Genomic DNA, 130,311 nt, shown 5'->3' with positions numbered 1-130,311 from the left:
TGAGGAGGAGGATAAGGACAAGGAGGACAAGGAGGAGGAAGAGGAGGAGGATGATGAGGAGGAGGATAAGGACAAGGAGGACACGGAGGAGGACAAGGAGGAGAAGGACGACGAGGAGGTCGAGGAGGATGATGAAGAGGAGGAGGAGGAGTAGTAGGAGTGGGACGAGGATGAGGATGTGGACGAGGATGAGGAGGATTAGGACAAGCAGGATGAGGACGAGGACGAAGAGGAGGAGGTGGACGAGGAAGATTAGGAGCAGGAGGAGGAGGAGGAGGAGGAGAACGAGGACGAAAATGAGGAGGACGAGGACGATGAGGCCGAGTAGGAAGAGGACGAGGATAATGAGGAGAACGATGAGGACGAGAAGGAGAGGGAGGCGGAGGAGGACAAGGAGGACAAAAAGGAGGAGGACGAGGAGGACAAGGCGGAGGACAAGGAGGAGGACACGGTGGATGAGCAAGACGAGGAGGTGGAGGATAAGGATGAGGAGGAGGACGTGGAGGAGGGCAAGGATAAGGAGGAGGAAAAGGAGGAGGACGAGGCCGAGGAGGACAAGGAGGAAGAGGACAAGGAGGAGGACAAGGAGGAGTAGGAGGAGGACGAGGAGGAGGAGGAGGACGTGGAGGACGAGGACATGGAGGACGAGTAGAAGGACGAGGACGAGGACGTGGAGGACAAGGAGGACGAGGAGGAGGAGGATGAGGAGGAGGAGGAGGAGGAGGAGGAGGAGGAGGAGGAGGAGGAGGAGGAGGAGGAGGAGGAGGAGGAGTGGGACGAGGATGAGGATGTGGACGAGGACGAGGAGGATGAGGTGGAGGACGAAGAGGAGGAGGCGGACGAGGAAGATTAGGAGCAGGAGGAGGAGGAGGTGGAGGAGGAGGACAACGAGTACGAAAATGAGGAGGACAAGGACGATGAGGCCGAGTAGGAAGAGGACGAGGATAATGAGGAGAACGATGAGGACGAGAAGGAGAAGGAGGAGGAGGAGGACAAGGAGGACGAAAAGGAGGAGGATGAGGACGAAGAGGACAAGGCGGAGGACAAAGAGGAGGACGCAGAGGACGAGGAGGACATGGAGAATGAGGAGGACGAGGAAGAGGAAGAGGTGAACGAGGAGGACGAGGAGGAGGATAAGGATGAGGAGTAGGAAAAGGAGGACAAGGAGAAGGAGGAGGAGAAGGAGGACAAAGAGGAGGTGGACATGGAAAAGGAGGAAGAGAAAAAGGTGGATGAAATAGTTGGAGGAGCACCAGGCTGAGGAGAAGGAGAACGAGGACGAGGAGGATGGGGACGAGGACGAAGAGGAGGAGGAGGACAAAGGTGACGAGGAGGACGAGGACGAGGAGGATGAGGAGCAGGAGGAGGAGGAGGAGATGGAGGAGGAGGAGGAGGAGGTGGAGGAGGAGGAGGAGGAGGAGGGGGAGGAGGAGGAGGAGGACGAGGACGAGGAGGACGAGGAGGTGGAGGATAAGGATGAGGAGGAGGAGGAGGACGTGGAGGAGGAGGGCAACGACAAGGAGGAGGAAAAGGAGGAGGACGAGGCCGAGGAGGACAAAGAGGAAGAGGACAAGGAGGAGGACAAGGAGGAGGAGGAGGAGGACGAGGAGGAGGAGGACGAGGACGTGGAGGACGAGGAGGACGAGGAGGATGAGGAGGACAAGGAGGAGGAGGAGGAGGAGGAGGAGTAAGAGGAGGACGCGGAAGATGATGAGAAGCAGGAGGAGGAAGAGGAGAACAAGGAGGACTAGAAGGAGGAGGACGAGTAGGACAAGGAGGAGGACCAGCTGGTGGACAAGTAGGTGGACGAGGCGGAGGAGGAGGACATCGAGGAGGACGAGGAGGACGAGGATGAGGAGAAGGATGAGGAGGAGGATGATGAGGAGGAGGATAAGGACAAGGAGGACAAGGAGGAGGAAGAGGAGGAGGATGATGAGGAGGAGGATAAGGACAAGGAGGACACGGAGGAGGACAAAGAGGATGAGGACGAGGAGGAGGAGAAGGAAGAGGAGGAGGAGGACGAGGAGGAGGAGGAGGAGGATGACGTGGAGGACGAGGACATGGAGGATGAGTAGAAGGACGAGGACGAGGACATGGAGGACAAGGAGGACGAGGAGGAGGAGGAGGAGGGGGAGGACACGGAAGATGATGAGAAGCAGGAGGACGAAGAGGAGAACAAGGAGGACGAGAAGGAGGAGGACGAGTAGGACAAGGAGGACAAGGAGGAGGACAAGCTGGTGGACAAGTAGGTGGACGAGGCAGAGGAGGAGGACATCGAGGAGGACGAGGAGGACGAGGATGAGGAGAATGAGGAGGAGGACGAGGAGGAGGAAGAGGAGGAGGATGATGAGGAGGAGGATAAGGACAAGGAGGACGTGGAGGAGGACAAGGAGGAGAAGGACGACGAGGAGGTCTAGGAGGATGATGAAGAGGAGGAGGAGGAGTAGTAGGAGTGGGACGAGGATGAGGATGAGGACGAGGAGGATGAGGACGAGGAGGATGAGGACGAGGACGAAGAGGAGGAGGCGGACGAGGAAGATTAGGAGCAGGAGGAGGAGGAGGAGGAGGAGGAGGAGGAGGAGGACAACGAGGACGAAAATGAGGAGGACAAGGACGATGAGGCCGAGTAGGAAGAGGACGAGGATAATGAGGAGAACGATGAGGACGAGAAGGAGAAGGAAGAGGAGGAGGACAAGGAGGATGAAAAGGAGGAGGACGAGGACGAGGTGGACAAGGCGGAGGACAAGGAGGGGGACGCGGAGGACGAGGAGGACATGGAGGATGAGGAGGACGAGGAAGAGGAAGAGTTGAACGAGGAGGACGAGGAGGAGGATTAGGAGGAGGAGTAGGAAAAGGAGGACAAGGAGACGGAGGAGGAGGAGGAGGACAAAGAGGAGGTGGACATGGAAAAGGAGGAGGAGAAAAAGGTGGATGAAATAGTTGGAGGAGGACCAGGCTGAGGAGAAGGAGGACGAGGACGAGGAGGATGAGGATGAAGATGAGGAGGCGGACAAAGAGGAAGAGATGGACGAGGACAAGGAGGATGAGGAGCAGGAGGAGGAGGAGGAGATGGAGGAGGAGGAGGAGGAGTTGGAGGAGGAGGAGGAGGAGGAGGAGGACGACGACGGGTATGAGGAGGATGAGGAGGTGGAGGATAAGGATGAGGATGAGGAGGAGGACGTGGACGTGGAGGACGAGGACATGGAGGACGAGGAGAAGGACGAGGACGAGGACGTGGAGGACGAGGAGGACGAGGAGGAGGAGGACAAGGAGGATGAGGAGGAGAAGGAGGAGGAGGAGGAGGAGCAGGAGGAGGGCGCGGAAGATGATGAGAAGCAGGAGGAGGAAGAGAGGAACAAGGAGGACGAGAAGGAGGAGGATGATTAGGACAAGGAGGACAAGGAGGAGGACAAGCTGGTGGACAAGTAGGTGGACGAGGCGGAGGAGGAGGATATCGAGGAGGACGAGGAGGACGAGGATGAGGAAGAGGAGGAGGATGATGAGGAGGAGGATAAGGACAAGGAGGACGCGGAGGAGAACAAGGAGGAGGAGGACGACGAGGAGATCGAGGAGGATGATGAAGAGGAGGAGGAGGAGTAGTAGGAGTGGGACGAGGATGAGGATGTGGACGAGGACGAGGAGGATGAGGACGAGGAGGATGAGGACGAGGACGAGGAGGATGGGGACGAGGACGAAGAGGAGGAGGAGGACGAAGGTGACGAGGAGGACGAGGTGGATGAGGAGCAGAAGGAGGAGGAGGAGGAGGAGGAGGAGGAGGAGGAGGAGGAGGAGGAGGAGGAGGAGGAGGAGGAGGAGGAGGAGGAGGAGGAGGAGGAGGACGAGGACGATGAGGACGACGAGGACGACGAGGACGAGGAGCAGGAGGAGAAGGAGGTGGAGGAGGAGGACGTGGAGGAGGAGGACAAGGACAAATAGGAGGAAAAGGAGGAGGACGAGGATGAGGAAGACAAGGGGAAGAGGATGAGGAGGAGGAGGAGGAGGAGGAGGAGGAGGAGGAGGAGGAGGAGGAGGAGGAGGAGGAGGAGGAGGAGGAGGAGGATGAGGAGGAGGAGGAGGAGGAGGACGAGGAGGAGGAGGAGGAAGAGGGAAGAGGAGGAGGAGAAGGAAGAGGAGGAGGAGGAGGAGGAGGAGGAGGAGGAGGAGGAGGAGGAGGAGGAGGAGGAGGAGGAGGAGGAGGAGGAGGACGAGGACGATGAGGACGACGAGGACGACGAGGACGAGGAGCAGGAGGAGAAGGAGGTGGAGGAGGAGGACGTGGAGGAGGAGGACAAGGACAAATAGGAGGAAAAGGAGGAGGACGAGGATGAGGAAGACAAGGGGAAGAGGATGAGGAGGAGGAGGAGGAGGAGGAGGAGGAGGAGGAGGAGGAGGAGGAGGAGGAGGAGGAGGAGGAGGAGGAGGATGAGGAGGAGGAGGAGGAGGAGGACGAGGAGGAGGAGGAGGAAGAGGGAAGAGGAGGAGGAGAAGGAAGAGGAGGAGGAGGACGAGGAGGAGGAGGAGGAGGATGACGTGGAGGACGAGGACATGGAGGACGAGTAGAAGGACGAGGACGAGGACATGGAGGACAAGGAGGACGAGGAGGAGGAGGAGGAGGGGGCTGACACGGAAGATGATGAGAAGCAGGAGGACGAAGAGGAGAACAAGGAGGACGAGAAGGAGGAGGACGAGTAGGACAAGGAGGACAAGGAGGAGGACAAGCTGGTGGACAAGTAGGTGGACGAGGCAGAGGAGGAGGACATCGAGGAGGACGAGGAGGACGAGGATGAGGAGAATGAGGAGGAGGACGAGGAGGAGGAAGAGGAGGAGGATGATGAGGAGGAGGATAAGTACAAGGAAGACGTGGAGGAGGACAAGGAGGAGAAGGACGACGAGGAGGTCTAGGAGGATGATGAAGAGGAGGAGGAGGAGTAGTAGGAGTGGGACGAGGATGAGGATGTGGACGAGGAGGATGAGGACGAGGAGGATGAGGACGAGGACGAAGAGGAGGAGGCGGACGAGGAAGATTAGGAGCAGGAGGAGGAGGAGGAGGAGGAGGAGGAGGAGGAGGAGGAGGACAACGAGGACGAAAATGAGGAGGACAAGGACGATGAGGCCGAGTAGGAAGAGGACGAGGATAATGAGGAGAACGATGAGGACGAGAAGGAGAAGGAAGAGGAGGAGGACAAGGAGGATGAAAAGGAGGAGGACGAGGACGAGGTGGACAAGGCGGAGGACAAGGAGGGGGACGCGGAGGACGAGGAGGACATGCAGGATGAGGAGGACGAGGAAGAGGAAGAGTTGAACGAGGAGGACGAGGAGGAGGATTAGGAGGAGGAGTAGGAAAAGGAGGACAAGGAGAAGGAGGAGGAGGAGGAGGACAAAGAGGAGGTGGACATGGAAAAGGAGGAGGAGAAAAAGGTGGATGAAATAGTTGGAGGAGGACCAGGCTGAGGAGAAGGAGGACAAGGACGAGGAGGATGAGGATGAAGATGAGGAGGCGGACAAAGAGGAAGAGAAGGACGAGGACAAGGAGGATGAGGAGCAGGAGGAGGAGGAGGAGATGGAGGAGGAGGAGGAGGAGTTGGAGGAGGAGGAGGAGGAGGAGGATGACGGGGATGAGGAGGATGAGGAGGTGGAGGATAAGGATGAGGATGAGGAGGAGGACGTGGACGTGGAGGACGAGGACATGGAGGACGAGGAGAAGGACGAGGACGAGGACGTGGAGGACGAGGAGGACGAGGAGGAGGAGGACAAGGAGGATGAGGAGGAGAAGGAGGAGGAGGAGGAGGAGCAGGAGGAGGGCGCGGAAGATGATGAGAAGCAGGAGGAGGAAGAGGGGAACAAGGAGGACGAGAAGGAGGAGGATGATTAGGACAAGGAGGACAAGGAGGAGGACAAGCTGGTGGACAAGTAGGTGGACGAGGCAGAGGAGGAGGACATCGAGGAGGACGAGGAGGACGAGGATGAGGAAGAGGAGGAGGATGATGAGGAGGAGGATAAGGACAAGGAGGACGCGGAGGAGAACAAGGAGGAGGAGGACGACGAGGAGATCGAGGAGGATGATGAAGAGGAGGAGGAGGAGTAGTAGGAGTGGGACGAGGATGAGGATGTGGACGAGGACGAGGAGGATGAGGACGAGGAGGATGAGGACGAGGACGAGGAGGATGGGGACGAGGACGAAGAGGAGGAGGAGGACGAAGGTGACGAGGAGGACGAGGTGGATGAGGAGCAGAAGGAGGAGGAGGAGGAGGAGGAGGAGGAGGAGGAGGAGGAGGAGGAGGAGGAGGAGGAGGAGGAGGAGGATGAGGACGATGAGGACGACGAGGACGACGAGGACGAGGAGCAGGAGGAGAAGGAGGTGGAGGAGGAGGACGTGGAGGAGGAGGACAAGGACAAATAGGAGGAAAAGGAGGAGGACGAGGATGAGGAAGACAAGGGGAAGAGGATGAGGAGGAGGAGGAGGAGGAGGAGGAGGAGGAGGATGAGGAGGAGGAGGAGGAGGAGGACGAGGAGGAGGAGGAGGAAGAGGGAAGAGGAGGCGGAGGAGGAGGAGGAGGAGGAGGAGGAGGAGGAGGAGGAGGAGGAGGAGGACGAGGAGGAGGAGGAGGAGGAGGAGGAGGAGGAGGAGGAGGAAGAGGGTGACGAGAAGTACGAGGTGGATGAGGAGGAGGAGGAGGACGAGGAGGAGGACAAGGAGGTGGAGGAGGAGGAAGAGGATAAGGAGGACGAAGAGGACGAGGATAGGGAGGGGGACGAGGAGCAGGATAAGGAGGAGGAGGAGGACGAGGAAGAGGAGGAGGAGTACGAGGAGAATGAGGAGGAGGACAAGGAGGTGGAGGATGACGAGGACGACGAGGAGTAGGCGGACGAGGAGGACGAGTAGGACGAGGTGGATACGAAGGACGAGGAGGAGGAGGAGGAGGAGGAGGAGGAGGAGGAGGAGGAGGAGGAGGAGGAGGAGGATAAGGAGAAGGAGGAGGAGGAGGAGGAGGAGGATGAGGACGATTACGATGAGGACGACGAGGACGAGGAGGACGAGGAGCAGGAGGAGAAGGAGGTGGAGGAGGAGGACGTGGAGGAGGAGGATAAGGACAAATAGGAGGAAAAGGAGGAGGACGAGGATGAGGAGGACGAGGAGTAAGAGGATGAGGAGGAGGACAAGGAGAGGGAGGAGGAGGAGGAGGAGGAGGAGGAGGAGGAGGAGGAGGAGGAGGAGGAGGAGGAGGAGAAACAGAAGGAGGAAAAGGACGAGGACGAGGACGAGGAGAACGAGGAGGAAGAGGAGGAGGAGGAGGAGGAGGAGGAGGAGGAGGAGGCGGAGGAGGAGGAGGAGGACAACGAGGACGAAAAGGAGGAGGACGTGGACGAGGAGGAGGAAGAGGGGGAGGATTAGGAGGACGAGGAGGACGACAAGGAGGAGGAGGAGGAGGAGGACGGGCAAGAGGAGGTGGAGGAGCAGGACGACGAGGAGGAGAAGGACATTGAAGACGAAAAGGAGGAGGACGAGGACGAGGAGGACAAGGAGGACACGGAGGGTGAGGAGGAGGAGGAGGACAAAGCGGAGGTGGAGGAGGAAAAGGAGGAGTATGAGGATAAGGTGGGTGGAACAGTTGGAGGTGGACGAGGCTGAGGACATGGGGGACAAGGAGTATATGGAATAGGACGAGAAAAGGACAAGGAAGAGGATGAGTCCAGGGAGGAGGAGGACAAGTAGGAGGAGGAGGAGGAGGAGGACGTGGAAGAGGAGGAGGAGGAGGAGGAGGAGGAGGAGGAGGAGGAGGAGGAGGAGGAGGAGGAGGAGGAGGAGGAGGAGGAGGAGGAGGAGGAGGAGGAGGAGGAGGAGGAGGAGGAGGAGGAAAATGAGGAGTACGAGGACTAGGAGGGCCACAAGAGGGAGGACGAGTAGGACGAGGAGGAGGAGGACGAGGAGGGGGAGGAATAGGAGGACAAGGAGTATGAGGAGGATGAGGAGGATAAGGAGAAGGAGGAGGAGGAGGAGGATGAAGAGGAGGTGGAGGAGGAAAAGGAGGAGGAGATTAAGGAGGACGGAATATTTGGAGGAGGACCAGGCTGAGGAGAAAGAGGACAAGGAGTACAAGGAATAGGACAAGAATAAGGACAAGGAGGAGGAGGAGGACAAGGAGGAGGAGGACGAGGAGGAGGACGAGGAGGAGGATGAGGAGGAGGAGGAGGAGAAGGAGGATTAGGAGGAGGACGAGGATGAGGACGAGGAGTACGAGGAGGACGATCAAAAAACCATCAAAAGTCCTGGGATGCCGTCTAGTGCAGGGAGATGGACCACGGATAATCCAATTGGTCCTGATTGAAATCGCAATATTTCGTTTCCCGGCCTTAAGGGAAATTAATTTTCCTTTCGGGCCGGGAAACAAAATCTTGCCACCCAGGAAAGAAAGGCTGACAAATGCTCTGGAAAGGAGATACTATCAAACGAAATGCAACTGAGAAAAACCCCAAAAAATCAGAACTTTTGGAGATTTAATGACTAAAAGGGAATGGCCTGGGAGGAAATGAGATGCAGCACAAAAGTAAAAGAGATGCCAAATCTAACATGACAGATACTGCAAAAGCATGGGAAAATATCAAGGAGGAAGACATATCTCTGAGGGGAAAATGGCATGGATACTGAAAAAAAAAAAAAAAAGGTGAGATTTAGTGACAACAAGAAAATGGATCAGGATGACATGAGGTGCAGTGCAAAGGGCCAAAACATGCCATAATTAACCTGACAGATATTGCAAAAGCAGGAGAAAAAGTCAGGGAGCAAGACAGAACTTGGATGGGAAGATATGAGTCACATGGCATGGATACTGAAATACAACCCCTCCTCTCCCTTTCTTTCTTGGCATTACACCTTTAACTGTTTTATTATTTCCAAATATTAATTCCTGTATCAATATTGTTTACTGTTTCAATTTTATCAGCACGAATCACACCTATTTATTACACTTTCTTTCCTGTAATAATGATTAGGTTCATTACTTTGCTGCTTTTTGCTTGTTGATAAAGCCAAGCAAGTAGTTTTATTGAATGCATAATTTAACTTTGTGTTGCCTTAACACTCACAGTAAAATAAGACCATTCTTCCCATTGCTTTCTGTGTTCTTTAAATCACCCCAGTCAGCTGGCAGAACAGGTATCAGAACCTGATGAAAGTCAGGCTCTGCTGTGATCTAGCTGGGCCCCATGGAATGCAGAGGGCTCCTGTCAGTCCATGGAACCCATGGAAGCAAGGCTCAGATGTGAAAAAGGCGTGCACCATGGAACCCAAGAGTCCCTCATGGAACCAGGGCTGCAGTGTGTCACCGAGGGAGGGACCTCATGGCAGCAGGAGAGCATTGTGAGGCTGTGCAACAACAGGGCACCAAGGCTCCACTGTGACTTGACAGAACCCCATGGATGTGAATGGCCCCAAACCAGGCCAAGAGACACTTCCCAGACAAAGCCCAAGGAGGGGATTTGCTTTATTCAGCACACCAGGTGTGCAGGGATATCTCCTCCTGACAGCGCACACAGGCACACAGCAGATTACAATATACAGTTATACTCTATGCATATTCATGTTTCTCCTCAGAAAAGGTGTGGTTATGTAAACGATTTCTCAGTACTCATTACAATCATTAGCATACACGAGGCACAGGTGCAGTGCACACTGGTGGTGGCACTGAGGAAGGCTCCATGACTTCCTCGGGGGTCTCCTGATGAAGGATGGACATCTTCATCACTGTGCCCTTTTCACCTTTCTCCTCTAGGCATGCACAGTCTCTTGTTGGCTGTTTCAGCAATTTCCTCACTGGTTTTAGCAAGCTCTGCCCTTCATTTCTGCCAGTTTTGTTCCCTATTTCTTGCCAAGTTTCATCCTGTGTCTTTAGCTTGTGGCTGAATTTTTGCAAGCTTCCTTATTGGGTGCAATGTCTCTTATTCTTGCCCAAGTATGCCTAGGCACAGTGCTTTTAACCCTTTCACAGCCACAGAATGGAGAGCCACTCCTGGACACTGGGAGCTCCTGCAGGTGCCTCCACCTTTGCAGCCAGTGAGGCTCCAACCTTGCTGTGAGAGGCCACAGCTTTTACAGTGTTAAACAAACAAGCTGACATCAGTGCTAGTGTGGGAATAACTGGTTTAATTCTCCTGTTTGGCTTCTTCCAAAGCCTGGCCAGGGCTAAAGGAGGAACCAAGGGAAGTGACTTTGATCCCATAGCCCCAAACAAAGCCAGATGGGGCCTTGTCCAGTTTCCAAACACAGAAAGGTAAATCCATATTTCAGCAGTGAACACATACAGAGATCATATTGCTAATAATGATTCATTAATGAGCAGATACAAATATAACATTTGGTTGGAAGGTTTATCTAAAGGTCAGCTTTGGCTCAGGGCCTGTTGTTGAGGCTTCAGTCAGGCAGGGTCTGACTAAAACAGCCCTAATTAGTTGTTATTCTCTATGTTCTTTATTACAGCCCACTTTTTCTTGAGACTGTGTCTCTTTTTAGACAAATCTCAGTACTCCATTTCCAGCACAAGGTGTCACAACAACTCTAACATGGAACCAAAACACACCAAGTGCTCACACTGCAATGATCACAGTGACTGCCACAAATGCATTTCACAGCAGCTTCCAATTTGGGAGCAAATCCCACCAGGAAGAATTTTCTTCTTTCTGCCACTCTTCTCCTGATCTTTCTATCAAGGAGATTGCTGACTGTTGGACCTCAAACCCAGCACTGACAGACATCCCTGCAACATTCCTGTCCTACAATAGCCCAGGTTCCTCCCTGGCCAGCAAGCAGATAATCCAAGGCCATGTGGTTCTGCAGAACTCCATTTGTGTTTTTTGGAGCTCACAGGATGTACTATTGGATATTTTCACAGCATCATTTTTTACTTCTTCTAATAATCAATTTAGTTTGTTAATGTAAATTAGGTGCAGCCGTGCACAGCCAGGGGTTTCCATTTCCCCAGTGGGCCATTGTTAAGGGTATGGAGTACATCTGGGAGATGGGGTCTCCATGGGGACAGGTTCCCATCTCCTCATTTTGTCAACTGCTCTTTTAACAACGCCTTCACCCATTTAACCAATGCTGCACCTTGTGGATTGTCTGGAATATGAAAAACCCAGCAGTCTTAATCACTGTATTTTTCACAATAACAGACAAAGCATTCTGCATCACAGTCTAAACAAATCCTATAAAAAATGCCAATTTCATCCCTTCCTCCTTTATTCATTACACACAATTCACAAAGTTTACCACTGACAGCTGGGTCTTGGCCAGTCCTTTTCTGTAGGGTGTTTAGTGTTTACAGTGAGCAGCCAAAGCTAACAAATTATTGTCAGCCTTATTTCACATTATCAATTTTAATTATTCAGATATAAATATAGATTATTATACTATATTATATATAATTATTATTATTATATCACTTGCACAAACTAACCTGAGCTCAAGATTGAAACCTTCTTCTGTCACTCCATGTGGCAGTGTTCCAACAACAGTTTTTTCTTCAGTTAGTGCTGTTTCCATTGTGTCATTAACAAAATTCACCCTTGTCTTCCAAAAACACAAGTTCTTTTCCTTTTTCCATTTCCAAATTTTTGGATGCATTTTAAGACATCCAGAGGTTCAGCTTCTTTTAACGAGCTGCCCCACAGCTCACATCTGCTCTGACCTCAGCCCACTCCAGAGCCAGCCAACTCCAGGGAAGGGCTTCCCATCTGGGAATTTCTGATGGGACCGATTCTTCACATTTACATTTAAAAATTACATTTTCTTGTCATCTGGCCCGACTGTGCCAGTTTTGTTTTACCAGTGGGCAGGGTCAGCACCAAAGACACAGACTCCAACTGAAGGAATCAGTGTCATTTACTGCAGCTCAAAGCAGCAAAGGATCACAAAAGGAGCAGCTCAGCAATGCACCCAATCATCAGCACCAAAGATTGCAGCAGTGATTAAGAAAGACCCAGCACCAGTTACCCTCAGACTTCACCATTTCCCAGATCCACACAGCAGCTGGGGGAAGCTGTCCCAGCCAAGGGCTGCAGAGCCACTCCTGGACACTGGGAATTCCTGCAGCTGCCTCCAGCCACATGTGAGGCTCCAACCTCGCTGTGAGAGGGCCCAGCTCTGACAGTGCTGAATGAACAAACTGACAGCACTTCCAGTGTGGGAACATCTGGTTTCATCCTCCTCTTGGGTTCCTCCCAAAGCCTGGCCAGGGCTCAAGGAGGAACCAAGGGAGGTGACTTTGATCCTTCAGCCCCAAACAAGGCCAGATGTCAGATTTCATGGCCTTGTCTGCCTTGCAAATACAAAAAGATCAATACATGTGTCACTAATGAGTGGTTACATCTATCACAGTGCTAATGGCCATGCATATTTCATCAGTGAGCAGATACAAAGATAGCCTTTGGTTGGAAGGTTCATCCAGAGGCCACCTTTGGCTCAGGGCCTGCTGTTCAGGCCTCACTCAGGGCTGTTGTCCAGGCCTTGGCACCTCAGGGACGTGGTTTAGTGCTGGGCTTGTCACTGCTGTGTGAACAGCTGGACTGGATGAGCTCAGAGGTCTTTTCCAACAGAAAGGATGCTGTGATTCCATTATTAGATCTGCTGAATTCATCTAGGTCCATTTGAGCAGCACTCATTTGCTCAGAAAGTCTCCTCTTGCTCAGCTCTTGTGGCCTGAGGCTTCAGATCCTTCAGCTCCTGGTGCTAAGCTGCTCATGCTGAACGAGATGACTTGGAGAGAAGAACACAGTCCATCCAATTCCGTCTGGGACACAGAGAGGAGAGGGTGTGGAAACAGGAGCATTGTTTGGTATGGCCTCCTCTCTGTCCTTCATGCCTTTCAGCGCTCTGAACCAGCCAAGAGCTTTCTCCAAGAGTGCAGTGAAGCAGCTGTTCCTGCTCCCGGCTCTGGCTCTCTCCAGTCTCTGACCTTGCCTGGCTTTGTCCCTCTTGCTGTGCCCTCTGTTCCCCCAGGGCTCAGTGGCTGCTGCCCAGGACTGTGGGACTGGCACAGATCCAGTGGTCGAGACTCTCCTTGCTGTGGCCTTGGAGCTGCCTGGGCACAGCAGCCTTTTCCATCTGGAAGCTCCCCACGGACAGGGAGTCGCCAGCTCTGTTCCTTGCACAACCTCCAGGAACCCAGGGCTGCCATCTCAAGTCCCTGCTGGCACTGGGGGCTCCCAGGTGCCTCAGGCTGCTGTGACACCGCTGCACATGGGAGGGAAGAGTGGCAGGGGCTGTGCTGAAAGTCAGCTCCATCTGCTGCTGCTGCTGCTGCTGCTGCTGCTGCTGTGGGGTCATTTGTCCAGCCCTGTCCCAGAGTCAGGGATCAGATCCAGGCCCTGCTGCTGCTCCCTCAGGATCAGTCCCAGTTTGGGTGTTGCTGTCAGGGCCAGCAGGAGCGGTGGCTGGAGCAGCAGGTGCTGACAGTGCCCCAAGCCCTGGGGCTGGAGGGGTCCCTGGGCTGGGCTGGGAGGGAGCTGCCCCTTGTTCTCCCTCTGCCCCAAGCAAAACTGGGCCAGGCACAGGTGGGGCAGCACAGCCACCAGGGAGCCTGCGAGTCTCTTCCAGCCCTGGCTGCTCAGAGTTTGGGCCTTGGAGCCTCAGTGGCCAAAGGCAGCTGCTCCTGGTCCGTCTGGGTGTGCCCCCATGTTCAGCAGTGGGGAAAAGCCTCAGCCCTGCAGGGCCAGGAGCTGCCGGGCTCTGCCTGAGCAGCTCAGCCAGCAGGAAGGGAGCTGCTCCACATGGGAACCAGGAGCAAAGGGCTGCAGCACCTCCTGCTGGGGCAGAGCCCGAATTCTGAGAGGGAATAACGGAGTTATTCATGTGCATTGGTGCGTCAGCACTGCAGGTGCTGTGCCTGCAAACACAGGGTTCGAGATCTGCAAAAGAATTCTGCAGCTCTTGACTGGATCAGGATGTCAGCAGTGCTGAACTCCAGCACAGTCCAAATGAAACACTTCACACCTCTGCTCATATCTGCTAGATTTTTTTTCTTCAGGGTATCCAGAGAAAAGTAAACAGAGGAGGAGCCGACATTTTCATTGTTTGTCAGAAATGTTTCTCATTTTGCTGTACATTCCTTTTGTAGGACGAGTTCTCTGTTAAAAACACTGGACAAAAAAGAAAATAAAAAACATGAAAGATAAAAACAAAAAACAAATGTGTAGTGAAAATCTTCTCTAACTTTGGATTAAGAGGTAACTGATCTTTTTAAAAAGAGAACACAGTTACTCTGTAAATGTTCTGATGGCATGGATCCATATTACTGACCTCAGCATCACTTTTTTAAAAGATTCTTGGTTTTGTTTGCAATATTATGTTATTCTAAATTGTGATTGAATCAATAGGAAATTGAAAGATTTATTATGCATTTATGCATTAATGTGTCTTGAGTGTAAAAATATTGCAGTTTGAAATTTGGATTTAAAGTGTTGGAAATGAAAGTTATAAATCCCAATGGATTGTGTGACAGCAGCTTTTCCTAGAGGATGTGCAGCACTCCAAGGACTTCATGAGTGGGGTTGGGGGTACTTGGATCTTTGTCCTGTGCCACTCTGAGATGTCATGGAATGGAACTTCACCTGCCACTAGCCCAGGTCACCCTCTGCCACCAAAGCTCCTTGGACCTTGTGCCCCCAGGCAGGCACAAAGTGTTTGTGCTGCTCCCCCTTTTGCACAAACCCACAGAGAGCTGGGATTTTTCCAAGTCTCATGTCTGCATTGGGCCATATTCCTAAAGAAGCAGCAGCCCATCCCAATGAATATGGAAAGTTTTATGGATGGTTGTGAGCTCTACTTCTGGCGTAAAAATCCTGAAACTGCTTCTGAATGCTGCTCCTTCAGCTCTTGGACATCTCACACAGAGCTGGGGAAAAAATCCCCTGGTCTCTGGCTAAAGGGTGGGTTATGCCAAAGTTAGAGCTCTGTGCGAAGTCTCTATCCATCCCTATCCTATTAATGTACCAATATGTCGGGGTGTGCATGGATGTGTCTTGTACACAAAGGAAGGAGTGTGCAAGCAACATGACTGACACTTTCACTGTCCATGTTCATCCCATACCCATGGGTACAGAGACATTATAGAAACCCTGGCACACACAGAGCATTCTCTCCATGGATACAGAGACATCCAAGAACCCCTGGCACACACAGACCCTTCTGTCTCTGGAGGATGGAGCGTGGTGGGTGGGGGTGGTTGGTGGGCAGCGAGTCCCGGACAGCAGGCCAGACCCGGCTCCAGCCCTGCCAGGCCCTGCCAAGGCTCAGTGCCAGCTCCTCTGGAATGGGACAGTCTTTCAGCCTTGTCTCTGCCCAGAGGGGCAGTGCTGGCCTGGCAGGACAGGTTGTTTTCCCCTCAGACTGCAGGAGATGAGAACACAACACTTGCCAGCACTGAGTGCGAGGCACAGCTCCGGGTGCTCCCCATGAACCTCAGCTCTGGGAGCACTGTCTGCCCCAAGCTCCAGGGGCTGCAGTGGGAGCCCGGCTGGGCTCTGCCCTGGGGTCATCCTGCAGGGACAGCTGGAAACAGGGAGCATTCGGCTGCCACAAACAGCCAAGCCAGGGCTGCAGGGCAGCTGCTCCAGCCCGGACTGCACTGCTGTGTGCTGTGCTCTGGGGCTGGGGCTCCCCACACAGGGGACTGGACTGGAGTGCCAGAGGAGACAGAGAAGCTTCAGCTTCAGCCTCACTGAGGTGGGTGCATCGGCTGGGAAGAGTGGGGAGGCTCAAGGGGATTCACAGAGCTCATCCTGCTGCAAGGATGAAGGGAGTGGGAACTCAGCAGTGAGGAGAGCTGAGGGCTGGAGAGTGGCTCTGAATGACACTAAAATGCCACTGGACCTCTGAAACATTGCTGCTCCTCAGCCAGTGACAGCATGAGTCCCTAAACCTGGGGCTCAGCCTTCCTTGTGGTCAGGGGCATCAAGATAGGCAACAGAGTGATGGAGACAGCAATGGGCTGGGAATTCACGGGGGGAAAAAAGGGAGCAGTTGAGAAGTAAAAGGCAGGTGGGGGAGAGAACTGTTCAGAGAAGGGCTGAGCTACAGCTTGAGCAAGCTGAAAAATGTCATTTGGAGTCATCCCAGATTGATTTGATTTCAGAAGGTATTGAACAAGTTTAATTTTTGGGAGGTGAACACTCTGCAAACTTGAGCTGTGTTGCCAAAATGCTCAAGCAAGTCTGTGCTGCAGGTGACACCATTTCTTCTTTGGCTGATTCCGGCCCGGTGCTGAGCTCCAGCAGAGCCCTGGCAGAGCCCAGAGCAGCCTCAGCATCCGCAGAGCCCGGCTGCAAGGAGAGAAAGCAGAAACTGCCCGTCAGCTGAAGGCTCCTGTCCCCTTGTCCCAGCTGCCCGTGGTGCCCAGGCCATGCTGGCTGTACCCAGAGCTGTGCCCAGAGCTGCCCATCAGTGCTGCCTTTGGGAGCAGGGCAGGAGGGCAGGACATGTGCCCAGCCTGCAGCCAGCCATGGCACATCCACCTGCTCAGCAGCTGCCCAGAGCAGGATGCTCCTGTGCTCGCTGCCATCTCCCAAAAGCTCTGATCCCACCCTGCCAAGCAGACGGGGACCCACCTCATGCCATCCATGGCTGGAAGAAAAGCTGGTCCCAGACGATGTCCTCAGCCTGCTCCAAGGGCACGGCCCATCCACGCCGCAGCTGCTCCCAAGCACTTCCTGATCCAGACTGGACCAACCAGAATGCTTCCTCTAGAAAAACAAACAACAAATTGTTGAAAATAGATTACAGACAAAAAGGGAAAAAAAGAACAAAGGGAAAAATCATATGTCTGTGAGGGGATTGAGGAAGGCCCAAGCCCTGCATGCCAGGGAAAAACCCAGCCATGTGTGAGCAAAGCCCAGGTTTTCTCCCTTCCCCCTGCACTGTACCCCACAATAACCGTGATCCCAAAGCAAACAAGGGCAGTGGAGCTGCCCAAGCCCTTCCTTGCCTGCAGAGCAAAGCACCTGTGCACAGATTTGGGAGTCCCACCTCTGCTCCCACCACAGGGGTTTGTTTGTGTCGGGCTGGCTGCCCCAGCCCCAGCCCCAGCCCGGGGCACGGTGTGTGCTGGGGGCTGTTGGCAGGACCAGGAGCCCACTCCCATTTCGTACCCACCCCAGCCCATCCCACCAGCCCTGCCAAAAGCAGCTGGGCAGCCGACTGAAGGATCAGCTGCATCTGCCCCCGCAAAGGGGGGAACCTTTGCTTCCCAGCCAGGCTGGGCAATGCCCAAATCTGGGAGCATTTCCCCAGGTGTGGACTCATCTGCAAATTCCCTGTGGAGTTTGGCTTTGAAGAAGGTGCCACAATCAAAGTGCATCACCTTCAACTGCTGGTGGCCAGGTTGAGGAAGAGGTTGTCATCCTTCATGTCATCCTTGATGTCATCCTCGCTGTCTCCTGCAGCAGCAGCCCCACCTGGTACAGCTTCTCTGGGGGCTCCTTCTCCTTCCCTGGGGTGAGACCAGGCTGTCAGGGCTCTGCCCAGGGCCCCAGCTGTCAGGGAACCAGGACAAGCAAAACCAGCTTGGATGGCAGCCACCAGGGCTGGGCAGAGCAGCTCAGCTCCAGCACAAGGGCTGCATGTTCCCATCCCATGACCCTGGTGCAGTGACACAGGCTGGCTTTCTTTGCTTCTCATTGCCAAGGCATGTGTGCAGCTGTAACTTACCAGGGCCCTGCAGCACAGTGTGCCTGTGGCTCTCTCCCTTCTTCTAGGGCAGATGAACATCCTGCATCCAAGGATGACAGAACACCTCTTCTAATGAGGGTCTGGCCAAGGGGTGCATGGATAAACACCACCCAATCAGATTTTGGCACTCTGGGGAGAGAAACCAGAAACTGCCCATCAGTTGGAGAAGGCTCCTGTCTGCTTTGCCCCACTATTCCCATGCCCAGGCCATGCTGGATGCGCTCAGAGCTGGGCCTGAACTTTCCCATCAATTCTTGGTTTTGGGGGGGAGCAGGACATGTGCCACCTCCTCAGCAGCTGCCAGAGCGGGATGCTCCCGAGCCTGCTGCTGTCTCCCAGCACTGGTATTCCCCCCGTGCCCAGAGAAGAGGATTCACCTGGAGAGAGCCGTTGTGGCAGTGAGAGCTGGCCCCAGCTGAAGTTCCAGCCCCTCCTGAAAGGCATCTTCCCACAGACCATCTCGTGCAGCAGGATGCCCAGGGACCAGATGGTAGCTGGCTCGCCATGGTACCAGCCATAGCGGGTCCATTCCGGGGGGCTGTATGATGGTGTTCCTGTGGAATACAGATGGAGTTCATCAGGGGGATGCTGCTGCTCCAGAGCCTGGCCCCAGCATCCCTGGGCGGGCGGGGGCTGCATCAGTGGCACACAGGGTGACCACTGTCCTCTCACCAGCATCTGGGACTGGTGTACAAACTTGGGATTGCAAAAGAAGCCACTGGTGTGGGAAGGGGACAGTGGAAGCCCTGGCTAGGCCTGACCATGACATGCAAAGGAAATACCCACTGCGTGCTGGGGAAAAACCATGCCCTCATTCTCCCTGCCTGCATTGCCCCAAACATATTATAAAGGCAAGACAAACAGGGCAAGTGGAGCAGTCCAAGCCCTTCCTCTTGCCTGCACAAACCGGCTGGGACACAGGTTCTGACCTCCCTCTCTGCTACCCTCACCCATGGCTGTTTTTGTCAGGCTGGCTGCCCCAGCCCAGCCCCAGTCCTGAGCACAGTGGTGGGCAAAGGCTGCCAGCAGGGCTGGAAGATGGCTCCCCACCCACCCCTGCTGTAAAGCAACTCAGCTGCAGATTCAGTTTCCTGAGTGGCAGCAAAAGGGAGAATCCCCGCTGCCACACCCAGCTTGGGCTGTGAGATCTTGGGCCGTGAGATGCCAGGAGCGGGAGCACAGCCCTGTGTAGGCTCACCTGCAAAGTGAGTGTAGGCTGTCTCTTGCAGGTAGGTGCCACAGCCAAAGTCAATCAATTTGGCTTGCCCGCTGGCCAGGTCAACCAGGATGTTCTCTGGTTTTATATCGCGGTGCAGGACCCCGCAGCTGGTGCAGTGCCGCACAGCCTCCAGCACCTGGCGGAACAGCTGCCGCGCCACCTCCTCGCGCAGGAACCCCCCTGCTTGAATGAAATGCAGGAGGTCCTGAGACTGCTCTGGCCGCTCCAGCACCATCACAATGTCGCTGGGGAGCTCAAGCCACTCCAGCAGCTGGATGACACCGGGGAAGCCAGTTGACACCTTGTCCTGCAGCACAACCTCCAGGGGAGCGCTGGTGCCGTCGGGCTGCGGGAGGAGCACGATGCCATCAGTGGGGCCGATGCTGGGCCAGGGCTGGGCAACCCCTCAGCCAGCCCGGGATGCTCTGCGCCCTGCGATGGCCCCACGCCCGCTCCCCCTCGGGATGTCCTGGCGGCTTCCACCATGCCGGGGCTCGGCTCATCCACGCCCGGCACGGCCCGGCTTCTCCCACTGTCCCGGCTCACTCACCAGCTCGCTCCAATGCCAGATGCGGTTCCGTGGCACCCTTTTGATGGCCACCTGCAAGCCAAGGGGAGCAGCGGGCTGAGCTCAATGCCCGCCCTGCCCAGCCCCATCCTCCTCCTCCTGCGCCCCCTCCTCCTGCGCCTGCCGCCGGCCCCGCCGCTCACCGGGGCGCCGTCCGAGAGCCGCGTCCCCGAGCAGACGTTGCCGAATCCGCCCCGGCCCAGCAGCGAGCCCAGCCGGTACCGCTCCTGCAGGGCCTCCTGCGCCTTCCCTGCGGGCGGGACGCGGCTGTCAGCATTTGGCCCTGGGCCAGCAACGGCCCCCGAGCGCCCCTCACCCGCCCCGGCCCGGCCATCCCCCGGCGTTCGCTCTTTGCAACGCGACCCGGGAGCCGCGGGGCCGGGGGCCGCGCTGCCGAGCGGCGGAGCTCGGGCCGGGCAAGCCGCAGCGGAGGCGGCGGGAGCGGCGGGGCCGCGTGTGTCCTCCGCGGGCCCCAGGAGGAGCCGGGGCCGGGGCCGGGCTCGGGGTCGGGGTCGGGGTCGGGGTCGGGGTCGGGGTCGGGGTCGGGGCCGGGGCCGGGGCCGGGGTCGGGGCCGCGGTCGGGGCCGGGCTCGGGCCTGGCGGAGCCAAAAGCCGGCGATTCCGCCCCAGGCACTGAACCCCGCCCAGCAGCGCCAGCGCCAGCACGGCCAGAGCCGGGCTGGGACCAGACCTCGGCGGGACGGCCGGGGGCGGGCACGGGGCAGCCCCGCCCGGGGCCGGGGGCGGGCCGGGGGCGTGGCCCAGCCCGGCACGGGGAGAGGGAGGCGGGGAGAGGAGGGGAGACCGGGAAAGGGAGAGCGGGAGTGGTAAAGGGAAGCGGGACAGGGAGAGGAGAAGGGAATCGAAAGTTTTTTCTCTCTCTGCTGCTCCTGCCGCTGCTGCTGCTGCCGCTGCCGCTGCCGCTGCTGCTGCTGCCGCTGCCGCTGCTGCTGCTGCAACTGAAGCTCCGGGGCCGTTTGTCCCCGTGTCCGTTTGTCCGTTGCCCGCTCGCGCCCGCCCCGAGCCCCACGTTCCCCGAGGGCAGCCCCTGAGCCTCTGCAAACACGGGAACTTTGCCGAGTTCAGCCAAGAGCCAGAGTCTGGACTCCTGCACAGTGGCTCAGGAATCCCCTCGGTCCCTGCTGTGCATTGTCCCTGCTGAGGGTCAAACACTCTCAGAGCGCATTCCCTGAATGCAGAATTTGTACCTGACCCAAGCACTGCACTTACCTCTCCAGCATTGCTTTCCAAGAAAAACAGGGGAAGCCACACTGTGTGTAGGTCATGGTATCTTAAAATGTCTAAAACTTGCCAACTCATGGATCTTAGCGGTGAGATCTGTTTGGAATTAATGGGATGGACAACTAGTGCAAGATGGAAAACGGGAGCATAAAAATAAATCGAGAAAAACGTCTTGAATTGTTTCAATTTTCATTTAATTTCTTAAAAGCTCTTTCAGTTTTTCCAGAATCTTCTCCTCAGTCCTGTTTGCTTTTTCCATGAACCTTTCCCGGAGAACGAGGTGCAGCTTCTGTCACAAGGTTGCCACCAACTGCAGCTTTCCATACTGTGTGTGCAGCACAACTCTTGCAGCAAAGCAGGACAAATATTTGAAGAATTTGGCAGCTTGTTCTTTTCTTTTCCTTGTGGGCTGGGCAGTTGTGCCATTGGTAAGGTTTTCATTGTTACTGTTCTACCCTAAGGAAACATGACAGGCTACCAAGAACTCCTGGGGAATGCAAGCCTGACTGAATGCAAAGAAAGAATCTGCAGAGCCTGCAGCCAGAAGTGGAGAGCTGTGTGATCATCATTCCAACACCCCCAAGGACATCTTGAAAGTGATCTAGAAGATGAAAATGGGCTGACAGAGGGAGTTTGTTTCTGTGCTCAGTTCAGATTCTGCTACATCTGAAATCAATTCTAAAATCTCCATCTAAATCAAGAGTAGAAACAGTTCATGAAAAGCCCCAGAACAATCTGCACCTCTCAGGAGATGACTGAAAGAATCTGGCCTGGCCTCTCCCCCAGCTCACACAGGTGCCGCATCCTTGCAGGCACAGCCACGGCAGCACTGGCTCAGGAGCCCCTGTTTGCATTGCACAGAGCAGGCAGGACCACCCCCATGCTGTTGCTTGTGGGGACATGAACCTGAGGGAGCACAAATGCCATCAGCCCCTGGGGCCAGCAAGGGCTGGGGGACACCAGGGAATCCACTCCGGTTTATTGTGACAAACATTTGAGATCACCAAGTCCAACCTGCACCCTAACACTTCCTTGTCTACCCAGGGCATCGTCCAGTTAACCACCGCTCCCTCATGTGCTTTCAACCAAACTTCTCTTCCAGACCCCTCATCAGCCTTTTTGGCCTTCTCTGGACACGCTCCAGCCCCTCCATGTCCTTCCTAAATTGGGGACCCAGAACTGGACACAGCACTCGAGGTGTGGACTCACCAGTGCTGAGCACTGGAGAAGAATCACTGCCCTGCTCCTGCTGGCCACACCATTCCTGATCCAGGCCAGGAGCCATTGGCCTTCTTGGCCACCTGGGCACACTGCTGCCTCATGTCCAGCCTGCTGTCCATCAGTACCTGCAGGTCCCTTTGTGCCTGGCTGCTGTCCAGCCACTCTGTCCCCAGCCTGTAGCACTGCAGGGGTTGTTGTGGCCAAAGTGCAGGACCCGGCACTGGGACTTGTTAAACCTCACCTTGCTGGATTTGGGCCCTGGATCCAGCCTGTCCAGGGCCCTCTGCAGAGCCCTCCTACCCTCCAGCAGATCCACACTCACACCCAGCTTGGTGTCATCTGCAAATTTGCTGATGCTGTACTCATCCAGATCATCAGTGCAGATACTGAAATCCACACTGGCTGGCTCTGATGCCTCGGCCATCCTGTAGGTGCCCTGTGATGGCTCTCAAGGTGATCTGTTCCATAACCTTGCCAGGCACCCAGGTCAGGCTGACAGGCCTGGAGTTCCCCAGATCCTCCTTCCAGCCCTTCTTGGGGATGGGCTCACATTGGCACCTCCACTCCTCTGGGATCTCCCTGCTGATCCAGGACTGATGGTAAATGATGGAGAGCAGTTTGGGGAGCTCATCCACCAGCTCCATCATCCTAGATCCATCTCTAGGATGGATCCCCTCTGATCCCAGTGACACCTGTGAGCACCTGAGTGGCTCAGCAGGTCTCCAGCTGCTTCCTCCTGGATTCCAGGGGCTGTTCTGCTCCCTGTGCCCATCTACCAGCTCAGGAGAACACTTGTCCTGAGGATGGCCTGTCTTATTGTTGAAAACTGAGGCAAAGAAGGGCTGAAGTACCTCAGCCCATTCTTCATCTTTGGTAATCATATCCCTCACAGTAAGAAATGCAGGTTGTCCTTACCCCTCCTTTTGACATTAACGTACCTATAAAAACATAATAATTAACCTTCACAGAAGTATCCAAGTTAAGTCCTAACTGAGCTTTGACCTCTCTAATTTTCTTTCTGCATGACCTAACAACATCCTTAAACATTTCTTGATTTACCTGCCTCTATGTCCAAAGGTGCTGCACCCTCTTTTTAATCCCTAGAAATATCCTTTTTAATCCCATTTTAATGCCCCTTTTCTTTGAAAAGCTCCATGCCCAGCCAGGCCAGTCATTTCCCCCTCTGGGTCATCTTTCTGCACAAAGGGGGCAGCCTACTCTTGCCCCTTCAAGATTTCTTTTTTGAAGTGTTTCCATCCTTCCTGGAACTAGTTGTTTTTAAGGGCTGTTTTTTTAAAAAAATCAATACCTGATTTGGTACTCCCCAAATCTGCATCCTCAACAGGCCAAAGTCTGCCCTCAAAAGTCCAGTGTAGAAGATTTATTGATGCCCCTCCTTCTTTTACCGAATATTTAAAAAGTCAATAATTTCATTGTGACTGTGCCCTAAACAGCCTCTGACCAGCACTTCTCCCACCAGCCCTTCTCTGTTTGTGACCAGCAGGAGACAGAGCTTTCCTTGGGAGTGGGAATTGCAGGAAACCTCCCCAAAGTGCAGCTTGGAAGGTTCAGGCTGGAGCTGAGGAGAAAGCAAAGTCCCTGCCAGGGTGGAATTGTGGTGCTCGAGGTGTGGCAGCGTGAGGCTGGGCCATGGCCGGCTCTGTGTGCCAGGAGCCGGCAGCGCTGGGTGCCGGGAGCCCAGGGAGGGCACAGAAACGCTGGCTGAGAAATGCTGGGGCACAGCGAGAGGGGCGAGTGCAGCCGGCCAGGGCACAGGAGCAGCACGCACAGGGGGCACAGCCTGCAGGACAGATGGCCAAGGGCTGGGCAGGGCTGGCAGGGCCACAGGCACCCAGGCCTTTGTGCCCTGGGCTCGGGCAGTGCCTCTGGAGGCCCCACAGCAGGAACTTTCCTGGCAGGGGCTGCACTTTGGCTCTCCCTCGGCCTCCCTGGCCAGGCTGGCAGGGGCTGCAGGTTGATGGCATTTGTCCTTGCTGCCCCTCACATCCCCCTGCCCCACAGAGAGCCCCGAGCCACCCGTGAGGGACAGGCCCTGCTGGCCCAGGCTGGGCTCAGGGCTTGGCCTTTCTGCTTCCCCCAGCCAGCCCAGGCCTTGCTCAGCATTGCAGTTCCCTGCCCAGAGCCTTGGGCTCCCTGCACTCCTGGCCTCAAGGATCTGCTCTCACCAGTCCCTGGGGAGCCTTTGGCACTCCCTGCCCTCACTGGGCCCAGCCATGCTCCAAGGCACTTGGAGTTTTGCTGCTGACTCCTTGAGCAGCTTCTTCATCCTTCTCTCAGTGCCTGAGGCTCCTGGACTCAGCCCCAAATCCACCGTGGGGCTGATTAAAATACAGAAAGCCCTGGGGGGCTCTTTCTCTTCCCTCAATTTTCCTCCAAGTCTCCAGGGCTTGTGAAGCTGCTTGGAGTCAGTCTGGAGCTCTGTTAAGGAGGGAGATTTCAAAGTGCACCGACGGCATGATGTTTGGTTTTAATCACGTGTGTGGGGTTTTATTTTTCAGTTCAGAAAAGAGGTGAAAGAACGATTCCCCAGGTGATCTTGATGCTGAATGTCTCCCTAGAAGATCTGGGCATGGAGAGGAACAAGCCCCTTGCAGGCTGACCCATTTTGGACAACCTGCTCCTCACCCCAGCCTCACCGTGTCTAACATGGCCCACCTGGGACTGACATCCCAAAACTTAAAAAAGCATGCATTTTTAAAATAAATAAGATTGATTAATTTATAAAGTTATAATTATGGTTTTTAAATTTATATTAGTATTACTGTATATTTCTATTTCCTTTGATATTTATGTGAAACATTGAATACATTTTTAGCAATCAAAAAATTATTTGTCATTGGTTTTAAATAAAACAATTCCTTTCATTAAATCATTGACCACTACTGGCCATTTATTTCTCCTTCTTAATGCTAATTAGTGCTATTTTTAGATCTTTTGACATTTTTTTTAATTATTTTCACAGACAGGGTAAAAGGGGCCACTTTGGGGTCCCTGGAGACATTTCCGGGGCACATTTGGGGCTGTTTAGGGTCTGGGCAGTGTGATAAACAAGTCCACTGAATTTAAGGATCAAATAATTATCTTTATTATTTTTGCAAGCAAGAATAAGCAAGGACAGCGCTGGGCGGCCCGGAGTCTCTGCTCCACTTTGGCTCACAAAATTCCTATCCCCTGAGTCCACCTTTTATTGCCTGCTTCTCCGGGTTTAGGGATGACGTGATCTGTCTTCTGCGCTTGCTCATTCAGTTGCTAGGGGGTCTTTTTCTGCCTTCTGGTGGTCGTGGGATGAAGGCTTAGTCCCCCTTAGTCTTCCTCTTTGTGAACGCTGAGTGAACTTATGCCTTATAAGGCATATCTATACAGAACACTATACACTTTTCTGCAAGCTAAGCAATTCTTACTAGTACTATACATTTTCTGCAAGCTAAGCAATTCTAGCGAGTTTAAGGATTGTTATTACAGCTGCTTCTCATTACTTTCCTTTCACAAGGCATAACTTTACAATGGAATTCCCAAAGCACTATAGTAAACCAGCAACCATATGTATCTGCACAAGAAGTTTTTTTGGCTATTTAACTATTGTTTTATATTGTATAGTTATTTAGCTATTGATTTAATTAATGAACAAATGTATTACTACTTATTACAAATCCCCCATTTCTTTTTTTACCAATTTTGTTCATTAAATCTTTCTAGTTCTTTCCTAGCAAGCATTAAATGAGCTGTCACATCAGTTAAGCTATGTGCACTAATTATAGGAGTTAACTTCCTTAGTTTCTTCATCATATTCCAATTCATAATAAATAGAACTGCTGACAAAATAAAACCAAGCAGTCAATATCAACGGAACAAAAATGGGATGGCATATACTGTTTAGGACCCCTGTGGCATTAGGAGACAAACCGAAAAGGGTATCCCACTGGATGTCACTCTGGAAATGTCAGTGGCTCAGCTGAGAGCTCTGGCAGTGACTGACACTGCACTGAGAGGGGCCACAGTCCTGCAAGGGTCTTTCATCAGGAGCAAACAGCAGCCTGGAGGGTGGGCAATGCTGGATCTGTACCACTGTGTGCTCATCCTTCATCTGAATGTAGAGCTGCCCCCAAAGTTGCCATGGATCGCTTTTTCTTTTTCTCCTCTTGGGTATATTTTGGAGCAGCTGTTCTATGTGGCTTTTGATGGTGATCCTGTGGCAAGCAGCCATTTGCCTGCTGTGCTATCCTCACAACTAATACTAACTCCTCATTTCCCTTGGTTTTATTTGGCGTTTTTTATCTATTTGTTTGATTGGTTTGCTGCATGGGTTTGTTTGTTTGATTGACTGGGTTTTTGTCTGATTTGGTTTGAGTTTTGTTTGCTTTTTCGTAAATGACTGGTGAAGTTGGCAAAGCCAAACTCAAGACAATGTAAACCAGGATCAGCTTTCCAGAAATTGCTTTTGGCTGGGTTTAGCTGCATCCCCCAGGCTCAGGATCACTAGTATATTTTCAGGTTTTGCTCTGCATATCAGCCTGCCCAGACTCCGCTTGGTCTTTCACAAATGGAGAAGACAATGGACATTGTGCCAAGCTTCCTTCCAAACAGAAAAACCTGGGTCAGCATGACAGAAAAGAAGAAAAATAAATCACCAGTTAGAACAGAACCAGTGTCCCACCATCTTCCCCTCCACTGTTATTAATTTTGTACATTTAGAGGCAAACCTGGGTCTAAAGCTTGCATCTCTCAGTTCCTGATGCTATTTGCTACCCTGCAGCCTTGACTGGCCCTGATGTGACAGACTGCCGGGCAAGTGGGGCTGGGGATGCTCAGCCTGGAGAGAGGAGACACTGGGAGACCTTCCTGTGGCTGTGCAGGACTGGAAGGGTCCCGCAGGAAAGAAGGGGACAGAGTGTTCAGCAGGGCCTGTGCTGACAGGACAAGGGGGATGGCTTTCAACTGCAGCAGGTTGATTGAAGCTGCATCTAAGGAAGCTGCTCTTTTCCACTGGGGGTGCTGGGGCACTGGCCCAGGCTGTGCACAGAGGCTGTGCATGCCCCATCCTTGGGAACAGGGCTCTGAGCAGCCTGCTCTGGGGGAAGACTGCTCAGCTGGGAACAAGATGTTGTTCTTCAGGCTCCCTTGCAAGCCCAACCGTTCAGGGACTCCATCATTCCATGGTCTCCAGTGTCCACTTCAGATGGAGCCCTGGGAACTGTGATGTCACAGCCCACGCTCCAGCTGGAACGTCCAGTGCCCAGGAAAGGGCAGAACACAACCGTTGTTCGTTGTGTTCGCATGCTCTTCACCCTGCTCCTGCCCACTCTGCTTGTCACCTTTCCTCAGTCCTGAAAGATCCTTAGTGCCTGGATTTTGTCATCCAGCCCTGCAGGATGCTCCCATTTGTCCTGAGGAAGGTATGGTGCCATTCCATGGAGGTGGACACTCCCCACCTGCCCGGGTGGGCTGGAGATCTGTGGGGATGGAGTGGGACAGGGAGCCCACTCTGAGGTTTTGCTGCCTCTGCAGGCTGTCCCAGACAGAGAGGAGGAGATGGAGGTAGATACAAAGATTGATACGGAGGAGGAGATGGAAATAGATGGAGAAGACCCTGGAGAGGAAGAGATGGATGTGGATGTGGATGTGGATGTGGATGTGGATGAAGAAGAAGAGATGGACTTGGATATGGAAGAGTCCATTGAGGACATGGATATTGATTAAGAAGGTGAGGAAGAGGCCATGATCTTGGCATGAAGAGCAATGCCAGCAGCAGGACAGGCAGAGTGGGTCTCCTGCTGCCAGGCTGGGGCTGGGCTGGGTGCTCCCTGCTCAGGGACATTGTACCCAGGGCACTGGATTCTGGTGGCCATCCACAGCCATTCCTGTGCCTGCTTTGCTCCACACAAGCTCCATGCAAGACCCAGCCAGGCTCAGTTCTGGTAGCAGAGTCCTGCTGCTGGGCCAGCATGTGCCAGCCTGGGGGCACATGCAAGAGCCCTCTGTGCCTGACTGGAGTGACCGTGGCATTTGCTTTTCTTCCAGGTGCGATGGACGTCAAAGACAGAGACACCACCATTTTGTATATATGTTCTACACTTAGTTGTTGTTCTTTAGAATGTAGATTGTCAGGCTATTTTTGACTTCTGTAAATATGTTTCACATAGTTTTGCCCAGTAGGTTTTTATGTATATACGTTCTATCGATTGTTGTTGTTACAAACATTCTTGCAATGTAAATATCTTCTGTATTTTTGCTGCTGTTCTTCTCTAATAAACAAATTTTATTTTTCACACCCCATTTCTCCTCGCATTTGCTTCAGGCACAGGCAGCATTTTGCAAAGTTGTAGTTTCCACTTGCTCCCAGTTCCCAGGGCTGGAGGTCAGAAGTAGATGAAGGGGAAAAAAATCCACAATTAAGAGTGTCCAGGACACCCAGAGCCAAAAGAAGCGCAGGGGATCAGGAAAGAGGGAAGCACGTGCTCCAAACAACAACAGAAATGTAGTGAGAGCTCTAGAAAGAACAAAAGAAAGAGGAAGCCTGAAGAAAGGAAAAAACTTCTCCCCACATGGTGTTTTGCTTTTTTTCATTGAGAGTCTCTTCTATCATGTGGTGGAAACCCAGAAACATGAAGGTCAGGAGAAGCATGGTTTATTGGGAACATTCCTGCATTGTAGACAATCCTTGTGCAAATCATTCCATGCAGCACTCACATATTTAATTGCTTCTCTTCCTGGGGAAGCAGAGTTGCTTTATTTACTCCAAGCAAGATTTTCTCCCTCCTCCCTGGCAAAGAACAAGCTCCCATCCTGGCAAGTGCTTGCTGCTTTCCTTAACACTCATCACACCCATGCTAAGGAGAGTGGAGCAGGTTAATTTATCACTTGTTGCAAGTTCTAAGTCCTTCTTAGATAAGGACCATGTTCAGCTGAGTGACAGTGAAGCAAAATGGCAAGCCAGGAATACATTGCCCTGCACACAACATCCTCCATTCCCATGGATGGTTTCTCACTGGCACACAGGAGGAAGGAAGGAACCCAAATGCATCATTGGACATTAAGTCATACATGTTGAGGGATGAACAGATCTCACGGGGATATGGAAACCCCCCCTGAAAAGCAGTTCAGAGAAAGCCTGAGCTGTTTTGTGCTGCTAGGCATGAAGATGTTCAGGATCTTCCACAGATGCTCAGCAGGCAGTAGGATTGCGGCTGGATGTCACTCCACAAATGCCAGTGGCTCAGCTGAGACCTCTGGCAGTGACTGACACTGCACTGAGAGGGGCCACAGTCCTGCAAGGGTCTTTCATCAGGAGCAAAGAGCAGCCTGGAGGGTGGGCAATGCTGGATCTGTACCATTGCGTGCTCATCCTTCACCTGAATGTGGAGCTGCCCCCAAAGTTGCCACGGATCACTTTTTCTTTTTCTCCTGTTGGGTATATTTTGGAGCAGCTGTTCTATGTGGCTTTTGATGGTGATCCTGTGGCAAGCAGCCATTTGCCTGCTGTGCTATCCTCACAACTAATACTAACTCTTCATTTCCTTTGGTTTTATTTGGCGTTTTTTATCTATTTGTTTGATTGGTTTGCTGCTGGGTGTGTTTGTTTGATTGATTGATTGGGTTTTTGTCTGATTTGATTTGAGTTTTTTGTTTGCTTTTTCATAAAAGACTGGTGAAGTTGCCAAAGCCAAACTCAAGATAATGTAAACCAGGATCAGCTTTCCAGAAATTCCTTTGGCTGGGTTTATCTGCATCCCCCAGGCTCAGGATCACTAGTGTATTTTCAGGTTTTGCTCTGCATATCAGCCTGCCCAGACTCCGCTTGGTGTTTCACAAATGGAGAAGACAATGGACATTGTGCCAAGCTTCCTTTCAAACTGAAAAATCTGGGTCAGCATGACAGAAAAGAAGAAAAATAAATCACCAGTTAGAACAGAACCAGTGTCCCACCATCTTCCCCTCCACTGTTATTAATTTTGTACATTTAGAGGCAAACCTGGGTCTAAAGCTTGCATCTCTCAGTTCCTGATGCTATTTGCTACCCTGCAGCCTTGACTGGCCCTGATGTGACTGACTGCTGGGCAAGTGGGGCTGGGGATGCTCAGCCTGGAGAGAGGAGACACTGGGAGGCCTCACTGTGGCTCTGCAGGACTGGAAGGGTCCCGCAGGAAAGAAGGGGACAGAGTGTTCAACAGGGCCTGTGCTGACAGGACAAGGGGGGATGGCTTTCAACTGCAGCAGGTTGATTGAAGCTGCATCTAAGGAAGCTGCTCTTTTCCACTGGGGGTGCTGGGGCACTGGCCCAGGCTGTGCACAGAGGCTGTGCATGCCCCATCCTTGGCAACAGGGCTCTGAGCAGCCTGCTCTGGGGGAAGACTGCTCAGCTGGGAACAAGATGTTGTTCTTCAGGCTCCCTTGCAAGCCCAACCGTTCAGGGACTCCATCATTCCATGGTCTCCACTGTCCACTTCAGATGGAGCCTGGGAACTGTGATGTCACAGCCCACGCTCCAGCTGGAACGTCCAGCGCCCAGCAAAGGGCACAACACAACCCTTGGCCGCTGTGTTGACACGCTCTGCACCTTGCTCCTGCCCTCGCCTTTCACTCTTATTATCCCCCCGATACCCCGGTCATTCCTGACAGCTCGGGAGTGCCTGGATTTCATCATCCAGCCCTGCAGGATGCTCCTCTTTGTTCTGAGGAAGGTATGGTGCCATTCCATGGAGGTGGACACCCCACACCTGCCCGGGTGGGCTGGAGCTCTGTGGGCATGGAGTGGGACAGGGACCCCATTCTGAGATTTTGCTCCCTCTGCAGGCTGTCCCAGACAGAGAGGAGGAGATGGAGGTAGATACCAAGATTGATATGGAGGAGGTGATGGAAATAGATGGAGAAGACCCTGGAGAGGGAAAGATGGATGTGGATGTGGATGAGGAAGAAGAGATGGACGTGGATGTGACTAAGGAGGAAGAGATGGATGTGGATATGGAAGAGTACTTTGAGGACATGGATATTGATTAAGAAGGTGAGGAAGAGGCCCTGATCTTGGCATGAAGAGCAATGCCAGCAGCAGGACAGGCAGCGTGGGTCTCCTGCTGCCAGGCTGGGGCTGGGCTGGGTGCTCCCTGCTCAGGGACATTGTACCCAGGGCACTGGATTCTGGTGGCCATCCACAGCCATTCCTGTGCCTGCTTTGCTCCACACAAGCTCCATGCCAGACCCAGCCAGGCTCAGTTCTGCTAGCAGAGTCTTGCTGCTGTGCCAGCATGTGCCAGCCTGGGGGCACATGCAAGAGCCCTCTGTGCCTGACTGGAGTGACCATGGCATTTGCTTTTCTTCCAGGTGCGATGGACATCACCGACAGAGACACCACCCTTGTGTATATATGTTCTACAGTTTGTTGTTGTTCTTTAGAATGTAGATTTTAGGGCTATTTTTGACTTCTGTAAATACCTTTCCCATAGTTTTGTTAGGTAGGTTTTTATGTATATATGTTCTATCGATTGTTGTTGTTACAAATATTCTTCCAATGTAAATGTATTCTGCATTTTTGCTGCTGTTCTTCTGTAATAAACAAATTTTACTTTTCACATCCCAGTTCTCCTTGCATGTGCTTCTGGCACAGGCAGCATTTTGCCAAGTTGTAGTTTCCACTTGCTCCAGGTTCCCAGGGCTGGAGGTCCCTGGCACAGCCACCCCAGGAGTGGGGGTCCCTGTGCACAGAGGGGTTCCCACTAACAGAGGTGAGCCTCTCCTTGCAGTTTATCTGGACACACTTGGGAACTCCAGGGGCAAAGCCCAGCGTGCCCTGGCCCATGGATCCCATGTTGGAGCAGGGCTGAGCCTGTGTGCTCCTGCAGAGCCTCAGCCATGGCTCTTCCCTGGGCAGCCCCAGGGCTAAGGAGGGAGCACTGGGCTGTGGGCAAGCCCTGCTCCTGGGCACCCTGAGGGGCTGGAGCCAGCTGGAGGGACCCTCAGCCCTACATGGACCAAGATTTCCTTTGGAAACCCCCTCTCTCCCCAGACTCCTCTGAGCACAACAAGAATTGATCCTCCTAGTTCAAGGTGTGACCTTCATTGGCACAAATGTGTCCCTTGCACTTTCTAGCACAGCATATGTCAGTGCTTGTAATCCCTGTTCTGCACACTCTGCTCAGGCAGCAAAACATCTGAACCTGAGGGAACATCTGGCATTAGCATCAACCTGCAGAGAGCTCCAGGGGGAGAACCTACCCCCAGGCACCCAGAGAAATACTTGACACTGACAGTCTGGGGCAGAGCTGAAACTAAAGTATTTTAATGCCAAGAGAGAGGATTATTTTATTGCTGAATTCATTCTGCAAGAACAAGAATGGAAGCTTTTGGTCTCCTCACCTGCCACACATGTGTATTGCTAAGGTTTGCCTCTGGGTTATGACTGATTTTGATGAATCTGTTCAGAACTCTGATGCTGTTCCTGGCTAAGGTGCAGAGATGATATTTCAGAGCCAGATGAGCTCAGCACATCTTGTGCAATGCAGAATTTCCAGACCCAGACATTCAGGCCATGCAAACTGATACTTTTTCATCTCTGTGCAAAGATCAGTAGTAGGACATCATGGATGTACCACACACTTCTCAGATGCTCCTCTGACCAGCTATATACCCCATGGCATTGCTCCTGGCACAACGTTAAAGCCAGGCAGGTCACACTGTCCTGGCTTGTAAAGTAGGCATGTATTCTATTTTGCCATCTGTTGGGGGTTGGGAAGTTTTTCTTATCTCTTTCAAGAACAATGACACTGCCAGGAAGATAATCTCCTGCTGATGGGCTATTGAATTACTCACTGTGGCTGGTAAGATTAGTTACATCATCCCATTGAGAGATGCTCCACCCAGAGGGAGGAGCCAAGCATCCCTGACACCATAAAACAAGCATTTCTGAGACCACAGACAGCCTTCTTCGCTGGATTTCCGAGAGGAATCAGGAACCGAGGCCCAGCTGCTCCTTCGCCGCATTTTCGGAAGGGATCTACACCCTTCTGCAGATCGCCGCTCCAGGAGGAGCAGCCACCACTTGGTTGGACTGCTATCAGCACCCTGACTTCTTAGGGTGCCAGGTTTCTCTCACTCTGCCAGTGGTTGTTTTGCTTGTGTTAAATTACATTGTTATTTAGTTTTTTTCCTGCCAGTAAAGAACTGTTATTCCCATTTCCCATATCTTTGCCTGAGAGCCTTTTTTTTAATTCTGAAGTTGTGATAATTCGGAGGGAGGGGGTTTACCTTCTCCATTTCACAGGAGGCTTTTGCCTTCCTTCACAGGCTCCTGTCTTTTCAAACCAAGACACACACATATTCTCTTCCTCTGACTCCTGCTGGCATGACAACATCAAAAAATGGAAAAGAGATATAATGATCAGGGATTTTCATTGTGTGAGCTCTGGATTCCCCAAGCTCTTGCAAAGGGGGAATGTTCATTGGGCAAAGGACACGAGAAAGAGCCTCAAATTGTCCAAAATCTCAGCAAAAATATTATTTCCTATGGAACCCTTCACCAAAGCTGGTCACACTTCAGGCCCTTTCTGCACCCATTTCCTGATGTGCATCTCCCCGTGGGATGTTCCCACTGCTCCAGGGACCCAGCACAAACCTTATAGCCCCACACCAACACACCCCCAGGAGCTGCAGCCTTCCCTCCAAACCTGGGCACCTGCAACAGCCACCTCTGCGCTGAGCTGAGCCGGTTTCTCCCAAAACCAGGTGCTCCATTTATCCTTGAAAAGATTGACAATAGCATTCTTGTCTTCTCCAAAAGGGCCATCGTTTCACAGCTGTCATCTCCACACTGAGACTTTATTCCCTTCAAGTGTTCAAGTACACAGGCAGCACCAAGGAAGGCACTGAAGTGAGTCAAGTTGAACCCCAAAGAGCTCTCAGCTCCCTGAGAAAGCTCAGACAAGCACTAGAGAAAGGTGCCAGTTATGGGAGCATGAATTCTAACAGCCACAGGGCAAGTGAGAAGTTGGTATTAGAGAATGAAGAAAAAGCACTGAGTAATAAAAGGTGAGAAAAATCCATCACTCCAACAGGTAAATGAAGGTAAACCACATGAAGAAACAGAAGAAGATGGAGGGGAAAAAACCCACCATTAATAGTGTCCGTGACACCCAGAGCCAAAAGAAGCGCAGGGCATCAGGAAAGAGGTAAGCACGTGCTCCAAACCACAGCAGAAATGAAGTGAGAGCTCTGGAGGGAACAAAAGAAAGAGGCAGCCTGAAGAAAGGAAATAATGCCTCCCCACAAGGTGTTTTGGTTTTTTCAAGTGAGAGTCTCTTGTATTGTGTGGTGGAAACCCAGAAAAATAAAGGTCGGGAGAATCATGGTTTATTGGGAACATTCCTGCATAGCAGACAAGATATAGCCTTGTGCAAATTATTCCATGCAGCATTCACATGTTTAATTCCTTCTTTTCATCTTCCTGGGGAAGCAGAGTTGCTTTATTTACTCCAAGCAAGATTTTGTCCCTCCTCCCTGGCAAAGAACAAGCTCCCATCCTGGCAAGTGCTCCTGGCTTTACTTAAGGCTCATCACACCCATGCTAAGGAGAGTGGAGCAGGTTAATTCATCACTTGTTCCAATGATTAACTTGCCCAGCTGCCAGGTTCAAGAGCCCCAGAGTGCCTCAGGTTGTACAGGATCTCAGAAGGAAAAGCTCCATTGAATTCAGCTGCTGCCACACTGGCCCTCTTTGCCTGTCAAACACATTCAGCTGCTCTTGCTCTGCCCTGTCAAAATCCCCCATAAAATACAAGTGAAAATCCCTCCCCACCTGTGAGAAAACACAGTTGGGTTCTGCTCAGGGCATTTCAAACTATGTGGGGTAGTTGTGACCTCCCCTTGCAAAGGCAGCATTTCAGGAAAACCAAAAGTTTCTTTTCATGGACTCACCAGACTCAGGACACCTTCCCCTAGATCAGGTTGCTCCAAGCCCCATCCAACCTGGCCTTGAACACCTCCAAGGGTGACACAGCCACAGCTTCTCTGGAACCTGTCTTGCTCCTCCCAGGTCTAAAATCATACCCAACTTAGCAGCCTCAGAGATTGATTTCTACCCAATAGCATAGAAATTACATTCAATTGCATTTTTCTAGCACAGAAATATGGCAAACCTTGTTTGCATCTGACTTGGCAAAATCAACACATGCTCTTCAGAAAGGGCTGCTGCCCACTTGTCTTGTTTTTCCCCATTTGGTGGAACATTTGCATTCTGTTGTTGTTTGGAGCAGTATTTTAAAAGATCTGGCTGAGGCTGCTGAAAATAGTACAGCAAGTTACTTGTGTGAGGGGTGGAAAACTGAGCTCTTGCACATCCAGTGTTTCTGTTGTTGGAAGTCTTCAATCCCACCTCTCTGATGGGATGAAATAGGTGCTACTAATCCAATTTCTAAAGTATCATGCATCGAGCTGACACTATTTGAAGACTTAAAAATAAAGCCAATTTAAACAAAACTCAGCTCTTTTCCATTTTCTCTGTTCCACAGTTGATGACAGAAGACAGGAGAGAAAGATTGTTTTGGGAACAATGTTTTCAGGACTCTAAAAAGAATATCCAACCTGCTCTGCCACACTCTCGGCTGTTACAGCCCCAAAAAGCACCGGTTGTCTTTGCTTACAGAATCACAATTGTGATGGGATATCTACCACAGCACAGGATGGCCAATTTTTGGTTGTTTTCCTGGGAATAACTACAGCATTTCTGGGTAGCAAGGCAAACATGTGCCTCTTCTAATGGCCCTTGAAAGTGGATGTGTGAAATGAGGTAGACAAAGCCAAAGGCCAGCTGAACCTGGGATCTCTGAATGGGTCTTCCCATTCTTCCCAGGATGATGAATGGCAATCACTGTTCTGCCAGGGAAAGGGCATCTGCTGGGAATGTGGTGTAGAAAATATGCTTTCTGCTCCTTTCAGAGGCAAAATTCCTACCCACTTCTCCGAAGTCCTTCTTAGATAAGGACCATGTTCAGCTGAGTGACAGTGAAGCAAAATGGCAAGCCAGGAATACATTGCCATGCACACAACATCCTCCATTCACATGGATGGTTTCTCACTGGCACACAGGAGGAACTAAGGAAGGAACCCAAATACATCATTGTACATCAAGTCAGACGTGTTGAGGGATGAACAGATCTCACAGGGATATGGAAACCCCCCCCTTGAAAGCCAGTTCAGAGAAATCCTGAGCTGTTTTGTGGTCCTAGGAATGAAGATGCTCAGGATCTTCCACAGATGCTCAGCAGGCAGTAGGATTGCGGCCGGATGTCACTCTGGAAATGCCACTGACTCAGCTGAGAGCGCTGGCAGTGACTGACACCGCACTGAGAGGGGCCACAGTCCTGCAAGGGGCTTTCATCAGGAGCAAACAGCAGCCTGGAGGGTGGGCAATGCTGGATCTGTACCACTGCGTGCTCATCCTTCACCTGAATGTGGAGCTGCCCCCAAAGTTGCCATGCATCACATTTTCTCCTCTTGGGTATATTTTGGAGCAGCTGTTCTATGTGGCTTTTGATGGTGATCCTGTGGCAAGCAGCCATTTGCCTGCTGTGCTATCCTCACAACTAATACTAACTCCTCATTTCCTTTGGTTTTATTTGGCGTTTTTTATCTATTTGTTGGATTTGTTTGCTGCATGGGTTTGTATGTTTGTTTGTTTGTTTGGGTTTTTGTCTGATTTGGTTTGAGTTTTTTGTTTGCTTTTTCATAAAAGACTGGTGAAGTTGGTAAAGCCAAACTCAAGATAATGTAAACCAGGATCAGCTTTCCAGAAATTCCTATTGGCTAAGTTTAGCTGCATTCCCCAGGCTCAGGATCACTAGTATATTTTCAGGTTGTGCTCTGCATATCAGCCTGCCCAGACTCTGCTTGGTCTTTCACAAATGGAGAAGACAATGGACATTGTGCCAAGCTTCCTTTCAAACTGAAAAACCTGGGTCAGCATGACAGAAAAGAAGAAAAAATAAATCACCAGTTAGAACAGAACCAGTGTCCCACCATCTTCCCTTCCACTGTTATTAATTTGTACACTTAGAGGCAAACCTGGGTCTAAAGCTTGCATCTCTCAGTTCCTGATGCTATTTCCTACCCTGCAGCCTTGACTCGCCCTGATGTGACAGACTGCTGGGCAAGTGGGGCTGGGGATGCTCAGCCTGGAGAGAGGAGACACTGGGAGGCCTCACTGTGGCTGTGCAGGACTGGAAGGGTCCCGCAGGAAAGAAGGGGACAGAGTGTTCAGCAGGGCCTGTGCTGAAAGGACAAGGGGGGATGGCTTTCAACTGCAGCAGGTTGATTGAAGCTGCATCTAAGGAAGCTGCTCTTTTCCACTGGGGGTGCTGGGGCACTGGCCCAGGCTGTGCACAGAGGCTGTGCATGCCCCATCCTTGGCAACAGGGCTCTGAGCAGCCTGCTCTGGGGGAAGACTGCTCAGCTGGGAACAAGATGTTGTTCTTCAGGCTCCCTTGCAAGCCCAACCGTTCAGGGACTCCATCATTCCATGGTCTCCAGTGTCCACTTCAGATGGAGCCTGGGAACTGTGATGTCACAGCCCACGCTCCAGCTGGAACGTCCAGCGCCCAGCAAAGGGCACAACACAACCCTTGGCCGCTGTGTTGACACGCTCGGCACCTTGCTCCTGCCCTCGCCTTTCACTCTTATTATCCCCCCGATACCCCGATCATTCCTGACAGCTCGGGAGTGCCTGGATTTCATCATCCAGCCCTGCAGGATGCTCCCCTTTGTCCTGAGGAAGGTATGGTGCCATTCCATGGAGGTGGACACCCCGCACCTGCCCGGGTGGGCTGGAGCTCTGTGGGCATGGAGTGGGACAGGGACCCCACTCTGAGATTTTGCTACCTCTGCAGGCTGTCCCAGACAGAGAGGAGGAGATGGAGCTTGATACAGAGATTGATAGAGTGGAGGACATGGAGACAGAGTGCGAAGGCACTGGAGAGGAGGAGATGGAGGTGGAGGTGGAGGTGGAAGAGGAGATGGAAGTGGATATGGAAGAGTCCATTGAGGACATGGACATTGATTAAAAGGTGAGGAACAGGCCATGATCTTGGGCTGAAGAGCAATGCCAGCAGCAGGACAGGCAGAGTGGGTCTCCTGCTGCCAGGCTGGGGCTGGGCTGGGTGCTCCCTGCTCAGGGACATTGTACCCAGGGCACTGGATTCTGGTGGCCATCCACAGCCTGTCCTGTGCCTGCTTTGCTCCACACAAGCTCCGTCCCAGACCCAGCCAGGCTCAGTTCTGGTAGCAGAGTCCTGCTGCTGGGCCAGCATGTGCCAGCCTGGGGGCACATGCAAGAGCCCTCTGTGCCTGACTGGAGTGACCGTGGCATTTGCTTTTCTTCCAGGACCAGTGGACATCATGGACAGAGATGCCACCCTTTTGTACATACGTTTTAGACTTTGATGTTGTCCTTAGGATATAGGTTTTAGGGCTTTTTGTCTTCTGTAAATATGTTTTCCTTTTTTTTTTTTTTTAGATAGGTTCTTATGTATATATGTTCTATCGATTGTTGTTGTCGTTGCACATATTCTTACAATGTAAATATGTTCTGTATTTTTGCTACTGTTCTTCTGTAATAAACAAATTTTACTTTTCACACCTCGGTTCTCTTTGCATTTGCTTCAGGCACAGTCAGCATTTTGCAAAGTGGTTGTTTCCACTTGCTCCAGGTCGCCAGGACTGGGGGTCCATGGCACAGCCACCCCAGGAGTGGGGGTCCCTGTGCACAGAGGGGTTCCCCTGACAGAGGTGAGCCTCTCCTTGCAGTTTATCTGGACACACTTGGGAACTCCAGGGGCAAAGCCCAGCGTGCCCTGGCCCATGGATCCCATGTTGGAGCAGGGCTGAGCCTGTGTGCTCCTGCAGAGCCTCAGCCATGGCTCTTCCCTGGGCAGCCCCAGGGCTAAGGAGGGAGCACTGGGCTGTGGGCAAGCCCTGCTCCTGGGCACCCTGAGGGGCTGGAGCCAGCCTGGAGGGAGCCTCAGCCCCACAGGGACCAAGATTTCCTTTGGAAACCCGCTCTGTCCCCAGACTCTGCTGAGCACAACAAGAATTGATTTTCCTAGTTCAAGGTGTGACATTAATGGGCACAAATGTGTCCCTTGCACTTTCTAGCACGGCAAATGCCAGTGCTTGTAATCCCTGTTCTGCACTCTCTGCTCAGGCAGCAAAACATCTGAATCTGAGGGAACATCTGGCATTAGCACCAACCTCCAGAGAGCTGCAGGGGGAGAACCTACCCCCAGGCACCCAGAGAAATACTTGACACTGACAGTCTGGGGCAGAGCTGAAACTAAAGTATTTTAATGCCAAGAGAGAGGATTATTTTATTGCTGAATTCATTCGGCAAGAACAAGAATGGAAGCATTTGGTCTCCTCACCTGCCACACATGTGTATTGCCAAGGTTTGCCTCTGGGTTATGACTGATTTTGATAACTCTGTTCAGAACTCTGATGCTGTTCCTGGCTAAGGTGCAGAGATGATATTTCAGAGCCAGATGAGCTCAGCACATCTTGTGCAATGCAGAATGTCCAGAGCCAGACATTCAGGCCATGCAAACTGATACTTTTTCATCTCTGTGCAAAGATCAGTAGTAGGACATCACTGATGTACCACACACTTCTCAGATGCTCCTCTGACCAGCTTCCCCATGGCATTGTTCCTGGCTCATTGTTAAAGCCAGGCAGGTCACACATATTCTCTTCCTCTGACTCCTGCTGGCATGACAACATCAAAGGATAGAAAAAAGATATAATGATCAGGGATTTTCATTGTGTGAGCGCAGGATTCCCGAAGCTCTTGCAAAGGGGGAATGTTCATCGGGCAAAGGACACGAGAAGGAGCCTCAAATTGTCCAAAATCTCAGTAAAAATATTATTTCCTATGGAACCCTTCACTATAGCTGGTCACACTTCAGGCCCTTTCTGCACCCATTTCCTGATGTGCATCTCCCTGTGGGGTGTTCCCACTGCTCCAGGGACCCAGCACAAACCTTATAGCCCCACACCAACACACCCCCAGGAGCTGCAGCCTTCCCTCCAAACCTGGGCACTTGCAACAGCCACCTCTGTGCTGAGCTGAGCCTGTTTCTCCGAAAACCGGGTGCTCAGTTTATCCTTGAAAAGACTGACAACAGCATTCTTGTCTTCTCCAAAAGAGGCATCATTTCACAGCTGTCATCTCCACACTGAGACTTTATTCCCTTCAAGTGTCGAAGGACACAGGCAGCACCAAGGAAGGCGCTGAAGTGAGTCAAGTTGAACCCCAAAGAGCTCTCAGCTCCCTGAGAAAGCTCAGACAAGGGCTAGAGAAAGAATTCATGCTCCCATAACTGGCACCTAACAGCCACAGGGCAAGTGAGAAGTTGGTTTTGGAGAATGAAGAAAAAGCACTAAGTAATAAAAGGTGAGAAAAATCCATCACTCCAGCTGGTGAATGAAGGTAAACCACATGAAGAATGAGAAGAAGATGGAGGGGAAAGAACCCACCATTAATAGTGTCCATGACACCCAGAGCCAAAAGAAGCGCAGGGGATCAGCAAAGAGGTAAGCACGTGCTCCAAACAACAGCAGAAATGAAGGGAGAGCTCTGGAAGGAACAAAAGAAAGAGGCAGCCTGAAGAAAGGAAATAATGCCTCCCCACAAGGTGTTTTGGTTTTTTCAAGTGAGAGTCTCTTGTATTGTGTGGTGGAAACCCAGAAGAATAATGGTCAGGAGAAGCATGGTTTATTGAGAACATTCCTGCATAGCAGAAGAGATACAGCCTTGTGCAAATGATTCCATGCAGCATTCACATATTTAATTTATTCTTTTCCTCTTCCAGGAGAAGCAGAGTTGCTTTATTTACTCCAAGCAAGATTTTCTCCCTCCTCCCTGGCAAAGAACAAGCTGCCATCCTGACAAGTGCTCCTGGCTTTATTTAAGGCTCATCACACCCATGCTAAAGAGAGTGGAGCAGGTTAATTTATCACTTGTTCCAATGATTAACTTGCCCAACTGCCAGGTTCAAGAGCCCCAGAGTGCCTCAGGTTGTACAGGATCTCAGAAGGAAAAGCTCCATGGAATTAAGCTGCGGCCACACTGGCCCTCTTTGCCTGTCAAACCCATTCAGCTGCTCTTGCTCTGCCCTGTCAAAATAGTACAGCAAGTTACCTGTGTGAGGGGTGGAAAACTGAACTCTTGCACATCCAGTGTTTCTGTTGTTGGAAGTCTTCAATCCCACCTCTCGCTGGGATGAAATAGGTGCTACTCGTCCAATTTCTAAAGTATCATGCAACGAGCTGACACTATTTGAAGACTTAAAATTAAGCGCAAATTTAAACAAACCTCTGATCCCTTCCTTTTCCTCGGTTCCACAGTTGATGACAGAAGACAGGAGAGAAAGATTGTTTTGGGAACAATGTTTTCAGGACTCTAAAAAGAATATCAAACCTGCTCTGCCACACTCTCAGCTGTTACAGCCCCAAAAAGCACCGGTTGTCTTTGCTCACAGAATCACAATTGTGATGGGATTTCTACCACACCACAGGACAGCCAATTTTTGGTTTGTTTTTTTTTTCCTGGCAATAACTACAGCACTTCTGGGTAGCAAGGCAAACATGTGCCTCTTCTAATGGCCCTTGAAAGTGGATGTGTGAAATGAGGTAGACAAAGCCAAAGGCCAGCTGAACCTGTGATCTCTGAATGGGTCTTCACATTCTTCCCAGGAAGATGAGTGGCAATCACTGTTCTGCCAGGGAAAGGGCATCTGCTGGGAATGTAGTGTAGAAAATATGCTTTCTGCTCCTCTCAGAGCCAAAATTCCTACCCATTTCTTTGAAGTCCTTCTTAGATAAGGACCATGTTCAGCTGAGTGACAGTGAAGCAAAATGGCAAGCCAGGAATACATTGCCCTGCACACAACATCCTCCATTCCCATGGATGGTTTCTCACTGGCACACAGGAGGAAGGAAGGAACCCAAAGGCATCATTGTACATCAAGTCAGACGTGTTGAGGGATGAACAGATCTCACAGGGATATGGAAACCTCCCCTGAAAACCAGTTCAGAGAAACCCTGAGCTGTTTTGTCCTGCTAGGCATGAAGATGCTCAGGATCTTCCACAGGTGCTCAGCAGGCAGTAGGATTGTGGCTGGATGTCACTCTGGAAATGCCAGTGGCTCAGCTGAGAGCTCTGGGAGTGACTGACACTGCACTGAGAGGGGCCACAGTCCTGCAAGGGGTTTTCATCAGGAGCAAACAGCAGCCTGGAGGGTGGGCAATGCTGGATCTGTACCACTGCGTGCTCATCCTTCACCTGAATGTGGAGCTGCCCCCAAAGTTGCCATGGATCACTTTTTCTTTTTCTCCTCTTGGGTATATTTTGGAGCAGCTGTTCTATGTGGCTTTTGATGGTGATCCTGTGGCAAGCAGCCATTTGCCTGTGGTGCTATTCTCACCACTAATACTAACTCCTCATTCCCTTTGGTTTTATTTGGGTTTTTTTAATCTAGTTGTTGGATTGGTTTGCGTGGGCTTGTTTGTGTGTTTCTTTGTTTGGATGTTTGTCTGTTTTGGTTTGAGTTTTTGTTTGCTTTTTTAGAAATGACTAGGGAAGTTGGCATAGCCACACTGAAGAAAATGTAAGGCTTGGCTCTCCAGAAATTGCTTTTGGCTGGGTTTAGCTGCATCCCCCAGGCTCAGGATCACTAGTATATTTTCAGGCTTTGCTCTGCATCATCAGCCTGCCCAGACTCTGCTTGTTGTTTCACAAATGGAGAAGACAATGGACATTGTGCCAGGCTTCCTTTCAAACACAGAAACCTGGGTCTGCACGACAGAAAAGAAGAAAAAACAAATAAATCACCAGTTAGAACAGAACCAGTGTCCCACCATCTTCCCCTCCACTGTTATTAATTTTGTACATTTAGAGGCAAACCTGGGTCTAAAGCTTGCATCTCTCAGTTCTTGATGCTATTTGCTACCCTGCAGCCTTGACTGGCCCTGATGTGACTGACTGCTGGGCAAGTGGGGCTGGGGATGCTCAGCCTGGAGAGAGGAGACACTGGGAGGCCTCACTGTGGCTCTGCAGGACTGGAAGGGTCCCGCAGGAAAGAAGGGGACAGAGTGTTCAACAGGGCCTGTGCTGACAGGACAAGGGGGGATGGCTTTCAACTGCAGCAGGTTGATTGCAGCTGCATCTAAGGAAGCTGCTCTTTTCCACTGGGGGTGCTGGGGCACTGGCCCAGGCTGTGCACAGAGGCTGTGCATGCCCCATCCTTGGGAACAGGGCTCTGAGCGGCCTGCTCTGGGGGAAGACTGCTCAGCTGGGAACAAGATGTTGTTCTTCAGGCTCCCTTGCAAGCCCAACCATTCAGGGACTCCATCATTCCATGGTCTCCACTGTCCACTTCAGATGGAGCCTGGGAACTGTGATGTCACAGCCCACGCTCCAGCTGGAACGTCCAGTGCCCAGCAAAGGGCACAACACAACCCTTGGCCGCTGTGTTGACACGCTCTGCACCTTGCTCCTGCCCTCGCCTTTCACTCTTATTATCCCCCCGATACCCCGATCATTCCTGACAGCTCGGGAGTGCCTGGATTTCATCATCCAGCCCTGCAGGATGCTCCCCTTTGTCCTGAGGAAGGTATGGTGCCATTCCATGGAGGTGGACACCCCGCACCTGCCCGGGTGGGCTGGAGCTCTGTGGGCATGGAGTGGGACAGGGACCCCACTCTGAGATTTTGCTACCTCTGCAGGCTGTCCCAGACAGAGAGGAGGAGATGGAGCTTGATACAGAGATTGATAGAGAGGAGGACATGGAGACAGAGTGCGAAGGCACTGGAGAGGAGGAGATGGAGGTGGAGGTGGAGGTGGAAGAGGAGATGGAAGTGGATATGGAAGAGTCCATTGAGGACATGGACATTGATTAAAAGGTGAGGAAGAGGCCATGATCTTGGGCTGAAGAGCAATGCCAGCAGCAGGACAGGCAGAGTGGGTCTCCTGCTGCCAGGCTGGGGCTGGGCTGGGTGCTCCCTGCTCAGGGACATTGTACCCAGGGCACTGGATTCTGGTGGCCATCCACAGCCTGTCCTGTGCCTGCTTTGCTCCACACAAGCTCCGTCCCAGACCCAGCCAGGCTCAGTTCTGGTAGCAGAGTCCTGCTGCTGGGCCAGCATGTGCCAGCCTGGGGGCACATGCAAGAGCCCTCTGTGCCTGACTGGAGTGACCGTGGCACTTGCTTTTCTTCCAGGTGCGATGGACAGCACAGACAGAGACACCACCCTTTTGTATATATGTTCTACAGTTTGTTGTTGTTCTTTAGAATGTAGATTGTAGGGCTATTTTTGACTTCTGTAAATACATAGTTTTGTTAGGTAGGTTTTGTTAGGTAGGTTTTTATGTGTATATCTTCTATCGATTGTTGTTGTTACAAATATTCTTACAATGTAAATGTATTCTGCATTTTTCCTGCTGTTCTTCTGTAATAAAAAAATTTTACTTTTCACACCCCCGTTCTCCTTGCATTTGCTTCAGGCACAGGCAGCATTTTGCAAAGTTGTGCTTTCCACTTGCTCCAGGTTCCCAGGGCTGGACGTCCCTGGCACAGCCTCCCCAGGAGTGGGGGTCCCTGTGCACAGAGGGGTCCCACTGACAGAGGTGAGCCTCTCCTTGCAGTTTCTCTGGACACACTTGGGGTCCCTGGCACAGCCACCCCAGGAGTGGGGGTCCCTGTGCACAGAGTGGTTCCCACTAACAGAGGTGAGTCTCTCCTTGCAGTTTTTCTGGACACACTTGGGAGCTGTAGGGGCAAAGCCCAGCGTGCCCTGGCCCATGGATCCCATGTTGGAGCAGGGCTGAGCCTGGTGCTCCTGCAGAGCCTCAGCCATGGCTCTTCCCTGGGCAGCCCCAGGGCTAAGGAGGGTGCACTGGGCTGTGGGCAAGCCCTGCTCCTGGGCACCCTGAGGGGCTGGAGCCAGCCTGGAGGGAGCCTCAGCCCTACATGGACCAAGATTTCCTTTGGAAACCCCCTCTCTCCCCAGACTCTGCTGAGCACAAGAATTGATCCTCCTAGTTCAAGGTGTGACCTTCATTGGCACAAATTTGTCCCTTGGACTTTCTAGCACAGCATATGTCAGTGCTTGTAATCCCTGTTCTGCACACTCTGCTGAGGCAGCAAAACATCTGAACCTGAGGAACATCTGGAATTAGCACCAACCTGCAGAGAGCTCCAGGGGGAGAAATTACCCGCAAGCACGCAGTGAAATACTTGACACTGATAGTCTGGGGCAGAGCTGAAACTAAAGTATTTTAATGCCAAGAGAGAGGATATTTTATTGCTGAATTCATTCTCCAAGAACAAGAATGGAAGCATTTGGTCTCCTCACCTGCCACACATGTGTATTGCCAAGGTTTGCCTCTGGGTTATGACTGATTTTGATGAATCTGTTCAGAACTCTGATGCTGTTCCTGGCTAAGGTGCAGAGATGATATTTCAGAGTGAGATGAGCTCAGCACATCTTGTGTAATGCAGAATGTCCAGAGCCAGACATTCAGGCCATGCAAACTGATACTTTTTCATCTCTGTGCAAAGATCAGTATTAGGACATCACTGATGTACCACACACTTCTCAGATGCTCCTCTGACCAGCTTCCCCATGGCATTGTTCCTGGCACAACGTTAAAGCCAGGCAGGTCACACATATTCTCTTCCTCTGACTCCTGCTGGGATGACAACACCAAAAAACAGAAAAGAGATATAATGATCAGGGATTTTCATTGTGTGAGCGCAGGATTCCCCAAGCTCTTGCAAAGGGGGAATGTTCATCGGGCAAAGGACACGAGAAGGAGCCTCAAATTGTCCAAAATCTCAGTAAAAATATTATTTCCTATGGAACCCTTCACCAAAGCTGGTCACACTTCAGGCTCTTTCTGCACCCATTTCCTAATGTGCATCTCCCTGTGGGTTGTTCCCACTGCTCCAGGGACCCAGCACAAACCTTATAGCCCCACACCAACACATCCCCAGGAGCTGCAGCCTTCCCTCCAAACCTGGGCACCTGCAGCAGCCACCTCTGCGCTGAGCTGAGCCGGTTTCTCCGAAAACCAGGTGCTCCATTTATCCTTGAAAAGATTGACAATAGCATTCTTGTCTTCTCCAAAAGGGCCATCGTTTCACAACTGTCATCTCCACACTGAGACTTTATTCCCTTCAAGTGTTCAAGTACACAGGCAGCACCAAGGAAGGCGCTGAAGTGAGTCAAGTTGAACCCCAAAGAGCTCTCAGCTCCCCAAGAAAGCTCAGACAAGCACTAGAGAAAGAATTCATGCTTCCATAACTGGCACCTAACAGCCACAGGGCAAGTGAGAAGTTGGTATTAGAGAATGAAGAAAAAGCACTGAGTAATAAAAGGTGAGAAAAATCCATCACTCCAACAGGTGAATGAAGGTAAACCACATGAAGCAACAGAAGAAGATGGAGGGGAAAATCCCACCATTAATAGTGTCCGTGACACCCAGAGCCAAAAGAAGCCCAGGGGATCAGCAAGGATGTAAGCACATGCTCCAAACAACAGCAGAAATGAAGTGAGAGCTCTGGAGGGAACAAAAGAAAGAGACAGCCTGAAGAAAGGAAATAATGCCTCCCCACAAGGTGTTTTGGTTTTTTCAAGTGAGAGTCTCTTGTATCATGTGGTGGAAACCCAGAAAAATAAAGGTCGGGAGAATCATGGTTTATTGGAACATTCCTGCATAGCAGCCGAGATATAGCCTTGTGCAAATTATTCCATGCAGCATTCACATGTTTAATTGCTTCTTTTCATCTTCCTGGGGAAGCAGAGTTGCTTTATTTACTCCAAGCAAGATTTTCTCCCTCCACCCTGGCAAAGAACAAGCTCCCATCCTGGCAAGTGCTCCTGGCTTTACTTAAGGCTCATCACACCCATGCGAAGGAGAGTGGAGCAGGTTAATTTATCACTTGTTCCAATGACTGACTTGCCCAGCTGCCAGGTTCAAGAGCCCCAGAGTGCCTCAGGCTGAACAGGATCACAGAAGGAAAAGCTCCATGGAATTCAGCTGCTGCCACACTGGTCCTCTTTGCCTGTCAAACACATTCAGCTGCTCTTGCTCTGCCCTGTCAAAATCCCCCATGAAATACAAGTGAAAATCCCTCATCACCTGTGAGAAAGCACAGCTGGGTTCTGCTCAGGGCATTTCAAACTATGTGGGGTAGTTGTGACCTCCCCTTGGAAAGGCAGCATGTCAGGAAAACCAAAAGTTTCTTTTCATGGACTCACCAGACTCAGGACACCTTCCCCTCAATCAGGTTGCTCCAAGCCCCATCCAACGTGGCCTTGAACACTTCCAAGGGTGACACAGCCACAGCTTCTCTGGAACCTGTTTTGCTCCTCCCAGGTCTAAAATCATACCCAACTTAGCAGCCTCATAGATTGATTTCTATTCAATAGCTGCATTTTTCTAGCAAAGAAATATGGCAAACCTTGTTTGCATCTAACTTTGCAAAATCAACACAAGCTCTGAAGAAAGGGCTGCTGCCCACTTTGCTTCTTTTTCCCCATTTGTTGGAATATTTTCATTCTGTTGTTGTTTGGAGCAGTATTTTAATCGATCTGGCTGAGGCTGCTTCAAATAGTACAGCAAGTTATTTGCGTGAGGGGTGGAAAACTGAGCTCTTGCACATCCAGTGTTTCTGTTGTTGGAAGTCTTCAATCCCACCTCTCTGATGGGATGAAATAGGTGCTACTAATCCAATTTCTAAAGTATCATGCATCGAGCTGACACTATTTGAAGACTTAAAAATAAAGTAAATTTAAACAAACCTCTACTCCTTTCCATTTTCTCTGTTCCACAGTTGATGACAGAAGACAGGAGAGAAAGATTGTTTTAGGAACAATGCTCTCAGGACTCTAAAAAGAATATCAAACCTGCTCTGCCACACTCTCGGCTGTTACAGCCCCAAAATCACTGGCTGTCATTGCTCACAGAGTCACAATTGTGATGAGATTTCTACCACAGCACAGGACAGCAAATTTTTGGTTGTTTTCCTGGGAAGAACTTCTGGGTAGCAAGGCAGACGTGGCTCTTCTAATGGCCCTTGAAAGTGGATGTGTGAAATGAGGTAGACAAAGCCAAAGGCCAGCTGAACCTGGGATCTCTGAATGGGTCTTCACATTCTTCCCAGGAAGATGAGTGGCAATCACTTTTCTGCCAGGGAAAGGGAATCTGCTGGAATGTGGTGTAGAAAATGTGCTTTCTGCTCCTCTCGGAGCCAAAATTCCTACCCATTTCTTTGAAGTCCTTGTTAGGTAAGGACCATGTTCAGCTGAGTGACAGTGAAGCAAAATGGCAAGCCAGGAATACATTGCCCTGCACACAACATCCTCCATTCCCATGGATGGTTTCTCACCGGCACACAGGAGGAAGGAAAAAACCCAAATGCATTGTTGTACACCAAGTCAGATGTTTTGAGGGATGAACAGATCTCACAGGGATATGGAAACCTCCCCTGAAAACCAGTGCAGAGAAAGCCTGAGCTGTTTTGTGGTCCTAGGCATGAAGATGCTCAGGATCTTCCACAGGTGCTCAGAAGGCAGCAGGATTGTGGCTGGATGTCACTCCGCAAATGCCAGTGGCTCAGCAGAGAGTTCTGGGAGTGACTGACACTGCACTGAGAGGGGCCACAGTCCTGCAAGGGGTTTTCATCAGGAGAAAACAGCAGCCTGGAGGGTGGGCAATGCTGGATCTGTACCACTGCGTGCTCATCCTTCACCTGAATGTGGAGCTGCCCCCAAAGTTGCCATGGATCACTTTTTCTTTTTCTCCTGTTGGGTATATTTTGGAGCAGCTGTTCTATGTGGCTTTTGATGGTGATCCTGTGGGAAGCAGCCATTTGCCTGCTGTGCTATCCTCACAACTAATACTATCTCCTCATTCCCTGTAGTTTTATTTGGGGTTTTTGATCTATTTGTTGGATAGGTTTGCGTGGGTTTGTTTGATTGATTTGGGTTTTTGTCTGATTTGGTTTGCGTTTTTTTTTGGTTTTTTATAAATGACTAGTGAAGTTGTCCAAACTCAAGAAAATATAAAGCAGGCTCGACTTTGCAGAAATTACTTTGGGCAGGGTTTAGCTGCATCTCCCAGGCTTAGGATCACTAGTATATTTTCAGGTTTTGCTCTGTATCATCAGCCTGCCCAGACTCCGCTTGGTCTTTCACAAATGGAGAAGACAATGGACATTGTGCCAAGCTTCCTTTCAAACAGAAAAACCTGGGACAGCATGACAGAAAAGAAGAAGGAGAAAAAAAGAAATCCCCAGTTAGAACTGAAACAGTGTCCCACCATCTTCCCCTCCACTGTTATTAATTGTGTACATTTAGAGGCAAACCTGGGTCTAAAGCTTGCATCTCTCAGTTCCTGATGCTGTTTGCTACCCTGCAGCCTTGACTGGCCCTGATCTGACTGACTGCTGTGCAAGTGGGACTGGGGATGCTCAGCCTGGAGAGAGGAGACACTGGGCGGCCTCACTGTGGCTGTGCAGGACTGGAAGGGTCCCGCAGGAAAGAAGGGGACAGAGTGTTCAGCAGGGCCTGTGCTGACAGGACAAGGGGGGATGGCGTTCAACTGCAGCAGGTTGATGGAAGCTGCATCTAAGGAAGCTGCTCTTTCCCACTGGGGGTGGTGGGGCACTGGCCCAGGCTGTGCACAGAGGCTGTGCATGCCCCATCCTTGGCAACAGGGCTCTCAGCAGCACGCTCTGGGGGAAGACTGCTCAGCTGGGAACAAGATGTTGTTCTTCAGGCTCCCTTGCAAGCCCAACCGTTCAGGGACTCCATCATTCCATGGTCTCCAGTGTCTACTTCAGATGGAGCCTGGGAACTGTGATGTCACAGCCCACGCTCCAGCTGGAACGTCCAGCGCCCAGCAAAGGGCACAACACAAGCCTTGGCCGCTGTGTTTGCACGCTCTTCACCCTGCTCCTGCCCACTCTGCTTGTCACCTTTCCTCAGTCCTGAAAGATCCTTAGTGCCTGGATTTTGTCATCCAGGCCTGCAGGATGCTCCCATTTGTCCTGAGGAAGGTATGGTGCCATTCCATGGAGGTGGACACTCCCCACCTGCCCGGGTGGGCTGGAGCTCTGTGGGGATGGAGTGGGACAGGGAGCACACTCTGAGGTTTTGCTGCCTCTGCAGGCTGTCCCAGATGGAGAAGAGGAGATGGAGGTGGATATAGAGATTGATAGAGAGGAGGACATGGAGACGGAGGGAGAAGACACTGGGGAGGAGGAGATGGAGGTGGAGGTGGAGGTGACGGTGGAAGAAGAGATGGATGTGGATATGGAAGAGTCCATTGAGGACATGGACATTGATTAAAAAGGTGAGGAAGAGGCCCTGATCTTGGCATGAAGAGCAATGCCAGCAGCAGGACAGGCAGAGTGGGTCTCCTGCTGCCAGGCTGGGGCTGGGCTGGGTGCTCCCTGCTCAGGGACATTGTACCCAGGGCACTGGATTCTGGTGGCCATCCACAGCCTTTCCTGTGCCTGCTTTGCTCCACACAAGCTCCGTCCCAGACCCAGCCAGGCTCAGTTCTGCTAGCAGAGTCCTGCTGCTGAGCCAGCATGTGCCAGCCTGGGGGCACATGCAAGAGCCCTCTGTGCCTGACTGGAGTGACCGTGGCATTTGCTTTTCTTCCAGGTGTGATGGACATCATGGAGGGAGATGCCACCTTTTTGTACATACGTTTTACACTTTGATGTTGTCTTTAGGATATAGGTTTTATGGTGTTTATCTTCTGTAAATACGTTTCATATATTTTTTGTTAGATAGGTTTTTCTGTATATATGTTCTATCGATTGTTGTTGTTACAAATATTCTTGCAATGTAAATATATTCTGTATTTTTGCTGCTGTTCTTCTGTAATAAACAAATTTTATTTTTCACACCCCAGTTCTCCTTGCTTTTGCTTCAGGCACAGGCAGCATATTGCCAAGGTGTAGTTTCCACTTGCTCCAGGTTCCCAGGGCTGGAGGTCAGAAGTAGATGAAGGGGAAAAAATCCACAATTAAGAGTGTCCAGGACACCCAGAGCCAAAAGAAGTGCAGGGGGTCAGGAAAGAGGGAAGCACGTGCTCCAAACAACAGAAATGAAGTGAGAGCTCTGGAGGGAACAAAAGAAAGAGGAAGCCTGAAGAAAGGAAAAAACGTCTCCCCACAAGTTGTTTTGCTTTTTTTTCATTGATTGTCTCTTCTATCATGTGGTGGAAACCCAGAAAAATGAAGGTCAGGAGAAGCATGGTTTATTGGGAACATTCCTGCATTGTAGACAATCCTTGTGCAAATCATCCCATGCAGCACTCACATGTTTAATTGCTTCTCTTCCTGGGGAAGCAGAGTTGCTTTCTTTACTCCAAGCAAGATTTTCTTCCTCCTCCCTGGCAAAGAACCAGCTCACATCCTGGCAAGCGCTCGCTGCTTTCCTTAACACTCATCACACCCATGCTAAGGAGAGTGGAGCAGGTTAATTTATCACTTGTTGCAAGTTCTAAGTCCTTCTTAGATAAGGACCATGTTCAGCTGAGTGACAGTGAAGCAAAATGGCAAGCCAGGAATCAATTTCCCTGCACACAATGTCCTCCAGTCACATGGATGGTTTCTCACTGGCACACAGGAGAAAGGAAGGAACACAAATGCATCATTGTACATCAAGTCATACATGTTGAAGGATGAGCAGATCTCACGGGGATATGGAAACCCCCCCTGAAAAGCAGTTCAGAGAAATCCTGAGCTGTTTTGTGGTCCTAGGCATGAAGATGCTCAGGATCTTCCACAGATGCTCAGCAGGCAGCAGGATTGCGGCTGGATGTCACTCTGCAAATGCCAGTGGCTCAGCTGAGAGCTCTGGCAGTGACTGACGCTGCACTGAGAGGGGCCACAGTCCTGCAAGGGTCTTTCATCAGAAGCAAACAGCAGCCTGGAGGGTGGGCAATGCTGGATCTGTACCACTGCGTGCTCATCCTTCACCTGAACGTGGAGCTGCCCCCAAAGTTGCCATGGATCACTTTTTCTTTTTCTCCTGTTGGGTATATTTTGGAGCAGCTGTTCTATGTGGCTTTTGATGGTGATCCTGTGGGAAGCAGCCATTTGCCTGCTGTGCTATCCTCACAACTAATACTAACTCTTCATTTCCTTTGGTTTTATTTGGGGTTTTTTATCTATTTCTTTGATTGGTTTGCTGCATGGGTTTGTTTGTTTGATTGATTGATTGGGTTTTTGTCTGATTTGGTTTGAGTTTTTTGTTTGCTTTTTCATAAAAGACTGGTGAAGTTGCCAAAGCCAAACTCAAGATAATGTAAACCAGGATCAGCTTTCCAGAAATTCCTTTGGCTGGGTTTATCTGCATCCCCCAGGCTCAGGATCACTAGTATATTTTCAGGTTTTGCTCTGCATATCAGCCTGCCCAGACTCCGCTTGGTGTTTCACAAATGGAGAAGACAATGGACATTGTGCCAAGCTTCCTTTCAAACAGAAAAATCTGGGTCAGCATGACAGAAAAGAACAAAAATAAATCACCAGTTAGAACAGAACCAGTGTCCCACCATCTTCCCCTCCACTGTTATTAATTTTGTACATTTAGAGGCAAACCTGGGTCTAAAGCTTGCATCTCTCAGTTCCTGATGCTATTTGCTACCCTGCAGCCTTGACTGGCCCTGATGTGACTGACTGCTGGGCAAGTGGGGCTGGGGATGCTCAGCCTGGAGAGAGGAGACACTGGGAGGCCTCCCTGTGGCTGTGCAGGACTGGAAGGGTCCCGCAGGAAAGAAGGGGACAGAGTGTTCAACAGGGCCTGTGCTGACAGGACAAGGGGGGATTGGCTTTCAACTGCAGCAGGTTGATTGAAGCTGCATCTAAGGAAGCTGGTCTTTTCCACTGGGGGTGGTGGGGCACTGGCCCAGGCTGTGTACAGAGGCTGTGCATGCCCCATCCTTGGCAACAGGGCTCTGAGCAGCACGCTCTGGGGGAAGACTGCTCAGCTGGGAACAAGATGTTGTTCTTCAGGCTCCCTTGCAAGCCCAACCGTTCAGGGACTCCATCATTCCATGGTCTCCACTGTCCACTTCAGATGGAGCCTGGGAACTGTGATGTCACAGCCCACGCTCCAGCTGGAACGTCCAGCGCCCAGCAAAGGGCACAACACAAGCCTTGGCCGCTGTGTTCGCACGCTCTGCACCTTGCTCCTGCCCACTCTGCTTGTCACCTTTCCTCAGTCCTGAAAGATCCTTAGTGCCTGGATTTTGTCATCCAGCCCTGCAGGATGCTCCCATATCTCCTGAGGAAGGTATGGTGCCATTCCATGGAGGTGGACAACACCCACCTGCCCGGGTGGGCAGGAGCTCTGTGGGCATGGAGTGGAACAGGGAGCCCACTCTGAGGTTTTGCTACCTCTGCAGGCTGTCCCAGATGGAGAAGAGGAGATGGAGGTGGATATAGAGATTGATAGAGAGGAGGACATGGAGACGGAGGGAGCAGACACTGGAGAAGAGGAGATGGAGGCGGAGGTGGTTGTGGAAGAGGAGATGGAATTGGATATGGAAGAGTCCATTGAGGACATGGACATTGATTAAAAAGGTGAGGAAGAGGCCATGATCTTGGCATGAAGACCAATGCCAGCAGCAGGACAGGCAGAGTGGGTCTCCTGCTGCCAGGCTGGGGCTGGGCTGGGTGCTCCCTGCTCAGGGACATTGTACCCAGGGCACTGGATTCTGGTGGCCATCCACAGCCTGTCCTGTGCCTGCTTTGCTCCACACAAGCTCCATGCCAGACCCAGCCAGGCTCAGTTCTGCTAGCAGAGTCCTGCTGCTAGGCCAGCATGTGCCAGCCTGGGGGCACATGCAAGAGCCCTCTGTGCCTGACTGGAGTGACCGTGGCATTTGCTTTTCTTCCAGGTGTGATGGACATCATGGAGTGAGATGCCACCTTTTTGTACATACGTTTTACACTTTGATGTTGACTTTAGGATATAGGTTTTATGGCTTTTTGTCTTCTGTAAATACGTTTCATATATTTTTTGTTAGATAGGTTTTTATGTATATATGTTCTATCGATTGTTGTTGTTACAAATATTCTTACAATGTAAATATGTTCTGTATTTTTGCAGCTGTTCTTTTGTAATAAACAAATATTATTTTTCACACCCCAGTTCTCCTTGCATTTGCTTCAGGCACAGGCAGCATATTGCCAAGGTGTAGTTTCCACTTGCTCCAGGTTCCCAGGGCTGGAGGTCACAAGTAGATGAAGGGGAAAAAATCCACAATTAAGAGTGTCCATGACACCCAGAGCCAAATGAAGCCCAGGGGATCAGGAAAGAGGGAAGCACGTGCTCCAAACAACAGCAGAAATGAAGTGTGCGCTCTGGAGGGAACAAAAGAAAGAGGAAGTCTGAAGAAATGAAGAAAACATCTCCCCACAAGATGTTTTGCTTTTTTTCATTGAGAGTCTCTTCTACCATGTGGTGGAAACCCAGAAAAATGAAGGTCAGGAGAAGCATGGTTTATTGGGAACATTCCTGCATAGTAGACAATCCTTGTGCAAATCATCCCATGCAGCACTCACATATTTAATTGCTTCTCTTCCTGGGGAAGCAGAGTTGCTTTATTTACTCCAAGCAAGATTTTCTCCCTCCTCCCTGGCAAAGAACAAGCTCCCATCCTGGCAAGCGCTCGCTGCTTTCCTTAACACTCATCATACCCATGCTAAGGAGAGTGGAGCAGGTTAATTTATCACTTGTTGCAAGTTCTAAGTCTTTCTTAGATAAGGACCATGTTCAGCTGAGTGACAGTGAAGCAAAATGGCAAGCCAGGAATACATTGCCGTACACACAACATCCTCCATTCCCATGGATGGTTTCTCACTGGCACACAGGAGGAAGGAAGGAACCCAAATGCATCATTGTACATCAAGTCATACATGTTGAGGGATGAACAGATTTCACGGGATATGGAAACCAACCCCCCCTGAAAAGCAGTTCAGAGAAAGCCTCAGCTGGTTTGTGGTCCTAGGCATGAAGATGCTCAGGGTCTTCCACAGGTGCTCAGCAGGCAGCAGGATTGTGCCTGGATGTCACTCTGCAAATGCCAGTGGATCAGCTGAGAGCTCTGGGAGTGACTGACACTGCACTGAGAGGGGCCACAGTCCTGCAAGGGTCTTTCATCAGGAGCAAACAGCAGCCTGGAGGGTGGGCAATGCTGGATCTGTACCATTGCGTGCTCATCCTTCACCTGAATGTGGAGTTGCCCCCAAAGTTGCCATGGATCACTTTTTCTTTTTCTCCTCTTGGGTATATTTTGGAGCAGCTGTTCTATGTGGCTTTTGATGGTGATCCTGTGGCAAGCAGCCATTTGCCTGCTGTGCTATCCTCACAACTAATACTAACTCCTCATTTCCTTTGGTTTTATTTGGCGTTTTTTATCTATTTGTTTGATTGGTTTGCTGCATGGGTTTGTTTGTTTAATTGACTGGGTTTTTGTCTGATTTGGTTTGAGTTTTTTGTTTGCTTTTTCATAAATGACTGGTGAAGTTGGCAAAGCCAAACTCAAGATAATGTAAACCAGGATCAGCTTTTCAGAAATTCCTTTTGGCTGGGTTTAGCTGCATCCCCCAGGCTCAGGATCACTAGTATATTTCCAGGCTTTGCTCTGCATATCAGCCTGCCCAGACTCCGCTTGGTCTTTCACAAATGGAGAAGACAATGGACATTGTGCCAAGCTTCCTTTCAAACAGAAAAACCTGGGACAGCATGACAGAAAAGAACAAAAAGAAATCACCAGTTAGAACAGAACCAGTGTCCCACCATCTTCCTCTCCACTGTTATTAATTTTGAACATTTAGAGGCAAACCTGGGTCTAAAGCTTACATCTCTCAGTTCCTGATGCTATTTGCTACCCTGCAGCCTTGACTGGCCCTGATGTGACTGACTGCTGGGCAAGTGGGGCTGGGGATGCTCAGCCTGGAGAGAGGAGACACTGGGCGGCCTCACTGTGGCTGTGCAGGACTGGAAGGTTCCTGCAGGAAAGAAGTGGACAGAGTGTTCAGCAGGGCCTGTGCTGACAGGACAAGGGGGGATTGGCTTTCAACTGCAGCAGGTTGATTGAAGCTGCATCTAAGGAAGCTGGTCTTTTCCACTGGGGGTGGTGGGGCACTGGCCCAGGCTGTGCACAGAGGCTGTGCATGCCCCATCCTTGGCAACAGGGCTCTGAGCAGCATGCTCTGGGGGAAGACTGCTCAGCTGGGAACAAGATGTTGTTCTTCAGGCTCCCTTCCAAGCCCAACCATTCAGGGACTCCATCATTCCATGGTCTCCAGTGTCCACTTCAGATGGAGCCTGGGAACTGTGATGTCACAGCCCACGCTCCAGCTGGAACGTCCGGCGCCCAGCAAAGGGCACAACACAACCCTTGGCCGCTGTGTTCGCATGCTCTTCACCCTGCTCCTGCTCACTCTGCTTTTTACCTGCCCCCTGATAACCCTTTCAGTCCTGAAAGATCCTTAGTGTCTGGATTTCATCATCCAGCCCTGCAGGATGCTCCTCTTTGTTCTGAGGAAGGTATGGTGCCATTCCATGGAGGTGGACACCCCCCACCTGCCCGGGTGGGCTGGAGCTCTGTGGGAATGGAGTGGGACAGGGACCCCACTCTGAGGTTTTGCTACCTCTGCAGGCTGTCCCAGACAGAGAGGAGGAGATGGAGGTAGGTACAAAGATTGATATGGAGGAGGAGATGGAAATAGACGGAGAAGACGCTGGAGAGGAAGAGATGGATGTGGATGTGGAGGAGGAAGAAGAGATGGACGTGTATGTGGATGAGGAAGAAGAGATGGATGTGGATATGGAAGAGTCCATTGAGGACATGGATATTGATTAAAAAGGTGAGGAAGAGGCCCTGATCTTGGCATGAAGACCAATGCCAGCAGCCGGACAGGCAGAGTGGGTCTCCTGCTGCCAGGTTGGGGCTGGGCTGGGTGCTCCCTGCTCAGGGACATTGTACCCAGGGCACTGGATTCTGGTGGCCATCCACAGCCTGTCCTGTGCCTGCTTTACTCCACACAAGCTCCATGCCAGACCCAGCCAGGCTCAGTTCTGCTAGCAGAGTCCTGCTGCTGTGCCAGCATGTGCCAGACAAGGGGCACATGCAAGAGCCCTCTGTGCCTGACTGGAGTGACCGTGGCATTTGCTTTTCTTCCAGGAACAGTGGACATCATGGAGAGAGATGCCACCCTTTTGTACATATGTTTTAGACTTTGTTGTTGTCTTTAGGATATAGGTTTTAGGGCTTTTTGTCTTCTGTAAATATGTTTTCTTTTTTTTTTTTTTTAGATAGGTTCTTATGTATATATGTTCTATCGACTGTTGTTGTTGTTACACATATTCTTACAATGTAAATATGTTCTGTATTTTTGCTGCTGTTCTTCTGTAATAAACAAATTTTCCTTTTCCCACCCCAGTTCCCTTTGCATTTGCTTTAGGCACAGGCAGCATTTTGCAAAGTTGTGCTTTCCACTTGCTGCAGGTTCCCAGGCTGGACATCCCTGGCACAGCCTCCCCAGGAGTGGGGGTCCCTGTGCACAGAGGGCTCCCACTGACAGAGGTGAGCCTCTCCTTGCAGTTTCTCTGGACACACTTGGGAGCTGTAGGGGCAAAGCCCAGCGTGCCCTGGCCCATGGATCCCATGCTGGAGCAGGGCTGAGCCTGTGTGCTCCTGCAGAGCCTCAGCCATGGCTCTTCTCTGGGCAGCCCCAGGGCTAAGGAGGGTGCATTGGGCTGTGGGCAAGCCCTGCTCCTGGGCACCCTGAGGGGCTGGAGCCAGCCTGGAGGGAGCCTCAGCCCTACATGGACCAAGATTTCCTTTGGAAACCCCCTCTCTCCCCAGACTCCTCTGAGCACAACAAGAATTGATCCTCCTAGTTCAAGGTGTGACCTTCATTGGCACAAATGTGTCCCTTGCACTTTCTAGCACAGCAAATGTCAGTGCTTGTAATCCCTGTTCTGCACACTCTGCTCAGGCAGCAAAACATCTGAAGCTGAGGGAACATCTGGAATTAGCACCAACCTGCAGAGAGCTCCACGGGGAGAACCTACCCCCAAGCACCCTGAGAAATCCTTGACACTGATAGTCTGGGGCAGAGCTGACACTAAAGTATTTTAATGCCAAGAGAGAGGATATTTTATTGCTGAATTCATTCTGCAAGAACAAGAATGGAAGCTTTTGGTCTCCTCACCTGCCACAGATGTGTATTGCCAAGGTTTGCCTCTGGGTTATGACTGATTTTGATGAATCTGTTCAGAACTCTGATGTTGTTCCTGGCTAAGGTGCAGAGATGATATTTCAGAGCCAGATGAGCTCAGCCCATCTCGTGCAATGCAGAATGTCCAGAGCCAGACATTCAGGCCATGCAAACTGATACTTTTTCATCTCTGTGCAAAGATCAGTAGTAGGACATCCCTGATGTACCACACACTTCTCAGATGCTCCTCTGACCAGCTTCCCCATGGCATTGCTCCTGGCACAACGTTAAAGCCAGGCAGGTCACACATATTCTCTTCCTCTGACTCCTGCTGGGATGACAACACCAAAAAACAGAAAAGAGATATAATTATCAGGGATTTTCATTGTGTGAGCTCAGGATTCCCCAAGCTCTTGCAAAGGGGGAATGTTCATCAGGCAAAGGACACGAGAAGGAGCCTCAAATTGTCCAAAATCTCAGCAAAAATATTATTTCCTATGGAACCCTTCACTATAGCTGGTCACACTTCAGGCCCTTTCTGCACCCATTTCCTGATGTGCCTCTCGCAGTGGGGTGTTCCCACTGCTCCAGGGACCCAGCACAAACCTTATAGCCCCACACCAACACACCCCCAGGAGCTGCAGCCTTCCCTTCAAACCTGGGCACTTGCAACAGCCACCTCTGTGCTGAGCTGAGCCTGTTTCTCCCCAAAACCAGGTGCTCAGTTTATCCTTGAAAAGATTGACAATAGCATTCTTGTCTTCTCCAAAAGAGCCATCATTTCACAGCTGTCATCTCCACACTGAGACTTTATTCCCTTCAAGTGTTCAAGGACACAGGCAGCACCAAGGAAGGCGCTGAAGTGAGTCAAGTTGAACGCCAAAAAGCTCTCAGCTCCCTGAGAAAGCTCAGACAAGGGCTAGAGAAAGAATTAATGCTCCCATAACTGGCACCTAACAGCCACAGTGCAAGTGAGAAGTTGGTTTTGGAGAATGAAGAAAAAGCACTAAGTAATAAAAGGTGAGAAAAATCCATCACTCCAGCAGGTAAATGAAGGTAAACCACATGAAGAATCAGAAGAAGATGGAGGGGAAAGAACCCACCATTAATAGTGTCCATGACACCCAGCGCCAAAACAAGCCCAGGGGATAAGCAAAGAGGTAAGCACGTGCTCCAAACAGCAGCAGAAATGAAGGGAGAGCTCTGGAAGGAACAAAAGAAAGAGGCAGCCTGAAGAAAGGAAATAATGCCTTCCCACGGGTGTTTTGGTTTTTTCAAGTGAGAGTCTCTTGTATTGTATGGTGGAAACCCAGAAAAATAATGGTCAGGAGAAGCATGGTTTATTGAGAACATTCCTGCATAGCAGAAGAGATACAGCCTTGTGCAAATGATTCCATGCAGCATTCACATATTTAATTTATTCTTTTCCTCTTCCTGGGGATGCAGAGTTGCTTTATTTACTCCAAGCAAGATTTTCTCCCTCCTCCCTGGCAAAGAACAAGCTGCCATCCTGACAAGTGCTCCTGGCTTTACTTAAGGATCATCACACCCATGGTAAGGAGAGTGGAGCAGGTTAATTAATCACTTGTTCCAATGATTAACTTGCCCAACTGCCAGGTTCAAGAGCCCCAGAGTGCCTCAGGTTGTACAGGATCACAGAAGGAAAAGCTCCATGGAATTAAGCTGTTGCCACACTGGCCCTCTTTGCCTGTCAAACACATTCAGCTGCTCTTGCTCTGCCCTGTCAAAATCCCCCATAAAATACAAGTGACAATCCCTCATCACCTGTGAGAAAGCACAGCTGGGTTCTGCTCAGGGCATTTCAAACTATGTGGGGTAGTTGTGACCTCCCCTTGCAAAGGCAGCATGTCAGGAAAACCAAAAGTTTCTTTTCATGGACTCACCACACTCAGGACACCTTCCCCTCAATCAGGTTGCTCCAAGCCCCATCCAACCTGGCCTTGAACACTTCCAAGGGTGACACAGCCACAGCTTCTCTAGAACCTGTTTTGCTCCTCCCAGGTCTAAAATCATACCCAACTTAGCAGCCTCAGGGATAGATTTCTATTCATTAGCTGCATTTTTCTGACAAAGAAATATGGCAAACCTTGTTTGCATCTAACTTTGCAAAATCAACACAAGCTCTTCAGAAAAGGCTGCGGCCCACTTGTCTTCTTTTTCCCCATTTGGTGGAACATTTTCATTCTGTTGTTGTTTGGAGCAGTATTTTAATCGATCTGGCTGAGGCTGCTGAAAATAGTACAGCAAGTTACTTGTGTGAGGGGTGGAAAGGGATGTGCTCTTGCACATCCAGTGTTTCTGTTGTTGGAAGTCTTCAATCCCACCTCTCTGGTGGCATGAAATAGGTGTTACTAATCCAATTTCTAAAGTATCATGCATCGAGCTGACACTATTTGAAGACTTAAAAAGAAAGCACCAATTTAAACAAACCCCTGCCCCTTTCCATTTTCTCTGTTCCACAGTTGATGACAGAAGACAGGAGAGAAAGACTGTTTTGGGAACAATGATTTCAGAACTCTACAAATAATATCAAACCTGCTCTGCCACACTCTCAGCTGTTACAGCCCCAAAAAGCACCGGTTGTCTTTGCTCACAGAGTCACAATTGTGGTGGGATTTCTACCACACCACAGGACAGCCAATTGTTGATTTTTTTCCTGGGAATAAATAGAGCACTTCTGGGTAGCAAGGCAAACATGTGCCTCTTGTAGTGGCCCTTGAAACTGGACATGTGAAATGAGGTAGACAAAGCCAAAGGCCAGCTGAACCCGTGATCTCTGAATGGATCTTCACATTGTTATATTTGCCCAATTATCCCATCAAAAAAACAAAGCAGAATTATATGTAAGGGCAATTTTAATTAAATAGCTTAAAATATATAAATTTGAATACACTTGAAATATTGACAACGTAATTTGGTTAAAATAAGGGACAATTTGGTTTTAATAATAATGCATAAGCAAAAATAACCGCCCAGGGTAATGCAGGGTACAGAGTTCAGGGCTTGACCCCCGTCACCTCTCATACAAGCTTGCCAAGCCAAAATTCCCTCTTTTATCTTGTATGTCATTACCATCTCCTCCTATTTTCGGTTTGTCACACTTGTATCTCCACCCCCATCATCACCTTTACCACGCATGCGCCACCATTTTTTAGGTGGTCGCACCACTCATTGGAGGTCATCCCTGATGAAGGCCTCTCCTCTTCCTCGATGTATTTTGATTCACCTTTTGGAATACACATGCGCAGGAAGATAGTATAATGTAAGCCAAAGCTAATATAATATAAGCCAATATTATGTTCCAGCATCAAAGCAATAAATCTCATTTATAATTAGCATTTTCATGATGTCCCACCAAATTTTCCTATCTTCCAACTAAATTTAGTAATAGTTATCTCTTGCTTCCTGTTCTGAACATCTGCAGGAGAAGGGCTGGGGGGAACCCCTCCTCTCCCCTTATTTCTTGGCATTATGCCTTTAACTGTTCTATTATTTCAAAATATTAATTAGTGTATCAATATTGATTACTGTTTCAATTGTATCAACATGAATCACACCTATTTATTACACTTTGTCTCCTGTAATAATGATTAGGTGCATTACCTTGCTTCTTTTTGCTTGTTGCTAAAGCCAAGCAGGTAGTGTTATTGAATGTATAATTTAACTTTGCATTGCATTAACACTCACAGTAAAATAAGACCATTCTTCCCATTGGTTTCTGTGTTCTTTAAATCACCCCAGTCAGCTGGCTGAACAGGTATCAGAACCTGATGAAAGCCAGGCTCTGCTGTGATCTAGCTGGGCCCCATGGAATGCAGAGGGCCCCTGTCAGTCCATGGAACCCATGGAAGCAAGGCTCAGATGTGAAAAAGGCGTGCACCATGGAACCCAAGAGCCCCTCATGGAACCAGGGCTGCAGTGTGTCACCGAGGGAGGGACCTCATGGCAGCAGGAGAGCATTGTGAGGCTGTGCAACAACAGGGCACCAAGGCTCCACTGTGACTTGACAGAACCCCATGGATGTGAATGGCCCCAAACCAGGCCAAGAGACACTTCCCAGACAAAGTCCAAGGAAGGGGATTTACTTTATTCAGCACACCAGGTGTGCAGGGATATCTCCTCCTGACAGCGCACACAGGCACACAGCAGATTACAATATACAGTTATACTCTATGCATATTCATGTTTCTCCTCAGAAAAGGTGTGGTTATGCAAACGATTTCTCAGTACTCATTAGAATCATTAGCATACACGAGGCACAGGCGCAGTGCACACTGGTGGTGGCACTGAGGAAGGCTCCGCGTCTTCCTCAGGGGTCTCCTGATGAAGGATGGACATCTTCATCACCGTGCCCTTTTCACCTTTCTCCTTTAGGCATGCGCAGTCTCTTGTTGGCTGTTTCAGCAATTTCCTCACTGGTTTTAGCAAGCTCTGCCCTTCGTTTCTGCCAGTTTTGTTCCCTATTTCTTGCCAAGTTTCATCCTGTGTCTTTAGCTTGTGGCTGAATTTTTGCAAGCTTCCTTGTTGGGTGCAATGTCTCTTATTCTTGCCCAAGTATGCCTAGGCACAGTGCTTTTAACCCTTTCACAGCCACGGACTGGAGAGCCACTCCTGGACACTGGGAATTCCTGCAGGTGCCTCCACCTTTGCAGCCAGTGAGGCTCCAACCTCGCTGTGAGAGGCCACAGGTTTTACAGTGTTAAACAAACAAGCTGACATCACTGCTAGTGTGGGAATAACTGGTTTAATTCTCCTGTTTGGCTTCTTCCAAAGCCTGGCCAGGGCTCAAGGAGGAACCAAGGGAGGTGACTTTGATCCCACAGCCCCAAACAAAGCCAGATGGGGCCTTGCTGGTTTCCAAACACAGAAAGGTAAATCCATATTTCAGCAGTGAACACATACAGAGATCATATTGCTAATAATGATTCATTAATGAGCAGATACAAAGATAACATCTGGTTGGAAGGTTTATCTAGAGCTCAGCTTTGGCTCAGGGCCTGTTGTTCAGGCCACAGTCAGGGCCTGATGAGGCCTCAGGGCTTCAATCAGTGCTTCGACCTACAGATGATCTGCAACCTTCAAAACAATTTTTTCAATAATAGAACCTTAGATTTAGGTATTAGGCATAAAGGCATCAGCTCTTGTTCTTCAACTAAGTGCTGTTCAAGTTCATTACTCAGAGCTATAATTTGCATTCCTTTAAAAGAGCCCTAATTAGCTGCTCTTCTCTGTTCTTTATAAAATGCCCCTTTTTTCTTGAGACTATGTCTGTTTTTAGACAAGTCTCAGTACTCCATTTCCAGCACAAGGTGTCACAACTACTCTAACATGGATTCATAACACACCAAGTGCTCACACTGCAATGATCACAGTGACTGCCACAAATGCATTTCACAGCAGCTTCCAATTTGGGAGCCAATCCCACCAGGAAGAATTTTCTTCTTTCTGCCACTCTTCTCCTGATCTTTCTATCAAGGAGATTGCTGATTGTTGGACCTCAAACCCAGCACTGATAGACATCCCTGCAACATTCCTGTCCTAGAATAGCCCAGGTTCCTCCCTGGCCAGCAAGCAGATAATCCAAGGCTGTGTGGTTCTGCAGAGCCCCATTCGTGTTTGTTGGAGCTCACAGGATGTACTATTGGATATTTTCATAGCATAATTTTTTACTTCTTCTAATAATCAACTTAGTTTGTTAATGTAAATTGGGGGCAGCCGTGCACAGCCAGGGGTTTCCATTTCCCCAGTGGGCCATTGTTAAGGGCATGGAGCACATCTGGGAGATGGGGTCTCCATGGGGACAGGTTCCCATCTCCTCATTATGTCAACTGCTCTTTTAACAAACCTTCACCCATTCAACCAATCCTGCAGCTTGTGGATTGTCTGGGATATGAAAAACCCAGCAGTCTTAATCACTGTATTTTTCACAATAACAGACAAAGCATTCCGCATCACAGTATAAAGAAATCCTATAAAAAATGCCAATTTCATACTTTCCTCCTTTATTCATTACACACAATTCACAAAGTTTACCACTGACATTTGGGTCTTGGCCAGTCCTTTTCTCCAGGGTATTTAGTGTTTACAGTGAGCAGCCAAAGCTGACAAATTATTGTCAGCCTTATTACACATTAGCAATTTTTAATTATACAGATATAGATTATTGTGTTATATTATATATTATTATTATTATATCACTTGCACAAACAAACCTGAGCTCAGGATTGAAACCTTCTTCTGTCACTCCATGTGGCAGTGTTCCAACAATAGTTTTACCTTCAGTTGGTGCTGTTTCCAATGTGTCATTCACAAAATTCACCCTTGTCTTCCAAAAACACAAGTTTTTTTCCTTATTCCATATGTAATTTTTGGATGCATTTTAAGACATCCAAGGGTTCAGCTTCTTTTAACTGACTGCCCCACTGCTCACATCTGCTCTGACCTCAGCCCATTCCAGAGCCAGCCAACTCCAGGGAAGGGCTTCCCATCTGGGAATTTCTGATGGCACTGATTCCTCACATTCACATTTAAAAATAACATTTTCTTGTCATCTGGCCCGACTGTGCCAGTTTTGTTTTACCAGTGGGCAGGGTCAGCACCAAAGACACAGACTCCAACTGAAGGAATCAGTGTCATTTACTGCAGCTCAAAGCAGCAAAGAATCACAAAAGGAGCAGCTCAGCAATGCACCCAATCATCACCACCAAAGATTGCCTGCAATGATTAAGAAAGATCCTGCACCAGTTACCCTCAGACTTCACCATCCCCCAGATCCACACAGCAGCTGGGGGAAGCTGTCACAGCCAAGGGCTGCAGAGCCACTCCTGGACACTGGGAATTCCTGCAGCTGCCTCCAGCCACAGGTGAGGCTCCAACCTCGCTGGGAGAGGGCCCAGCTCTGACAGTGCTGAATGAACAAACTGACAGCACTTCTAGTGCAGGAACATCTGGTTTCATCATCCTCTTGGGTTCCTCCCAAAGCCTGGCCAGGGCTCAAGGAGGAACCAAAGGAGGTGACTTTGATCCTTCAGCCCCAAACAAGGCCAGATGTCAGATTTCATGGCCTTGTCCAGTTTCTAAATACAAAAAGGTCAATACAAATTTCACTAATGAGTGGCTACATCTATCACAGTGCTAATGACCATGCATATTTCATCAGTGAGCAGATACAAAGATAACCTTTGGTTGGAAGGTTCATCCAGAGGCCACCTTTGGCTCAGGGCCTCCTGTTCAGGCCTCACTCAGGGCTGTTGTCCAGGCCTTGGCACTTCAGGGACGTGGTTTAGTGCTGGGTTTGGCACTGCTGGGTGAACAGCTGGACTGGATGAGCTCAGAGGTCTTTTCCAACAGAAAGGATTCTGTGATTCTGTGATTCTATCTGCTGAATTCAGCTAGGTCCATGTTAGTAGCACTCATTTGCTCAGAAAGTCTCCGCTTGCTCAGCTCTTGTGGCCTGAGGCTTCAGCTCCTTCAGCTCATGGTGCTAAGCTGCTCATGCTGAACGAGACGACTCAGAGAGAACACAGTCCATCCAGTTCCGTCTGGGACACTGGGAGGGGAGGGTGTGGAAACAGAAGCATTGTTTGTTGTGGCCTTCTCTCTGCCCTTCATGCATTTCACTGCTTTGAACCAGCCAAGAGCTGTTTCCAAGAGTGCAATGGAGCAGCTGCTCCTGCTCCCAGGTCTGGCTCTCTCCAGTCTCTGACCTTGCCTGGTTTTGTCCCTCTTGCTGTGCCCTCTGTTCCCCCAGGGCTCGGTGGCTGCTGCCCAGGACTGTGGGACTGGCTCAGATCCAGTGGTCGAGACCCTCCTTGCTGTGGCCTTGGAGCTGCCTGAGCTGCCTGGGCCTTGGAAGCTCCCCAAGGACAGGGAGTCCCCAGCTCCGTTCCTTGCACAACCTCCAGGAGCCCAGGGCTGCCATCTCAAGTCCCTGCTGGCACTGGGGGCTCCCAGGTGCCTCAGGCTGCTGTGACACTGCTGCACACAGGAGGGAAGTGGCAGGGGCTGTGCTGAAAGTCAGCTCCATGTGCTGCTGCTGCTGCTGTGGGGTCATTTGTCCAGGCCTGCCCCAGAGTCAGGGATCAGATCCAGGCCCTGCTGCTGCTCCCTCGGGATCAGCCCCAGTTTGGGTGTTGCTGTCAGGGCCAGCAGGAGCGGTGGCTGGAGCAGCAGGTGCTGACAGTGCCCCAAGCCCTGGGGCTGGAGGGGTCCCTGGGCTGGGCTGGGAGGGAGCTGCCCCTTGTTCTCCCTCTGCCCCAAGCAAAGCTGGGCCGGGCACAAGTGGGGCAGCACAGCCACCAGGGAGCCTGCGAGTCTCTTCCAGCCCTGGCTGCTCAGAGTCTGGGCCTTGGAGCTTCAGGTGGCCAAAGGCAGCTGCTCCTGGTCCCTCTGTGTGCCCGTGTTCAGCAGTGCTGCTCCATCAGTCTGTGCCCAGCAAAGGGGAAAAGCCTCAGCCCTGCAGGGCCAGGAGCTGCCGGGCTCTGCCTGAGCAGCTCAGCCAGCAGGAAGGGAGCTGCTCCACACGGGAACCAGGAGCAAAGGGCTGCAGCACCTCGTGCTGGGGCAGAGCCTGAATTCTGAGAGGGAATAACAGAGTTATTCATGTGCATTGGTGCGTCAGCACTGCAGGTGCTGTGCCTGCAAACACCAGGTTTGAGATCTGCAAAAGAATTCTGCAGCTCTTGACTGGATCAGGATGTCAGCAGTGCTGAACTCCAGCTCAGTCCAAATGAAACACTTCACACCTCTGCTCATATCTGCTAGATTTTTTTCTTAAGGGTATCCAGAGAAAAGTAAACAGAGGAGGAGCCTACATTTTCATTGTTTATGAGAAATGTTTCTCATTTTGCTGTACATTCCTCTTTTGAGTTCTCTGTTAAAAAAAAAGGAAAAAAATATGAAAGATAAAAACAAAAAACAAATGTGTAGTGAAAATCTTCTCTAACTTTGGATTAAGAGGTAACTGATCTTTTTAAAAAGAGAACTCAGTTACTTTGTAAAGGTTCTGATGGCATGGATCCATATTACTGACCTCAGCATCACTTTTTTAAAAGAGTCAGGGTTTTGTTTGCAATATTAAGTAATTTTAAATTGTGGTTGAATCAATAAGAAATTGAAAGATAGATTGTGCATGGACTGTGTCTTGAGTGTAAAAATATTGCAGTTTGGAATTTGGATTTAGTGTTGCAAATGAAAGTTATAAATCCCAATGGATTGTGTGACAGCAGCTTTTCCTAGAGGATGTGCGGTGCTCCAAGGACTTCATCAGTGGGGTTGGGGATACTTGGACCTTTGTCCTGTGCCACTCTGAGAATGTCATGGAATGGAACTTCACCTGCCACCAGCCCAGGTCACCCTCTGCCACCAAAGCTCCTTGGACCTTGTGCCCCCAGGCAGGCACAAAGTGTTTGTGCTGCTCCCCCTTTTGCACAAACCCACAGAGAGCTGGGATTTTTCCAAGTCTCATGTCTGCGTTGGGCCATATTCCTAAAGAAGCAGCAGCACATCCTGATGAATATGGTGAGTTATGTGGATGGTTGTGAGCTCCACGTCCTGCCTAGAAATCCTGAAACTGCTTCTGAATGCTGCTCCTTCAGCTCTTGGACAGATTCTCCCACAGAGCTGGGAAAAAAATCTCCTGGCCACCAGTTAAATGGTGAGTTATGCCAAAGTTAGAGCTCTGTGGGAAATCTCTATCCATCCCTATCCTATTAATATATCCATACATGGGGGTGTGCATGGATTTGTCTTGTGTACAAAGGAAGGAGTGTGCAAGAAACGTGGCTGACACTTTCACTGTCCATGTTCATCCCATACCCATGGGTACAGAGACATTATGGAAACTCCGGCACACACAGAGCCTTCTGTCCCTGGATACAGAGACATCCAAGAGCCCTGGCACACACAGAGCCTTCTGTCCATGGATACAGAGACATCCAAGAGCCCCTGGCACACACAGACCCTTCTGTCCCTGGGTACAGAGACATCCAAGAGCCCCTGGCACACACAGACCCTTCTGTCTCTGGAGGATGGAGCGTGGTGGGTGGGGGTGGTTGGTGGGCAGCGAGTCCTGGACAGCAGGCCAGACCCGGCTCCAGCCCTGCCAGGCCCTGCCAAGGCTCAGTGCAGGATCCTCTGGAATGGGACAGCCTTTCAGCCTTGTCTCTGCCCAGAGGGGCAGTGCTGGCCTGGCAGCACAGGTTGTTTCCCCCTCAGGCTGCAGGAGATGAGAACACAACACTTGCCAGCACTGAGTGCGAGGCACAGCTCCGGGTGCTCCCCATGAACCTCAGCTCTGGGAGCACTGTCTGCCCCAAGCTCCAGGGGCTGCAGTGGGAGCCCGGCTGGGCTCTGCCCTGGGGCCATCCTGCAGGGACAGCTGGAAACAGGGAGCATTCAGCTGCCACAAACAGCCAAGCCAGGGCTGCAGGGCAGCTGCTCCAGCCCGCACTGCACTGCTGTGTGCTGTGCTCTGGGGCTGGGGCTCCCCACACAGGGGACTGGACTGGAGTGCCAGAGGAGACAGAGAAGCTTCAGCTTCAGCCTCACTGAGACGGGTGCATCAGCTGGGAAGAGTGGGGAGGCTCAAGGGGATTCACAGAGCTCATCCTGCTGCAAGGATGAAGGGAGTGGGAACTCAGCAGTGAGGAGAGCTGAGGGCTGGAGAGTGGCTCTGAATGACACTAAAATGCCACTGGACCTCTGAAACATTGCTGCTCCTCAGCCAGTGACAGCATGAGTCCCTAAACCTGGGGCTCAGCCCTCCTTGTGGTCAGGGGCAACAAGGAAGGCAACAGAGTGATGGAGACAGCAATGGGCTGGGAATTCACTGGGGGAAAAAAGGGAGCAGTTGAGAACTAAAAGGCAGACGGGGGAGTGAACTGTTCAGAGAAGGGCTGAGCTACAGCTTGAGCAAGCTGAAAAATGTCATTTGGAGTCATCCCAGATTGATTTGATTTCAGAAGGTATTGAACAATTTTAATTTTTGGGAGGTGTCACTCGGCAAACTTGAGCTGTGTTGCCAAAATGCTCAAGCAAGTCTGTGCTGCAGGTGACACCATTTCTTCTTTGGCTGATTCCGGCCCGGTGCTGAGCTCCAGCAGAGCCCTGGCAGAGTCCAGAGCAGCCTCAGCATCCACAGAGCCCGGCTGCAATGAGAGAAAGCAGAAACTGCCCGTCAGCTGATGGCTCCTGTCCCCTTGTCCCAGCTGCCCGCGGTGCCCAGACCATGCTGGCTGTGCCCAGAGCTGTGCCCAGAGCTGCCCATCAGTGCTGCCTTTGGGAGCAGGGCAGGAGGGCAGGACATGTGCCCAGCCTGCAGCCAGCCATGGCACATCCACCTGCTCAGCAGCTGCCCAGAGCAGGATGCTCCTGTGCTCGCTGCCATCTCCCAAAAGCTCTGAGCCCACCCTGCCAAGCAGACGGGGACCCACCTCATGCCATCCATGGCTGGAAGAAAAGCTGGTCCCAAACGATGTCCTCAGCCTGCTCCAAGGGCACGGCCCATCCACGCCAGAGCTGCTCCCAAGCACTTCCTGATCCAGACTGAATCCCAGCTGGAACGATTCCTCTAGAAAAACAAACAATAAATTATTGAAAATAGATTACAGAGAAAAAGGGGAAACAAGACAAAAAGTAAAAAAATCGTACCTCTGTGAGGGGATTGAGGAAGGCCCAAGCCCTGCATGCCAGGGAAAAACCCACCCACATGTCAGGGAAGCCCAGGCTTTCTCCCTTCCCCCTGCACTGTCCCCCCACAATAAGGATGATCCCAAAGCAAACAAGGGCAGTGGAGCAGCCCAAGCCCTTCCTTGCCTGCACAGCAAAGCACCCCCGGCACAGGTTCTGGAGTCCCACCTCTGCTCCCACCATGGGGGTTTGTTTGTGTTGGCCTGGCTGCCCCAGCCCCAGCCCGGGGCACGGTGGGTGCTGGGGGCTGTTGGCAGGGCCAGGAGCCCACTCCCATTTCATACCCACCCCAGCCCATGCCCCCAGCCCTGCCAAAAGCAGCTGGGCAGCCGACTGAAGGATCAGTTGTATCCACCCCAGCAATGAGTGGGGTGGGAACTTTTGGTTCCCAGCCAGGCTGTGCAATGCCCAATTCTGGGAGCATCCCCCTGCATGTGGACTCATCTGTAAATTTGCTGTGCAGCCAGGCTTTGAAGAAGGTGCCAGAATTGAAGTCCATCAACTTAAGCTTACCAGTGGCCAGGTCCAGGGAGAGGCTGTCATCCTTGATGTGATCCTCGCTGTCTCCTGCAGCAGCAGCCCCACCTGATACAGATTTTCCAGGGGCTCCTTCTCCTTCCCTGGGCTCAGACCAGGCTGTCAGGGCTCTGCCCAGGGCCCCAGCTGTCAGGGAACCAGGACAAGCAAAACCAGCTTGGATGGTGGTCACCAGTGCTGGGCAGAGCAGCTCAGCTCCAGCACAAGGGCTGTGTGCTCCCATCTGATGAGCCCTGGGCAGTGACACAGGCAGGACAAAAAAAGTCTGGGGTTCCTTTGCTTCTGATGGCCAAGGCAGGTGTGGAGCTGTAACTTACCGGGGCCCTGCAGCACAGTGTGCCTGTGGCTCTCTCCCTTCTTCTAGGGCAGATGAATATCCTGCATCCAAGGATGACAGAACACCTCTTCTAATGAGGGCCTTTCCACGTCCAGCATGGATAAACACTGCCTGATCAGATCTTGGCACTCTGGGCAGAGAAACCAGAAACTGCTGGTCAGTTGGAGAAAGCTCCTGTTGGCTTTGCCCAACCATTCCCTGCCCACTCCATGCTGGATGTGCTCAGAGCTGGGCCTAAACTTTCTTGGTTTTGGGGGAGAGCAGGACATGTGCCACCTCCTCAGCAGCTGCCAGAGCGGGATGCTTGCGAGCCCGCTGCTGTCTCCCAGCACCGGCATTCCCCCCGTGCCCAGAGATGAGGATCCACCTGGAGAAAGCCGTTGTGGCAGCGAGAGCTGATGGTCCCAGCTGATGTTCTGGTCCCTCCTGAAAGGGTGCTCCCCGCAGACCATCTGGTGCAGCACGATACCCAGGGACCAGATGGTAGCTGGCTCGCCATAGTACCAGCCAAAGCGGGTCCATTCCGGGGGGCTGTATGATGGTGTTCCTATGGAATACAGATGGAGTTCAGCAGGGGGATGCTGCTGCTCCCAGAAGCTGGCCCCAGCATCCCTGGGCATGCAGAGGCTGTCCCAGTGGCACACAGGGTAACCCACTGCCCCTCTTTCCAACACATGAGGTTGGAAAAGAAGCCATCGGTGTTGGAAGAGGGCAGCAGAAGCCCTGGCAAGGCCCAACCATGACAGAAACACACTTAGTGCTGAGGGAAAACCATGCCTTCATCCTCCCTGCCTGTATTGCCCCAAAAAACAAACCCAGAACAAACCAGGTGAGTGGAGCAGCCCAAGCCCTTCTCACCTGCACACCAAACTGGCTGGGGCACAGGTTCCAGGCCCCTCCATCTCTGCTACCCTCACCCACAGGTGTTTTTGTTGGGCTGGCTGCCCCAGCCCCAATCCTGGGCAGAGTGGTGGGCAAAGGCTGCCAGCAGGGCTGGAAGGTGGCTCCCCACCCAGCCCTGCTCAAACCCAACTCAGCTGAAATCTCAGGGCCATGAAGGGCAGCAAAAGGGAGAATCCCTGCTGCCACACCCAGCTTGGGCCCTGAGATGCTGGGCCATGAGATACCAGAACCGGGAGCACACCCCTGTGTAGGCTCACCTGCAAAGTGAGTGTAGGCTGCCTCTTGCAGGTAGGTGCCACAGCCGAAATCAAGCAATTTGGCCTGCCCGGTGGCCAGGTCAACCAGGATGTTTTCTGGCTTGATATCCCTGTGGAGGACCCCGCAGCTGGTGCAGTGCCAGACGGCCTCCAGCACCTGGTGGAACAGCTGCCGCGCCACCCCCTCGGACAGGAAGCCCCGTGCCCGAATGAAATGGTGCAGGTCCTGACAGTGCTCCGGGCGCTCCAGCACCATCAAGATGTCGTTGGGGAGCTCAACCCACTCCAGCAGCTGGACCACGCCGGAGAAGCCACTGGACACCTTGTCCAGCAGCACGATCTCCAGGGGCGCGCTGGTGCCGTCGGGCTGCGGGAGGAGCACGATGCCGTCAGTGGGGCTGATGCCGTGCCGGTCAGGAAGCCCTCAGCCAGCCCGGGATGCTCTGCACCCTGCTCTGGCCCCATGCCCGCTCTCCCTCGAGGCGTCCTGGCGGCTCCCACCCTGCCGGGCCTCGGCTCATCCCTGCCCAGCACGGCACCTCGCTCACTCACCAGCTCACCCCAGTGATGGACGCGGTTCTGTGGCACCCTTTTGATGGCTACCTGCAAGCCAAGTGCAGAACAGGGCTCAGCTCGCTGTCCACCCTGCCCAGTGCCATCCTCTGCCCGCCTCCTCCGCCCTGCTCCTCCTCCTCCGCCCGCCGCCGGCCCCGCCGCTCACCGGGGCGCCGTCCGAGAGCCGCGTTGCTGCGAAGACGCTGCCAAATCCGCCCCGGCCCAGCAGCGAGCCCAGCCGGTACCGCTCCTTCAGGCGCTGCTGCGCCTTCCCTGCGGGCAGGACGCGGCTGTCAGCGCTCGGCCCGGGGCCAGCAACGGCCCCCGAGCGCCCCTCACCCGCCCCGGCCCGGCCATCCCCCGGCGTTCGCTCTTTGGAACGCGACCCGGGAGCCGCGGGGCCGGGGGCCGCGCTGCCGAGCGGCGGAGCAGGGGCCGGGCAAGCCGCAGCGGAGGCGGCGGGAGCGGCGGGGCCGCGTGTGTCCTCCGCGGGCCCCGGGAGGAGCCGGGGCCGGGACCGGGGCCGGGGCCGGGGTTGGGGTCGGGGCCGGGGCCGGGGCCGGGGCCGGGGCCGGAGTCTGGCCAGGCGGAGCCAAAAACCGGCGGTGCCGCCCCAGCCCCAGGCACTGATCCCCGCCCAGCAGCGCCACCGCCAGCACGGCCAGAGCCGGGCTGGGACCAGACCTCGGTGGGACGGCCGGGGGCGGGCACGGGGCAGCCCCGCCCGGGGCCGGGGGCGGGCCGGGGGCATGGCCCGGCCCGGCACGGGGAGAGGGAGGCGGGGAGAGGAGGGGAGACCGGGAAAGGGAGAGCGGGAGAGGTACGGGACAGCGGGAGAGGGAGAGGAGAAGGGAATCGAAAGTTTTTTCTCTCGCTGCTGCCGCTGCCGCTGCTACTGCCGCTGCTGCTGCCGCTGCCGCCGCCGCCGCTGCTGCAACTGAAGCTCCGGGGCCGTTTGTCCCCGTGTCCGTTTGTCCGTTGCCCGCTCGCCCCCGCCCCGAGCCCCACGTTCCCCGAGGGCAGCCCCTGAGCCTCTGCAAACACGGGAACTTTGCCCAGTTCAGCCAAGAGCCAGAGTCTGGACTCCTGCACAGTGGCTCAGGAATCCCCTCGGTCCCTGCTGTGCATTGTCCCTGCTGAGGGTCAAACACTCTCAGAGCGTGTTCCCTGAATGCAGAATTTGTACCTGACCCAAGCACTGCACTTACCTCTCCAGCATTGCTTTCCAAGAAAAACAGGGGAAGCCAAACTGTGTGTAGGTCATGGTATCTTAAAATGTCTAAAACTTGCCAACTCGTGGATCTTAGCGGTGAGATCTGTTTGGAATTAATGGGATGGACAACTAGTGCAAGATGGAAAAGGGGAGCATAAAAATAAATCGAGAAAAACGTCTTGAATTGTTTCAATTTTCATTTAATTTCTTAAAAGCTCTTTCAGTTTTTCCAGAATCTTCTCCTCAGTCCTGTTTGCTTTTTCCAAGAACCTTTCCCAGAGAACGAGGTGCAGCTTCTGTCACAAGGTGTGCCACCAACTGCAGCTTTCCACACTGTGTGTGCAGCACAACACTTGCAGCAAAGCGGGACAAATATTTGAAGAATTTGACAGCTTGTTCTTTTCTTTTCCTTGTGGGCTGGGCAGTTGTGCCATTGGTAAGGTTTTCATTGTTACTGTTCTACCCTAAGAAAACATGACAGGCTACCAAGAAGTCCTGGGGAATGCAAGCCTGACTGAATACAGAGAAACAATCTGCAGAGCCTGCAGCCAGAAGTGGAGAGCTGTGTGATCATCATTCCAACACCCCCAAGGACATCTTGAAAATGATCTAGAAGATGAAAATGGGCTGACAGGGAGTTTGTTTCTGTCTTCAGTCCTGATACTTCTACATCTGAAAACAATTCCACAGTCTCCATCTAAATCAAGAGTACAATCAGTTCATTAAAAGCACCAGAATAAACTGTACCTCTCAGGAGATGATTGAAAGAATCTGAAAAGGGAAAATGCAGGAGAAATGCATTTCTCAGCACTGCAGTACTTGCCTACCTGAAACCCTCCTCCATTTCCTCCCCATGCCTGGATCTGTTGGTGTCAGTTCTGTATTCGGTGGTGCCTCCAGCCCTGAATCCCCTCATCTACAGCCTGAGGAACCAGGAGCTCAAGGCTGCAGTGAGGAGACTGATGACTGGACATAGTAGGAAGCATTAAACAGATTGCCAATTTCGGCAAATCACTTGTAATAAAAGTCATCTTTTATAGCTCTTTTGCTTTGGTTCTTTGATTTCCCTGTTGTTTTCCTTTTTAAATATTCTTCCTAAAGCTAGACGATTGTTTCTGCCATCTCTGACTTTGTTTCTCTCCACCTTCCCTGTGGCCACAGACTGTGACAATGAGGGGCTGCAGTCTCAAAGGTTTTAAAGGAACTAAAGGATCACCCAGCAAAGTTTTCTGCAGAGATCCCACTATTCTTGCCTTCTCTGGAGCTGCAGCAGCAATGTCTGTTTGCAGAGCTGGGGCAGATCAGTGCTGGCACAGCAGCTGTGCCCAGCAGCAGCAGCAGCACTTGGTGTTGCCAGTGCTGCTGCCGTGGCCCTGCCCCGCTGCCCTGGTGGCCCTGGTGTTGCTGCAGGGCCTGAGTGCTCTCGGGGCCGGGCACAGTCCTGGGGTGGCAGTGCCGGGGCTGCAGCAGGGACAGGCCATGGGCACTGCTGGGGCAGCGCTGACGCCTCAGGCCAGGCCCTGGGGGCTGCAGGCTCCTTGCCCAGGCTCTCTCAAGAACACGGCCAGGCCAATGCTCAGCACAGAAAAGCCCCAGGCTGAGCAGCCCCAGGCTGGCCGTGGGCAGGCTGGGGGCAAACAGCATGGCTGGGGCTCTGCAAGGGCCCTGGGGGAGAGGGGAAGGAGCAGCAGAGCAGGGGCTGATCCATCCCCAGTGTGCTGCACAACCCAGGGCAGCGTCCCAGAGCGTCCTGATGGAGCTGCCAACAACATCCCCCCTCTGCAGCCCTGGCCTCTCCTCCAGCTCACACAGGTGCCGCATCCTTGCAGGCACAGACATGGCAGCACTGGCTCAGGAGCCCCTGTTTGCATTGCACAGAGCAGGCAGGAGCAGCCCCATGCTGCTGCTGTGGGGACATGAACCTGAGGGAGCACAAATGCCATCAGCCCCTGGGGCCAGCAAGGTCTGGGGGACTCCAGAGAAACCACTCCGGTTTATTGTGACAAACATTTGAGATCACCAAGTCCAACCTGCACCCTAACACTACCTTGTCTATCCAGAGCATCGTCCAGTTAACTTAACCACCGCTCCCTCATGTGCTTTCAACCAAACTTCTCCTCCAGACCCCTCACCAGCCTTTTTGGCCTTCTCTGGACACGCTCCAGCCCCTCCATGTCCTTCCTAAATTGGGGACCCAGAACTGGACACAGCACTCAAGGTGCTGCCTCACCAGTGCTGAGCACTGGAGAAGAATCACTGCCTTGCTCCCGCTGGCCACACCATTCCTGATCCTGGCCAGGAGCCATTGGCCTTCTTGGCCACCTGGGCACACTGCTGCCTCATGTCCAGCCTGCTGTCCATCTGTCCCGGCAGGTCCCTTTCTGTCTGGCTGCTGTCCAGCCACTCTGTCCCCAGCCTGTAGCACTGCAGGGGTTGTTGTGGCCAAAGTGCAGGACCCGGCACTGGGACTTGTTAAACCTCACGTTGCTGGATTTGGGCCCTGGATCCAGCCTGTCCACGTCCCTCTGCAGAGCTCTCCTGCCCTCCAGCAGATCCACACTCACACCCAGCTTGGTGTCATCTGCAAATTTGCTGCTGCTGGACTCAATCCCCTCATGCAGTTCATCAGTGCAGATACTGAAATCCTCACTGGCTGGCTCTGGTCCCTCAGCCATCCTGTGGGTGCCCTGTGATGGCACTCAAGGTGATCTGTTCCATAACCTTGCCAGGCACCCAGGTCAGGCTGACAGGCCTGGAGTTCCCCAGATCCTCCTTCCAGCCCTTCTTGGGGATGGGCTCACATTGGCACCTCCACTCCTCTGGGACCTCCCTGCTGATCCAGGACTGATGGTAAATGATGGAGAGCAGCTTGGGGAGATCATCCACCAGCTCCATCATCCCTCTAGGATGGATCCCCTCTGATCCCAGAGACACCTGTGAGCACCTGAGTGGCTCAGCAGGTCTCCAGCTGCTTCCTCCTGGATTCCAGGGGGCTGTTCTGCTCCCTGTGCCCATCTACCAGCTCAGGAGAACACTTGTCCTGAGGATGGCCTGTCTTATTGTTGAAAACTGAGGCAAAGAAGGGCTGAAGTACCTCAGCCCATTCTTCATCTTTGGTAATCATATCCCTCACAGTAAGAAATGCAGGTTGTCCTTCCCCCTCCTTTTGACATTAACGTACCTATAAAACCATAATAATTAACCTTCACAGAAGTATCCAAGTTAAGTCCTAACTGAGCTTTTACCTCTCTAATTTTCTTTCTGCAAGACCTAACAACATCCTCAAACATTTCTTGATTTACCTGCCTCTATGTCCAAAGGTGCTGCACCCTCTTTTTAATCCCTAAAAATATCCTTTTTAATCCCTTTTTAATCCCCCTTTTCCTTGAAAAGCTCTATGCCCAGCCAGGCCAGTCATTTCTCCCTCTGGGTCATCTTTCTGCACAAAGGGGCAGCCTACTCTTGCCCCTTCAAGATTTGATTTTTGAAGTGTTTCCATCCTTCCTGGAACTAGTTGTTTTTAAGGGCTGTTTTTTTTAAAAAATCAATACCTTATTTGGTACTCCCCAAATCTGCATCCTCAACAGGCCAAAGTCTGCCCTCAAAAGTCCAGTGTAGAAGATTTATTGATGCCCCTCCTTCTTTTACAGAATATTTAAAAAGTCAATAATTTCATTGTGACTGTGCCCTAAACAGCCTCTGACCAGCACTTCTCCCACCAGACCTTCTCTGTTCATGAACAGCAGGAGACAGAGCTTTCCTTGGGAGTGGGAATTGCAGGAAACCTCCCCAAAGTGCAGCTTGGAAGGTTCAGCCTGGAGCTGAGGAGAAAGCAAAGTCCCTGCCAGGGTGGAATTGTGGTGCTCGAGGTGTGGCAGCGTGAGGCTGGGCCATGGCCGGCTCTGTGTGCCAGGAGCCGGCAGCGCTGGGTGCAGGGAGCCCAGGGAGGGCACAGAAACGCTGGGTGAGAAATGCTGGGGCACAGCGAGAGGGGCGAGTGCAGCCGGCCAGGGCACAGGAGCAGCACGCCCAGGGGGCACAGCCTGCAGGACAGATGGCCGAGGGCTGGGCAGGGCTGGCAGGGCCACAGGCACCCAGGCCTTTGTGCCCTGGGCTCGGGCAGCGCCTCTGGAGGCCCCACAGCAGGAACTTTCCTGGCAGGGGCTGCACTTTGGCTCTCCCTCGGCCTCCCTGGCCAGGCTGGCAGGGGCTGCAGGTTGATGGCATTTGTCCTTGCTGCCCCTCACATCCCCCTGCCCCACAGAGAGCCCCGAGCCACCCGTGAGGGACAGGCCCTGCTGGCCCAGGCTGGGCTCAGGGCTTGGCCTTTCTGCTTCCCCCAGCCAGCCCAGGCCTTGCTCAGCATTGCAGTTCCCTGCCCAGAGCCTTGGGCTCCCTGCACTCCTGGCCTCAAGGATCTGCTCTCACCAGTCCCTGGGGAGCTTTTGGCACTCCCTGCCCTCACTGGGGCCCAGCCATGCTCCAAGGCACTTGGAGTTTTGCTGCTGACTCCTTGAGCAGCTTCTTCATCCTTCTCTTCAGTGCCTGAGTCTCCTGGACCCAGCCCCAAATCCACCGTGGGGCTGATTAAAACACAGAAAGCCCTGGGGAGCTCTTTGTCTCCTTTCAATTGTCCTCCAAGTCTCTAGGGCTTGTGCAGCTGACTGCAGTCAGTTCGGAGTTCTGTTAAGGAGGAAGATTTCAAAGTGCACCGACCGCATGATGGTTGGCTTTAATCATATGGGTGGTTTTTTATTTTTCAGTTCAGAAAAGAGGTGAAAGAACAATTCCCCAGGTGATCTTGATGCTGAATGTCTCCCTAGGAGATCTGGGCATGGAGAAGAATGAGCACCTTGCTGGCTGACCCATTTTGGACAACCTGCTCCTCACCCCCCGCCTCACCATGTCTGACATCGCCCACCTGGGACTGACATCCCAAAACATAAAAAAGTGTGCATTTTTAAAATAAATAAGATTGATTAATTTATAAAATTATAATTACAGTTTTTTAATTTATATTAGTATTACTGTATATTTCTATTACCTTTGATATTTATGTGAAAAATTGAATACATTTTTAGCAATCAAAAAATTATTTGTCATTGGTTTTAAATAAAACAATTCCTTTCATTAAATCATTGACCACTACTGGCCATTTATTTCTCCTTCTTAATGCTCATTAGTGCTATTTTTAGATCTTTTGACATATTTTTTTATTATTTTCACGCACAGGGTAAAAGGGGCCACTTTGGGGTCCCTGGAGACATTTCTGGGGCACATTTGGGGCAGTTTAGGGTCTGGGCAGTGTGATAAACAAGTCCACTGAATTTAAGGATCAAATAATTATCTTTATTATTTTTGAAAGCAAGAATAAGCAAGGACAGCGCTGGGCGGCCCGGAGTCTCCGCTCCACTTTGGCTCACAAAATTCCTATCCCCTGAGTCCACCTTTTATTGCCTTCTTCTCCGGGTTTAGGGATGACGTGATCTGTCTTCTGCGCTTGCTCATTCAGTTGCTAGGGGGTCTTTTTCTGCCTTCTGGTGGTCGTGGGATGAAGGCTTAGTCCCCCTTAGTCTTCCTCTTTGTGAACACTGAGTGAACTTATGCCTTATAAGGCATATCTGTACAGAACACTATACACTTTTCTGCAAGCTAAGCAATTCTAGCAAGTTTAAGGATTGTTGTTACAGCTGCTTCTCATTACTTTCCTTTCACAGGGCATACCTTTACAATGGAATTCCCAAGGCACTGTAGTAAACCAGCAACCATATGTATCTGCACAAGAAGTTTTCTTAGCTATTTAACTATTGTTTTTAATTGTATAGTTGTTTAGCTACTGATTTAATTAATGAACAAACGTATTACTACTTATTACACATGCCACCAAACTGAAGACTGGCATTATCCCATCCTCTATTTCCCTCTGGCATTCTCTTTCAGAGCACAGATGGGACAAAAACAGACAGTAGAACTTGAGGCAATCTTTACCTTCAAAAGAAATTCAAGAGTCCCTCGCAAAGACCAATGCTTTGTCAGTTCAGGAGTCCCTGGCAGAAACCAATGTTCTGGGAGTTCAGGAGTCCCTTGCAAAGACCAATGATTTGCGAGTTCGGGAGTCGCTCACAGAGACCAATTCTCTGCCAATTGACAGCACTGGCTGACAGAAACCAATGCTGTGACAACCACTGCCGTGGCAATGGCCGAGTGCAGCCGCCTGAAGGCGCCGAGGCTGCGAACGAGCAGCCAGGGCCGAGCTCTGGCGCTGAGGCCGCGGCGCCGGCACAGACGCTGAGGGCCCGGGCGCGGTTACCAGGCAACCGCGGCACCGAGCGCGGGCTGGGCCGGGCCGGGCCGCACGCATTGCCAAAGGACATTGGCACTGCCCCTACTGACTGGACTCGTGTGCTTGCTGCAGAGCCTTTCTGTAGCTAGGAAAGTTTAAAATGTGCTGACAAAGGCACCTGTGGCAGGTCTGTACACTGCTCTTTGTACAGCACCAGGATTCCATCCTGGCTGCAGCCCCAGGAGGGGCTGAGGCAGCTGGAAAGGGGCTCAGCCTGGAGAAAAGGAGGCTCAGGGGGCCCTTCTGCCTCTGCACAACTCCCTGACAGGAGGGACAGCCGGGGGGTTGGGCTGTGCTCCCAGGAACAGGCACAGCAGCAGAGGGAACGGCCTCAGGCTGGGCCAGGGCAGGCTCAGCTTGGACACCAGGAGGAATTTCCCCAGGGAAAGGCTGCTCAGGCCTTGGCAGGGGCTGCCCAGGGAGCTTTGCAGTGCCCATCCCTGCAGCTGTCCCAGGAAGGCCTGCAGGTGGCACTCAGGGCTCTGGGCTGGGGACAAGGTGGGCATCGGGCACAGCTGGGACTCCATGGTCTCACAGAGCTTTCCAGCCTTCATGATTCCATGAGTCTATGATTCCATGAAGGCATGATTCAAAACAGAGTTGAACTCAAATCTATCATACACAAATATTACAAAGGTCAAAGTTCACATGACAGAAATTTAAGATGATTCTTTAAGATTGAAAGAATCATATGTCAATGTTGCATACAGGTAAAGCCATATAAAAGAAGAGCCTTGTTATCCTTGTAAAATGATGGCTCAGGCCTGCTACTTTGGCTAAGTACAGCTAACAGCTAGCCTGACAAGTTCCTGTGAGAAAGGAATTTGCACCTGGGAGAAGAAAGACTTCTACCCATATCTTCTATGAAGGAGACAAGAATGGAAACATTGTTAGAGAGGAAAGGTTTTGACTGACACCTGCATGAGCAACTACTAACCAATGAACTGAGTGGCAGTAAGCTACTAAGCAATTAAAATTAAACAGAAAGCCTTTAGAAAACCATAGAAATATGAGCTGTGAAGAATAAAGATGGGCTGTTGTGCATGAAGAAATAGGTGTCTTGCCTGATGCCAATGGAAAAACTTCCAGAGCAGGCTTCACTTGGCAGAACAAAGGCAAATGACTCAGTGAAATCCTGGAGGCACCAGGAGATTCCTTACAGATTCTTGAGCTACGTGCTCTCATCAGAGTGTTTGAAAAGTGGCCAAATGATCCCCTTAACATTGTTTCTGATTCTCTTTATGTAGTGGTGTTGTCCAGCGCATGAAGCGAGCACTGCTGGAAGAATTCCAGAGAAATCCAGGACCAGGGGTTGTGGCAACTCTTTTTGCAACTGTGCCAGTGTCTCAATTCTCACAAACAGGATTATTTCATTACCCATATTTGGAATTACTCTGGATTGGAGGGAGGCCTGGCCTTAGGTAAGGAGAAGGCTGGCCAATTGGTGGCAACACTCTGGGCCTCTGCTTCTCACAGCATCAATAAATTTGGCCAAGCCAGAAGGGCTGACGAGTTTTTCATCAAAGTGTGAAAGTTTTACCCAAACAATTTGGAATATGGCTGCAGGATGCTGAGGGAATTGTCACAAGCTGTCCACAGGGCCAGGCTATGATTGCTGGATTGGGTCCTGGAGCCAACCCCAGTGGTTCAGGGCCCCTGCAGCTGTGGCAAACTGATGTGACCATCTGCGCCTCTTTGGGTGGCTTTAAACGCATTCATGTGACCACAGACACCTTTTCTGCCATGGCTTGGGCCACTCCTGTGACAAGTGAAGGCTCTGGCTTTGGCATTCCACACTGGCCACGCTGCTTTGCTGTTATGGGCTTGCCTCAGGAAATCAGAACACACAACGGGGCAGGATACACAGCTTGGCAAACCCAAGATTTCTCAGCTCCTTGGGGAGTGAAGCATAGCACAGGCATTCCAGGGAACTCCACACGTCAGCTGTCATCAAAAGGACACATCAGGTCCTGAAAGGACTGCTTGATAAACAAAAAATGGGGCAGGATGGGCTGAGCCCACAGGACAGAGTGCTGAAAGCCGTCCATGCTATGAATCCTCTGTGGTTAGTAGGCAATCACAGTGAACCACCAGCATTAACACATTACTCAGGTTTGCAGCAAGATTCTGAATTGGTACAGCATCGGCCAGAAGTTTATTTTAAAAATCCTAGGACAGGGTTATGGGAAGGACCTGCAGATTTACTGATGTGGGGAAGGGGTTATGTTTGTGGCATTACAGACAAAGAACCCTGATGGATACCAGCAAAGTGGGTTCATCTCTGGCTAGAAAAGGACACTCTGATCCCTAATACCACTAATGAACCTACAACCAGCAACACCTGAAAACATCCATTGCCCTCAGAGCTGGAAATGCTTTTGTTATCCTTGGGTGAGATTAGAATGAGTGGGTGTGGAGCACACAGGTGGTGTGAGTTTGAGGGAGGAAGCTTTGCAAGGTGTGGGGTGTGCAGCTGTTGGCACAGCCAAGAATTCAATACCTGGGTGGTGTTATCCCAAGTGACAGGAAGAACAGGAAATTCCCCTGAAGCTGCTCAAGAAGCACTGAGCTTGTTTGAAAATCAAGAGCAATTGGGGCAGGCTATTCAGTGGTATCGTAGTGAACTCCAGAAGCTTGAGCAGAAAGAGAGAGAAAAAAATCAAGGATATTGAGTGTGGTAAGGAAATATTTATCCCTAGGACCTGGGGAGTTAGACCTGATCAGAGGGAACAAAGAAAGAGAAGCTGGAAAGAAAGAAACCAGGAAAGAAGGAACAGAGGAAGGGCTCAAAGAGCAAGAGGCACAGTTAGTTCAGATTTTGTCCCTGATCTCAGAGGGGAAGGGTTCTTTACCAATGAGCAAGATGAAGAACAGCTTTAAATTAGAGAGGTGGGGTTTTGGGAGATTTTTTTCTACTGGCTGTAGTATGTGGTAACATCTGTAGTGCAGAGGAAATTAACCCACCAGGATGGCACTGACAGAATATGTGGCTTACTTGGGCCAAGGCTGCTGGGGTGGATTCCTCTCGTTTATCCTTGGCCATGCCTGGAGATCCCTTCCGCACAGGTCTAATTGGTATCCCAGTGAGTGATTTTACTGGTTTTGCAAGGTGGGTAGGAGCTAGAGGAAAGCCATACGTGGAAGCAAATAGATCAAGCATGGAGAATCATTGGTGTAACATCAGCAGAGGTGGTACAAAATTGGACAGATGCAAAAGGCTGGGAATTAAGCCAAAGGGCAAAGGCTTCCAAGCAGGTATGATAACACACACAATCCCTGAATGAAACCGGACTAGAACCCCAAGAACCAGACCTGTTAGGATCAGCTCCTGGAAATTACTGCTTGTTTTTTAACTACTTTCTGGAAGCAAAAATAACCAATTTGAGCAATGTTCTAGTCCCACATTCCAAGAATAATAGTGTCATCCTTAATCCCAATTCTCCATTATATCAGAACAAGGCCAAATATTGCCACATTGGACTTATCCTGGCAGTGCTGGTGCAAATGAGACTGTAAGAAAGCTTCCACTTGGTGTCTTTTTAATCTGTGGGGACAGAGTCTGGCCTGCAATTCCAAGTAATCCCTTTGGTGGAACTTGTTACCTAGGAAAACTAAGCATGTTTGCCCCTAGCATGTGACAAATGCTGAATCAGACTATCTGGAGAGCAGGACACAGCTGAAGAACTAAAAGAGCAATCACAGGCTTAGGATCTAATTGTCATGATCATGTAGAGCTTTGGGGTGCTCCAGCACGAATCTCAGCATCATTCCTTGCTCCAGGTGTTGTGGCTGCTCAGGCTTTGACTACACTGAAGAAGTTGGGATGCTGGGCAGCTAAACAACTGAACACAGCTTCAGCTGTTCTAAATCAAATGCTCACTGGTGGAGATAGTATTAGCCATGGCACACTGCAAAATAGAGCTGCTGTAGATTTGTTGTTGTTAGCACATGGGCACGGGTGTGAGGAGTTGGAAAGAATGTGTTGTATGAACCTCTCTGAGCATTCTGCATCCATTCACAGGAAACTCAAACAACTACAGGACAACATGAAGAGATTGACTGTGAATGACTGAGGGTTGGATGAATGTTTTAAGGGGTGGGCAATAACTGGATGGTTGAAAGATATTGTAAAGGGAATTATGTTAGTATTAGTAGTCATTACTTTATTGCTTTGTGTTATTCCATGCATAATTAAGTTGGTGACCCCCTTAGTAGGGAACACAGTAAAGAGGGTCTGGCTGGTGCAAGAAGGGGGAACTGTAGCAATGTATTTGAACAACTCAGGCCTCAGTGTGCACCAGCCATACCCTCTGCAACTGTTCTTATCAGAATTGTCTCAGGGCTCTGTGGAATTCATTAAGGTGACTGAGATATAAACTGTGCTAAAATAAGCACAAAGAAGCTGAGAAACGGCACACCAGGATGGCAGGAACTGGATAACAGGGGACTGTGAAACACCTGCATGGTGACCAATCACAGAGACTGAGAAATGGAGGCAGAGAACGAGGGAACGAGACAAAGGCAGGAAGCAAGAAGTGTGATCTTAGCAGTTTGTAGAATCCAGAAAAGTGTGTGTAATGTAAACAATAAACAGCTTCTGCTTGGTCACACCGGTCAGTTGTTCAGGAGTCCTGGTTTACCTGCAAGAGGGGGTGACTGGAAACATACTGGGAGAGGCTGGAACCATCCTAGGGGTGAATGGTAACACCTGGGACCATGCTGGGATCATAGTGGGATCATACTGGGAGTGACTGGGAGCCACAGGGCCCATGCTGGGAGTGACCTGGGCACCCCTGGGGGAACTGGGGCAACTGGCCCAGCTGGGGCTCAGGGTTGTTGTCCCCCAGGGCTGCCCCAGGTCCTGCTGCCACTTCGGACCTCACAGAGCCAGGGGAGAGGGGACAGGGACAGAGGAGAGCTGAGGGGCAAGGACAGGAGGCAGGGACAGGGGACAGGTGAGGGACAGGGGACAGGGAGAGGGGACAGGGCAGAGCCAGGGAACACGGCCTGGCTGAGGGACACTGAGCTCCAGCACTTGGGGCTGTTGGCCTTGGGCTCCCAGCACAGGCCCAGGGGCAGAATCCCCTCCAGAAACTGTTGTTTGCTTTCAGCTTTGCTCTGCAACATTCCCCAGGAGCCCCTGCAGCGGCTGCAGCCCGGCCGGGTGCCCGGGGCCACCAAAGCCGCTCCGGCAGTGCCCTCCTGCCCCGGGCAGGGCACACAACAGCCAAGGAAAGGCTCCTGCTGGGCCCAGGGCAGGCACAGGGCACTCTCCTGGCGCTGCCACGGGCACAGCAGAGCCGGCCTGGGCACAGCATTGGCATCCATGTCCCATGCAATCCCAGCAGGGATGAGGGCTCATTGTGTTACAAATGAGAAGCTTGACTAGGCCAATATTCAAGCAGCAATCAATTTATTAATTCATATGGTAAAGTATGAGCAATACAGGCTGGGTACAGGGGGGGAAGTTTTCCCTCCAGCTGCACACCGATAGTTGAGGCTTACAGGCATTGATAGGGGTACTCATAAGCTTTCTCAGCAGTTTCCGTTCCCAATTTTTACGTCACAATTCTATACACTATTATGATTTAGTTTTTCTCAGGATGTATCCCAGAAAGGAGTATCCCCAGATGGTGGGGTCCGGCTTCCGAAAGAAGAAAGAAGTCTCCCAGCTGGTGAGGTCCAGATTCCAGATGGGTCCACCTTTTAATTCCAAATCTCATAACAGTGATGTCCAGCTTCTCTTGGTCGAAACCATCAATCCTTGAGTAGATGTTCATCTTCCTTTCTTAAGCTGCTTTTCACTGTTTTTTTTTAATGTATCGAGATAAGCACGTTTCCTTTTTATATATTCTAAAGCGATGGTTTCAAAGATCCTTACTACGAGCAATATTCTAAAATTATACTTCAAAAGGTTATTATTGCAAAACTCTTTAAGGCTTAGCTACAAGCAGAAAGTTCCAGTCAAAGAGAAACATCCTTAAAGCTTTAATTCAAATGATCCTAAATCAACTGAAGACTTACAAAGGGTAATTGCGAACAAAGGATAGGTTCAAAGGCCTTCTTCCATGCTTTACCTCCTCAGTTATTTATTAGAATTTGTCTTCATAACTGTCCCATGGTCAGTTTCCACACAATCACAAATACACACGTTGCCTCTAGGAACCTGACACGAAACACAGCTTTGTATTTCCCAGTTGCACTGCTGGCATTGCATTGGTCATCCATTCAAATCATTCCCCCATGGAATTCCCAGGGCAATGGGTTAGGGGGAGATCCATCCATGGAATTCTCACCTGGCTGGGGTGAGAGAGATCCGGCCATGGAAATTCCATGGCAATTTCTGCATTCCCAAGGCCCTCATTCCTGAATCCCACATTCCCACAGGAAGTCCCCTCCTCTTCCCACACCCACCTTTGTGCTCCAGAGCCTCCCGACCATGTCTGATGGATTTTGGGAGCTCTTCCACACAGCTGTGTCCCAGATAATGCTTCCTCTGCTCCACCATGATCCCTTTGCATTCCCAGCACCTCCAGGTGATCCAGGTGGCACCGTCAGACACTGCAAAGCTCCCGGGTCCCAGCTGGAAGGAGATGAAATCCCACCCCTCGTAGCCGTAGAGATCCCATCCCAGCCCCTCAGAGTCCTCCATTCCCACAGATCCCAGCCCAGCCCCCGGCTCCCCCCAGTCCCCCCGCTCTGGTTGTACCGACCCCGTCTCCAGGGCACTGTCGGCCACGGGCCTGTTCCTGTCCTTGAGCCGGGGCTGGCTATCCCAATATCCCAGCCCTGCCTATCCCAATATCCCAGCCCTGGCTATCCCAATATCCCAGCCCTGGCTATCCCAATATCCCAGCCCGGGCTATCCCAATATCCCAGCCCTGCCTGTCCCAATATCCCAGCCCTGGCTATCCCAATATCCCAGCTCAGCTCCCCCCACTATCCCCACTCTCTGCGGCTCCATCCGGCCCTGCTCACTGCCCCAGCGCTCGCAAGGGTCCCGTCCACGTCCCCCACAATCAAGGACTGGGGGACCCCGGGCCGTGTTGTATTGTGTTTTATTCTCCTTGTTCTCAGTTTGCAATGGTTCCCTGATGTAGCCCCACTTCTTTCCTGAAAATGCTTTGCCCCAAGTGACTTCCCTCCTCCCCCATGTCAATCCTCCCTGTGGCTGCAGAGCCATTCCCCAGTCTCCTCCCTGGGCCCCTGTCAATCCCTCGGCCTCCCTTCCCCTCTTTCCAGAATCTTCCCACAGGGGCGTGGAGTGATTGGGCAGAGGTCAGGGCCCTCCCTTAAGGTGCTTCCTCATTTGTGCTCCTTCATGTCCATCTGCCTGGTTTGCACAGCCCCCGTTTCCCCCATTGGTTGTTGGATGTATCTTTGCCTTGTTTGCGCCCCCCTTTCCAAGCTGGTGCAGGGGCTGAGTGTGTGCTGTGTGCAGCAGGTTGGGTCAGAGCTGCCCTGAGCCCTGAAATAAACCTTGGCTTTACCCTGCCCAGAGTGGGCCCTTTCTTCCTGCAGCAGCGTCTGCCAGCTGCTCCTGTGGTTTAGGGCTGGCAGCCCCGGCCGCTCTCCTGTAGCCCGGGCACAGGGGAGTGTCCCCCGCAGTCGACCGTGTCGGGCTGGGCGGACAGGGCCCGAATGGGCACTGAGAGGACGCGGCGACAGGGCCGGGCTGCGACAGCGCCACTGCCAGGTACTGCAGGGAGTGCAGAACTGGGGGGACAGCGAGATTGGAGAGCTGGGGGGCTGAACGTGAGAGACTGGGGATCCAGGGGGGTCAAGAGGCCAAGGAAAGGGGGACTTGAAGACCTGGCCGAGCTGGGAAGGAGGTTCAGGGGCTCAGAGTCAAGGAAAGGGGGTGCAGGGACTGGGAGAGCTGGGATGGGGTGTGCAGGGAATCCTGTGCCCAGGAAAGGGGGTACCGGGATGTCCTGGGAGTGAAAAAAGGAGGGTCTGGGGGCTGGAAAATGCAGGAATGGGGGCCCAGGGATCCCAGGTCAGGGAAAAGGGTGGGGCTGGGTGCTGGGAGAGGCGGGGGCCAGGGGAAGTTGAGTTGGTGCCAGATAAGGGGGTGCAGGGGGGTCTCAGTTCTGGGCAATGAGGTAAAAGGGGGTCTCGGGTCTCAGGAATGGGGGTGCAGGAGGGGCTCAGGGTCACGGAAATGGGGGGCAGGGACATGAAGAGGCAGAAGGGAGTTCCAGGGGGCCTGGAGCCCAGGAAAGGGGAGTCCAGGGTTTCCCAAAAAAGGTGGGACATGGTATAGGGACACCCAGGATGTTCAGGAAGGGGGAGTTCAGGGCGTGTCTGGTTTTGCAGAAGGGTGGGGCTGGGGGCAGGGAAAGGCTGGAATGGGGGTCCAAGGTGTTCCAGGTCGTCCCAGGGTCAGGCACATGGGAAGTCTGGAGGTGCCCGGGGAGGTGGAGCTCAGCCCAAATATTCTGGGGAGTGCCTGGGTTGGGATTTTTTGGGGGGATGTTTGGAGAATGAAGAACTCCAAGGCAGGGCAGAAAAAGCCCCTTGGGGGGACATTGGGGGGTGGTGGTGGTGGCTGGCGGCAGAGGCAGCCTGGAGGAGCAGAGCCCTGTGTCCCCCAGGAGCCCAAAGTGGGGAGCCCAGAGAGGGGGGAGCGCCGCCATGGGCGGGAGCCTGCAGAGGCTGGAGAGGGGCAGGGGGGACTCCTTGGAGCCCCTGCAGCCCAGAGCAGAGAATGAGGGGAGAAGGGAGCCCAAAAAGCCCCGGCACCCCTGAATGGGCAGAGCGAAGAGGGGGCAGCTTTTGGGATTGCTGGGACTGCCAGCAGGCTGGGGAGGGTGGGCACCGAGGAGAAGGGGGACCCACAATGCAAGCGTGACCCCAGCAGCTGGGAGAGGGGGAACTCCCAAAGAGCAGAGAGGAGGGAGCAGGGCCGGGGAATTCCTGGGAGGCTTTTTCAAGGCTGAATCTTGGTGTTTGGGAGGTTTTTCTGGAGCCCAGATGCCCGGTAACTTGTAGAGAGGGACTTGGGAGGAAAGACTTTCAAAGTCAATGTGCTCATCCCTTGTTTTCCCCAAACCAGGATTTCCCATTGCCACTTCTTGTGAGGCAGTGAGAGAGAGGAATATGTCCCTGGACACTGAGGCAGGTGAGGAGGAAGTCAGTGCCCCTTTCCCCCTCTCTCCTGCTCCATCTCCCAGCCCAGCACCGCCCCGGCTGCAGGACAGCCTGGGGGCATCTCCTTGCCCTTGCCTGTGGCCCGGAGGCAAATGCCATCCTGTCCTTGTCCTTCCTCCCCCAGAGCAGGAGCTGAGCATGGAGAGCAGGGAGGACAAATCCCTGCGGCAGAACCTCGTGGCAGAGGCCGTTTTGAGCGGCTCCGCGGCGCAGGAACCCAACGGGGAGGAAAAGCCCTGGAGATGCCGCACGAGGAGGGGCTGCAAACACAGATGGCGGGGATCTGAGGGGGAAAGAGCCAGCCTGGGCCGGGAAGGCGGCCAGAGATGGAGCCAGAGCTCGGAGCTGGTGGTCCATCAGGAGGTTCCTGATGGGGAGAAACCCCACAAGTGCTTGGAGTGTGGGAAGAGCTTCAGGTGGAGCTCCCAGCTGATCAGGCACCAGAGGACCCAGACTGGGGAACGGCCCTATGAGTGTGATCAGTGCAGGAAGAGGTTTCAGACCAGCTCTGATCTCTTCGTGCACCAGTGCACGCACACAGAGGAGAGGCCCTTCTGCTGCCCCGACTGCGGGCAGGGCTTCAGGCAGAACTCCCATCTTGTCACCCACTGGCTCTTCCACACTGGGGAGAGGCCCCACGAGTGTGAGGAATGTGGGAAGAGATTCAGGAAGAGCTCCACCCTGATCAGGCACCAGAGGACCCACACAGGGGAACGGCCCTACGAGTGTGGGGAGTGTGGGAAGAGCTTCAGCCAGCATTCCAGCCTGATTGTCCACCAAAAGATCCACTCTGGGGAGAGGCCCTACGAGTGTTCCGAGTGTGGGAAGGGGTTTCGGATCCGCTCCCATCTATTCCAGCACTATCAGAGTCACACAGAGGAGAGGCCCTTTCTCTGCCCCGACTGCGGGAAGGGATTCAGGCACAACTGCCACCTCGTCACCCACCGGCGCATCCACACTGGGGAGAGGCCCTACGAGTGTCCCCAGTGTGGGAAGAGCTTCTCACAGCGCTCTCACTTGACCAGACACCAACGGAGGCTCCGGTGAGGGAAGCCCTGCGAGTGCCCCGAGTGCGGGAAGAGCTTCGTGCGCTGCTCCAGCTCCATCCCCCACTGCAGGACCCACGCTGGGCAAAGCCCTGGTGACCCACATTTCCTGTGATCCATGGTGGGAACACATCTGGCTGCTCCTCCTTTTGGTTTGGCCTTAATGTTTTTTTTCTCTTCTCAATCTTTGCAGTCCAAAAGCCAAGTGGGATGGGTCTGTTACTTCAGAATAACTCAGCCCCAATGAAAACAACTCAATTGTTGAATGAAGGCTCCATAGCACCAGGGATTTGCTTCTTCCCACCTCAAAAAACTCAATCCCACAACAAAGTCACTCGACTCCAAAGCCACCAGGCTGACATGGGGTTAGAATGACACTGGGAGAAGTGGGATCCCAGTTTAGTGCAGAGGTACGGGGATTGCATGGGGCTGGGTGTGTGAGATGTATTTGATAGCAAATAAAACTTTCAGACTTACTGCTTTCTTCCCATCCATGCTCAGTCCCTTGCAGTTCTGTTTGCAGAGTGCCGCCTCCCAGAGTGTCCCCTCACAGTTGCCGGCCTTGGCCTGAGCCCGCCCCTTTCCCCTCACGGTTCCCGCCCTTTCCTTGCCCCCTTTCCCCTCACGGTTCCGCCCTTTCCTTGCCCCCTTTCCCCCGACCGGTTCCGCCCTTTCCTTGCCCCCCTTTCCCCTCACGGTTCCCGCCCTTTCCTTGCCCCCTTTCCCCTCACGGTTCCGTCCTTTCCTTGCCCCCTTTCCCCTCACGGTTCCCGCCCTTTCCTTGCCCCCTTTCCCCTCACGGTTCCCGCCCTTTCCTTGCCCCTTTTCCCCTCATGGTTCAGCCTTCAGGAGAACCTTCAGGAACGGGAAAGGAGGAGGAGGAGGAGGAGGGAGGGAGGAAGAGGCCGAGCAGCAGCAGAAGAGGAGAGGGAGAATCTCGTGGCCTTGGTGGTCCCTGAAGCTGCCGCAGCCCCGGGAGCATCACCCCCCATCCCGCAGGTGCCCGGGGAGAGGGAGCACAGCCCGAATATCCCGGGGGTGCCTGGCTTTGGGGTTTTTTGGGGGGGATGTTTGCAGCTGGCAGGGCTCCAAAGCAGCCCAGAGCAGAGAATGAGGGGAGAAGGCAGCCCAAAAGGGAGCCCCAAAAGCCCCGGCACCCCTGAATGGGCAGAGCGAAGAGGGGGCAGCTTTTGGGATTGCTGGGACTGCCAGCAGCCTGGAGAGGGCGGGCACCGAGGAGAAGGGGGACCCCCAATGCAAGCGTGACCCCAGCAGCTGGGACAGGGGAACTCCGAAGAGCAGAGGGGAGGGACAAGGGACAGGGAGCTCTTGGTAGGATTTTTAGGGCTAAACCTTGGTGTTTGGGAGGTTTTTCTGGAGCCCAGATGGCCGGTGACTTCTCGAGGTGGGCTCGGGCAGACGGACCTTCAAATTCAACGTGCTCATCCCTTATTTTCCTCAAACCATGATTTCTCATTGCCAACCCCTGGGAGGCTGTGAGAAAGAGGAAAATGCCCTTGGGACAGTGAGGCAGGTGAGGAGGAAGTCAGTGCCCCTTTCCCCCTCTCTCCTGCTCCATCTCCCAGCTCAGCACAGCAGAATCTCGTGGCAGAGGCCATTTTGAGCGGCTCCACGGCGCAGGAACCCAACGGGGAGGAAAAGCCCCGGAGATGCCGCACGAGGAGGGGCTGCAAACGCAGATCACGGGGATCTGAGGAGGAAAAACCCACCCTGGGCCGGGAAGGCGGCCGGAGATGGAGCCAGAGCTCAGAGCTGGTAGTCCATGAGCAGCTCCATGATGGAGAGAAGCCCCACAAGTGCTTGGAGTGTGGGAAGAGCTTCAGGTGCAGCTCCAGCCTGATCAGGCACCAGGTGATCCACAGTGGGGAACGGCCCTACGAGTGTGGGGAATGCAGGAAGAGCTTCAGACTTCGCACCAACCTGATCTACCACCAAAATATCCACTCTGGGGAGAGACCCTACGAGTGTTCCGGGTGTGGGAAGGGGTTTTGGATCCGCTCCCATCTTTTCTGGCACTATCGGATTCACACGGAGGAGAGGCCCTTCTGCTGCCCCGACTGCGGGAAGGGATTCAGGCACAACTCCACCCTCGTCACCCACCCACCCACAGTGGGGAGAGGCCCTACGAGTGTCCCCAGTGTGGGAAGAGCTCCTCCAGCAGCTCTAACTTGACCCAACATCAACGGAGGCACCGGTGAGGGAAGCCCTGCAAGTGCCCCGAGTGCGGGAAGAGCTTCGTGTGCTGCTCCATCTCCATCCCCCACTGCAGGACCCACGCTGGGCACAGCCCTGGTGGCCCACATTCTCTGTGATCCATGGTGGGAACATGTAGCCATGATATTTTTGGGAAAAAGCCTCTGCTGGGATTTTTCCTGTCCTGAGGAGCTGAGAGCCTCAGGAAAGAAATGTAAACAATAACTATCTGCTGCTGTGGAAGGCCACAGGTGCATCTTCCATTGGTCCACGTGGATTGTTTTCAATCAGTGAACAATCACAGCCACCTGTGCCAAGGCTGTGAGCAGTCACAGGATTTTTGTTATGCATTCCTATTCTATTCTTGTCTTTGTAGCCTTCTGATCTTCTTCTCTCTGTTCTTTTTAGTATAGTTTTAATGTAGTATTTTAATATAATATATAACATAATAAATCAGCCTTCTGATGAAAATGGAGTCAAGCCTCATGTCCTCACACAAAGGGCAGCCTAAACATCAATTGGTGACCCCTGGACGTGTGAAATTGATGGCAACCCCCGGAGTGACCACAGAGTCCAGCCTGGAGCTGAAGAAACGAGACCCTGAAGATGGGCAGAGTTCACAGCCAAGGCGAACAGGAGAACCGTTGGACTTTCCTGGACATTGTGTCAAGAGACCGCAGAGCAGCAGAGCTGCACAGCTGGATCCACAAGGACACTGTCTAAAGGTACTGTTATATTTTCCCTTCCTGAAGATCCTGCCATTCACAGAAGGTGGGAGGAAAGTTGGAAAAATATACCTTCGGAAGCTCAGGTTCTGTTTAATGCGTCAGAGGAGAAAGTTATTGAACTCTGGCGCAAATGGGGACACAATTTGATTTTTATGAAGAAACATTATTATCAGGCTTTCAGATGGGCAAAATTTCATAGATTTTTTACAAATGTGACATACTCCCTCGATTTAGATCTTTGGGAGTTCATGGACTGTTGAGTGGACAGAGCACCAGGGTGTTAAATGCCCGATAATGTATTCAGTGTTCCAAGCCCTCTTATTCTGTATTTTGAAAAAAAGGGAGGCTGCGGGGGACATCGTGGCTCGGTGGCGCGGTCGCGCTCCGTTTCCACCAGGTTCGGCAGGAGGGGAGCCTCTCAAAGAAGACAAACAGCGGGTTCGCAGCCCCCCCGCATTGCCCACAGCTGAGCAAAAGTTTTTCTCCGCTCCCTTGGAGCATGAGCAGGCAGAGCTGCCTTACCCCCCCGCTCTTTCTCTTGGGGGGGATGGGGAGCCGGCCCTGCCCGCTTCGCCGCGGAATTCTCCGCTCCCCCCACTCCGGGGGGACGCGGGTCCGCCTCAGCCGGCCCCGCGGGAGGCGCTGGACCCCGCGGCTCCGCCCGCGAGCCTGCTGTTCGGGCCGGCTCCGCCGGCTCTGATGGCTGCGCCTGCGCTGCAGAGTCCGGACCCCAAAGGAGACTCGGCTGCTGCGCCCAGCCCGGCGGGGGATGCGCCCCCGCTGCCCGTGCCAGTCCCGCTGCTCCCTGCCAACCCAATTGCAGTGAAAGAGCATGCCAAGAATGGTGCTGAGCCCACGGGACCGCCTCAAGAGCCGACACCAGCGCCTGTGCTGCCCGCACCACCCACCCCAGTTGTCCCGCTGCCTTCCAGAGCTCCGACCTTCGCATCAGACCCTGTGAACAGTCTGTCCCTCCGTGGAGAGGGCACGGCCCGCCAGCTCACCGCAGGAGCAGTTCGGCTGGCTGTGTTCAAAATCAGTGTGGTTTCTGGGCCATTTCGCGTGTGGTCGGGGGCGTCTCCCTAGGGGTTGGGGTGCCTGCCTTCCCCCAAGCGCCCCAGTGGCGTGGGGGAGTTGGCTCCTGTGGCATCTGCCTCTGGTTCCCAGCCCAGTGGGGATGGGGGTGCCGAGGGGCAGAAAGCAGGAGCAGTGGCATTTGCCTTGCAGGAGCAAGAGACACAGAGCAAAGCAAGCATTGCTCGCTTGCTCTGGGGACAAGAAACCCTCACATCTGGGATGACAATTCCTGAGAAAGCTTCTCTTTCCGAGCTGCCGGTGTGCACCGGTGCTGCTGGGGGGAGGAAGCATTGGGTCATTTCTGCTCTCAAGACGCTGGCAGCATGGTCCTGCCAGGTTCTGAGCACACAGAGCCCGCCTCACAGGCCGGTTCTGGGCCGTTTGGCTCATTTCCCTGGGCCGGGGCCTCCGCCCCGTCCAGTGCTGGGTTTGGGGACTTTGCTTTCCCCGCAGGGACCTGGGCCACCATTCTGTGAGCCAGGTCTGGGTTCTCTAGTCCGCCCACCAGGACCAGGGCCACCCAAAGGTCCTAGAGACCCTCTGCTGCTGCCACTCTTCTTCTTTTCAAAAAAAAAAAAAAAAAAAAATTAATAAAGAAAAGTGGAAAGAGCTAGCAGCTCAAAAGCATTGAAAAGCCAAAAGTTAGCCTCAGCCCAAGTGGTTCAATGAAGGGCTGTGGCCAGGGCATTCCAGAATTTTCTCTCTGAATTGTTTGATGACTGTCAATGGATTTTTGATGATTCTTGTTGATTGATTCTCTTTAGCAGTTCTTTCTTTCAGAATTCTGCAAGCCTGTTTCAGGACCAAAGGGGACTTCCAGAGATGTCAAAGAAGAACATCTTCAGTCCATGGACTCTGTCCTGAAATTCAGCTGTTTGGACTTGAAACAATGAACTTTGTTTGCATGAGTTTTTGCATTTTCTTATTTTTTAAGATTGTTTTAGTGATATGATAGAATGTGATGTTTGATAAGTGAAGAATTTCCCTGAATGTTCTACAGGTGAAGAATTTCCCTGACCATTCCACATCAGCAGTTGATTGAGATTTTGATTGGCAACAGATGAACCTCAAGAGGTGTTTGTTCTCTCGTCTGCAAGGGCCCAGTAGAAGAGATTGCAAACATTTCTTTTTCTATTTAATTTAATAAATTTTAAAGGGTGAGATGTAGCCATGATATTTTAGGGAAAAAGCCTCTGCTGGGATTTTTCCTGTCCTGAGGAGCTGAGAGCCTCAGGAAAGAAATGTAAACAGTAACTATCTGCTGCTGTGGAGTGCCACAGGTGAATCTTCCATTGGTCCACGTGGATTGTTTTCAATCAGTGACCAATCACAGCCACCTGTGCCAAGGCTGTGAGCAGTCACAGGATTTTTGTTATTCATTCCTATTCTATTCTTGTCTTTGTAGCCTTCTGATCTTCTTCTCTCTGTTCTTTTAGTGTAGTTGTAATGTAGTATTTTAGTATAATATATAACATAATAAATCAGCCTTCTGATGAAAATGGAGTCAAGCCTCGTGTCCTCACACAAGGGGTTCTTGCCGAAGCAAGAGTGCAGGCCCTGGAGTTCTGCTCTTGGCTTGGTGCTGTAAAGGGGCTGCTTTTGATGGTTTTAGAGGCACTAACCTGGGCAGTGAAATGCACCTCAGGCACCAACTGCATCTCTGGTGTCTGCAAGTGCCTTTATCTCCCTTCATGCTCCTCAGAACCAAAATCCTGCAAGGACCAAGTGAATCTGAGACTTTGGAAAGGCCCAATCGTGACAGATTTTGGTGAGATTTGAGTCAGGAGATGGAAGCAGTAGCAGCAGGTGCTGTAATCTTCATCCTTGCGCTCTCCTGCATGCTGATGCAGTGTGAAGGAGGCAGGGATTCCATAAAGCACCTTCTGTAGCTCCTGAGGGAAAACCAGTGGCAAGTTCTTTAATTTCTTAAAGTTTCAGGCATGTGTTGTGTGGCTGTGCTGCCCCCCAGGGCCAGGCTCTGCCTCTCTCTGCTCCAGCTGGTGCTTCCAAACTGCCCTCTGTGATTTTTATTTGCAAACCACCTCTCTGACCAGCTTCCACTTTGCTTTAAAAATTCAGCACCACGTTTGTGGCTGAACAGGTCCCAGAGCTGGGGAGAAGGATTTGAGATGCAATTTGCATGACAGAGTTGTTACAACGGGGAAAATGTCACATCCCTCCTGTGCCTGGAGCTGCTAATCTTGTTCTGAACACTGAAAACCTCTTCAGCTGCTCTCATTATACCTCAATTTGATTACTGCTTTGATTTCACACCTCTTTCATGCAGGCTTTTCCTCTCTCCTTAACTGGAATTGTCAGGCCTGAGGAGAGAAATTTTGTTGAGCCTTGGGACAGTTCCCATATATCCCTGCTCCTAAAGCTGCTTTGAATTATCTTGGGAACCTGAGCATGAGATAAACTGTCAGGACTTTAGTGAGAGGAAAAGTAAGGCACAGAGGCCAAAGTGTAAATGCAGAGTCTGGGGACTCTGTTGTGGGGATCTGGGCCCTGCAAACTCATGTTGTTCTCTATGAATGGCTGATTCCTTCTGTATCTCCTCCTGAAATTCTGAGCACCAGGGCTGGTGCTGGAACTGCAGCCACACAAACTCCCCATGGATCTGTGTGGGACCCAGTGGGAATCATTGATTTGCTGCTTTTGATGAAAAGTTGTGACATGAACCTCAGTGTCAGGGAGGTGACACGTTAATGCTGCTGCTGCCAGACAGTGCCCACACACCGTGTCTGGAGACAGCTCTGGAGAAGATGAAGAAAAGCAGGATTAAATCCCATGTGCTACTGAGCTCTATCAGAAACTGCTTAGAGTGAAGTCTGTGAAGTGACTGGGGAGAGCTGGATGAAAGGGACAGCTCTGAGAAGTGTGTGGTACATCATTGATGTCCTAATACTGATCTTTGCACGGAGATGAAAAAGTATCAGTTTCAATGGCCTGAATGTCTGGCTCTGGAAATTCTGCATTGCACAAGATGTGCTGAGCTCATCTGGCTCTGAAATATCATCTCTGCACCTTAGCTAGGAACGACATCAGAGTTCTGAACAGAGTCATCAAAATCAGTCATAAGCCAGAAGCAAACCTTGGCAATACACATCGGTGGCTGGTGAGGAGACCAAAAGCTTCCATTCTTGTTCTTGCAGAATGAATTCAGCAATAAAAATCCTCTCTCTTGGCATTAAAATACTTTAGTTTCAGCTCTGCCCCAGACTGTCAGTGTCAAGTATTTCTCGTGGTGCTTGGGGGTAGGTTCTCCCCCTGGAGCTCTCTGCAGGTTGATGTTAATGCCAGATGTTCCCTCAGGTTCAGATGTTTTGCTGCCTGAGCAGAGTGTGCAGAACAGGGATTACAAGCACTGACATTTGCTGTGCTAGAAAGTGCAAGGGACACATTTGTGCCAATGAAGGTCACACCTTGAACTAGGAGGATCAATTCTTGTTGTGCTCAGCAGAGTCTGGGGACAGAGAGGGTTTCCAAAGGAAATCTTGGTCCATGTAGGGCTGAGGCTCCCTCCAGGCTGGCTCCAGCCCCTCAGGGTGCCCAGGAGCAGGGCTTGCCCACAGCCCAGTGCTCACTCCTTAGCCCTGGGGCTGCCCCGGGAAGAGCCATGGCTGAGGCTCTGCAGGAGCACACAGGCTCAACCCTGCTCCAACATGGGATCCATGGGCCAGGGCACGCTGGGCTTTGCCCCTACAGCTCCCAAGTGTGTCCAGAGAAACTGCAAGGAGAGGCTCACCTCTGTCAGTGGGACCCCTCTGTGCACAGGGACCCCCACTCCTGGGGTGGCTGTGCCAGGGACCTCCAGCCCTGCGAACCTGTAGCAAGTGGAAAGCACAACTTTGCAAAATGCTGCCTGTGCCTGAAGCAAATGCAAGGAGAACTGGGGTGTGAAAAATAAAATTTGTTTATTACAGAAGAACAGCAGCAAAAATACAGAATAGATTTACATTGCAAGAATATTTGTAACAACAACAATCGATAGAACATATATACATAAAAACCTATCTAACAAAAAAAAAAAAAAAAGAAACATATTTACAGAAGACAAAAATAGGCCCAAAAACCTATATCCTAAAGAAAACAACAACATCTAAAACGTATGTACAAAAGAGTGGCATCTCTGTCCATGATGTCCACTGGTCCTGGAAGAAAAGCAAATGCCACGGTCACTCCAGTCAGGCACAGAGGGCTCTTGCATGTGCCCCCAGGCTGGCACATGCTGGCCCAGCAGCAGGACTCTGCCACCAGAACTGAGCCTGGCTGGGTCTGGCATGGAGCTTGTGTGGAGCAAAGCAGGCACAGGACAGGCTGTGGATGGCCACCAGAATCCAGTGCCCTGGGTACAATGTCCCTGAGCAGGGAGCACCCAGCCCAGCCCCAGCCTGGCAGCAGGAGATCCACGCAGCCTGTCCTGCTGCTGGCATTGGTCTTCATGCCAAGATCATGGCCTCTTCCTCACCTTTTTAATCAATATCCATGTCCTCAATGGACTCTTCCATATCCACATCCATCTCTTCTTCCTCATCCTCATCCACGTCCATCACTTCCTCTCCAGGGTCTTCTCCTTCTATTTCCATCTCCTCCTCCATATCAATCTTTGTATCTAACTCCATCTCCTCCTCTCTGTCTAGGACAGCCTGCAGAGGTAACAAAACCTCAGAGTGGGGTCCCTGTCCCACTCCATCCCCACAGAGCTCCAGCCCACCCAGGCAGGTGGGGAGTGTCCACCTCCATGGAATGGCACCATACCTTCCTCAGAACAAAGGGGAGCATCCTGCAGGGCTGGATGATGAAATCCAGGCAGTCAGGAGCTGTCAGGAATGATGGGGGTATCGGGGGGATAAGAAGAGTGAAAGGCGAGGGCAGGAGCAAGGTGCAGAGCATGTCAACACAGCGGCCAAGGGTTGTGTTGTGCCCTTTGCTGGGCGCTGGACGTTCCAGCTGGAGCGTGGACTGTGACATCACAGTTCCCAGGCTCCATCTGAAGTGGACAGTGGAGACCATGGAATGATGGAGTCCCTGAACGGTTGGGCTTGCAAGGGAGCCTGAAGAACAACATCTTGTTCCCAGCTGAGCAGTCTTCCCCCAGAACAGGCTGCTCAGAGCCCTGTTGCCAAGGATGGGGCATGCACAGCCTCTGTGCACAGCCTGGGCCAGTGCCCCACCACCCCCAGTGGAAAAGAGCAGCTTCCTTAGATGCAGCTTCAATCAACCTGCTGCAGTTGAAAGCCAATCCCCCCTTGTCCTGTCAGCACAGGCCCTGCTGAACACTCTGTCCCCTTCTTTCCTGTGGGACCCTTCCAGTCCTGCACAACCACAGTGAGGCCGCCCAGTGTCTCCTCTCTCCAGGCTGAGCATCCCCAGCCCCACTTGCCCAGCAGTCAGTCACATCAGGGCGAGTCAAGGCTGAAGGGTAGCAAATAGCATCAGGAACTGAGAGATGTAAGCTTTAGACCCACGTTTGCCTCTAAATGTACAAAATTAATAACAGTGGAGAGGAAGATGGTGGGACACTGGTTCTGTTCTAACTGGTGATTTCTTTTTCTTATTTTCTGTCATGCTGTCCCAGGTTTTTCAGTTTGAAAGGAAGCTTGGCACAATGTCCATTGTCTTCTCCATTCGTGAAAGACCAAGCGGAGTCTGGGCAGGCTGATATGCAGAGCAAAACCTGAAAATATACTAGTGATCCTGAGCCTGGGGCATGCAGCTAAACCCAGCCAAAAGCAATTTCTGGAAAGCTGATCCTGGTTTACATTATCTTGAGTTTGGCTTTGCCAACTTCACCAGTCATTTATGAAAAAGCAAACAAAAAACTCAAGCCAAATCAGACATAAACCCAAACAAACAAACAAACAAACCCATGCAGCAAACCAATCAAACAAATAGGTAAAAGAACCCCAAATAAAACCAAAGGAAATGAAGAGTTAGTACTAGTTGTGAGGATAGAACAGCAGGCAAATGGCTGCCTTCCACAGGTTCATCATCAAAAGCCACATAGAACAGCTGCTCCAAAATATATCCAAGAGGAGAAAAAGAAAAAGTGATGCATGGCAACTTTGGGGGCAGCTCCACATTCAGGTGAAGGATGAGCACGCAGTGGTACAGATCCAGCATTGCCCACCCTCCAGGCTGCTGTTTGCTCCTGATGAAAGCTCCTTGCAGGACTGTGGCCCCTCTCAGTGCAGTGTCAGTCACTGCCAGAGCTCTCAGCTGAGCCACTGGCATTTCCAGAGTGACATCCAGCCGCAATCCTACTGCCTGCTGAGCACCTGTGGAAGATCTCGAGCATCTTCATGCCTAGCAGCACAAAACAGCTCAGGATTTCTCTGAACTGCTTTTCAGGAGAGGTTTCCATATCCCCGTGAGATCTGTTCATCCCTCAACATGTATGACTTGATATACAATGATGCATTTGTGTTCCTTCCTTCCTCCTGTGTGCCAGTGAGAAACCATCCATGGGAATGGAGGATGTTGTGTGCAGGGCAATGTATTCCTGGCTTGCCATTTTGATTCACTGTCACTCAGCTGAACATGGTCCTTATCTAAGAAGGACTTCGGAGAAATGGGTAGGAATTTTGACTCTGAGAGGAGCAGAAAGCATATTTTCTAGACCACATTGCCAGCAGATGTCCTTTCCCTGGCAGAACAGTGATTGTCACTCATCTTCCTGGGAAGAATGTCAAGACCCATTCAGAGATCCCAGGTTCAGTTGGCCTTTGGCTTTGTCTGCCTCATTTCACACATCCACTTTCAAGGGCCATTAGAAGAGGCACATGTTTGCCTTGCTACCCAGAAGTGCTCTAGTTATTCCCAGGAAAAAAAAAAAAAACAAACAAACAAAAATTGGCTGTCCTGTGGTGTGGTAGAAATCCCATCACAATTGTGTCTCTGTGAGCAAAGACAACCGGTGCTTTTTGGGGTTGTAACAGCTGAGAGTGTGGCAGAGCAGGTTTGATATTCTTTATAGAGTCCTGAAAACATTGTTCCCAAAACAATCTTTCTCTCCTGTCTTCTGTCATCAACTGTGGAACAGAGGAAAAGGAAGGGATCAGAGGTTTGTTTAAATTTGCGCTTATTTTTAAGTCTTCAAATAGTGTCAGCTCGATGCATGATACTTTAGAAATTGGATTAGTAGCACCTATTTCATCCCAGCGAGAGGTGGGATTGAAGACTTTCAACAACAGAAACACTGGATGTGCAAGAGCTCAGTTTTACACCTCTCACACAGGTAACTTGCTGTACTATTTTCAGCAGCCTCAGCCAGATCGATTAAAATACTGCTCCAAACAACAACAGAATGAAAATATTCCACCAAATGGGGAAAAGGAAGAAAAGTGGGCAGCAGCCTTTTCTGAAGAGCTTGTGTTGATTTTGCCAAGTCAGATGCAAACAAGGTTTGCCATGTTTCTTTCCTAGAAAAATGCAGCTATTGAATAGAAATCTATCTCTGAGGCTGCTAAGTTGGGTGCGATTTTAGACCTGAGAGGAGCAAAATAGGTTCCAGAGAAGCTGTGGTTGTGTTACCCTTGGAAGTGTTCAAGGCCACGTTGGATGGGGCTTGGAGCAACCTGATCTAGCGGAAGGTGTCCTGAGTCTGGTGAGTCCCTGAAAAGAAACTTTTGGTTTTCCTGAAATGCTGCCTTTGCAAGGGGAGGTCACAACTACCCCACATAGTTTGAAATGCCCTGAGCAGAACCCAACTGTGTTTTCTCACAGGTGGGGAGGGATTTTCACTTGTATTTTATGGGGGATTTTGACAGGGCAGAGCAAGAGCAGCTGAATGTGTTTGACAGGCAAAGAGGGCCAGTGTGGCAGCAGCTGAATTCAATGGAGCTTTTCCTTCTGAGATCCTGTACAACCTGAGGCACTCTGGGGCTCTTGAACCTGGCAGCTGGGCAAGTCAGTCATTGGAACAAGTGATAAATTAACCTGCTCCACTCTCCTTAGTGTGGGTGTGATAAGCCTTAAGTAAACCCCTGAGCACTGCCAGGATGGGAGCTTGTTCTTTGCCAGGGAGGAGGGAGAAAATCTTGCTTGGAGTAAATAAAGCAACTCTGCTTCCCCAGGAAGATGAAAAGAATATATTAGACATGTGAATGCTGCATGGAATCATTTGCACAAGGCTATATCTTGTCTGCTATGCAGGAATGTTCCCAATAAACCAGGCTTTTCCTGACCATTATTTTTCTGGGTTTCCACCACATGATACAAGAGACTCTCAAGAGACTCCCGTCCCCCGGGGACCACAGCCTGCCCCAGAGTATGTTCCACGAGATCGACCCCAGAGCCTGACACAGGGACAGGGGGCCGAGGCCCTGGGGGGTGGGACAGGGGGACAGGGACCCCCCAGCAGCATCCCCGTGTCCCCCAGGGCCAGAGCCTGGGCCAGGGCTCCTTCACGCTGCTATGAACGAGGGCTTGAGAGCGCTGAAAAATCCCCAGCAAGGGATCAGCAAAAACCAGATTTAATATTAAGCAACTGCACCGCAAACTTCCTTGGCAAGAGTCACTCTGCTCCTGACTGGACACTGCAGGCACAGCAAGGAAAAAAAGCAACAACAAAATCAAACCAAACCCAGGCAACCAAACCAGAAATGAAACAAGAACTGTGGCTTTCAATTCTGTGGAAAAGAATTGTCCTTCTCAGCCAGGTGATCACTGCCAAAATTGATGTTTCACCTCCAACATTCCCTACTGTGACAGACTGGAGGAGATTGTTGGCTGGAAACATTTCATGTGTGGGGGAGGAAGCAACAGGTCCAGCCTTGCCCTGCCCTGGAACCCCAGCACTGCCCTGCCCTGCAACCCCAATCCCCCCAGAGCCTCTATCCCAGCCCAGCAGTGTCTGCCAGTCCCTGGCACAGCACAGGCAATGCTCCACAGCCACTTCTGGAGCCCCAGCCCAGCTCCTGAGTGACCAAATGAGCCCAAGTACCACCTGGGGGAAGGGCCCAGGAAGATCAAGGGGTATTGAAGGCTGACCACAAGGTGAGCACACATCCTGACCCTACCTCCTCTTGGCATTTCCATCTGAACGCTGCTGGAATTCAGGAGTTGATAGCTCTGTGTTTGTGCCTCTCTGTATCTTTTTCGTCTTTCTCACTCTGTGTCTTCTTTGAATTCCCTCCTCTTTCAAATTTTGAGCAACGTTAAATTGAACAGTCTTAGAGTTTGTATAATTGAATGGGAAAAGTTAATGCTTTGAGAAGTGCTTTTTTTGTTGATTGAATGTCATATTAAACCTTTTGCCATAGTTTCTCTGATTTTATAAAGTTCCCAGTAAAGGCTATTTTATTAATTTGAGCTCCCGAGAATCTCTTGTACTGGTATTTCTCCAGTGCCTCCAACTCAGAGGACACAAACAATTGTAATTCCTATTAAAAGTCTCCTTGAGAGAGTTTTTTAGTGGATGGGAGTCAGGGCTTGTCTGTCCTGCTTGGCACAGCCCAGGCAGGGCTTTCCCAGCCACATTCCACACTCCATTGCCCAGCTGGAGCTGCTGGTGCCTCTGAGTTCTGCTGGCCCAGCCCCAGGGACGCTCTCCTTGTCTGCCCATTCCCCCACGGTCTCTGGGCAGGGGTGGCCTCAGTGGGGGCTGCTGACATCCTCAGCAACTTGGAGGCTGCTGCTGGATTTCACTGCTCCAGAGGCTTGTTCAGCCTTCAGCTCTTCAGTGCAGGAATTCAGTGTTCCAGGGCTCATTAACATTCAGAACACCTTAACAAGCCAAGCCTTTGGGAATAATTTGATTTTAGCTTTCAAATCTTGTGTGGTTAATTCATCACATTTCATAAGTGTATTCAAAGTGAATGTATAATTGAATGAATATTTACAAAGAGAGTGAGAAAACATTTTTTAGGTCCTATTTTTTTTTTCCTGATCATAAATTGATATGTGCAATCTCCAGTTGGCACTGAATCCAAGTACCTCCTCATGCAGTTTGAATAGATATGAATAGATATAGCCAACACCCTTCATAGCTGACAATCAATCAGACTCTGTCCCTACCCCCACCCCACCATTTCCCCCATCCAAGCCCTGGCACTCAGAGCAGCCTTGTGCAAATCTCAGCTCCCTCCAGCCCAGGCTGCACCTGCAGATTTCAGCTCCTTGGTTCCAAGTCCCACCTGCTTTCCTTGGAGAAGGAGCTGCCTGAGACACAGAGGGATGTTCATTTATTGTCAGCCAACAAAGCCAAGAGAAGGCACAGCTCCATCAAATGCAAAAGTCATTCTTCTCCCTGGCTCTGCCCTGGCCCTGATCCCCACAGCCTGTCCTGTTTCCTTCACCCTCCTTTGCCAGGCACTTTCTGGGACAAGGGAGCTCTGCTCTGGCTATGGAGGGAGGTCCAAGTGCAGCCACTGGAGTGGGAACCACAACTCATCAGGTTTGTGCCCTTTGAGAGACCAGGAACTAGTGAGACTCAGAGGCACTGAAGGGTTTCTCTTCATGGCCAATATAAAAAATGTGAACATGATAAAATTTAAGAAATATCAAACCCCTTCCCTCAGCTCATTGAGACATCCCAGCAACATCTGACATGTCCACCATCCACAAGGGATTGCCATACAGGAAGGATTTTAGACAGAGACTTAAGAAGAGGTGATAGAAAAGATAAAACTACAACTAAGATGCTGACTAGAGAGGTATTTAAACTTCAGAGAAATTGGGCAAGTCCCTGAAGCTCAAAGCATGAAGCCTGGGATACACATTGGAATGACCTGAGAACAGCTGCAGGAAATAACCTGGGAGCAAGGGGAAGGACATAGATCCAGCTGCCCTAATGAAGAGATGTCCTTAGACACGGCCATTTTAACAGGAGAGCTGCAAACACCTGAAGGACGGGGTCATGAAATATTAGACTGAATATTGGTGGCTCATGTAGAGGGGAAGATCAGAATTTCTTCTCCTGCCATCAGTTGAAGAATCCAGAAGATCCAGGAAATATCTGCTCCTGGTGGGAATACTTTGCCATTTCTTCAAAGCACTCAAGTGACCCAGATAATAAAGATTCACTTGTTTATTATGAAAGTAACAAGTGTTAAAACCTGTGCCCCTTTCCAGGCAGACATCAGCTGTGTGCCCATGAACAGGCAGTGCCACTTGTGCCCTGAGGTGCCCAGCTGGGATTGGATCTCTCTGAGAGCACCTGAGGGAGAGCAGAGCACCTTGCAAGCTGCAGGTCCCTGCCAGGCCCGCAGGGCTCCTGTCCCATCAACATCTGCTCTGCCCCAGTGTGAAACAGGGCCCAGCATGGTGCCGGGATCATCAGAGAGCTGAGGTGTGTGCTGGAATTCAATGCCCTCCCCATCCTGCAGCAGCCCTGCATTTCCCTCCTGCAGCCGGGGTCTCCAGCACAGCCATGGAGGCTCTTTGGGCTCCTGAGTGTTCCTGCAGCCCCCAAGGGCAGCTGAGCTCTGCCTTTGGCACAGTCAGGCCTGGCCAGCGCAGGCCATACTCAGCAATTGCTTGTGTGTGCCTGGCCTTGCTGTCAGCCCCGGCAGTGGGTGTGTGGCCCCTTGGTGGCCCTGTGCTGGCCCAGCCATGGTGGCCCAGCCCCTGTGCAGGCCCAGCCCAGGCCAGGAGCATTGCGGCTGGGAATGGCCCCTGTGCCATGGTGCCCACGGCAGCCTTGGGGCTCTGTGCCCCATGGCCTCCCTGCTGGGCAGCCTCTCCCAGCTCCTGCAGAGCCCCTGGCACCTGTGGGCCTGCACAGACAGCCCTGGCCCGGGCTCTGCCGGCCTCTGGGCCAGCAGAGAGGCCGGCCAGGGCTGGACATGGCTGGGAACAGGCCCTGAGCCCCGCAGGAGGATGGAGCTGGGCCACAGCCAAACTCAGCCCAGGGCAAAGCTGGGCTCAGCAGCCAGGGCTGCCAAGGGCTGGGCATAGAGGCTGGCGGTGACAAATGTCCTGGGTCCCCTCCCTGCTCTGTCCATGCCCCCAAGGGCACAGAGCAGCCTCCTCTCTGGGGCACTTGCCTGTTTTCAATGCCTTGCACAGACGCTGGCCCTGCCCCACACGGCCTGGGCTGAGTCCTGCCCCTGCACGCCCAGCCAGGCTGAGATGGACACTGATGGTTTCTGGGGCAGGCTCTCTGAGCCCAGCCCAGCTCCCTGCAAGCTCTGCCAGCTGCCCTGAGCTCTGGGCAGCACCAAGGGCCTCTCCCCACCCCAGCCCAGCCCAGCCGGCTCTGGCCCCACAGCTCTGCTCAGGCCAGGCTGCTCTGGCCACTGGCCCCACGGCCTCAGCCCCTGCCAAGGGCACAGCAGCAGCTGCAGCTCACACAGGACTCAGCCCCAGCCATGGGGGAAGGTGCTGGGCAAGGCCAAAGGAGGCTCCCTGGCTGCCCTGCTCCCCACTGGCTCAGGTGCTGAGAGCTCTGCAGCCCCTGCTGCCATCCCATGTGCCCAGGGCAGCTCAAGAGCCCCGGCCTTGGGGCCCTCAAGAGCTGCTCCTGCTCCAGGCCCAGGGCCCATCCCAAAGCTGGGGTAGCCACAAAGCTGTGCCCATTGCTGTTCATTGCTGCTCTGATGGGGATGGATCCTCAGCCACTTGGAGGTTGATGATGAATTTTCCTACTCCAGAGTCCTCTTCTTTCTTGAGCTCTTCAGTTCAGGAATTCAGTGAGAAAAGCTCATAAACATTTGTTCAACATGCCCAAAGAAGAAAAGCCATTTGGAATAACAGAAGTTTTCAAGTTTTCTGTAATTAATTAGACAGATATCTGAAGTGTATTCAAAGTGTATATACTGTCTTGAAAACAATGCAGAGAGAACAGTTTATTCTGTTTAATTTTTTTTCCTGTTTATAGATTGATATAAGCAATGTCCAGTTGATATTGACCCCCAGCACCTTCTAATGCAGACTGAATAGGTATGAAAATCAAGACCCTTCATGGTTGAGAGTCAATCAGACTGTGTCTCCTGCCCCCTCCCGACCATTTCCCTCATCCAACCCCTGGCACTCCTATGGACCAGGAATGGTGTCACCAGCAGGACCAGGAGAGCAATTCTTCCCCTGTGCTGGTCGCTGGTTGGGCAGCACCTCGGGTGCTGTGTCAAGTTCTGGGACCCCAAATTTAGCAAGAACGTGGAGGGGCTGGAGTGTGTCCAGAGAAGGGCAACAAGGCTGGTGAAGGGTCTGGAGCACAAGTCCTGTGAAGAGAGGCTGAGGGAGCTGGAGTTGTTTATCCTGGAGAAGAGGAGGCCCGGGGGAGACAAGGTGGTGTGCCAGGGCACAGGTTGGACTTGATGATCTCCAAGGTCTTTTCCAACCTTGCTGATTCTGGGATTCTCTGAAACCACCCTTGCAGCAGGTGCAGGATGAGCCCTGGGCCTCCTCTTCAGAAGCTCCAGCAGCCCAGGCGCCTCAGCTTCTCCTCCTAGGCCCAAAGCCCATCCTGTCAGTCCTGCAGAGCCTCTGCAGCTCCTCCTCATTGCCCAGAACAGGGAGCCCCACAGGCAGACACAGCAGCCCAGATGTGCCCCCCTGGCCTGGGGTGCCTCTGGCAAGGGAGCAGCACCAGGCACTGCAGGAGCCTGCAGACAATTCCTGCAGCACTTGGAGGATGATCCTGCTGCCCAAGGGATGTTCCCATGGTGCCAAGTCAGGAACTGCAATGGGGCCAGAGATGAAAGGGCAAACAGGGATGGGCTGTTTGCAGGGCAGGGAACAGGGCGTGGCAAGAGGAAGAATTTGGTACAAAAACAAAGGGGAAAAAAAAGCAAAGGTGAAGCCAAGGAAATGCTCAGGGCAGTTTGGGGGTGGCTGTCAGGCAGCCCTGGCTCTGAGTAATAGCATCTGCAGTGGAAGAGGAATCTCCCAGCTAATGGGAACAAACTTTCTGGCTGACTGCAGAGGCCAGGACAAAGCTGAGTGCTTTCCTGGTGTCCCCCAGCCCTTGCTGACCCCAGGGGCTGATGGCATTTGTGCTCCCTCAGGTTCATGTCCCCACAGCAGCAGCATGGGGCTGCTCCCGCCTGCTCTGTGCAATGCAAACAGGGGCTCCTGAGCCAGTGCTGCCGTGTCTGTGCCTGCAAGGATGTGGCACCTGTGTGAGCTGGGGGAGAGGCCAGGGCTGCAGAGGGGGATGTTTTTGGCAGCTCCATGAGGATGCTCTGGGACGCTGCCCTGGGCTGTGCAGCGCACTGGGGATGGATCAGCCACTGCTCTGCTGCTCCTTCCCGTCTCCCCCAGGGCCCTTGCAGAGCCCCAGCCATGCTGTTTGCCCCCAGCCTGCCCACGGCCAGCCTGGGGCTGCTCAGCCTGGGGCTTTTCTGTGCTGAGCATTGGCCTGGCCGTGTTCTTGAGAGAGCCTGGGCAAGGAGCCTGGAGCCCCCAGGGCCTGGCCTGAGGCGTCAGCGCTGCCCCAGCAGTGCCCATGGCCTGTCCCTGCTGCAGCCCCGGCACTGCCACCCCCAGGACTGTGCCCGGCCCCGAGAGCACTCAGGCCCTGCAGCAACACCAGGGCCACCAGGGCAGCGGGGCAGGGCCACGGCAGCAGCACTGCCAACACCAAGTGCTGCTGCTGCTGCTGGGCACAGCTGCTGGGCCAGCACTGATCTGCCCCAGCTCTGCACACAGACATTGCTGCTGCAGCTCCAGAGATGGCAAGAATAGTGGGATCTCTGCAGAAAACTTTGCTGGGTGATCCTTTAGTTCCTTTAAAACCTTTGAGACTGCAGCCCCTCATTGTCACAGTCTGTGGCCACAGGGAAGGTGGAGAGAAACAAAGTCAGAGATGGCAGAAACAATCGTCCAGCTTTAGGAAGAATATTTAAAAAGGAAAACAACAGGGAAATCAAAGAACCAAAGCAAAAGAGCTATAAAAGATAATTTTATTACAAGTGATTTGCAGAAATTGGCAATCAGTTTAATGCTTCCTAAGATGTCCAGTCATCAGTCTCCTCACTGCAGCCTTGAGCTCCTGGTTCCTCAGGCTGTAGATGAGGGGATTCAGGGCTGGAGGCGCCACCGAATACAGAACTGACACTGCCAGATCCAGGGATGCAGAGGAAATGGAGGAGGGTTTCAGGTAGGCAAGTACTGCAGTGCTGAGAAATGCATTTCTCCTGCATTTTCCCTTTTCAGATTCTTTCAGTCATCTCCTGAGAGGTACAGTTAATTCTGGTGCTTTTAATGAACTGATTGTACTCTTGATTTAGATGGAGACTGTGGAATTGTTTTCAGATGTAGAAGTATCTGGACTGAAGACAGAAACAAACTCCCTCTGTCAGCCCATTTTCATCTTCTAGATCATTTTCAAGATGTCCTTGGGGGTGTTGGAATGATGATCACACAGCTCTCCACTTCTGGCTGCAGGCTCTGCAGATTGTTTCTCTGCATTCAGTCAGGCTTGCATTCCCTAAGAGTTCTTGGTAGCCTGTCATGTTTTCTTAGGGTAGAACAGTAACAATGAAAACCTTACCAATGGCACAACTGCCCAGCCCACAAGGAAAAGAAAAGAACAAGCTGTCAAATTCTTCAAATATTTGTCCTGCTTTGCTGCAAGTGTTGTGCTGCACACATAGTGTGGAAAGCTGCAGTTGGTGGCACACCTTGTGACAGAAGCTGCACCTCGTTCACCAGGAAAGGTTCTTGGAAAAAGCAAACAGGACTGAGGAGAAGATTCTGGAAAAACTGAAAGAGCTTTTAAGAAATTAAATGAAAATTGAAACAATTCAAGACGTTTTTCTCTATTTATTTTTATGCTCCCCTTTTCCATCTTGCACTAGTTGTCCATCCCATTAATTCCAAACAGATCTCACCGCTAAGATCCACGAGTTGGCAAGTTTTAGACATTTTAAGATACCATGACCTGCACAGAGTTTGACTTCCCCTGTTTTTCTTGGAAAGCAATGTTGGAGAGGTAAGTGCAGTGTTTGTGTCAGGTACAAATTCTGCAATCAGGGAACACGCTCTGAGAGTGTTTGACCCTCAGCAGGGACAATGCACAGCAGGGACCGAGGGGATTCCTGAGCCACTGTGCAGGAGTCCAGACTCTGGCTCTTGGCTGAACTCGGCAAAGTTCCCGTGTTTGGACAGGCTCAGGGGCTGCCCTCGGGGAACGTGGGGCTCGGGGCAGGGGCGAGCGGGCAACGGACAAACGGACACGGGGACAAACGGCCCAGGAGCTTCAGTTGCAGCAGCGGCAGCAGCAGCAGCAGCAGCGGCAGCGGCAGCAGCAGCAGCGGCAGCAGCAGCAGCAAGAGAAAAAACTTTAGATTCCGTTCTCCTCTCCCTCTCCCTCTCCCTCCCCGCTGTCCCGTACCTCTCCCGCTCTCCCTTTCCCGGTCTCCCCTCCTCTCCCCGCCTCCCTCTCCCCGTGCCGGGCCGGGCCATGCCCCCGGCCCGCCCCCGGCCCCGGGCGGGGCTGCCCCGTGCCCGCCCCCGGCCGTCCCACCGAGGTCTGGTCCCAGCCCGGCTCCGGCCGTGCTGGCGCTGGCGCTGCTGGGCGGGGTTCAGTGCCTGGGGCGGCATCGCCGGCTTTTGGCTCCGCCTGGCCCCGGCCCCGGCCCCGGCCCCGAGCCCGAGCCCGACCCCGGCCCCGGCCCCGGCTCCTCCCGGGGCCCGCGGAGGACACACGCGGCCCCGCCGCTCCCGCCGCCTCCGCTGCGGCTTGCCCGGCCCGAGCTCCGTCGCTCGGCAGCGCGGCCCCCGGCCCCGCGGCTCCCGGGTCGCGTTCCAAAGAGCGAACGCCGGGGGATGGCCGGGCCGGGGCGGGTGAGGGGCGCTCGGGGGCCGTTGCTGGCCCCGGGCCGAGCGCTGACAGCCGCGTCCCGCCCGCAGGGAAGGCGCAGGAGTCCCTGCAGGAGCGGTACCGGCTGGGCTCACTGCTGGGGCGTGGAGGATTCGGCAGCGTTTTCGCAGCAACGCGGCTCTCGGATGGCGCCCCGGTGAGCGGCGGGGCCGGCGGCGGGCGGAGGAGGAGGGGGCGCAGGAGGAGGAGGATGGGGCTGGGCAGGGCGGGCGTTGAGCTGAGCCCGCTGCTCCCCTTGGCTTGCAGGTGGCCATCAAAAGGGTGCCTCGGAACCGCATCTGGTATTGGAGCGAGCTGGTGAGTGAGCCGGGACAGCGGGAGAAGCCGGGCCATGCCGGGTGGGGATGAGCCGAGCCCCGGCAGGGTGGGAGCCGCCGGGACATCCCGAGGGAGAGCGGGCGTGAGGCCAGCGCAGGGCGCAGAGCATCCCGGGCTGGCTGAGGGGTTGCCCAGCCCTGGCCCAGCATCGGCCCCACTGACGGCATCGTGCTCCTCCCGCAGCCCGACGGCACCAGCGCTCCCCTGGAGGTTGTGCTGCAGGACAAGGTGTCCACAGGCTTTCCCGGTGTCGTCCAGCTGCTGGAGTGGCTTGAGCTCCCCAGCGACATTGTGATGGTGCTGGAGCGGCCAGAGCAGTCTCAGGACCTCCTGCATTTCATTCGGGCACGGGGGTTCCTGCGCGAGGAGGTGGCGTGGCAGCTGTTCCGCCAGGTGCTGGAGGCCGTGCGGCACTGCACCAGCTGCGGGGTCCTGCACCGCGACATCAAACCAGAGAACATCCTGGTTGACCTGGCCACCGGGCAAGCCAAATTGATTGACTTCGGCTGTGGCACCTACCTGCAAGAGACAGCCTACACTCACTTTGCAGGTGAGCCTACACAGGACTGTGCTCCTGCTCCTGGCATCTCACGGCCCAAGATCTCACAGCCCAAGCTGGGTGTGGCAGCGGGGATTCTCCCTTTTGCTGCCACTCAGGGGACTGAATCTGCAGCTGAGTTGCTTTAGAGCAGGGCTGGGTGGGGAGCCATCTTCCAGCCCTGCTGGCAGCCTTTGCCCACCACTGTGGCCAGGACTGGGGCTGGGCTGGGGCAGCCAGCCTGACAAAAACAGTCGTGGGTGAGGGTAGCAGAGAGGGAGGTCAGAACCTGTGCCCCAGCTGGTTTGGTGTGCAGGCAAGCGGAAGGGCTTGGACTGCTCCACTTGCCCTGTTTGTCTTGCCTTTATAATATGTTTGGGTCAATGCAGACAGGGAGAATGAGGGCATGGTTTTTCCCCAGCACGCAGTGGGTATTTCCTTTGCATGTCATGGTCAGGCCTAGCCAGGGCTTCCACTGTCCCCTTCCCACACCAGTGGCTTCTTTTGCAATCCCAAGTTTGTACACCAGTCCCAGATGCTGGTGAGAGGACAGTGGTCACCCTGTGTGCCACTGATGCAGCCCCCACACGCCCAGGGATGCTGGGGCCAGGCTGTGGGAGCAGCAGCATCCCCCTGCTGAACTCCATCTGTATTCCACAGGAACACCATCATACAGCCCCCCGGAATGGACCCGCTTTGGCTGGTACCATGGCGAGCCAGCTACCATCTGGTCCCTGGGCATCCTGCTGCACGAGATGGTCTGTGGGAAGATGCCTTTCAGGAGGGGCTGGAACTTCAGCTGGGGCCAGCTCTCGCTGCCACAACGGCTCTCTCCAGGTGAATCCTCTTCTCTGGGCAGAGGGGGAATACCAGTGCTGGGAGACAGCAGCAGGCTCGGGAGCATCCCGTTCTGGCAGCTGCTGAGGAGGTGGCACATGTCCTGCTCTCCCCCAAAACCAAGAATTGATGGGAAAGTTCAGGCCCAGCTCTGAGCGCATCCAGCATGGCCTTGGCATGGGAATAGTGGGGCAAAGCAGACAGGAGCCTTCTCCAGCTGACGGGCAGTTTCTGGTTTCTCTCCCCAGAGTGCCAAAATCTGATTGGGTGGTGTTTATCCATGCACCCCTTGGCCAGACCCTCATTAGAAGAGGTGTTCTGTCATCCTTGGATGCAGGATATACATCTGCCCTAGAAGAAGGGAGAGAGCCACAGGCACACTGTGCTGCAGGGCCCTGGTAAGTTACAGCTGCACACATGCCTTGGCAATGAGAAGCAAAGAAAGCCAGCCCGTGTCACTGCACCAGGGTCATGGGATGGGAACATGCAGCCCTTGTGCTGGAGCTGAGCTGCTCTGCCCAGCCCTGGTGGCTGCCATCCAAGCAGGTTTTGCTTGTCCTGGTTCCCTGACAGCTGGGGCCCTGGGCAGAGCCCTGAAAGCCTGGTCTCACCCCAGGGAAGGAGAAGGAGCCCCCAGAGAAGCTGTACCGGGGGAGGCTGCGGCTGCAGGAGACAGCGAGGATGACATCAAGGATGACATGAAGGATGACAACCTCTTCCTCAACCTGGCCACCAGCAGTTGAAGGTGATGCACTTTGATTGTGGCACCTTCTTCAAAGCCAAACTCCACAGGGAATTTGCAGATGAGTCCACACGTGGGGAAATGCTCCCAGATTTGGGCATTGCCCAGCCTGGCTGGGAAGCAAAGGTTCCCCTTTTGCTGAGGCAGATGCAGCTGATCCTTCAGTCGGCTGCCCAGCTGCTTTTGGCAGGGCTCGTGGGATGGGCTGGGGTGGGTATGAAATGGGAGTGGGCTCCTGGTCCTGCCAACAGCCCCCAGCACCCACCGTGCCCCGGGCTGGGGCTGGGGCTGGGGCTGGGGCAGCCAGCCCAACACAAACAAACCCCCATGGTGGGAGCAGAGGTGGGACTCCAGAATCCGTGCACAGGTGCTTTGCTGTGCAGGCAAGGAAGGGCTTGGGCAGCTCCACTGCCCTTGTTTGCTTTGGGATCACAGTTATTGTGGGGGACAGTGCAGGGGGAAGGGAGAAAACCTGGGCTTTGCTCACACATGGCTGGGTTTTTCCCTGGCTTGCAGGGCTTGGGCCTTCCTCAATCCCCTCACAGACATATGATTTTTACCTTTGTTCTTTTTTTCCCTTTTTGTCTGTAATCTATTTTCAACAATTTGTTGTTTGTTTTTCTAGAGGAAGCATTCTGGTTGGTCCAGTCTGGATCAGGAAGTTCTTGGGAGCAGCTGTGGCGTGGATGGGCCGTGCCCTTGGAGCAGGCTGAGGACATCGTCTGGGACCAGCTTTTCTTCCAGCCATGGATGGCATGAGGTGGGTCCCCATCTGCTTGGCAGGGTGGGATCAGAGCTTTTGGGAGATGGCAGCGAGCACAGGAGCATCCTGCTCTGGGCAGCTGCTGAGCAGGTGGATGTGCCATGGCTGGCTGCAGGCTGGGCACATGTCCTGCCCTCCTGCCCTGCTCCCAAAGGCAGCACTGATGGGCAGCTCTGGGCACTGCTCTGGGCACAGCCAGCATGGCCTGGACACCACGGGCAGCTGGGACAAGGGGACAGGAGCCTTCAGCTGACGGGCAGTTTCTGCTTTCTCTCCTTGCAGCCGGGCTCTGCGGATGCTGAGGCTGCTCTGGGCTCTGCCAGGGCTCTGCTGGAGCTCAGCACCGGGCCGGAATCAGCCAAAGAAGAAATGGTGTCACCTGCAGCACAGACTTGCTTGAGCATTTTGGCAACACAGCTCAAGTTTGCAGAGTGACACCTCCCAAAAATTAAACTTGTTCAATACCTTCTGAAATCAAATCAATCTGGGATGACTCCAAATGACATTTTTCAGCTTGCTCAAGATGTAGCTCAGCCCTTCTCTGAACAGGTCTCTCCCCCACCTGCCTTTTACTTCTCAACTGCTCCCTTTTTTCCCCCAGTGAATTCCCAGCCCGTTGCTGTCTCCATCACTTGCTGGCCTTCCTTGTTGCCCCTGACCACAAGAGGGCTGAGCCCCAGGTTTAGGGACTCATGCTGTCACTGGCTGAGGAGCAGCAATGTCTCAGAGGTCCAGTGGCATTTTAGTGTCATTCAGAGCCACTCTCCAGCCCTCAGCTCTCCTCACTGCTGAGTTCCCACTCCCTTTTCCTTGTCCTTGCAGCAGGATGAGCTCTGTGAATCCCCTTGAGCCTCCCCACTCTTCCCAGCCAATGCACCCACCTCAGTGAGGCTGAAGCTGAAGCTTCTCTGTCTCCTCTGGCACTCCAGTCCAGTCCCCTGTGTGGGGAGCCCCAGCCCCAGAGCACAGCACACAGCAGTGCAGTCCGGGCTGGAGCAGCTGCCCTGCAGCCCTGGCTTGACTGTTTGTGGCAGCTGAATGCTCCCTGTTTCCAGCTGTCCCTGCAGGATGGCCCCAGGGCAGAGCCCAGCCGGGCTCCCACTGCAGCCCCTGGAGCTTGGGGCAGACAGTGCTCCCAGAGCTGAGGTTCATGGGGAGCACCCGGAGCTGTGCCTCGCACTCAGTGCTGGCAAGTGTTGTGTTCTCATCTCCTGCAGCCTGAGGGGAAAACAACCTGTGCTACCAGGCCAGCACTGTCCCTCTGGGCAGAGACAAGGCTGAAGGGCTTTCCCATTCCAGAGGATCCTGCACTGAGCCTTGGCAGGGCCTGGCAGGGCTGGAGCCGGGTCTGGCCTGCTGTCCGGGACTTGCTGCCCACCAACCGCCCCCACCCACCAAGCTCCATCCTCCAGAGACAGAAGGGTCTGTGTGTGCCAGGGGCTCCTGGATGTATCTGTATCCATGGACAGAAGGATCTGTGTGTGCCAGGGCTCTTGGATGTCTCTGAATCCATGGACAGAAGGCTCTGTGTGTGCCAGGGGCTCTTGGATGTCTCTGTACCCAGGGACAGAAGGCTCTGTGTGTGCCAGGGGCTCTTGGATGTCTCTGTATCCAGGGACAGAAGGGTCTGTGTGTGCCGGAGTTTCCATAATATCTCTGTACCCATGGGTATGGGATGAACATGGACAGTGAAAGTGTCAGTCACGTTGCTTGCACACTCCTTCCTTTTTGTACAAGACACATCCATGCATACCCCCACATATTGGTATATTAATAGGATAGGAGTGGATAGAGACTTCGCACAGAACTCTAACTTTGGCATAACTCACTCTTTAGCCAGAGACCAGGGGATTTTTTTCCCCAGCTCTGTGTGAGAAGGTGTCCAAGAGCTGAAGGAGCAGCATTCAGAAGCAGTTTCAGGATTTCTAGGCAGGAAGTGGAGCTCACAACCATCCATATAACTTGCCATATTCATCGGGATGGGCTGCTGCTTCTTTAGGAATATGGCCCAATGCAGACATGAGACTTGGAAAAATCCCAGCTCTCTGTGGGTTTGTGCAAAAGGGGGAGCAGCAGAAACACTTTGTGCCTGCCTGGGAGCACAAGGTCCAAGGAGCTTTGGTGGCAGAGGGTGACCTGGGCTGGTGGCAGGCGAAGTTCCATTCCATGACATTCTCAGAGTGGCACATGACAAAGGTCCAAGTACCCCCAACCCCACTGATGAAGTCCTTGGAGTGCTGCACATCCTCTAGGAAAAGCTGCTGTCAGACAATCTATTGGGATTTATAACTTTCATTTGCAATACTTTAAATCCAAATTTCAAACTGCAATATTTTTACATACAAGACACAGTAATGCATAAATGCATGGTAGATCTTTCAATTTCCTATTGATTCAATCACAATTTAGAATAACATAATATTGCAAACAAAACCCTGAATGTTTTAAAAAAGGGATGCTGAGGTCAGTAAGATGAATCCATGCCATCAGAACATTTACAGAGTAACTGATTTCTCCTCTTAGAAAGATCAGTTACCTCTTAATCCAAAATTACTGAAGATTTTCACTACACATTTGTTTTTTGTTTTTATCTTTCATATTTTTTCTTTTCTTTTTTGTCCAGTGTTTTTAACAGAGAACTCGTCCTACAAAAGGAATGTACAGCAAAATGAGAAACATTTCTGATAAACAATGAAAATGTAAGCTCCTCCTCTGTTTTCTTTTCTCTGGATACCCTGAAGAAAAAAATCTAGCAGATATGAGCAGAGGTGTGAAGTGTTTCATTTGGACTGTGCTGGAGTTCAGCACTGCTGACATCCTGATCCAGTCAAGAGCTGCAGAATTCTTTTGCACATCTTGAACCCTGTGTTTGCAGGCACAGCACCTGCAGTGCTGATGCACCAATGCACACGAATAACTCTGTTATTCCCTCTCAGAATTTGGGCTCTGCCCCAGCACGAGGTGCTGCAGCCCTTTGCTCCTGGTTCCCATGTGGAGCAGCTCCCTTCCTGCTGGCTGAGCTGCTCAGGCAGAGCCCGGCAGCTCCTGGCCCTGCAGGGCTGAGGCTTTTCCCCACTGCTGGGCACAGACTAATGGAGCAGCACTGCTGAACACAGGGGCACACAGAGGGACCAGGAGCAGCTGCCTTTGGCCACCTGAGGCTCCAAGGCCCAAACTCTGAGCAGCCAGGGCTGGAAGAGACTCACAGGCTCCCTGTTGGCTGTGCTGCCCCACTTGTGCCTGGCCCAGCTTTGATTGGGGCAGAGGGAGAACAAGGGGCAGCTCCCTCCCAGCCCAGTCCAGGGACCCCTCCAGCCCCAGGGCTTGGGGCACTGTCAGCACCTGCTGCTCCAGCCACCACTCCTGCTGGCCCTGACAGCAACACCCAAACTGGGACTGATCCCGAGGGAGCAGCAGCAGGGCCTGGATCTGATCCCTGACTCTGGGCCAGGGCTGGACAAATAGCCCCACAGCAGCAGCAGCAGCAGCAGCAGCAGCAGCAGCACATGGAGACTTTCAATGTCGCCTTGACTTTTTAAGATTTTCTAAGTGTTCTGATGTTTGCATTCTCGTACCAAACTTTCTCACACACTTTCTGTAAACAACTTATTGTTTTGCATTCTTTTATGGAGGAGGAGAAACATGATGGACTGTATGTTTGTCCTTGGAGAGGTGGCACTTTCACCCTCCAATCCACTGTCATATTTTGAAATCTATAAATGTTGGATTGAAAAAATAAACTTGCCCTCTTTCCTGCCTTGAGAGCAACAGCGTCTCTGCATCGTGTTGTCTTGTGTCCTATAGTGACATTTCAGCACAGCCCCTGCCACTCTTCCCTCCTGTGTGCAGCAGTGTCACAGCAGCCTGAGGCACCTGGGAGGCCCCAGTGCCAGCAGGGACTTGAGATGGCAGCCCTGGGCTCCTGGAGGTTGTGCAAGGAACGGAGCTGGGGACTCCCTGTCCATGGGGAGCTTCCAGATGGAAGAGGCTGCTGTGCCCAGGCAGGTCCAAGGCCACAGCAAGGAGGGTCTCAACAACTGGATCTGAGCCAGTCCCACAGTCCTGGGCAGCAGCCATTGAGCCCTGGGGGAAGAGAGGGCACAGCAAGAGGGACAAAACCAGGCAAGGTCAGAGACTGGAGAGAGTCAAGACATGAGAGCAGGAACAGCTGCTCCATTGCACTCTTGGAGAAAGCTCCTGGCTGGTTCAAAGTGCTGAAAGGCTTGAAGGGCAGAGAGGAGGCCACAGCAAACAATGCTCCTGTTTCCACACTCTCCACTCTGCGTGTCCCAGAAGGAATTGGATGAAATGTGTTCTTCTCTCCAAGTCGTCTCGTTCAGCATGAGCAGCTTAGCACCAGGAGCTGAAGGAGCTGAAGCCTCAGGCCACAAGAGCTGAGCAAGAGGAGACTTTCTGAGCAAATGAGTGCTGCTAACATGGACCTAGCTGAATTCAGCAGATAGAATCACAGAATCCTTTCTGTTGGAAAAGACCTCTGAGCTCACCCAGTCGAGCCGGTCACACAGCAGTGTCAAGCCCAGCACTAAACCACGTCCCTGAGGTGCCAAGGCCTGGACAACAGCCCTGAGTGAGGCCTGAACAGCAGGCCCTGAGCCAAAGGTGGCCTCTGGATGAACCTTCCAACCAAAGGTTATCTTTGTATCTGCTCACTGATGAAATATGCATGGTCATTAGCACTGTGATAGGTGTAGCCACTCATTAGTGACACATGTATTGATCTTTCTGTATTTGCAAGCCAGACAAGGCCATGAAATCTGACATCTGGCCTTGTTTGGGGCTGAAGGATCAAAGTCACCTCCCTTGGTTCCTCCTGAGGCCCTGGCCAGGCTTTGGGAGGGACCCAAGAGGAGGCTGAAACCAGATGTTCCCGCACTAGAAGTGCTGTCAGTTTGTTCATCCAGCACTGTCAGAGCTGGGCCCTCTCACAGCGAGGTTGGAGCCTCACCTGTGGCTGGAGGCAGCTGCAGGAATTCCCAGTGTCCAGGAGTGGCTCTGCAGCCCTTGGCTGGGACAGCTTCCCCCAGCTGCTGTGTGGATCTGGGGGATGGTGAAGCCTGAGGGTAAATGATGCTAGATCTTTCTTAATCACTGCTGCAATCATTGGTGCTGATGGTTGGGTACATTGCTGAGCTGCTCCTTTTGTGATTCTTTGCTGCTTTGAGCTGCAGTAAATGACACTGATTCCTTCAGTTGGAGTCTGTGTCTTTGGTGCTGATCCTGCCCACTGGTAAAAGAAAACTGGCAGAGTCTGGCCAGATCACAGCAAAATGACTCTTGTTAAATGTAAATGTGAGGAATCAGTGCCATGAGAAATTCCCAGATGGGAAGCCCTTCCCTGGAGTTGGCTGGCTCTGGAGTGGGCTGAGGTCGCAGCACTGTGTGAGCAGTGGGGCAGTTGGTTAAAAGAATCTGAACTCCTGGATGTCTTAAAATGTATCCAAAAATTGCATACAGAAAAGGGAAAGAACTTGTGGGCTTGGACAGACAAAGATGAATTAGTTAACAGTACATTGGAAATAGCACCTTCAGAAGGAGCAATTCTTGTTGGAATGCTCCCACATGGAGCAACAGAAGAAGGTTTTAATCTTGAGCTCGGATGCATTTGTGCAAGTGAAATATTAATATCATAAATAACTATGTACATATTTATAGTATAATAAGACCTTAATATATATATTGATATATATATATTTTATATGTATGTCTATACCTATCTAGCTATATCTATATTTCTATATCAATATCTATATCAATGTATAAAATAGTAATAATGTGAAATAGTGCTGACAATCCTAATTTGGTAGCTTTGGCTGCTCAGGGATGTAACACTAAACACTCTACAGAAAAGGATTGGCCAGGACCCTAATGTCAGAGGTAAACTTTGTGAGATTGTATACAATGAAAAAAGGAGGAGGGGATGAAATTGTCTATTTTTACAGGGTTTGCTGATACTGTGATGCAGAGTGCTTTGTCTGTTACTGTGAAAAATACCGTGATTAAGACTGCAGGGTTTTTCATGTACCAGACTATCCTCAAGCTGCAGGATTGGTGGAACGGGTGAAGGGGTTGTTAAAAGAGCAGTTGAACAAATGAGGAGATGGGAACCTGTCCCCATGGAGAACCCATCTCCCAGATGTGCTCCATACCCTTAACAATGGCCCACTGGGGAAATGGAAACCCCTGGGTGTGCACGGCTGCACCCAATTTGCACCTACAACCATGGGCAGTGAGGCTTGGACTGCCTGGGAAATTGCTCTGGGTGTGATGGCCCCTGGCAGGGCCAGCCCAAAGGCTGCAGGGCTGGACCTTCATGCATTGGAATTAATTAGGATACATCAGAAGCAAATGAGAGCTATCAATACTGAGACAGGAATTCAGATTCCTCCAGGACACTTTGGTTTGGTAACTGCTCGCTTGGAGCTTGGCCTTGAAAAGTGTTCATGTCATGGCAGGAGGAAAGGAGGAATTGATGTAGAATATAAAGGAGAAATTACAGTAATTCTGTTAAACAATTGTCAATAAGATTGGATTAGTCAAGCCCATGACAGGGTAGCACAATTATTAATGTTGCAATTTTAAGCACGATTGTGAAAAATGGAGATCCACCTCCAGTCATTACCATTTGTGGAGATAAAGGGTTTGGATCCAGCAGTCCTAATAAAGGAGCCAGAGTGTGGGCCCGGAGGCCAAAAGGCCCTCCTGAGGCAGCTGAAGGAACAGCTCTGGGGAAAGACAGCATTGAATCTTGAAACCTGAGCAGGAACAATGGGAATATGTCCCTGCAGCCAAGTATTCTGTGTGAGAACAAATAGATATTACAGGATACTGTTTTACACATCCTGCCAGACCTAATCTCCCTGTTTGCCCCAATGGCCCCTTTGGAAAATGCTCTGATCCACAGGGCTCACTGAGAAGGCTGCTGTGACACTGAGGGACTTGCACACAAATTCCAACCAGGAGCCTGGGTGCCCTCAGGGACTGGGACCCAGCCCCCTTCCAGCCAAAGGAGAAAGGGCCCCACTAAGCCTTGTTAGCCACAGACAACATGGTAAAGCTGAACAGCAAAGGACCTTGGAGCCATTGTTCTGGAGTTAAAAAGGCTCCAGCTCCATGGACAACAGAATTACTGTTCCTAACTCAAATGAGCAAATGAGATTGAGAAAAAAGAATGAAGAACAGTGTCACTAAAGTACTATTGATGTCTGTAAGTTGTACCTTGATAGTCAGCCAGAATCTTTGTTTGCCACAAACACCTCCAGTGTTTCACCAAGGGATTAGTCATCAAAATTTAATGATTAGTTCTGCAAATTTCAAGATCAGGGTAGCCAAAGTACTCCATGTCAGTAATTGCTGGGTATGTTCTCAGCTGAAGTTGGGAGGAATGGGGTTCCCTTGGAGGGCCCACCCTGTGGGGTGGCCAGAACTCAGTCCATGGGCTCTGACTCGTAACTGTCAATGAAGGGACAGTTCAAGAAAACACAGGAATACAATGATCCGTTTGACAGAACTCACTAAGATTTCCCTTCAGGAGAACCGAAGCCTGTTCTAGTTACAGAGGCCACAGTGTGAGAGGATTTCTGTGCTTTACCATCACTCCCAATGTCAGTAGAACTTGGGCTGCTGGAGCTGGTTCTGTGTAAGTGTTACACCACTCCTGGCTGCAGGGCCACCATTTAGGGTCTTTCAGCAACAACCACAAGGAAGACCTGGAGCCCAGAGAACATTTTCCTCCCAAGGAGTGCCTTGGGTTTCAGAAAGCAAAATATTCTGGTTCATCCTGTGCCCCATGTGTGCTGCCCTGTCCTGTGGAGTTGACATGAATAAGCTGAAAGGATTATTGGAAGTAGCAAATGATGCTGTTAAAACGTCCAGTAGCACATCCTATGGGCTCCAACAAACACAAATGGGGACTCCACAGAACCACATGGCCTTGGATTATCTGCTTGCTGGCCAAGGAGGAGCCTGGGCTTTCATGGCACAGGAATGTTGCACTGCTGTCAGTGATGGGTTTGAAGGCCAACAGTCAGCAATCACCTTGAGAGAAGGAGCAGGAGAAGAGTGGCAGAAAGAAGAAAATTCTTCTTGGTGGGATTGGCTTCATGGCTACCAAAGGAGGCTGCTGTGAAATGCATTTGTGGCAGTGTCTGTCATCATTGCAGTGTGTGCACTTGGTGTGCACTCTGACATTCTATGTTCGAGTTGTTGTGACACTTTGTGATGGGAAGTGGAATATTGAGACTTGTCTTAAAAGAGACAGTCTCAAGAAAAGAGAGGCATTTGATATAGAAGAGAGAATAGTAGCAACTCTTTAGGCATGTTTGAAAAGGAATGTGAATAGCTCTGAGTAATGAAATTTAACAACACTTAATTGAAGCACAAGGGGAGATGCCTTTATGCCTAATATCTAAACCTAAACTGTGCTATTGAAAGAATGGTTATGAAGCTTGTAGTTCATTGTAGGTCTCAGGGCCCATCCAAGTAGCAAGGCCTGAACAGGCCTGGAGGCAAAGTTCATCTCTAGATGAACCTTCCAACCAAATGTTATATTTGTATCCACTCCCTAACAAAGCATTATGAACAGTGAATGTGTTCCTTGATAAGACATGGATTTCTATTTCTGTATTCAGAAACCAGACAAGGCCTCCTCTGGCCTTGTTTGGGGCTGAAGGATCAAAATCAACTCCCTTGATTCCTCCTGGGGCCCTGGCCAGGCTTTGGGAGAAACCAATCAGGAGAATTAAACCAGATGTTCCCACACTAGCAGTGATGTCAGTTTGTTTGTTTAACAGTGTAAAAGCTGTGTCCTCTCACAGTGGGCTTGGAGGCTCCTTGCCTGCAAAGGTGGAGGCACCTGCAGGAATTCCCAGTGTCTGGGAGTGGCTCTGCAGTCCTTGGCTTCCCCAGCTGATGTGTGGATCTGGGTGATGGTAAAGTCTGAGGGTAACTGGTGATGGACCTTTCTTTAATCACTGCAGGCAATCTTTGTTAGTAATGACTGGATGGATTGCTGAGCTTCTTTTGTAATTCTTTGCTAATGATTATGTGCTTTGCTAAGCTTATCCTTTTGTAATTCTTTGCAGCTGTGCATTATATAAATTACAGGATTCCTTAAGTTGGTGTCTGTGTCTTTGGTACTGACACTGCCCGCTGGTGAAACAGGGCCCCCTCTTGCCTAAGAGTTACCTGGGAAGGCAAAAACCCCCACTCCAACATTCCCCCCGTGTTCCTTGTTCCCCCCACTTCATACACTGAGCATGATGTCCTGTGGTCTGGGGAATCCCCAGGGTCAGTTGGGGTCACCTGTCCTGGCTGTGTCCCCTGCCAAGCTCCCCCACAGCCCAGCCCCTGCCCAGGGTGGCTGGAGGAGGGGCAGGACAGGCCTTGGCTCTGTTGCAGCTCAGCAAGAACAAAACCATCTCTGCGTGCTCAGCCCTGTGCTCAGCACCCGGCCCAGCCGTGTCTCAGTGCCAGTGTCTGTGCCCTCAGTCCCTGCCAGGGCTTTCCATGGCAGCTGCCAGGACAGGTGACCCAGGTGTCACCACCAGTGAGGGCTGCCATGGAAACAGTGCCAGCACTGCCCCTTTCTGTCTGGCTGACCTGGCCTTTGGCCCTGGCAGTGCCCTTTGCTGCTGGTTCCTGGTGCCTGAGCGGCCAGCGCGGCACAGGGCAGGTGGCCATGGCACAAACCCCCAGCCAGGGATCCCCTCTGGCTCTGGGCAGTGACACCAGCCCTGAGCAATGGGCTGGCGCACTGGGGTCGGTGCAGTGTCCATCCAACAGTGTCTTGTAATGGCCCAGTGCAGACTGGGATGATGATCCACCCTCCCAGCTGGCCCAGGGCAGGTCTGCAGTGCCCTTCCCCACAGCCTGTCTGCACAGAAGCACTTGCTGGGTGCTCTGCATTTCCCTTCCCTCACTCTTGGGTCTCTCCCACACCTCCCAACTCGGAGCTTTCAGCTGCAAGGAGTTCAAAGCTGGTCTGTCCGTCAGGAATTGGTCTAATTCTGCCCTGAACAAACTCTGGATTTGTGTTTATTGCAGAACTTCCTGTGTGTCTAAAATATTCCTTGCAGGGTTCTGCCTTAGGGAAGGGGGAACCTCCTTGGTGGCAGCTTGGGCTTGGCACACACTTGTGGAGGATGTCTGTTTTCAATGGGGAAACTCAGGAGTTTTAGATTGCTTCAAAATACAATAGAAGATGACCCCTCTTTGGCTGTGTGCAGCCAGTTCTCTGAGCAAAGCAGGTCCCAGGTGACTGAGGAGTGACAGGATGGGCTTGGGGAATGTGGAGCAAGGTTGTCCACGCTGCGTCAGAGCTCAAGGCACGGCTTCTCTGAGCAGGCCAGTCAATCTCACAAGAGACCCAGGATCAATTTCAATCAGTGAATGCTGCAATCACCTCTTCTGTAAAGAGAAAAATGCACCTATTAAAATAGCAATTTGGATTTTATGGAAGTTTTTAAAATATTTCTCCATAATTCGACAAAAAGAACCACTTAATGAACTGCCCCAGAGCAGAGGGAAATCAAGGCAGAGCCATGGTTGGCCAGGACTTTCCTGTTCCTAATGAGCCCCATGGTGCATTTGGAGCTGAGGCCTGGAACCTCAGGGCCTGAGAGGAGATTGCACAAACCTTTCCAGGAGTCAAAGTCAGACAAAAAATCCGAAGTGTCTCAAAGCATGAATGGGTCTTACTGAGGTCCACCCCCAACACAGGCTCCTCATGGACTCCTTGGAGGAGAGAATTGGAAGCCAGGATGGCACAAAAAACCTCTCAGAGACTCAGTGTGAGAAAGGAAATTCAAAAGTACCCTTAAAAACCTTGAGTATCTCAAAGTATTAATGAGACCCGCTGAGTGTCCATACAGAGCTTTCAATGGACTTGTTAAAGCAAATAATTGGGACCATGCTTGCACAAACCTCTCCCAGAGTCTGTATCAAAAGGGAAACACCAAGTACCTTAAAATAACTAAAGTATCTTGAAGCATTAATGAGCCCCACTGAGTGTTGTTACTGACAAAGCCTCTCCAGGGACTAATTACAGCAGATAATTGGAGGCCATGATTGCACAAATCTCTCAGAGAGTCCAAGGCAAAAGCAAAACCCAAAGTCCTTTGAAAAACCTGCAGTCCCTGGAAGCATTCAGGAGCCCCCACAGCCATTGCTGAGCAAGGCTCCCCAGGGACTTCTTCCAGCAGATCCTTGAGGCCACTGGGATGTGGGCTAGGGGGGGATGCTGAGGGCAGGACAAGGGGCTGACAGTGCCCAGCCTGGCTGGGGCTGTGCCAGGAGGCCCCAGGGCCTCAGGACAAGGTGTCTCCTCCCAGCCCTTGGTGGCACAGACCCTGCTGCTGTGCCCCAGGGCACCAAGACTTGGCTTCTCTTTGTCCCCACCTGTCATCAGTGCCTCCAGTTCTCTGCTCTGCCTGGGGCCTGGGGACACTTTCTCAGTTGTGTCCCTCAGTGGGACCCATTAAAAGTCCAAGAAACTTTGGAGTGTGATTCTGACTTGGAGTTCTGGAGAGGTTTCTTCAGCTGCCTCTCAGGGACTGATGTTCAGGGCCTGAGCACAAAGCCCCAGAGGGTCATTAAAGTCCTGCTGCTGTGTCTGTGCTGCTGAGCTAGGCTGGGCTCCTGGCACAGAGACAGCTCCTGGCAACCAAGAAGAGCTTCAAAAGCACATTTCTCTTGATGAGCAGCTCTTCTGCAAGCCCAGCAGGGCTGGGGCACTGCCTGCAGCCTCCCCAGGCACAGCCCAGAGAGCTTCAATCAGTCAGGGCTGGGAAGGTGCTGAGAAGTGCCTGGGGCAGAATCACTGCCAGCCCTTGGCACAGGAACCTCTGGCTGCAGGACAATGCAGCTGCAGCTCCTGGAGTGATCTCCTAAAGCTGAAACATCCCAATGCCTGCAGACTCTGTGAGTACATTCTCTGATTTTCTCTTGTGCAGAGCAGCCAGGGGTGCCCAGGGCTGTCTTGCAGAGCAGGCTCCTGCAGCCCAGGGCGCTGTGCTGGGGCAGGGACTCTGCTGCCTGCCAGGGACAGCTCTCAGCTGGCCCGGGGAGCTGCTCCCAGCACTGGGGAGAAGCTGTGGGGGGAAGGAGCCACCCTGAGCAGGGCAGGTGCTGCTGCTGAGAGGGGCTGGGTGGGGCAGGGCTGCTCCCAGCTCCAGAGCAGCCTGGGCACAGCTCCGGGGGACACTGCCCAAGGAAGGTAAGCCTGACGTTGCTGGAAAGCTCAGGAGCTTTCCTTTTCCTGCTTGGAGAAGGATGGGAAAGTTGGGGTAAGGACAAAAATATTTTTTATTTTGATACATTTTCATATATTCATAGCTCTGAAAATTACTATTATATAGTTTTAAAATTATAATCCTTACATAACTTTATTGAACTCTTTATTAAGTCAATTAAACAACTATTACATACTTCTTTAACTATAATCCATAATTAACTCTAGTACATTTCCTTACCTTTCTCCTAGAATTTAGAACAATAAGCTGACTGTATAAATACATTCCTGATACTGTATAGTCTTATTATCAGGAAGAGGACCTACTAGAAGAACATTTTGGTTTTTGACCAGAATGTGAGCAGTCACAACAAAAAGTGATGGCAAAGAAACCCTTGGACCAACTCCTATGAGTTGAGCAACTGTGTGTAACTGGGGAAACAGAATCTCCTATTGGATGTTTCTGTTAAACATCCTAATTAATCCACCTTAATGAACTGTTGAAATCAGTTGTGCCCAATCCCCACTTGGACACCTGAAATCTTCCAATAAATGTCTGTTTTTTTCCTTTACTGTTCTAAACACCTTTGCAAGAGTTTTTTTTCTCTTCTGATTAGAGACAACAGGGGAATGAGAGAAGGAGACCAGGAATTGTAATCCCAGAATCACAAAACATTCTGAGTTGAATGGGACACACAGGATCATCAAAGCAGTGTTTGAACATTTACAGAGACTCCGGAACTGTAACTTTGGCAGGTCAGTCTCTCTGCTGGGAGCCTCCCAAACGGCCCTCAGCCCTGGACAGCAGCAGCATCACCTCTGCAGGGCCCAGCAGGGCTCTCCTGAGCTGCCCTTGCCCACCTGCACACACAGCCTGCCCCAGCCAGGACCCTGCACACAGGCAGGTTTCTGTAGGGCCGGGGCCAGGGCACACAGGGTGGGATGGGCTCTGTGAGCGCTGGCAGGGACAAGGCTCCTCTCAGGAGGGAATGTCCAAGCCCAGGGAGATGCTCAGGGAAGGAGAGGGGGCTGAACAGAGCAGTGCTGGGGCAGGAGGGCACTGTTGGTGTGTGGGAGGTGCCGGGCACAGCTGGGCACAGGGAGCACTGTCCTGAGTGCCTGGCTGTCTCTGCCCTGCCCTCTCAGGCACAGCACCACAACATCTTCTCTTGTTTCTGCCTTGCCCTGATATTGTCACTGTTATCTGCTGCTCTCAGGGAGGCTCTGGCATTTGCAGCAGCTGAGTCAGGCACTGCCCTTGGCATTCCTGCTAGACAGGGCTGTCCATGGGAATGGGGTGTCCAAGCTTCCCTGGGACCTGTGGGGCTGTGGGCAAAGCAGTCCATGGGAAAGGGGAATGAGCTGAGCCCCCTCCCTGAGATCCCATCATGGGCACAGCCAGGGATCTCCTTGCTGTGCCTTTCCAAGCTCTGAGCTGCCCTCCTGGGTGCAAATCTGTGCCAGAGCCTCTGGCAGTTCCCTGAATGTCCCATGGGGAAGGGCAGAGCTGCCACAGCTGAGGAAATGCTGCTGGGTTTGCCAAGGGAGCCGTGAGTGTCCTTGGCACAAGGGGGTGCTGAGACCTTGCCCAGAGATGTTTAGGGAGGCTGAAACATTCAGAGATCCCTCTGCTCTGGGCAGGGTCTGGTTTATCCCAGGCTGACCCAGGATTGTGACTGTGCTCTGATTGCAGCCAAAGGTGCAAAGCCAGGGCAGTTGGGAACAAGCCCATCCAGCCCCTCACCTTCCCTCAGCCTCTCCCATCCCTCAGTGGCAAACTCTGAGTGCAACAGAAATGCTGGGGATTTCTGACCTCAGAGAGCCAGGAATCATGTGTGGGTAGGAAAACAATTCCTTATAGCAACTCCTGATATCTATTTCCTTTATAACTGTGATCGCAGATGCAACCAAGCCTTTCTGCATTAGGAGAGATTTCCCTGATAAATCCTGAATATCCAGCCTTGTCCATCTGCCACATGGCCACAAACTGAGGGCAGTGGGGCAGGGAAGGCTCCTCCAGAGCCCCCACACACAGCCCTGGCTGTTCCTGGCACACTCAGCCAGCACAACTGGAGCTCAGGCAGGGACGTGGGGGAAGGTTTTCCCTGAGCAGGAACAAGGGTGTGTGAGTCCCAGCAGGACAGGCTAAAGGGGATGGTCCAGGACTGGCTCGGAGCAGCCTCTCCTGACTTGGCACTGTCCTTTCTCCATGAACAGGTCCCCATGTGCAGCACCAGCAAATGTCCAACAGCAGCTCCATCAGCCACTTCCTGCTGCTGGCATTGGCAGACACACGGCAGCTGCAGCTCCTGCACTTCTGCCTCTTGCTGGGCATCTCCCTGGCTGCCCTCCTGGGCAACGGCCTCATCATCAGCGCCGTAGCCTGCGGCCACCACCTGCACACGCCCATGTTCTTCTTCCTGCTCAACCTGGCCCTCAGCGACCTGGGCTCCATCTGCACCACTGTCCCCAAAGCCATGCACAATTCCCTCTGGCACACCAGGAACATCTCCTACACAGGATGTGTTGCTCAGCTCTTTTTCTTTCTGTTCTTCATCTCAGCAGAGCTTTCCCTCCTGACCATCATGTGCTACGACCGCTACGTGTCCATCTGCAAACCCCTGCACTACGGGACCCTCCTGGGCAGCAGAGCTTGTGCCCACATGGCAGCAGCTGCCTGGGCCAGTGCCTTTCTCTATTCACTGCTGCACACAGCCAATACATTTTCCCTGCCCCTGTGCCATGGCAATGCCCTGGGCCAGTTCTTCTGTGAAGTCCCCCAGATCCTCAAGCTCTCCTGCTCCAAATCCTATCTCAGGGAACTTGGGCTCATTGTGTTTTCAGTCTCCTTAGCAATTGGCTGTTTTGTGTTCATTGTTTTCTCCTATATGCAGATCTTCAAGGCTGTGCTGAGGATCCCCTCTGAACAGGGACGGCACAAAGCCTTTTCCACCTGCCTCCCTCACCTGGCTGTGGTCTCTCTGTTTATCAGCACTGCAGCATTTGCTCACCTGAAACCCCCCTCCATCTCCTCCCCATCCCTGGATCTCTCAGTCTCTGTTCTGTACTCAGTGGTGACTCCAGCACTGAACCCCCTCATCTACAGCCTGAGGAACCAGGAGCTCCAGGATGCCCTGCAGAAAATGATGACCATATCTTTTCAGGGACAATAAAGTCCGTCTTTTCTGCTCCAGAACATTCAGAATGTCACTCCTTACAATCTTGGCCTTTATTTTTTTATTTGTCAATTTTTTCATTGGGACCTTTTTTTATTCTTTTTTCCTGTGTTTAATTTTTTTTTTATACAATATTGTAGTACTACTCTGAGTATTTCTCCATGAACATCTACTTTTCTTTTGTAACACAAAGACTTTCAGGAGGCTTGTTCCCTGTGCATTTGAATAAAAACCAGTGGCTGTCCTGAGCTGTGTCTCCAAGGCATTTCCTCAGCCCTTCTCTGGCTCTGCAGGGGCAGTGCCTATGAGCAGAGGTGGAGGGAAGGGGCTCCCAGCACAGCAGCATGGCCAGGGACGATGGCCCTGCCTCTTTCCACATCTGCTCTGCCCAACTCCACACTCCCCTTCCCAGCCCTGCTGTGAGGGCAAGGCTGGAGTGCTCTGGCAGCTTGGTCACTGTCCTGCTGCGTGTCCGTGCTGTGCCCTCAGGCAGGGACAGGCCATGGGCACTGCTGGGACACAGCTGGGCTCCAGCACAGCAGCTCCACCAGCAAAGGGCATCTCCTGAGCACAGGG

At 52.0% G+C, this 130,311-nt stretch overlaps 5 protein-coding genes, 4 long non-coding RNA genes and 2 pseudogenes across 9 annotated transcripts in view; 8 read left to right on the top strand and 3 right to left on the bottom strand.

Moving 5' to 3' along the window:
- Positions 1-501, top strand: part of LOC135306062 (cilia- and flagella-associated protein 251-like) — a 1,986-nt gene extending 1,485 nt beyond the window's left edge. The window contains exon 3 of the mRNA XM_064429624.1: positions 1-501. This exon is cut by the window's left edge and continues 23 nt beyond it. Coding sequence (XP_064285694.1) covers positions 1-154 — 154 coding nt within the window. The 3' untranslated portion in view covers positions 155-501.
- On the top strand, positions 189-1,328 carry LOC135306032 (cilia- and flagella-associated protein 251-like; annotated as a pseudogene).
- A 1,696-nt stretch (positions 1,329-3,024) lies between these two features.
- Positions 3,025-4,529, top strand: LOC135306031 (cilia- and flagella-associated protein 251-like). The gene is given in 5 exon segments (XM_064429596.1): positions 3,025-3,147; positions 3,691-3,909; positions 3,987-4,093; positions 4,095-4,260; positions 4,365-4,529. Coding segments are annotated over 5 exon segments (780 nt in total).
- Positions 4,530-5,560: 1,031 nt separating this feature from the next.
- Positions 5,561-8,207, top strand: LOC135306030 (uncharacterized; annotated as a pseudogene).
- A 19,040-nt stretch (positions 8,208-27,247) lies between these two features.
- Positions 27,248-28,218, top strand: LOC135306075 (uncharacterized). The gene is made up of 3 exons (XR_010366944.1): positions 27,248-27,380; positions 27,493-27,688; positions 28,006-28,218. It is a non-coding gene; the product is annotated as an uncharacterized LOC135306075 (long non-coding RNA).
- Positions 28,219-37,599: 9,381 nt separating this feature from the next.
- On the top strand, positions 37,600-38,724 carry LOC135306072 (uncharacterized). The gene is made up of 3 exons (XR_010366941.1): positions 37,600-37,741; positions 37,854-38,030; positions 38,348-38,724. It is a non-coding gene; the product is annotated as an uncharacterized LOC135306072 (long non-coding RNA).
- Positions 38,725-60,178: 21,454 nt separating this feature from the next.
- Positions 60,179-62,495, bottom strand: LOC135306074 (uncharacterized). Its single transcript, XR_010366943.1, has 3 exons — positions 61,980-62,495; positions 61,365-61,518; positions 60,179-60,521 (listed from the first exon to the last, which is right to left on the bottom strand). It is a non-coding gene; the product is annotated as an uncharacterized LOC135306074 (long non-coding RNA).
- A 7,245-nt stretch (positions 62,496-69,740) lies between these two features.
- Positions 69,741-76,457, bottom strand: LOC135306029 (serine/threonine-protein kinase pim-1-like). Its single transcript, XM_064429594.1, has 8 exons — positions 76,349-76,457; positions 72,736-72,842; positions 72,567-72,617; positions 72,015-72,306; positions 71,222-71,401; positions 70,835-70,984; positions 70,494-70,643; positions 69,741-69,861 (listed from the first exon to the last, which is right to left on the bottom strand). The coding sequence occupies exons 1-6, from the start codon at positions 76,455-76,457 to the stop codon at positions 70,878-70,880; spliced, it is 846 nt and encodes a 281-aa protein (XP_064285664.1). The 3' UTR covers positions 69,741-69,861; positions 70,494-70,643; positions 70,835-70,877.
- A 9,064-nt stretch (positions 76,458-85,521) lies between these two features.
- Positions 85,522-86,719, bottom strand: LOC135306081 (uncharacterized). Its single transcript, XR_010366949.1, has 2 exons — positions 86,540-86,719; positions 85,522-86,291 (listed from the first exon to the last, which is right to left on the bottom strand). It is a non-coding gene; the product is annotated as an uncharacterized LOC135306081 (long non-coding RNA).
- A 1,570-nt stretch (positions 86,720-88,289) lies between these two features.
- Positions 88,290-90,325, top strand: LOC135306028 (zinc finger protein 239-like). The gene is made up of 2 exons (XM_064429593.1): positions 88,290-88,385; positions 89,603-90,325. The coding sequence occupies exons 1-2, from the start codon at positions 88,290-88,292 to the stop codon at positions 90,323-90,325; spliced, it is 819 nt and encodes a 272-aa protein (XP_064285663.1).
- A 19,842-nt stretch (positions 90,326-110,167) lies between these two features.
- LOC135306027 (olfactory receptor 14J1-like) lies at positions 110,168-129,807 on the top strand. The gene is made up of 5 exons (XM_064429592.1): positions 110,168-110,223; positions 111,004-111,250; positions 111,361-111,411; positions 111,616-111,729; positions 129,001-129,807. Exons 1-5 carry the CDS (start codon positions 110,168-110,170, stop codon positions 129,730-129,732), a joined length of 1,200 nt encoding a protein of 399 aa, XP_064285662.1. The 3' UTR covers positions 129,733-129,807.
- The last annotated feature ends 504 nt before the right edge of the window (positions 129,808-130,311 follow it).

This window comes from Passer domesticus, chromosome 8 (assembly GCF_036417665.1).
Source record: "Passer domesticus isolate bPasDom1 chromosome 8, bPasDom1.hap1, whole genome shotgun sequence".
In the NCBI taxonomy this organism is placed as follows: Eukaryota; Metazoa; Chordata; class Aves; order Passeriformes; family Passeridae; genus Passer; species Passer domesticus.
This window is presented reverse-complemented; position numbering and strand designations above follow the sequence as displayed.

Bases quoted from the DNA above. Each gene is read 5' to 3' on its own strand.
- LOC135306029 (XM_064429594.1), bottom strand. From the start codon at position 76,457: ATGGCTGAGGGACCAGAGCCAGCCAGTGAGGATTTCAGTATCTGCACT. The intron at 72,843-76,348 runs GTGTGAGTGTGG...TCCTGCCCGCAG, and splicing joins TGCAGATGACACCAAGCTGG to GGAAGGCGCAGCAGCGCCTG. The intron at 72,618-72,735 runs GTGAGCGGCGGG...CTTGGCTTGCAG, and splicing joins GGCTCTCGGACGGCGCCCCG to GTAGCCATCAAAAGGGTGCC.
- LOC135306028 (XM_064429593.1), top strand. From the start codon at position 88,290: ATGGGGGGCAGGGACATGAAGAGGCAGAAGGGAGTTCCAGGGGGCCTG. The intron at 88,386-89,602 runs GTATAGGGACAC...GAAGGCGGCCAG, and splicing joins CCCAAAAAAGGTGGGACATG to AGATGGAGCCAGAGCTCGGA.
- LOC135306027 (XM_064429592.1), top strand. From the start codon at position 110,168: ATGACCTGCACAGAGTTTGACTTCCCCTGTTTTTCTTGGAAAGCAATG. The intron at 110,224-111,003 runs GTAAGTGCAGTG...GTCGCTCGGCAG, and splicing joins TGGAAAGCAATGTTGGAGAG to CGCGGCCCCCGGCCCCGCGG. The intron at 111,251-111,360 runs GTGAGCGGCGGG...CTTGGCTTGCAG, and splicing joins GGCTCTCGGATGGCGCCCCG to GTGGCCATCAAAAGGGTGCC.